This window comes from Pelophylax lessonae (assembly GCF_965119305.1).
Source record: "Pelophylax lessonae genome assembly, chromosome: 10".
Lineage (NCBI taxonomy): Eukaryota > Metazoa > Chordata > Amphibia > Anura > Ranidae > Pelophylax > Pelophylax lessonae.
The window spans coordinates 209,069,951-209,202,450 of NC_138777.1; the positions used below are offsets into that span (position 1 = coordinate 209,069,951).

At 44.3% G+C, this 132,500-nt stretch overlaps 2 protein-coding genes across 3 annotated transcripts in view; both read left to right on the forward strand.

Moving 5' to 3' along the window:
* Positions 1-20,134: 20,134 nt before the first annotated feature.
* On the forward strand, positions 20,135-85,666 carry CA5A (carbonic anhydrase 5A). Of its 2 annotated transcripts, none has more exons than XM_082269720.1 (7): positions 20,135-20,361; positions 60,232-60,429; positions 74,295-74,413; positions 76,514-76,609; positions 76,688-76,750; positions 81,058-81,213; positions 84,786-85,666. In XM_082269720.1, exons 1-7 carry the CDS (start codon positions 20,238-20,240, stop codon positions 84,966-84,968), a joined length of 939 nt encoding a protein of 312 aa, XP_082125846.1. In that variant the 5' UTR covers positions 20,135-20,237; the 3' UTR covers positions 84,969-85,666. The 2 variants fall into 2 exon arrangements, with proteins under 2 accessions (XP_082125846.1, XP_082125845.1); XM_082269719.1 differs by lacking the exon at positions 20,135-20,361 and adding an exon at positions 50,199-50,384.
* A 32,064-nt stretch (positions 85,667-117,730) lies between these two features.
* The window catches only part of SLC7A5 (solute carrier family 7 member 5), a 60,914-nt gene continuing 46,144 nt past the window's right edge, over positions 117,731-132,500 (forward strand). The window contains exon 1 of the mRNA XM_082269668.1: positions 117,731-118,255. Coding sequence (XP_082125794.1) covers positions 117,745-118,255 — 511 coding nt within the window. The 5' untranslated portion in view covers positions 117,731-117,744. The remainder of the gene's footprint in view (positions 118,256-132,500) is intronic.

Here is a 132,500-nt window from a genome sequence, read left to right on the forward strand (position 1 = left end):
CTCAATGGGACAATAATTGAAGGGAAATCTCCTCAGTGGGACGGGAAGTGAAGTGAAATCTCCTCAGTGGGACAGGAAGTGAAGGGAAATCTCCTCAATGGGACAAGAAGTGAAGGTAAATCTCCTCAATAGGACAAGAAGTGAAGGGAAATGTCCTCAATGGGACAAAAAGTGAAGGGAAATCTCCTCAATGGGACAGGAAGTGAAGGGAAATCTCTTCAATGGGAGAGGGAGTGAAGGGAAATCTCTTTAATGGGAGAGGGAGTGAAGGGAAATCTCAATGGGACACAGATGTAAAAAAAAATCTGCCAGGGGGTATAAACATTTTTGTCTATTGTTCTACTTTAGGGCAGTTCTGAAGGCAAAAGGGGGTCCAGCCGGGTACTAGCAAGGTGTACCTAATAAAGAATAAAGTGGCCACCGAGTGTTATTCCTCGTACACACGATCAGATAATCATACAAAAAAAAAAATCGCTTTCAAATTGATCACACGATAATCTGATCGTTAGTACACAGCTATTGACAGCTGGTCATGACATTTCGTCTAACAAAATCCGAAGGGACAAACATGAAAACCTTTGCGGTACGAAAGCCTAGCGAACGACAGTCGTTTAATCAGTACAGCATGCGTCCGCTAAAAACCGATATGATCAGAATATAATATGACAGCTTAAATGCCCAACGAAAACCAAATAAAGGTATAAGCTATCCCAAGCGCTTCAAATGAGGACCACTCACCAATAAATAAATTGGCTATGCAGCTACTTAACTAAAACATATGGAGAAAGATATATAATAGATAGATACTCAGCAATATCCCTATATATATATAGTAGCGCAAACTTGTCAAGAAGCAAGTGCCAAAAAAATACTGTGCCCACTGCACAAAAGTCCGAAATGCAATAGATGTCACATAGGCAGCAGGAAAAAGTTCAGAAATGACTCAAACAGTCCATAATCCTTCACTCTATCTCCTGGGATGATAATGTACGAAGACGTGTTTCTCAAAAGGATCACCACCACCACCGTGCTCCAAGGGGGGAGGAGAATTGCCCACTCACCAGATGCTGTGGCCCAACCCACTTTCGTGTTTGAGCATTCAGGCTTATAATGATGGTCACTGGTCCAGAGTATCCACAACAGGAATCGCGCCAGCGCAGTCAAAAAAAGCTCAGCAGCATATGGGGAGGAGAGAACATAATCCCAATAGCGTGATACCGTTTGAAAGGGTTTTATTAAATAAAATAAAACATAAGGTAACACACTCACATGTCTTGTATGTCATCCAACGCAAAAAAACAGTCACGAATAGGGGAGGGATGCCCTTCGGGAGATGATGTCCAGGCTCCACGCCGTGGACGCCGCGCCTTCTGGGTAATCCGAACTCCTCTTACACAGCCTGGTTACATCGCCTGGTCACGCCCCGACGCGTTTCGTGATTTCCACTTCTTCCCCGGGAGCGTGACCACGGCGGCTTGGCGGTAACCTTAAATACCCATGCCCATCAACCCACAGGGCGGGGCCAGGGTTGACATCATCGGCCATTGGTGGTTGCTCAGGTGTGTCGACCAATCACAGACTAGATTTACAGGATCACTTCCTCTCAATTCACTAATCTCTATGGTACATTACCCTATAACCCGGAAGTAGGGTGGTGCCGAGGTTCACACCATCGGTTATTGGTGGATGCCTGTAGAATACTGGCCAATAGCAGGCTAAGACAGCACAGTAACCCTCCATCTCGCCACTATTCACTACAATGGGCCGTCCTACGACCCGGAAGTATAGCACACAGGAAGTTAATTGCACCCTTATGCTGAAAGCAAAAAGACACCAACCACTCAACCACCAATAGACCGATAGTATCCATACAAAATCGCTAGTGTATATACATACTTAAAACGCTGTAAATTACATCACTTTCCATTGGTAGTGACGATCGTGTTCTGACCAATCATAGTGATTCAGCTTTACGCCCAATCAGCTAAAACTTCCTCCTTAATTAACATATGACCCGGAACAATAATAGCACGGATTCCCGGCCGGATGTAAGGTCTCCATGACCCGGAAGAATAATAACATAGAGTCCCGGCCGGATGTATGGGCTCCACCCACCAGGAAGACCAAGAAGTTATTTATGTGTATATGTTGGGCACTGTTGTGCATAGTCTCTTTAAATGTGCATATAATTAACAGGTGTATTTTCACAATGTCAGGACCCAGACTTGAACCTGTGACCTCCAGTGTGTTTGCCAATGACTCTACTTGCTGAGCCACCTGGAATGCTGGAGCTGCTGTTGTGCATAGTGTACTGAGTACACATAAATAACTTCTTGGTCTTCCTGGTGGGTGGAGCCCATACATCCGGCCGGGACTCTATGTTATTATTCTTCCGGGTCATGGAGACCTTACATCCGGCCGGGAATCCGTGCTATTATTGTTCCGGGTCATATGTTAATTAAGGAGGAAGTTTTAGCTGATTGGGCGTAAAGCTGAATCACTATGATTGGTCAGAACACGATCGTCACTACCAATGGAAAGTGATGTAATTTACAGCGTTTTAAGTATGTATATACACTAGCGATTTTGTATGGATACTATCGGTCTATTGGTGGTTGAGTGGTTGGTGTCTTTTTGCTTTCAGCATAAGGGTGCAATTAACTTCCTGTGTGCTATACTTCCGGGTCGTAGGACGGCCCATTGTAGTGAATAGTGGCGAGATGGAGGGTTACTGTGCTGTCTTAGCCTGCTATTGGCCAGTATTCTACAGGCATCCACCAATAACCGATGGTGTGAACCTCGGCACCACCCTACTTCCGGGTTATAGGGTAATGTACCATAGAGATTAGTGAATTGAGAGGAAGTGATCCTGTAAATCTAGTCTGTGATTGGTCGACACACCTGAGCAACCACCAATGGCCGATGATGTCAACCCTGGCCCCGCCCTGTGGGTTGATGGGCATGGGTATTTAAGGTTACCGCCAAGCTGCCGTGGTCACGCTCCCGGGGAAGAAGTGGAAATCACGAAACGCGTCGGGGCGTGACCAGGCGATGTAACCAGGCTGTGTAAGAGGAGTTCGGATTACCCAGAAGGCGCGGCGTCCACGGCGTGGAGCCTGGACATCATCTCCCGAAGGGCATCCCTCCCCTATTCGTGACTGTTTTTTTGCGTTGGATGACATACAAGACATGTGAGTGTGTTACCTTATGTTTTATTTTATTTAATAAAACCCTTTCAAACGGTATCACGCTATTGGGATTATGTTCTCTCCTCCCCATATGCTGCTGAGCTTTTTTTGACTGCGCTGGTGCGATTCCTGTTGTGGATACTCTGGACCAGTGACCATCATTATAAGCCTGAATGCTCAAACACGAAAGTGGGTTGGGCCACAGCATCTGGTGAGTGGGCAATTCTCCTCCCCCCTTGGAGCACGGTGGTGGTGGTGATCCTTTTGAGAAACACGTCTTCGTACATTATCATCCCAGGAGATAGAGTGAAGGATTATGGACTGTTTGAGTCATTTCTGAACTTTTTCCTGCTGCCTATGTGACATCTATTGCATTTCGGACTTTTGTGCAGTGGGCACAGTATTTTTTTGGCACTTGCTTCTTGACAAGTTTGCGCTACTATATATATATAGGGATATTGCTGAGTATCTATCTATTATATATCTTTCTCGATATGATCAGAAACATGAAAATAACCCGGAAAAAGCCTGGCTGCCATTGTTTTGCATTATCCAATACGTAGCTACGCAACCAGGAAGCTTTTCCAGAATCGTACAAACAAAATCATACGTTTGGTACACATTGTCGAATCCGATATTAGTATCACGCAACAAAATGCGAAATATAAATCGTCCGATTATCTGATCGTAACTATGTACGAGGCATAAGTATATAGTTCAACTTTAATCAGGTTCTCTGAGTGTCACAGAATAAAATAGAGCCTCAAATGTAGAAAATCAACAGATAAAGTTTGGAAAGTGTATGTTCGCTTCTATGACTCAGACAACACAAGGAAACAAAAACCACAGATTTATTTCTTGTAATCTGCTGTTATATTTTATTTAAATCTGTACATCATTTCCAATAGATGTCGCTCCTGCATTAAATAACATATACTCACCTGTACACACATTTGTCTTCCAGTTGTCATGTGCAACTTTCAAGTTTGACGAAACGCGTCAGTATCACCTTATTTGCCATCTAACTTCATTCCCTTTGCTGTTTCATGGATGTTTGTGTATTTTTTTTTTTGTTTTAATAAATTCCTGTAAGCGGTTTTACACTATGTCTGTCGTTTGGCTTATCTCTATATTATGAACACCTGAGTGGGAGATTCAGCCACCCTTGTTCAAGACTTCACGGCCGTCTGCTTTAACATCCGCTGAATCAGCCATTTTTGAGGAGACCCATGATGAATATCCAGTCTGCAGGACCCATTTGCTGTATGGTAGTTTGGGTCCATATCCTCCGGTGAGTGCATTCAACTTCCACTTTGCTAGTGTGGGGATCTGTCTGCAATCTGTGATCACCTATATAGGTTTGGATTGTTCACCTTAATTTTTTACTTGGGACTCACTTATTTATTTATTTATTAATTTTTTCATATTTATCTAATTTTATAATTTTTTTTTTTCAATATATATATATATATATATATATATATATATATATATATATATATATATATATATATATATATATATATATATACACACAGTTCTTCACAGGACTTGTTATATGATTCTTAGCGCTGCACTTTATTTATATATTCCAGTTGTTATGTTTGTTCTCCTAAGGTAAAAAAAAAAAAAGGCTTCTCACACAGGTATTTCACTTTGTGACATGTCCATGCTTTGCCCTTTGCATTGGATGTTCTTTTTGGCAGGGGGAAACAGGGGCACCGGTTACGCAGTGCTGTCATGTGCATTGGCAGCTTACAATGTGATCTGTCCTACTCAGTGTTCTCCTCTCATGTCACCGGGTCAGATGAGATATCCCAGATAAAGATTAACCCGTCACCTATGTCAGTACAACTCAGAAGCCATCAGAGAAGCTTCATATTTTCATGCTATTTAACCTCCCTGGCGGTCTGATTATGTCAGAATTTTTGATCTCAAAGCAGTACATTGCATTGCATGGAAATCTGTTGTAGTAATCGACTGATTATCGGCAAAGTCGATATATCGAGGGCCGATATGCACTTTTCCTGATATCGGTATAAGCCCCGGAGGTTACCGATATTGCCGATATTTCGGAAAGTGCTGTACCGGAGTAATTCCTGCAGCTAGAGGCATCACCCCGGTACTGGCGTCCATAGCCTACGGTCGGCTGTCTTGTAATGACAACCGATGCGGCTGAGAAGCCGCTCGGTTGTTATTACAAGGAGCGGGAGGGGACGTCCCCCCCATCCGCCGCCTTCCGCGGGTCACCCGGGTCTCTCGTCCCACCGGGAGACCCAGGCAACCAGCCTGTATGGCTGCCAAAGACTGGATCAAAGCCGCATTCGGCTCTGATCGGGTCTCCATGCAAAAACCAGGAAGTGATGTCATGAGTGACATCACTTCCGGGTACTCGGCACCAGATTTAAAAAAATGACAGCATTCGAAACACCCAAACTTGGCGTTTTGAATGCTTTTAAGTGCAGAGGAGGGGTTTGGGGTCTTTTAGACCCCCAGGTCCCTCCACAAAAGTACCTTTCAAATAAATAAATAAATAATTTTTTTCAAAATGTACAAAAATATCAGCAAATATCGGCCAATGCCGATATTCATTGGCCAAAATATCGGTATCGGCAATGAAAAACCGATATCGGTCGATCACTAATCTGTTGTTTTATATTTTTTAGTGAAAGAACAGAAGATGTTGCCATTCCATAATTGCTGTATTTTTGATCAAATTTTGTTCCTTTTCCAGTGTATATCACTGAATTCCAAATGTGGCCAGTTGACGATTCACATGGCATGTAGGATTTTATGCCAAATCGTGCCCTCTTTGATGCTGTGTATTGCACCCAGCTGAGCCTTCCCTTGTAGGCCATTAGACTTTCCTCTATGTTCATGTCTCTTTCTGGCACATAGCTCCTTTGGAAATTCTGTAGAATCATTTGATATACTTCCCAAATTTTCTTTAGTTTTGGTGCAGGATGAGTAGTTTCATCAAATTCTTCATTGTTTTCCAAGTGGAGATATTTAATTATGAGGGAAAATCTGTATTCTGACATGACCGTGCCAAAGAATGTGGCAAGTAATGTGTTGGTTGTCCAATACCACTTCTGCAGGGGTTTCCCCACCACTCCGTGAAGAATTATTAGGCCCAGAAATTTCCAAATGTCATCTTTGGTCACTGGTTCCCACATTCTGCATCTTGCAAACTTCCGATGCGTAGCCCATTGTTGCTCTTTGCACCGGTTGGTCTCGGTAACTATTTTTTCAATAACCTCATTGGTCAGAAATAATTGTAGGGAAGGCCAAGGGGTTGTCATGGTCAATGTCAACTTTCATACCAGGTGCTCCAGTAAATGGGAATCTTAAGGGTGCAGCCTGATCCGTACCGCAGTCAATAGAGCGCCAAGTTCTCACACTGCTGAGCTCAGCCGCAGAATCGTCGCTGTCGCCACTTTCAGTACCTGATGAAGAATTTTCCCAAGAATCGTTATCGCTCAGTTTTTCAAATAATTCTGATTCACTTTCACTGTTTTCCAGTTCGTCTAAAAGCGCTTTTGAGCTAAAAGAATGCTTTTTGGACGCCATGGACGTTCTCAATTTTCCAGGCACAAAGTTACCGCAAAAAGTACAGGCAGGGCACTGGAAAAGCCACTAGGTGAAAAGCTGTGGTGAAATGACTTGATACAAAGTTGTAATCCTAACAGATTTCACTGTATCATGTCATTTGTTTTATTTCTTTTTTGAATTTCCCACTAGTTCCACCCCCCTGGCGCTCGCAGGGAAGGGAACCGGGGAACTGGAAGACAGGTGACGACATCAGCCGGATCACACAGCGAGGACCAGAGTTGTATAAAGTACTCGAAACCCATACTTGAGTAAAAGTACAAGTGCTCGATCAAAAAGTGACTTGAGTAGAAGTACTAAAGTATTCAACATTTTTTGTACTTTGTATTGCAAGTAGTTTTTTTTAAAATTTTGCTACTCAAGTACTGAAAGTAAAAGTACCAGTAATTTTGAAAAAAAAATTGCTACTCCAAGTACTGAAAGTAAAAGTACAAGTACTGTGTTATGTAGTTATTAAAGAAAGAAGTCAAAAGTTTGAACATCATATTGTTTTTTATTATTTCAAATGCAGCTTTTATTTATACATACAGTGGCATTTATTTTCGTATGCGCTGATAATACACATGTTTTGAGCTTCATGAAACTTGCCATCTACTGTTCTGGCAGTGGTCATTTTTATAATAGTAACAAGTAACTATGCAGCACAAAAAAAAAAATATTGGAGTAGAAGTATTGAAATCATCGAAAAAAATGTAGTGAAGTAAAAGTGGAAGTAGGAGAAAAAAATTCTACTCCAGGAAAGTACAGATACCACCTTTCGGTACTTAAGTACAGTAGTGAAGTAGTTCTACTTAGTTACTATACATCTCTGGCGAGGATAGCGTCAGAACGGCGTCAGGACGGTAGGAGGACAGCGGAGGATCGTAACAGAAGGTAAGTGTGATTGTGGGGTAATCCTAAGTGTGGCTCGGGGTTCCTGCTTTTGGCACAGTATATTAACCCCGAGCCACACGGAAAACCGCCAGGGAGGTTAAAGCAGTACTCTTTTCTTAATTTATTTTTTATTTTGGATAAAGTAATAGAGGGTTATAACACCTGTCAGTTTTTTTTCCATCTTTGTTCCATTGAAAAGATTTCCCTATAATTCCTGTCCTATAGCCAAACATGAAGTGGGGGAATTCAAAGTGAGGGAATTCTTGGTTGTCAGCAAAACTAGCATCCCCATTGAAGGATTTCCCATCTATTCCTGTTCTGGTGACAAATCAAAATTTGGGATTTTCTTTCACTCTCAATGATTACGATAAGCACGACAAATCTCCCTAAAGGGGGCACAGACAGCAAAAAAAAAAACATATGGGGCTCTAAATCTCTGCATTATATCCAAAAAAAAAAAACGTTTTGCCTTTAGTTATTTTAGGTACTTTAAAGACCCCAGCTACATCTGTGCTTACAAACATACAAAGCAGATTTCTTTTGAATTGTTAAAATATCTATGATTTCCTCCTCCATCTCTGCTTTATAGCTTGAGGAGGGTGACAACGCTTTTCAGAGCCTGCAGTCCTGCAGAATATATGCTGATGCCCCGCTTCCTTCCTGCCCTCTGGACTACCAATGAAAATACCATATTGGTGACCCTCATCCTGAGCTCTCCCTCCAGCAGGCCCACCTAAGCTCCCTCCCCTTCTATACATTCACCTAGCAGAACAGCCATTCAAGTCTGATTTCAGCTTTCAGCTAGTGAATGGCATTTGAATATTTAAATAGATAATGAGTGATTCCCTGACATGAATTCACTTTTTAATGAATGAATGAACTAAAGCCTGCGTATTTACATTTGCCAGATGTTCTTTAATGAAAGTGGTAGTAAACTCAGTTCTACCACTTGTATCTACTGGCAAGCCTATAGTAAGTCTTACCTGTACTGTAGGTACTGTGAATATCTCCTAAACTATTCAGCCAGGGACGTTACCGGCGCATGCGCTCTCTGGGTCCGGCATACAGTGCTGGTCCTTCGAAGCCCATGCTGTAAAAAACAGCTCTCACGCGCATGTACAGGAGTGACGTCATCACGCCCCTGGCCACTCATAGCCCCGAACCCGGAAGGAAGAACGGGTGACAGCGCGGCTCTGAAGGGCTTCATTTTAAGATAAGTCTCTTATAACATTTTATCATTGCCTTGCAGAGAATTTTTTCTTCTCAACAACTGCGGTTTACCATCACTTTAAAGACATCCTGAAACTGTGTAAATATTCCACACTATTATATTTAGATACATAAATATAAAGTTGAAACGTATAATAAATAAATACATATAGGGAATCCGGAAACTATTCACTTTTTCCACATTTTGTTATGTTACAGCCTTTTTCCAAAATGGATTACATTCATTATTTTTCTCAACATTCTACAAACAATACCCCATAATAACAACATGAGAGAAGTTTGTTTGAAATCTTTGCAAATTTATTTAAAAAAAAAAAAAACTAAAAAAATCCCATGTACATAAGTATTCACAGCGTTTGCCATGACACTCAAAATTGAGCTCAGGTGCATCCTGATTCCATTGATCATCTTTGAGATGTTTCTACAACTTGATTAGAGTCCCCCTGTGATAATCTCAGTTGATTGGGCATGATTTGGAAAGGCATACACCTGTCTATATAAGGTCCCACAGTTAACTGGGATTTCCAGAGCTAAATACAAGCCATAAAGTCCAAGGAATTGTCTGTAGACCTCCGAGACAGGATTTTACGGAGGTACAGATCTGGGGAAGGGTACAGAAAAATTTCTGCAGCATTGAAGGTCCCAAGGAGCACAGTGACCTCCATCACCCGTAAATGGGAGAAGTTTTGAACCTCCAGGACTCTTGCTAGAGTGGGCCGCCCGACCAAACTAAGTGTTCAAGGGAGAAGGGAGGGCCTTAGTCAGGGAAATGACCAAGAACCCAATGGTCACTCTAACAGAGCTCCAGCATTTCTCTGTGTAGAGAGGAGAGCCTTCCAGAAGAACAACTATCTCTGCTGCACTCCACAAATCAGGCCTGTATGGTACAGTTGCCAAGCAGAAGCCACTCCTCAGTAAAAGGCACATGGCAGCCTGCCTGTAGGACTTGAAGGACTCTTAGACCATGAGAAACAAAATTCTCTGGTCTGATGAAACAAAGATTGAACTTTTTGGCCTGAATGGCAAGCGTCATGTTTGGAGGAAACCAGTCACCACTCATTACCTGGCCAATACCATCCCTATAGTGAAGCATGTTGGTGGCAGCATCATGCTGTGGGAATGTTTTTCAGTGGCAGGATCTGGGAGACTAGTCAGGATTGAGGGAAAGATGAATGCAGCAATGTACAGAGAAATCATTGATGAAAACCTGTTTCAGAGCCCTCTGGACTTCAGACTGGGGTGAAGGTTCATCTTCCAACAGGACAACAACCCTAAGCACGCAGCCAAGATAACAAAGGAGTGGCTACAGGACAACTCTGTGAATGTCCTTGAGTGTCCAAGCCAGAGCCCATATTTGAACCCGATTGAATATCTCTGGAGAGATTTAAAAATGGCTGTGCACCGACGCTCCCCATCCAACCTGATATAGCTTGAGAGGTCCTGCAAAGAAGAAAAACTGCCCAAAGCTTGTAGCATCACACTCAAAAAGACTTGAGGCTGTAATTTGTGCCAAAGGAGCTTCAACAAAGTATTGAGCAAAGGCTGTGATACTTCTGTACATGGGATTTTTTCGTTTTCTATTTTTAATAAATTTGCAAAGATTTAAAAAAAACTTTGTTCACGTTGTCATTATGGGGGATTGTTTGTAGAATTTTGAGGAAAATAATGAATTTAGTCAATTTTGGAATAAAGCTGTAACATTACAAAATGTGGAAAAAAAGTGAAGCGCTGTGAATACTTTCTGGATTGACTGTAGATACTAATAAACAGCAACAGCAATAATAATAACAAGAACAGCAATAATAATAGCAATAATATTACTATTAATAATAATACCAATAATGATAATAATAATAATAATAAATGTACAGCATATATACTGATCTCTGCAAGCCTTTTATTTATTGTATGTTATTTAAAAACATACAAAATACTTCAAAAATTTTTTTATACACTATAAACTTAGAAGCAATAAAGAGACCCTGTCACTTTGACAATTCAGTGCGCATCTACAGAGTCTCTTGAAAGCGCAGCTCCTGACTTTACTTACGCCAGGAGTAAGATCCTTTGTAAGCTCATTGGATGGTGTAGAAAGCTGTGTCAGACATATTGTAAACGCAGCCAGGAACTCCACAGGCACCATGATCTACATTATTGTGTCATCTCTGAGATGGCATCTCAGTCCAGGAAGTAGAAGGTGACCCTGGATTATGCTTGAACAAAGATGGCACCGTCCTTCTGGAGAAAAAAACAGATGAGTGCGTTGTCAAGGGGGAGTACAGTGTTCTCTGTGGAATGCGTTGCAATGTTGTTTTCTCTGACACCTGCTACTATTGGCTGTAATTGACAAATTACCGGGCTGTCAATTACATAACCTTGTCTAGCCACCATTTTTAACATCACTGAATCCCTGACAGCAGCTGAGAACATTGGTGCACTGTGAAGAAGAAGCTCACCTATACACACCTACAGCGGTACCCTGTGTTCATAAAGGTACAGGGTTTGGGGTTGATCAGAGGTCTGAAGTGCATGCAGTGGGGCTGACCATGTTCTGTATGTGGATCAAGTAATCAGTTTTTGCACTCATATCATAATAAAATAATGAACTTGCCATTAGCCCAACAATTATGAGTGAAAAAGCTGAAAACAATCTGACACTACAATGCACTATTGTTCATGGGCACGCTGGTTTTCCAATGTTTATGAACATTAAATGTAGGGTGTATTCATAAAAGAAAAATCTCAGAGCTTTTCCCCCGCAAAACTACATTCCTTTTTTGCAAATCCCTGAAAAATGGAATGGTACTAGGCTATTATCTCTCCAGATGGGATGTTCTTCATTGATAAGTATAACATGAATAAGGAAAATACCACATTATGGCCACTAGAGGGAGCATTTCCAATGTTCATCTGCTCCATCTAGTGGCCATACTGTCGTATTTTCCTGATTAACGCTATTGTTATGAACGAAGAACATCTGACCTGGAGAGAAAATAGCCTAAAAAAGTCAATTTAGCTGGCATTTGACCAGAAAGGACGTACATGTAGTTTTGCAGGGGAATTTTATAAATACACCACTTAATGTGGAAAATGTTTGCTCATTCTGGATCAAGCTTGTCCTTCACCCCGGGACACAGAAATTCACGGGTTTTGCAGTCAGTGATTGACCCTTCATAGCCTTCACATTGGTTTCCAGCACTTTTCGTGCCAGTAACAAACATCTGATGATGGAATATGTATTGCTTAACCTCCGATTTCTTCATTGCTGAACCACATTCAAAACAAATTCAGTCAATGTCAATTAAAGGACGACTCTGCTGATATTTCAGTTTCCTATGCTCGCTACCACGCTGGATTATTTGCTAGATTCCTTTGGGACTCCAATGGTGGGATCTCTTCTACTTCCATCATGTTAATGCGCATCTAAAACATTTTTCACTTTTTGGATAAAATAGGCACTTTTTTTGTTGTGCTGCCTATGTCCCTTTGGGGATATTTTTCCTAACTTCCTCTCCCATGGTTTCAATAGGAAGTGAAACCCCTCCGAAATGAAGGGAATTCCCCCCCCCCCCTCCTTAGACAGGTGTCTCTAGAACAGGTGTTCCCAGTGGATGAATTCTTATTTCAGTGACAACTGTAAAAATTTTTGACCTCCTATTTCGGTGACAATGATTACCAGGGTGTATATATAAAGGTTGCATCTATCCGGCGGGGACGCAAACATTAAAGGCTTGCCATTGGCTCCTGCTGCTGTCAATCAAAAGCTGTGACATGGGAGCGGGGGGTGGCCAGCCGAGTCCCACTGTCTGTGTCAATGGACGCAGCAGCAGGACTTGGGAGCGAGCCTGCACGGGTGCCCCAAAGGAAAGTGGCTTTCCATGGGGGCACCCGATGAAGAAGAGTAGCAGCCGAACTTGGGAGCGAGCCTGCACGGGCTCCTCAATGGGAAGCGGCCTTCAGTGGGGGCACCCGATAAAGAGGAGGGGCCTGGAGCACCGACGGGGGACCCAAGAAGAAGAGGATCGGGGCTGCTCTGTGCAGAACCATTACACAGAGAAGGTAAGTATAGGCATGTTTTTTATTTAAAAAAAAACAACTAAAAAATTAACGTTTACAACCACTTTAACCCGCACAAAACCCGCAGGTTGCCCAAAGAACATTGGGACCACACTGGGGCAGTGTGAAGCCACCCTTGCTGCACACCCTAGATATATGAGGATTCAGGGTAGATATTTCATCTCATTGCGTTTATGACAAATGTACACTTCTCAATGGGGCTTATTCAGACCTTGGTGTCCTGGTGCATGGCATTAACGCTCATGGGTAATGTGTGTTTTTCTGGCGTTATCGTGTGTTGCATTAGGGCAGCCTATTTAAATGAAGTAGCTGGGAACACACCAAGGAAAAAAAAAATGGAGATGCACCATCTCTAGCAATGCATCGTACCTCAAAGCATGGCAGTGCATTACTGTACGATGTGGCGCATTGCGGCACATGTGTGCTGGAGCTGTTTTGTCTTAGTTCAAAATGGCACTGCGACTTGCTAAAGTGTGCATTACCGCAGCACAGTAGAAAAGTTTGTTTTGGCCCACAATGTATCCAAAATAAAACATCTACGTGATAAACGGAGTCCAATCATTACAAAGCGTCTTAAATTGTGAAACAGGAACCCAGGACACGAAATTGAGTTAAGAGTCTATAATTATCTACACTTGACTGTGTGTGCACCAAATACAATAAAACACGCACATTGAAGGGAGAAGGAGATAGTTATGTGACTGTAATTGGCAGCTATCATTGGGTGCAGTGCTGTGTTGTTGAACGTCTACTTTCTCCTCTCCTCTTCCTTTCTCTGTAGGGGTCTCCCAAGGTTCTGTTCTTGAAACTCTCCTATTCTCCATTTACACCTCCTTCCTGGGTTACCTGATAGCCTTCCATGGCTTCCAATACCATCTCTACGCTAACGACAACCAAATCTATCTCTCTACCCCTCAGCTCCCTCCTTCAGTCTCCTCATGTATCACTAATTTACTAACAGACATATCAGCCTGGATGTCACACCATTTCCTCAAACTCAATCTATCCAAATCCGGGCTCGTAATATTTCCTCCACCACATGCTCCTTCCCCTGATTTCTCTATCAAGATCAACGGCACAACTATCAACCCATTCTCTCATGCCAAGGTTCTAGGTGTAATCCTGGACTCTGAACTCTCCTTTCAGCCCCAGGTCCAATCACTGTCCAAATCTTGCCGAAGCATCCTCCGCAACATCTCCAAACTACACCCCTTTCTAGTTAATGACACCACTAAGCTTCTAGTTCACTCCCTGGTCATCTCCCGTCTTAACTACTGCAATTCCCTCCTCATTGGATTCCCTTTACATAGGCTACCCCCCCTTCAGTCCATCATGAATGCTGCTTTCAGACCTTACAAACCGTTCAGTGTCTGCTACTTCTCTCTGCCAATCCCTCCACTGGCTTCTGCTCAGCCAACAAATAAAATTCAAAATACTAACAACAACTTACAAAGTAATCTACAACTCAGCCCCCAACTACATCACTAGCCTATTCTCAAAATACCAACCTAATCGTTCTCTTCTTTCCTCCCAAAAGCAGTGGCGGCTGGTGCGTAGGGGGCGCAGGGGCGCTGCCCCCCCTATCCATGCATCCGGCCCCCTAATCTACATGTGGGGCGCTGGACGCATGGAGTTCAATGTGTTTTTTTTTTTTTTTTCTGAAGCACGTGATTAGAGCCAGAGGCTCTAATAGACTTCAGAAAAGGGTGGGTCTGAGGCACTGAGCACTGCGCCCTGAGCCCACCCATTTGTGTGACAATAGCAAATGAATATTCGCTATTGTCACACGGATCCTCCTCCTGGCCAATCAGGAAGCGGGTCCGAGACCCGTTTCCTGATTGGCCAAAAGGCGAACCCATGCCATTGGCCAAGGAGGAGGAGGAGGGAGGACTCGAGGAGACGTGGGGAGTCGCAGGGGACTGAGGACTGAGGAGAAGCCGCCGCTGCAAATCAGGTAAGTGCACTGGTCACTCTGCACTGAAGGGGGCACACTGGTCACTGGTCACTCTGCATTGATGGGGGCACACTGGTCACTGGTCACTCTGCATTGATGGGGGCACACTAGTCAGTGGTCACTATGCATTGAAGGGGGCACACTGATCACTGGTCACTCTGCATTAAAGGGGGTCACACTGGTCACTATGCATTTATGGGGGCACACTGGTCACTCTGCATTGATAGGGGCACACTTGTCACTCTGCATTGAAGGGGGCACACTGGTCACTCTGCATTGAAGGGGGCACACTGGTCACTCTGCATTTATGGGAGCACACTGGTCACTCTACATTGATGGGGGCACACTGGTCACTCTGCATTTATGGGGGCACACTGGTCACTCTACATTGAAGGGGGCACACTGGTCACTCTGCATTGAAGGGGGCACACTGGTCACTCTGCATTGAAGGGGGCACACTGGTCACTCTGCATTGAAGGGGGCACACTATACCTTGATTACTGAAGGCCCCTTTCACACTTTTGTGACCTCAAATTCACGCATTTTTTTACCGTGTTTTTTGCTGCAAAGCAATGCCTATTACATTTTTCTGCTTGCGCCCCCCCCCCCCCAAAAAAAAAATTTGAGCACCAGCCGCCACTGCCCAAAAGACCTCCTGCTCTCTAGCTCCCTCACCACCTCCTCCCATGCTCACCTCCAGGACTTCTCCAAAGCTTCTCCCATCATATGGAACTCCCTACTCCAATCTGTCCAACTATTTTCTACTCTGTTTGCATTTAGACGATCCCTGAAAACCCTTCTCTTCAGAGAAGCCTATTCTGCCTCCACCTAACAACTGTACATTTATTTTATCCATCAGCTCATCCCCCCCAGCTATTACATTTTGTATCACTTGACCCCTCCTTCCTAGATTGTAAGCTCTAATGAGCAGGGCCCTCTAATTCCTCCTGTATTGTAACTGTACAGCCTGTCCTCATGTTTTAAAGCACTGCACAAACTGTTGGCGCTATATAAATCCTCCTGGGATAGGCAGGTCTGATCCAATGGAATCCCCCTGAGATAGGCAGGCCTCCAATATCCAAACGGTAACCGGTGCAAAGAAACAACCTTATTGTACCATATACCTCAAAATAAAGAGGAAGAACTCCAATGGCATAGTACATTATTCTTTAATAAATAACAAAAAAACATATAAATGACAACTCACAAATCCACCCATATGAATGCGCATGGAAAAATAGGGAGCCAGGATCAGCGTGACAGCATGCGGGCGTGCCTGACGTTTCGTCCCACTCAGGACATTCTCTCGCCTTTGAGAATGTTCTGGTTAGGACGAAACGTCAGGCACGCCAGCCAGCAATACCAGCCTGAGCCAGCCGTACCCGCCTGAGCCAGCAGTACCAGCCAGCAGTACCCACAGCACAGTACCAGCCATCAGTACCAGCCTGAGCCAGCAGTACCCACAGCAGTACCAGCCAGCAGTACCTACAGCACAGTACCAGCCGGAGTCAGCAGTACCCACAGCAGTACCAGCCTGAGCCAGCAGTACCCACAGCAGTATCAGCCTGAGCCAGCAGTACCAGCCAGCAGTACTCACAGCACAGTACAAGCCAGCAGTACCAGCCTGAGCCAGCAGTACCAGCCAGCTGTACCCACCAGAAGTACCAGCCAGCTATACCCACCAGCAGTACCCGCCAGCAGTTCTTTTCAAAACTTACCACCACAAAAAAGTCGACTGTGCTCCAGACTGACCGACGCAAACCTGGAAAACCTGTTGCGAGTAGCAACATCATCAATACCAGCTAACATCACACACCTCACCAAAGAGAAGCAGTTGCAGCCATCACATTAGGGGTGAGTTAATTAAATGTTTGACCAAATATAACAGGCTAATTTTTAAGGGGATAATTTTTTACGGCCCCCGAATGATTTTATAAATACCCAAATGGCCCTTGGCAGAAAAAAGGTTCCCCACCCCTGGTCTGGAGGATCGGATAGGATTGGATGAGAACGGACAGGCGGTCTGTTTTCATCCGATCTGCCATAGAGGAGAGCGGGGATCTGACAGCTCTGTCTCTGCACTCAGAGGGAGACGGAGCTGTCATATGCCTCCTCAGCAGGTATTTGTGGATCGATCCCCGCTGAGCAAAACGGACTCCGTCGGGCGCACCGCCCGTGTGAAAGTAGCCTTACTGATTGCTGATTATGTTTTTGTATCTATATCTTCTTGATAGATATTTTGTATCCTCCTTGTGTTTGTCTCTTTTTCTCTTTCAGTATCTTTTTGTTTTTCTGTTCTCTATGTTCTGGAGAAGAGTTCATGTATGTCTGTGATGCTGAAGCCTGGGGGGTGATTTACAGGTGAACAGGGAGGACTGGACAGACGGGGGGGAAAGGCTGAAAAACATTTTTCAAATCTGATATGTGAAGAAAAACAAAAACAAGCTCTTCCCATCCCAAGCCGTCATTCAGGAAATAGTAAATGCTTTGAATTAATAACCATACCTGCATGTACATCCTCCATAGCCTCTTGGTAAGAATATACTGTATGTGTTTTAATATGTCCTCATATTACATAATTTGGGTGAAGCTAAAGAAGATTGTACAATCAGATTGTATTGTCTATGGCAGGGCCCCCCAAGCTTTATAAACAATGGACCAGTTTACTATCCTTCAAACTTTAGGGGGGCCGGATAGTGGCAAGTGGGAGAAGAAAATATCCTGGTGTCAGTTGAGGTAAACAATTACCCATCATTGGTATTTAGGGGAGTAATAGTGTCCCATCATTGCTATGTGTGGGAGGAATATTGCCCCTATCATTGGTGTCAGTGGAAAGAATAGTATCCATGGGAGGAATAATGGTCAATCATTGGTATCAATTGGAGGAATAGTGTATCATCATTGGTGTCAGTGGAAGGAATAGTGCCCCGTCATTGGTATCACTGGGAGGAATAGTGCTCCATCATTGGTGTCAGTGAAAAGAATAGTGATGTCCATGGGAGGAATAATGGTCAATCATTGGTATCTGTGGGAGGAATAGGGCACCATCATTGGTGTCAATAGGAGGAATAGTGCCCCATCATTGGTATCAGTGGGAGGAATAGTGACCCATAAATGGTGTCAGTGGAAGAAATAGTGCCCGTCATTGGTATCACTGGGAGTAATAGTGCCCCATTATTGGTATTACGGGGAGTAATAGTGCCCCATCATTGGTATCTGTGGGAGGAATATTGCCCCAACATTGGTGTCGGGGGGGTGCCCCATTATTGATGTCAGTGGAAGGAATAGTGCCCCATCATTGGTGTCAGTAGAAAGAAAAGTATCCATGCGAGGAATAATGGTCAATCATTGGGGTCAATGAGAGGAATAGTGCACCATCATTGGTGTCAGTGGAAGAAATAATGCCCCATCATTGGTATAACTGGGAGGAATAGTGCCCATCATTGGTGTCAGTGCAAAGAATTGTGGTCCATGGGAGGAATAATGGTCAATGATTAGTATCCGTGGGAGGATAGAGCACCATCATTGGTGTCAGTGGAAGGAATAGTGCCCCATCATTGGTAGCACTGGGAGGAATAGTGCCCATCATTGGTGTTAGTGCAAAGAATAGTGGTCCATGGGAGGAATAATGGTCAATGATTGGTATCCGTGGGAGGATAGAGCACCATCATTGGTGTCAATAGGAGAAATAGTGCCCCATTATTGGTATCAGGGAGAGGAATAGTGCCTCATACTTGGAGTCAGTGGAAGAAATAGTGCCCCGTCATTGGTGTCACTGGGAGGAATAGTGCCCCGTCATTGGTGTCAGTGGAAAGAATAGTTTCCATGGGAGGGATAAAGGTCAATCATTGGTATCAATGGGAGGAATAGTATCCCATCATTGGTATTAGTGGGAGGAATAGTGCCCTATCATTGGTATCAGTGAGAGGAATCGTGCCCCATCACTGGTGTGAGTTGAAGGAATATAGCCCAATCCTTAGTATCAATGGGAGGAATAGTGTCCCATCATTGATATCAGTGGAAAGAATAGTGGCCCATCAATGGTATCAGTGGAAGGAATGGTGTCCCATCACTGGTATCAATGAGAGGATTAGTACCCCATCGTTGGTGTCAGTGGAAAAAATAGTGCCCAACTGTTGCTGACGGGGGGGAAAAATAATGCCCCAATGGCAAGGTACTGTAAATGCAAGCAAAGGGACGCATCTGGCCCCCCGGCCGCAGTTTGCAGACCTTTAGATTGCTTACTGTCTGTCCTGCTAGTAAACAAAAACATGGCCGCCTCTAAGGCGGCGACAACTAGCGGACGGACTAACAATCTGCACTGATTATAGCATCTACTGAAGTGTATAAGCTGCCGGTGTTCTGTGAAGATACCAAGTGGTAGAAATCTCCAATTATTCCTGGTGTACGCTCACCGGAAGTAACGTTGTTGGAGAATTCGGCAAGTTGGAGTTTTCAAAAGGACGACGGCACTCTCTTTGTCCAGCCATCATCCAGGGTCATCATCTACTACCTGGTCTGAGATGCCAGCTCAAGAATAACACAGGATTTATGTAAATCCTGGTCCCTTTGCTGTTCTTGGATGTGTACACAAATAGCTTACACAAATCAGCCCCTGTTGCAGCCTCTCACCTTGTGACTTGGTGCAAAGTTACAATGTACACTCTGGGGAGGGGCGACTGAGGAAATGCTTCCTCCTGCCTGCAGCAGACTGATGACACCATATAAGGTTAGGCAGAGTCACTGGAGTGGAGCTCAAGGACAGCTTATTAATGATAAAAGGTGGAGCTTTTCTGTAAAATGATGTGCTGTGTAATGTGACATGTCAAGAACATATTCATGGAGACTTGTAAAGTTACTCACAGGTCCACTTTAAATTTGAATTTAATCTTTTTTATAAGTCAGAAGCACTGTGAAAATCCTACTGACTGTATCTGCAAGGCACTATCTTAAACTTGGATTAGAAGTGAACTGAATGGGTTTTCTGACTTGCACATGTCGACCTCCTAGGTAGCACAAACAACTTACTTGTTGCCTGGATTCTCTCTTTTTGGTTTTATGGAAAAATTCACTTCAATCTATTTGCATTCACGCTCAGTGACTGTGTCAGCCACAGCCTGATGCGTGATCGCTCCCGGCCCCACCCAGACAAAAACTTGCAGCCAATAAGGAAGCTTGGGTGGAATATTAACTCTTCTGTGCTAAACAAATATAAACAGTGACATGAGAGTGAATAGAGGAGCTGATGTCTGTATATTGGGGAATCCTCCTGGACAGCAGGTGACACTCTGGGCTCAGCATCCAAGATGAGGGGCAGATTCATCCTTATCCTCAGCAGGCAGCTGGCCAGGGGGGTCCTCACCCCCAATAAGCATCATGCCAGACACTGCAGCCTGGCAACCTGCTCCCTGCAACACAAGGATGCAAAACGTGAGTACCTTCAGCATTGCAGTTCATTGCACAGCAGTAGCTGACAGAATGCCTGATAAAAGGTTCTATGTGCAGCATGCACACTGATATTGCTTCTTTTCAAAATATACATCACAATCAGTTTTTGGGGGGATTGGCCCTGATTGTGGCCCCAGACATCACTAAGGGGGCCACATAGAATAATCTGTAATGCTATTGATGACTGTTGGAGACAGTAGATTTACTACAAGAAATAGTCAGAGACTGCAGAAATAATACAGGAGACTGTCAGAGACTGTAGACATACTACAGGAGTTGGTCAGAGACTGCAGACATAATACAGGAGTTTGTCAGAGACTGCAGACATAATACAGGAGATGGTCAGAGACTGCAGACATAATACAGGAGATGGGCAGAGACTGCAGACATAATACAGGAGACGGTCAGAGACTGCAGATATATTACAGGAGAAGGTCAGAGACTGCAATTGTATTACAGGAGATGGTTAGAGACTGCAGATATATTACAGGAGATGGTCAGAGACTGCAGACATACTACAGAAGATGGTCAGAGATTGCAGGCATATTACAAGAAATGGTCAGAGAATGTAGACATGCTACAAGAGAGGGTCAGAAACTTCAGCCATATTACAAGAGATGGTAAGATAATACAAACTTACTACAGGAGACAGTCTTAAACTGCAGATTTACTACAAGAGATAACCAGAAACTGCAGATATACTACAGGTAATGGTCAAATACTTCAGATACACTACAGGAGATGGTCAGAGACTGCAAATATACTACAGGAGATGGTCAGAGCAGGGCTGTCTTTAAGGCAGGGCAAAAGGGACAGCTGCCCCGGGCCCAGTCATTGTTGTGGAGCCCAAAGAGTCTTCCCCTTAAGTCCACACTACCCGCAAATAGTTGATAAGTGGATTTGGGAAGGCCCAAGAACATGTTTTCCCAGGGTCAAATCGATATTAAAGATGGCCCTGGGTCAGAGACTGCAGATACACTACAGGAGATGGTCAGAGACTGCAAGTTTTCTACAGGAGATGGTCAGAGACTACAGACACGCTACAGGAGATGGTCAGAGACTGCAGACACGCTACAGGGGATGGTTGGAGACTGCAGACACGCTACATGGGATGGTCAGAGACTGCAGACACGCTACAGGAGATGGTCAGAGACTGCAGACACGCTACAGGAGATGGTCAGAGACTGCAGAGAAGCTACAGGGGATGGTCAGAGACTGCAGACACACTACAAGAGATGATCAGAGACTGCAGACAAGCTACAGGGGATGGTCAGAGACTGCAGACAAGCTACAGGGGATGGTTAGAGACTGCAGACAAGCTACAGGGGATGGTCAGAGACTGCAGACAAGCTAAAGGGGAAGGTCAGAGACTGCAGACACGCTATAGGAGATGGTCAGAAACTGCAGACAAGCTACAGGGGATGGTCAGAGACTGCAGACAAGCTAAAGGGGATGGTCAGAGACTGCAGACAAGCTATAGGGGATGGTCAGAGACTGCAAACAAGCTAAAGGGGATGGTCAGAGACTGCAGACACGCTACAGGAGATGGTCAGAGACTGCAGAGAAGCTACAGGGGATGGTCAGAGACTGCAGACACACTACAAGAGATGATCAGAGACTGCAGACAAGCTACAGGGGATGGTCAGAGACTGCAGACAAGCTACAGGGGATGGTTAGAGACTGCAGACAAGCTACAGGGGATGGTCAGAGACTGCAGACAAGCTAAAGGGGAAGGTCAGAGACTGCAGACACGCTATAGGAGATGGTCAGAAACTGCAGACAAGCTACAGGGGATGGTCAGAGACTGCAGACAAGCTACAGGGGATGGTCAGAGACTGCAGACACACTACAAGAGATGATCAGAGACTGCAGACAAGCTACAGGGGATGGTCAGAGACTGCAGACAAGCTACAGGGGATGGTTAGAGACTGCAGACAAGCTACAGGGGATGGTCAGAGACTGCAGACAAGCTAAAGGGGAAGGTCAGAGACTGCAGACACGCTATAGGAGATGGTCAGAAACTGCAGACAAGCTACAGGGGATGGTCAGAGACTGCAGACAAGCTAAAGGGGATGGTCAGAGACTGCAGACAAGCTATAGGGGATGGTCAGAGACTGCAAACAAGCTAAAGGGGATGGTCAGAGACTGCAGACACGCTATAGGGGATGGTCAGAGACTGCAGACACGCTACAGGAGATGGTCAGAGACTGCAGACATACCGATGCATTTTTAAAAATTTTTAATATTATAAAAAGGTAATTTATTTTAGTAAATCAATTCAAAAAGTAAAACTCATATATTTTGTATAGATGCGTTACACACAGGGTGAGATATTTCAAGCATTTCTTTCTTTTAATTTGGATGATTATGGCTTACAGCTAGTGAAAACCCAAAATTCAGTATCTCCGAAAATTTGAATATTACATAAGACCAATAAAAAAAAAAAAAAAAGGTTTTTAATACAGAAATGTCGGTGTACTGAAAAGTATGTCCATGTACAGTATAGCAGCACTCAATACTTGGTCGGGGCTCCTTTTGCATGAATTACTGCTGGCCAATTAAGGGTTTTCACTAGCTGGAAGCCATAATCCTCAAAATTAAAAGAAAGAAATGCTTGAAATATCTCACTGTGTGTAATGCATCTATATAAAATATATGAGTTTCACTTTTTGAATTAAATTACTGAAATAAATTAACTTTTTGATGATATTCTAATTTCATGAGATGCAGTTGTACTACAGGAGATGGCCAGATACCGCAGACATACCACAGAAGATAGTCAGAGACTGCAGATATTCAGTAGGAGATAGTCAAAGACTGTGCCCATGCTACAGGAGTAATTAGAAACTGAGGACATACTGCAGAAGACAATCAGAGAATGAGAACATGTTACCTGAGACTTATAGGGATCACTTGCCATTACAATCCTGAAGTAAAAATGTTCCCAATCATGTTTGCTGAGGGACAAAGGCCACACATCAAGTACGGAAAGGTTACAGGTGGCCCTCAGGCTGAAGTTTGGACACCAGGAACTAGAGGCTCAGGCTAGTCACATACTGACAGTTTTTTTTTTTTTTTTTTTCAAAAAATTCAACAAAAAATTCAACCAAACTTTTTTTAATCGAAACATGAAATGACCAAAACAATCCAACATATTCTGTGGTTGTTAATTAGCACAATCCATACAATGCAGCTCCATTGTCTGTTTCCGATTGGTTCCCCTTTGAACACTGGAATTGTCGCTGTTTTCCTTGCCAAACCTTTGACTATACTGTTAAAAATTTTTTAAGGTGATTGTTGGCAAAGAATGACTTTCCATTGAGCTGGAAGACATTTTTACCCATTTTTTTTTCCTATGTATGGACAGCCATACCAGCTCATTTAATAATGCAGGGGTCTCCAAACTATTGCCTGTGGGCCACATCTGGCCCACAGCTAGATTTTATCCAGCCCCCAGCTGTGGTCAGTGATATGTCCTCAATGTGCAAAGACTAAGGGTTAAGCCCCGTACACACGTACCGATCGTCGGCCGACCGATCGGCCGTCTTTTGTCCGAGGGCTGTCTTGTCTGTTGAAAAGTGCAAAAGACTGCACATGAATTTTGTCGGCCAACAACAGCCGACTGCAGAAGTGATGTCATGTAATGGTTAACTTTCCTTGTCTTTTTTCTTTTCTGAGCATGCCCAGTCTTGCAAATCTGCTGTCTGTCGGCCGAATTCTGTACTGACTGGCGAACAATCGGCCGTTCTGGTGTCGGCATACATAAATTTTAATGCTTGCACGACAGATTCTGTTCGGCCGAAAGTGCGCTGTCGGCTGTCGGAAGCATCATACTAACAAGCCGAAAATCGGCCGATCGTTCGGCGGCCGAACAGTTTCGGCCAACAATCGGTACGTGTACGGGCCTTTAGGGTCAACAGAGGTTGCCCATAGTCCCCACTTCTGATGTAAGAGGGGAATCTCATGAGGACCCTGATGTTAGGGGGACTCTGATGGGGACCCAGATGTAAGGGGGGGTTCTGATGTTCACAATCATTTAAATAGGGGGCTTTGATGTGGACTCTGATGTAAGAGGGGATGCTGATGTGAACTCTGATGCATGGGGGGGGGACCCTGTTAGGGACTCTGGTGTAAGGGAGAACCTTGACAGAGACCCTGATATAATGGGTGCCTCTGATGGGGACTCTGATGTGAGGAGGGATTCTGATGGATACCTGATGTCAGGGGTGACCCTGGTGGGGAATCTGATGTAAGGGGGGCTATGACGGGAATTTTTTCGGCTCATGAATATTTGTAAAATATATAGGATATGGCCCCCATTCTAAAAAGTTTGCACTCCCTGTCCTAAAGAAATAATCATGACTCTTAAAGTTTGTTCCAGGGGCGTAACTACAGGGGTTGCAGGGGTTGCAATCGCTACCGGGCCCCATGCTCCAGGGGGCCCGGTAGCAAACCATTGGGTGAACTTCCAGGATCGCAAAAGTCACACTTGCGACCGGACCCTGGCATTGCACCACTGTGGGGAGGCCCCAAGATTGCAGGAAGGGGGCCCACAAGATTGCAGGAAGGGGGCCCACTGCAGAACCTGCTGCGGGACCATAATAAAAGGCCATGCAATGAGTGTAAAGAGCCCCAGGATTAGTGGGAAGAGCCCTGGGCTTGAAGGTAAGGGCCCTGGCCAGGGGTCTGGGGGGCCCTTTATGGTTTCTTGCATCAGGGCCCTGAAGGTTCTAGTTACGCCTCTGGTTTGTTCACATCACACAGCCAATTAAGTCATGGTGAGTTATAGAAGATAATTAGGGCTCTTTCACACAGGCGGACCGTTCAGATCCGCCTGTCCATTTTTTTGGCGGATCTGGACGGTCCCCCCATGCATCCCTATGGGGCATCGGATGTCAGCGGAGACATGTCCGCTGACATCCGATCGGATCCGATCAGATCCGTCAAATCTGGACGGATGGAAACCCTATTTTCCATCTGTCCAGCGGATCGGATTGGATGGGACCGACGGTCCGTTCCCATCCGATTTCCCCCATAGAGATGCATGGGGACCTGACAGCTGTGTCTCCGCACACATCGCGGAGACACAGCTGTCATCCTCCTGCTCAGGGGGGATTGGCGGATCGATCCCCCGCTGAGAAAAACGGAGTCCGTCCGACGGACGGAGTGTGTGAAAGGGGCCTAATTCTATGAGTGAGTTTTTATTATTTTATATTTTGTAACAAATCTCTGAGTTTAGTAACACTTCGATCTTCTCTTTTTCCCCTGGTAATTTATTATCTTAGAAAGAAAAGTTGATGTGAGTAACAATATACAAGAATTATATTTAATTAATTCTGAAAAGTTACTGAATAAAAATGTGTCCCTCCCACAAATTGTATTTTTGACTTCTTTTATTTTGTGGTGCTGTTCAGTAAGGACCAAACGAAATTGTTGCCTTTTAACTTATGTACTGCAACATGCAAAAATGCACTTCCCTATAAAATATAAATAAAAATAGTGCCTGTTCCCATTTCAGCGCTGCAGTGCATTTGCAGTAATATGACATCTATTTTTTTTTTTTAGTGCATTTAAAAAAAAAAAATAGTTCTTTCCTGTAGAATCGCTAATACTTTAATTTTACAGTGATTTGTAGATCAGATGCTTGATGTTTCATGTCAGCGACCAGCTCGCCAGCAACAATCGTTTTGCATTTGCCTCTGTGGCTTAGATACAGATTGATCAAAAGGGAGAGATTTGTAGCAGACAACGTCAACCCAATGCATAACGACAAAACGCTTTTTAGCGGCAAATCCCCTGTGACTCCAGCTGCAAACAAAATTGCTGTTCTGACATTGGTAGAATTTGCCATCAGCTCTACAAAAATTGTTACAATTGATAATTTACAGACCTAGAACAGAGATTAAGGAGAAGGCTAATGCTGACCATACACTATACAAAAAATTGTTCAAACTCATTTTCGAAAAACGAATACCCAGCCATAAACGATAGTGCCATCATGTAATGACCGATAAATCGTTCAATGGGCATAAATTAATCAGTTTTTTGTTTATTTTTTTCACATATATCTAGCTCAAACAGTTTGGACGAGTAACACATTAACCTTTCGATTTATCGTTCGTTCGGCAGAAAATTTCCAAACTTGTCCTTCATTTTTTCGGCTCCAAAAAGGTCACAGCTGATTACCGATTTGTACCCATTAACTGGCTGAAAAATGAACGAACTGTCCAAATGACTGAAATTTGGCCGATTTTTCGTATGGTGTATGGTCAGCATCATCCCTGAGTTGCACTGAGTTTAGATCTATCTATCTATCTGTCTGTCCTTTCCTGAACATGAGTCAACTTGATGTATACGCTGCACATATGTTCTGCAGTACTTGTACCAATACTTACCAATAAAATACCATTTAACCGCTAAAGGACCGCCCCGCATACATATACTGCAGAAGGGCACCCCTTGAGCACAAAATCACATACCTGTACATGATTCTGGGGTGCGCTGTAATCGCAGCCGATCATTCAGAGGAGAGGCAGAACGGCGGTCTACCTATGTAAAGATGGCAGACAGCAAATCTGTGAGGGAGGAAAATGAAGATCTTGTGTTTCTGCTGAGCAGAAACATACATTTCTGTTTTCCTCCAGTCACAGCATTCCCCCCACAGTTAGAAAGCACTACCTGGAGCACACTTAACCTTTTGCTCACCGCTGATGTTAACCCCTTCCCTGCCAGTGTCATCTATACAGTCACAGTGCATTTTTTTTTAGCACTGATCACTGTATTGGTGTCACTTAGTGGCTGATTTGTCCGCCGCAATGTTGTTGTCCCGCTAAAAATCGCTAATCACCGTCATTACTAGTAAAAACAATAATAAAAAAAAAAGTCCATAAATCTATCCCATAGTTTGTAGGCGCTATAACGTTTGCACAAACCAATCAATATACGCTTATTGGGATTTTTTTTTACCAAAGTCATGTAGCAGAATACACATTGGCCTATATTTATGAGAAAATTAGTTTTTTTACATTTTTTTCTTGGATGTGTTTTATAGCAGAAAGTAAAAAATATTGTTTTTTTTTTTACAAAATTGTCGCTTGTTGTTTATAGCGCAAAAAATAAATAACGCAGAAGTGATCAAATACCACCAAAAGAAAGCTCTATTTGTGGAAAAAAAAGGACATCAATTTTATTTGGGTACAGTGTCGAAACGACCACACAGTTGTCAGTTGAAGCAATGCAGTGCCGTATCGCAAAAAATGGCCTGGCCAGGAAGAGGGGAAAAACCTTCTGGAGCAAAATTGGTTAAAGTGTATTTTAAGACATGCACAGACATTCAGAGTGCAGGAGTCATAAGTATGTAAAATACAGAGTGCAGGTGTCAGGAGTATATAGGGGTGAGGAGTATGTAATGTACTAAGTGTGGGGGTCTGCAGTATGTATCTTACTAAGGGTGGGGGCCAGATGTGTGTAACATACTGATTGCAGGGGTCAGAAGTATGTAACATACAGAATGGTGAAGTTAAGAGTTTGTAACAAAGTGCAGGGGTCAAGAGTATGTAATATACAGAGTGCATAGGTTCTTTTGTAACGTACAGAGTGCAGGGACCAGGACTATGTACAAAGCAACAGCATCAGGTGAATGTACCATACAAAATGTAGGGGTCAGGAGTATGTAACATACAGAGCGCAGAGATCAGCATTAGATACAGTCCAGCAGACAGCACTCCCTATGATTAATTTAAACATCGTCCTATTATTCATTGCACAATTGTAACCACTATTAGATACTTTGAAAAACCACAAACCTACACACAAACAAGGACAATGATACAGTATGTGGAATGTATTATTCTAGGATTCAGCCCTTTTGTGGGGTGAAACGCATTGTAGAGTAGGAGGTAAACAGGCGGGGATATATGTGGTGAATATTCTATTTATTATAATAAATCTAGTTTTATGTTGGCGACAGCATCAATGTGCAGCCCACTCATTTCTACTTGACAAACACAATGACACACACACTTACTCGTACACAGTCGCACACACTTACTCATACACAGTCGCACACACTTACTCATACACAGTCGCACACACTTATTCATACACAGTCGCACACACTTACTCATACACAGTCGCACACACTTACTCATACACAGTCGCACACATACTCTTAGAGGGTTGCTGATAAGGAATACAGGGTCGCTGATAAGGTATACAGGGTCGCTGATAAGGTATACAGGGTCACTGATAAGGCAGTACTGGGCCCGGCCCCATCAGCTCAAAAGGGGGGCCATGGCACCTGCTAAGCAGGAGGGTCGGCTGTACTGTCTTATTGTAGACACCGATCCTCTTCTGTCTCCCACTGCAGCTTTTCCTCCTCTCCCTCCCTCTGGCTACACTGCAAGGGGATTGCTTCTAGCCCATGTGCCCCTTCCATCTGCTATCCAGGCCCACCTGTGTGCCCCTTTCTCCCACAGTGCTGCCAGTTTCCCTCCTCTCTGACCGACAGCTGCTGTGGGCACATGTCATTTACTGGCCCCTTCTTTACTGAATTAACACAGTGAGTGATCTAAGCCAGTCACTCCTGTGTCCATTCATCATTGAAGCATTGTAAACTTCCGTTTGTGAATGAGTAGGAAGTCTCAGAGGGCTTCCTATTCATACATCTGTGCAGCTGAGGCTGTAGAGAAAGGGACTGATAAATCTATGTCCTCAGTCACTTTCGGACAGGGGGGGGGGGGGGAGGGCCCTGTCAGATAGGCTGTATGGGGCCCCCATGATTTCTCACAGCATCCCTGTACTTATACACAGTAGCCATCACTTACCTTTTGGGTAAGTCAGTCCCCTTGGTGGCACGGCTGACTGTCTCTCCAGCCTCTACCAATGCTGCCAGTGAAAAAGCATGGGGGCGCTAGTTCTTAAGTGGAGGGACAGACCTGATTGGCAGCTCAAAATCAACTGAAGCCTGCACAAGGCCGGCTGATAATGCTGCTCCCATTCATAAGGCAGCGGCATAGCGTTGTCAGCCTGAAACAGGAAGTGCTGTTACTGGCAGGATCTCCAGGTGTGAAACTTTGTAACAGATTCATGAAAAAGCAACTTCCTTGAAGAGATTTGTATACAGAGAGGCATGATATCAAACATACTGAGCAATAAATTGAGATTTTTATACACTTTAAAAAAAAAGTATTAGGTTTTGAGACCTCCCCCAATGCTTCAAAAATGGTGAAATGTCTCCGGAATCTCCCAATTTTTCACAGAAACTTTTTGATAAAAAAAAACTCTCAATTTGGCTCTTCTCTAATAAGTGGTATGAAGTATTTGCAGGTTCTCTGTAATGTTGGACAGGAAAGTTGTTTTTCCTAAATCAGAGTTTAGATTCTGGTGCTGTGACTCATCATTGCCTCCTGTGACTCACCCTGTTGATTGGACGATAAATTAAGCTTTTCATTCGAAGTGGAATAAATTTAAAGCAGAACTCCAGTATGAGTATATATCATCTAAATATTATAATTATGGGCATTCTTCTTGAATCTTGGTGTGCTTTGTGCATTTCTTCCAGATCTGTGCAGTAATCCAGTGTGAGACTTCCTGTAATAAAGACCGCTCACTGCTGCTCTCTCTCCTTCTGCAGGGTGAATGGTCTTGTCTCCGCCCCTCCTGTAGTTTTCTGTAGTAGGTGGAGCAGACTAGTCCCCTCCCACAGCTCTGCTCTGTGCATAGGCTATGTAGAGCACAATGGTGAGGTTACTGCTACTTTTACAAGGTATTATCTGGATTTGGGAATGCATTTGGTGTAAACAAAGTAGATTTATATACTTAGCAGCTATTGAGTAATATTAACCACTTGCCGACTGCCGCACGACTATTTACGTCGGCAGTCAGCCCCTCACAGGCAAAGTGACGTAGATCTACATCGCTAGCCTGTGAGGGTCTAGGGAGCGATCGCGCGCCCCCGGAGGCGCGCTCCCGCTCCCGCGTGGTCACGGACCCCCCCCCCCCCCCGCGCGTGTGACCGGCGGACCCGATGTCCGCCGGTCACTCTGCGATCGTCGCTGCAGAGGGAGAAAGTCAGACGGCTGATGTAAACAAGCCGCCTGTCATTCTCCCCTGTGTAGAAACAGTGATCACACGGTTCTACTATGTAGGACCGTTGATCACTGTTTCTACAGCTCAAGCCACAGCCAATCACAGTTAGAATCACGCCCCTAGGGACACACGCAGCCCCTCCCTCTCAAATAAAGTTAACCCCTTCACTACCAGTGTCATTTTGCAGTAACAGTGCATATGTAGCACTGATTACTGCAGTAATGTCACTGGTAACCCCAAAAGTGTCAAAAATGTCAGTCAAGGGTCCTATCTGTCCGCCACAATGTCGCAGTACCGCAAAAAAAATCGCAGATCGCCGCCATTACTTGTTAAAAAAAATGACAAAAATCTTTCCCTTTGTTAGTAAACGTGATAACTTGTGCGCAAACCAATCAAAATACGCTTTTTGCGATTTTTTTTACCAAACATATGTAGCATAAAACAAATTGGCTGAAAATGTTAAAAAATTTTGATTTTTACATTTTTTTGGGGGAATTTCATATAAAAAAATGTGAAAAATATTGTTATTTTTGCAAAATTGACGCTCTTTTTTTGTTTATAGCGCATGATCAAAAAATCGCACAGGTGATCAAATACCACCAAAAGAAAGCTCTGTTTGTGGGAAAAAAAGGACGTCAAATTCGTTTAGGTACAGCGTCGCACGACCGCGCAATTGTCCGTTAAAGTCACGCAGTGCCGAATCGCAAAATAGGCCCTGGTCAGGAAGGGGGTAAAATCTTCCGGGGCTTAAGTGGTTAATATGAAAGTTTTTTTTCAGCTCCTAAATAAGTAGTGATAGCAGAGGAATTCATGTGAAATGATATGTCCAGAAATCCATTGAGCACACAGATGCGTTTAGGATAGTATTTACAGTAAAAAAGAAAAAAAAAAAGCTAAAATGCTTACAGAAAGATCCAGTCCACTCAATCCTTTTCTTTTGTAGAGTGAAGAAGGGATAAGACTGCAGGTTTTTTATTGTTGTCTGTGTCCTGGTTGAGAAAATTACCTTCACTTTTTGTTTCAGTGACAACTGTCTTTAATAAAGAATTGAAGAGGATGTAACTAGAACTTTCAGGGTCCCTGTGCAAGAAACCATGAAGGGCCCCCCGAACCTCTGGCCAGGACCCTTCTCTTCAAGCCTGGGGCTCTTCCCACTGATCCTGGGGCCCTTTACTCTCGTTGCGGGACCCTTTCACAAGTTCTGCAGTGGGCCCCCCTCCTGCCATCTTGGGGCCTTCCCACAGTGGTGAAATGCCAGGGCCCGGTTGCAAGTGTGATCTTTGCGATCCTGGAAGTTCACCCACTGGTGTCAGTAATTTTTATTTTTTGGTATTTTAATTGTATTATTTTTTATCATTTTATGTTATTATTTTACAATGTCACTGACTATGACTCTGTCCATTCAGAAAAGGAAGGAGCTGGTAAATTACATATTTACCGACCCCCTTCCTGGTTCTCTATTGTGACACATCCCCTGCAGCAGCTGGCAGGAGGGGGGAGGGAGCACAGTGGGGGGGGGGGGGGCAGCACAGTAGGGGGGGGGACCAGTGGAGCACACAGGGGTCCAAAGACAGCAGAACACAAGTAAACTGGATAGGTGGAGTGGCGGGGGCAGCATACAGAGGAACCAATCTCCTCCCTTTTCCTCCTGCAGCTACAGGAGTAAAAAGGAGGTCAGTGATTTCTCTGCATGCTGCCCCCCCCTCCTATCCAGGTATACAGGGGAGCTACACAGGCCCCCAGGAGCATGGGGCCAGGTTGCAATTGCAACCCCTGCAACCCCTGTAGTTACATCTCTGCCACTGTTGGCGCCAGAGGCGTAACTAGAACCTTCAGGGCCCTGATGCAAGAAACCATGAAGGGCCCCCCAGACCCCTGGCCGGGGCCCTTACCTTCAAGCCCAGGGCTCTTCCCACGAATCCTGGGGCTCTTTACACTCGTTGCATGGCCTTTTATTACGGTACCGCAGCAGGATTCTTTCACAAGTTCTGCAGTGGGCCCCCTTCCTGCAATCTTGTGGGCCCCCTTCCTGCAATCTTGGGGCCTCCCCACAGTGGTGCAATGCCAGGGTCCAGTCGCAAGTGTGACCTTTGCGATCCTGGAAGTTCACCCACTGGTTTGCTACCGGGCCCCCTGGAGCATGGGGCCCGGTAGCGATTGCAACCCCTGTAGTTACGCCCCTGGTTGGCGCTGATCATCTGAGCAGTAAGTCAGGGGATATCTTATCAGAAGCGAAACAGCAATTAAAACCTCTCAGAGAATATAATACTTCCCTCACTTTACCTAAAATAAAACATTTTTGGGCTGGAGTCCCACTTTTAAAAGGACATCATGTAATGAGAAATCCCTCCAACAGGGACACAGACAAAAACAATAACACACTTTTTGTCCAGCGAGGAAGGGTTGGAACTTTATAATTTTAACAATAGTTTTATTGACAAACCCTACAGGGACAGGAAATGAGGGGAATTGTTTCCAGCGGAGTCACAGACAAAAATAAAAACTTGACTTTAAAGAAAAATGCAGAGAAAAAAAGTAATCAAGATAAAAATGAATAGCTCATTAAAAAATAAAAAAAACTAAAACAGCTTTTGCTGTAATATTTGCCTTTGATTTGTCGTGGGAATTAATATACGCTTGATGCACAAATAACTCTGTTGCGCTAATAAGTGAACTTTTGGATATTAATATATGGCAAGCGCAATTAATCCCGTTGTGCTAAAAAGCACAGTTCTCAGCACTTTTGTATAAGGCATCGGAGCGCTCTCACCATCCTCAGAGACACAGATGCACACAGGCTGGTTCAGTTTGGAAGTTCCCAAGTTGTCCTGCGATGAACAATAGGCCTTGTTTATCTATAGGGCAACAAAAGAACAGAGACAGGAAGTGATGGCTACACCATATCAGCCAATGACACACATGTATACATTCAAATGTACAAAAGAAATGGGAGTGCATGTAAATGAACCAACTGAAACTGTGAGCAGGAATTTCCAGCTGTTCTGTGAAAAAGGGACCATGCAAATGGTTACCAAACACTTATACAATGGAACTAGCATGGATTCTCATGAACATGGCCATGCCAGTACATACGCATGCACTCCCGTCATAACCTGCTAGAGTGAATCCTATATAATATAGTTCATAAAAAACATATTTGATAGTGATTATGCCAGTAAATGAGACTATATCTTCAAAGGAAGATAGCAACAGTATTTCAATCATGCGGATCGAGCATAATGGAAAGCTACCCGCCATTATTCCACCAAAAGGCCAGATATTTATCAAAATGATAATAATTCCACATCAAAAACATATCTCCGCCAGTGAATACCGGGGGCCCCGGCTGGCTGATATACATTCGCACTGCCATAGATCCGGATCAGTGTTCTCTCCAGCGGTAACCGTTCAGGGTGCCCGCCGCTCCGGAGACCAGGCAAGTGGTATGCGGTCTCCATTTAATGGAAGGTTTCCACAACTACAGGTCTTTCCTCAATGCAAGTTAAAGCCATATTGGCTGTGCATAACGATTACCGGAAAACTGACACTGAGAGACATACTGGCAATTTAAACAAAACACCTACTGGAAAATGTACACACAAATATTAATAACATTTCCACAACAAATTCAGAGATTAGTCCCGCAGTAGTTCTTTTCTGACACTAGATGTCACTCATTAGCCTGATGGCCAGACATTCAGCTCACTTACTCTAAGCCCAGGTCATCCAGGACTTGACCAAAGCTTGTGAATGAACTGTGAAAGGTAAAGCAGCACACTTCCCTTAATGTATTAGGGTGATATTCAAAATGTTACATGAGTTACATCCCCTAGCACACGCAATAATGTGTTACTGCAACGCAGAGGTCTAAGGGCTAATGTACACTAGTGTTAGCCCTCTAAAAAGCAATCCAAGGTGGATCACTTTTAAGCTTCATTCACACAAATGCTTTTTTTTTTATGCTTTTTGCAGAAACGCAGGACATTTTTTTTAACGAGTTCCTATTAAACACGTTTATATCAATGCATTTTTGTGGAAGGGATCAGGGACTTTTTTAAGCCCTCGTTCCCTCTGAACACGGTTTTGAAATTTTGCAACTTCACCTGAAATCGCACGATTTCAAAGCCGCGACTTCGGTGTGCAACTTGAAAGACATCTGTGCTGCTTCATGCACAGATGTCTATTGAAGGTGCACCCGAAATCGGTAAAAGTAGTGCAGAAACGACTTTTGCAAATCGGTGAGTTTTTGGATCAATAAACTTCAATGGAGAAGCTGCAGAAAAGCACGTAGTGCATTTTTACCACGATTTTTCTGCAATTTGAGTTTTGCGTTTTTTAATTTGCCCAACAACAACTTTGCCAAAAAAAAGCTAAAAAAAAAGAAAATCGCTACAAAATCTCAGTTAATAAAACCCGCAAAAAGCACTGCAGAAACGCTAAAAAGCGAACTGCGGTGTGAATGGAGCCTAAAGAAGGCATTTCAGTTGGTGAGGAGATGCTATTTCACCTATATTAACCCCTACATACCTGCACCACCGTGTACATGCATGTGGTCGCAAGGTGGTTGCGGCTCAGCCCAAATCAGGTGAATGGGTCATGTTCTGTGGCCGGTACTGCCTGCCAAGTGCATCAGTAGTGATAATCTTTGCTGCGTTCGCAAAGCATTGTGTGTGCAGCATGTGTACAGCTTTGTTCTGCTCGGGGGGGGGGGGGTAAAAACATGCCTCAAGTATAAATGAGGCCCCAATAGGCCCTGAGTTTTTAAATATATTGGTTGTAAGAAATCTTGTAGTTCATCATCTGGATGCTCATCACTATTTTAATTTATAATTGACTTGTGCATAAATTTTATATAAAAATAAATGTTACTATTTTCAACAAAGCTGTGATTTGTTTTCCGCTCTTCAATTGAGGAGTTTGTTGTCAGAAAGGTAATTTTAGTTTTACGTTTCCTGCATTGTGTCAGCGGGTTTGAAGTTATGTCGGTCAGAGTTCACCTATGGATAGAATCTGTACACCACGCTGCAGCCTTGAATGTTTACCTAGTTTTTGGGGCCCTCGGGCCCTATCAACATGTGCTCTTTCATTCTCTGAGCCCAGTCAGCATTCTTTGTTGGGGGCTACACAGAGGGATTTTACACCCTACTACAGAAAGATATAGCATCCATTCACACCTGTGCGACCTGTCATGTGACTTTGGACACATAAAGTTGCATGACAAGCTGCAGCCCATGTATTTCAATGGGAGTCGTTCAAATCTATGCGACTTAAAGTTGCAGCGACTTTAAAAAAGGTTCCTGCACTACTTGATGCAACTTTCATGAGTGCTATAGACTGCAATGTACACTCTCGAAAGTCGCATCTTAATGTTATCAATGTGACAATTGTGCAATAGTCTAAACCAAAGTCAAAAGCCAAAGTTGCATCCAAGTTGCACCCATCAAAGTGTGAATGGAGCCTTAGGGTTCATTCACACCAGTGCATTGTGGGACTGCACACAAAATTGCCCACTTTTACCAAATGCACAATAACAAGCTTGCCCCTTTGAAGGCGTGTGGCAGAGCCACTTAGTCCCGGTTCACATTTCTGCGATGCGGGAACGCTGCGAATATACAGCATGTTCCCGCATCGCAACCGCACCCCTGACAGTTCACACTGCCATATGCGATATACGCTGGGGGTGTCAATTAAAAGTTAATGACACCCCCAGATCAGACCGCATATCGCTGTGCGATCTGAAAGTTTGCACAGAATCGGATCGCATTAGTGTGAACCACCATGTGATCCGATTCTGCTGCGGACCAAAAAAAGGGTCCTGTGCGTGTTGGGTGCGATTGCGGTGCGAATTCAGCCATACAAACTGTATGGCTGAATTTGCACCGCACAGAGATCGCATGTCATTTTAGGAGTAGTGCGCTCCGAATTAAATGCAATCTCTGTGATCGCAGAAATGTGAACTGGCACTGACTCCTAATAGCACCCTCATCAATGGTGTGCACAATCTATGTCATTGGGGTGTGCATCCCAAAGTTCAAACGCATATGTGTGTGTGCATGTGTATATACTGACAATGACAGAAGAGCAGTGGACAGTGTCAGTAGGGCAGTGAACGGTTATTATTTTTTACAATTTATTTATTTTCTTTATATTGTTTTTACAATTTTGTTTAGGAGCCCCATTAGGGGGCTTTGGTGAAATATCAGGGGTCCAAAAATGGGGAACCTATGCCACACATGGTGAGAAGTGTGCAGTGTTAATTTTGTCGACTAAAACGTTTTCGTCGACTAAATTAACACAATTTTAGTCGACTAAAATACGACTAAAACTAAAACAATTCAGATGACTAAAATACGACTAAAACTAAAATGGCATTTTAGTCAAAAGACTATAACTAAAACTAAATCGAAATTTGCTGCCAAAATTAACACTGGTGCATGCTCAAAGCTTAATACCATAAATAATAACATATTAGATTTTTCACTCCAGGACCAGCAGTAGTATATAATGAGTTTGGAAATTGTAGAGAAATGCTTAAATAATGCATTACAAATTACAATTGAACTACACCCATTCAATTATAGATGACTAAAATGAGTTTTAGTCGACTAAAATGTAGGACGTTTTAGTCGACTAAATACGACTAAAACTAAAACACTTGCAGAAGACTAAAATGGGACTAAAACTAAAATGCCATTTTAGTCCTTAGACTAAGACTAAAACTAAATTGAAATTTGCTGCCAAAATTAACACTGGAAGGGTGTGCCCAGGCACACCTGGCACACCCTGTGCGTATACCTATGGCCCTCATGCATCTTGCAAATGTGCGTATATTAGCACACGCCAAAATGCATGATACCACAGTACCATGCGTTTTGCTGTAGTACGATTTTTTAAATAGTGCAGGCACTTTTTTTGGTGCATTTCTCATGCATAGGGCAGCCCATTGAAAATAATAGGCTTTGTGACGATTATTTATATACTTTACATTGCATACGGTTTGTTCTAAAATGGAATTTTTTTTCCCCTTTCAATAAAGTCTTTTTTCTGAAAATAGTGGGCTGCCCTAAAGGGGGCGTATAGAAATATGCCTAAATGCGCAAAAAAACGTGCATGTTCGGTCGCACCGTTACCACTTCTGGAGCGAAAGATTTTCCCCCTTTATGACCAGGCTATTTTTTGTGATTTTGCACTTCGTTACTTTACAATTGCGCGGTCGTGCGACGCTGTACCCAAATAAGTTGATGTCTTTTTTTCCCACAAACAGAGCTTTCTTTTGGTGGTATTTGATCACCTGTGCAATTTTAATTTTTTCCGCTATAAACCAAAAAAGAGTGACAATTCTAAATTAAAAAAAGCAATATTTTTTACTTTCTGCTAAATAACATTCCCAATAAAAAAATGTAAAAATCAAATTTTTCATAATTTTAGGTCAATTTGTATTCTGCTACATATTTTTGTTAAAAAAAATCCCAATAAGTGTATTTTGATTGGTTTGCGCAAAAGGTATTATGTCTAAAAACTAGGGGAAAGATTTATGTAATTTTTATTCATTTTTTATTTTTTGCTAGTAATGGCGGCAATCAGTGATTTTTAGCAGGACTGCGACATTTCGGTTGACAGATCGGACTCCTATGTGACATTTTTGACACTTTTGGGGGGACTTGTGACATTACTACAGTAAGCAGTGCTAAAAATTATGCACTGTTACTGTAATAATGACACTGGCAGGGAAGGGATTAACACCAGGGGCGATAAAAGGGTTAACTATATGCCTAGGGGGTGCTTTCTAACTGTGAGGGGGATGGGCTTATGGAATCCACACAGGGACCTGTGTTCCTAAATAGGAGGATCACAGGAGCCGTGTGTTGATTGCTGACAGAACAACTGTCTGCTGTGTTTACAACAGCAGACCGCCGTTCTGTCTCTGGAGCGATCGCGGGTGCCGTATGGCTGCTGGTCAGCAAGTGGTTAAAGCCTTAGAGCCTAAAGTGGGATACACACTATAAGAAAATCGAGCGAACGATCGTCTGATTTTCCTAGTTTTACAGCAAATCGGAACTGATAAAATTTGTATGAAAATTCTCGTACAACAAAGGTTTTTTTTTTTTGTTTTTGATCATTCGCAGTCTTTCGTTTTAGATTTTCCTGTATGGAAATTGCACACAAACAGTACACTTTAAGTGGAAATCCTTCGTTCTGTTCCCATAGGAGAAAAATTTTGGAGTTTGTCCCTTCGGAAATTTTCATTCAGAAGGTTGGAATCGGGTAGAAAGTTGTGTACACACTATACGAAAATCATACGAAAGTACTTTGGGCGAAAATTTTCGCCTGATTTTCTTATAGTGTGTAAAAGACACAATTTTATCTGGCTTTATAATCAACACATTGTTACGTTTATTTATTTTTTTAAATGTACAGCAAGTACTTGAATGTGACCTCACAGCTGTTTGCAGTCATGGAGCACAAGGAACCAATCAGTTCATGTGCTGACAGTAAGCATGCTGAGAGGAGGAGGGAGCAGAGTGATGGAGAGATGAGCTCATCACTATGTTGCTTCTCCTTTCACTGTCCAATCACAGGCTGGGGATGGGGCAAGTATGACCTGGATTTAGAGGAAGTGGGTTGAAGGATGCTGACCATCAGACCGAGGACATCTAGTGGCAAGCACATTAAAGGTGAATATTGCAGCAAATGTTTTATTTCTTATTTAATCTGCGCTTTTCATTTTTATCTTGTTATTTTTGGCTCATTTATTGATCGACAGTCTGTTGTGTTTACAGTTCACTGGTTCATCTCCCTTAACTTCAAAGCTCCAAATTCACCGAAAATCTTTTATTTTGTTTTCAGTGAGGCAGGGAGGGGTCAGATATGTGTTTGGTTTCTATTGGCAATCCACACAAACACAAAAAACCTCCTGCGCTTGGGAGTGGACCCATACAATATACATAGGCTAGAATCTCAGTCCTGGCTAGTTTAGATGCACTTCGTCTTGCTGCCATCTAAAGTCTGGGGAAGTCTGGAACAACTGAAATCATATCATGTAGCAGGAGCAGGTGAAGATCCAATAGGTTAACGCGTTTCGAGGACTAGCCTCGAGAGGCTAGTCCTTGAAACGCGTTAGAATATTGGATCAAGAGGCTAGTCCTTGAAACGCGTTAGTCTATTGGATCAAGAGGCTAGTCCTTGAAACGCGTTAGCCTATTGGATCTTCACCTTCCCCTACCACATAATACAAAGCAACATAGACTTAAAGCGGAGTTCCAGCCTCAAATACCTTTTTTAACTAAAATTACCCCTATAATACTAATCCATTGCCCTTTACAGGGAGTGTTCTGGGAGTTCTTCCTGATTCCAGCCTCCTGGGAGTGATGACAAACAGCTCCCAGGATGCAATGCAAAGGCGGAAGTGATGTCGGTGGCCGAGGCCACAGAGGGGGGAGAAGGAGGAAGTACAATCAAAAATGGCCTGAAAATAAGGTAAGGGACCCCTGAAAAAAATTGAAAATGCCCAATTGTTGATCAGCATAGCGAGCACTCCAGGAATCAATAAAGTTGCAAAATAGGCCGGAACTCCGCTTTAATGACGCTGTACTATGTGATGCAATTGTTACATTTGTTATCTTGTGTGTATAATACTTACCATTTATTACATTAACCACTTGCCGACCGCCGCCCAACTATATACGGCGGCGGTCAGCCCCTCCCAGGCAAAGTGACGTACCGGTATGTCACTAGCCTGGGAGCCAATAGGGGGTGAGCGCACGCCGCCGGAGGCGCGCTCCCGCCCCAGCTCGTTCACTAGGAAGCCCGCACGTGTGACCGACGGACCCGATGTCCTCCGGTCACTCGGCGATCGTCGGGTGGAGAGGGAGAAAGGCAGGCGGCTAATGTAAACAAAGCCACCTGTCATTCTTCCCTGTGTAAAAGCACAGATCATACTATCCTGCTATGTAGGACCGTAGATCTCTGCTGTTACACACACAGCCACATCCAATCACAGTTAGAAGCATGCCCCTAGGGACACACTTAACCCCTCCCTCTCCAATAAAGTTAACCCCTTCCCTCCCAGTGTCATTTTTACAGTAACAGTGCATATTTATAGCACTGATTACTGTTGTAATGTCACTGGTACCCCCAAAAGTGTCAAAAATGTCAGTCAAGGGTCCAATCTGTCCGCCACAATGTCGCAGTCCCGCAAAAAATATCGCAGATCGCCGCCATTACTCGTTAAAAAAAACAATAAAAATGACAAAAATCTTTCCCTTAGTTAGTAAACGCAATAACTTTTGCGCAAACCAATCAAAATACGCTTATTGTGATTTTTTTTTTACCAAACATATGTAGCAGAAAACAGATTGGCCTAAAATGTTAAAAAATTTAGATTTTTACATTTTTTGGGGGGAATTTCATATTAAAAAATGTGAAAAATATTGTTATTTTTGCAAAATTGTCGCTCTTTTTTTGTTTATAGCGCATGATCAAAAAATCGCACAGGTGATCAAATACCACCAAAAGAAAGCTCTGTTTGTGGGAAAAAAAGGACGTCAATTTAATTTGGGTACAGCGTCGCACGACTGCGCAATTGTCCGTTAAAATCACGCAGTGCCGAATCGCAAAATAGGCCCTGGTCAGGAAGGGGGTAAAATCTTCCGGGGCTTAAGTGGTTAAAAAAGCAAAGGTTTTAGGATAATGAACTAGGTTTGTGCGCCCTCTCTGTTTTTTTGGGGGGGTTTCTTTTGCCGCCTGTGTCCCTGTTATGAAGATTTCCTCTCACATTTTGTCAGCACAGGAAATGACAGCCAACATTTCCCAATGGGGATACAAGGAAAAGTGAAAAGATATTTTTAGTGGGGAGGTGATAAAAATTTTGACAATGATTTTATTGCTCTCTCCATTTCTCGTCCTGGTGTCACAGGGACAGGATGCGAGGGAAAATTTCCCAGATGGGATCACAGAAACATCTTCCCTCACATTGTAAAGCGCTGCGCAAACTGTTGGCGCTATATAAATCCTGTATAATAATAATATGAAATTATTTGGGTATGGGACTTTATAAATACCTCACGAACGTAATAACACCTTATTTAAAATATGAACATTTTATTGTATACAAAAAGACAAACAAATTATGATCATTTCACGCATTATAAAATACATTACATATCATGTGCATAGAGTCGGCCAATAATATCAGAAAAACATCTCTAGGGCATCCAGCTTGAAATGTCACAGATATGTAGAAGTAGGGTCAACGCGTTTCGTAGAAATAGTGCTTCCTCAGGACCTCTTTGGCATATCTTGCATTTACAGTACATATAACACGATGTATAGTTAAAACTACAAGTAAAAAGAATATTCAAATTAGTATCATAAATAACCATCATTACATACAATAATAATTAAGGACATGGGTTCAATAGGGTAAAGGAATATTGGAATAACTCTAAAACAAAATACAGACAATATTACTGCAAATCCACATGTGTCAGATAATTCCACAGGTCACAGAAACAAAGACAACCCTAACAGAATATTTAATTCTTCCCTACTCTATCCGGAACAAACACTTATGGTTGGAGTTAAACCTAAAGTTTACAAAATATATAACTACATACCTTATTTTGTGATGTCATCACTGGATCTCTGTGCTTCTATGCAATGCAGGCAGATCATGGCTGGTGGGAGGGGCCAGCAGGGCGCTTCCTAAAAAAAATTCCAGCACCCTGCCTCAGTACTCCTCCCAAGAGCCCTCAGTCCTGATGCAAGCAGTGGGAGGAGTTATGCAAATATCAAAATGCCTTGATGGGTGGGTGTCAGTCTGGAGGAGTGGGTGTTCCCAGGCAGGCTGTATTCCCATAGGTAACACCCACATGTGATGCTGAGCCCTCATTATTGAAGGAACTGAAATCCAATGAATGAAAGGGGAGGGCCAGGAACAGTCAGGCTGGGGAGGAAAGTGCTAGATGATGATGGGTGTCCTCCAGACAGGAAATGAGGCAAGCTCTATCTGACGCTGCAGCTTCTAAAGCACATTGTGAGAAGCTCACAGTGTGCGGTGAAATCAGAGTAAGACATTTCAGTCCAGGAGAGGAGCCGCTACAACTGTGCAAGACTGAAGGGCAGGTCGGGGGTCAGATTGAAATAAAAAGTATTGATTCCAGGACATGTTAGGTACATGATCTGTAGTCACATGATCCCACACAGGATCCACTATGAGTACTCTCCTTCTTTGTCTATGTGTGATCGTTACTCGCTTGCTGGGCACGGTTTGGTTTGTTCACTGTGGAAATGACATCTTGGCATGAGCTGGGAATACATGCTGGCTCTGGGTGTGGCGCTACCCTGAGGGCGCAGCGAACATCGCGTTCTGGAGGGAGCGGAAGGAGGGGGGAGGCCACAAGGGGAAAGAAAATAAAAGATTTTTAAAGGGGAGGTACAGCTATAGCAGATCAAATGAATCAACATTTAGATCTCAAATACATGGGAGATTTATATGTCATGCTGCTTAGCAAATTAAAGAGGACCTGTCTGTAATATTGCATCAATAAATCCCTGACATGTCACAATATACAGCAACAGTATCCTTTAAAAAGCTTTTCTTAAAGTGAGTGTAAAGTCTCTCTTTTTTTTTTTTTTAATTTCAAACATGTTATACTTACCACCTCTTTGCAGTTGGTTTCGCGCAGTCAGCCCGATTCTCCTCTTCTTGTGTCCCTGGCTGGAGCTCCTGGCCCCTCCCTCTTGTCCATTCAGACACAGAGCTGCCGTTCAGCTCTGCCCACTCTCTCTCTCCTGATTGGCGAACTGACTTTGATTGCCAGCCATGGGAGCCAATGGTGCTGCGGCTGTGTCTCAACCAATTAGGAGAGAGAGTTCCAGATGGCCGAGGGACTCATTGACATCGCTGGATAGAGAGGGGGCTTAGATAAGTATTAGGGGGTGCTGGGGAGGCTGCAACACACATAGAATGCATTAAGATAAAAAACCTTCTGACTTTACAACTCCTTAAGACCCCGTTCAGACAGGGGCGACGGGACTTGCTGGGGCGACCTCGGCGCGACATGCACGGACTTCATATCATTGAAGTCAATGCAAGTCGCCTCCAGGTCGCCCCAAAGTAGTACAGGACCCTTTTTCTAAGTTGGAGCGACTTGTGTCACTCCTATTAGAACCGGTCCTGTGCTAATCTATGGCAGGCGACCCACCGCGACTTGTCAGGCGACCAAGTCGCCTGACAAGTCTCGCTAGTGTGAATGGGGTCTTAAAGTGATTATAAAGTCTCGTTTTAAAAAAACAAAACAAAACAAAAACAAACATGTTTAACTTACCTCCGCTGTGCAGTTGGTTTTGCACAGGGCAGCCTGGATCCTCCTCTTTTCTGGTCCCTTGTTCCTGCTCCTGGCCCCTCCCTCCTGTCGAGTGCCCCCACAGCAAGCAACTTGCTATGGGGGCACCCGAGCCGAGCTGCAGCTCCATGTGTCCATTCAGACACGGCACTGCTGTTTGGTCCCGCCCCCTCCCGCTCCTGATTGGCTCACTGACTCTGATTGACAGCCGTGTGAGCCAATGGCGCCGTAACTGTGTCTCAGCCAATCAGGAGGGGGGTCCCAGAATGGACGAGGGACTCCTGAACATCAGTGGACAGAGAGGGGGCACAGGTTAGTAATAGGGGTGCTGGAGGGGCTGCTACACACAGAAGGATTTTTATCTTAATGCAAATAATTAATTAGGATAAAAAACCATCCTGACTTTACAACTCCATTTAAACTCCAGTCCATGACTTTACCTAGGCTGAGATGATGCCATCGGTCTGCTGCAGGTAGGAGGGAGCATTTCCTCAGTCTTCCTCAGTAATCAGACTGCAGCATTGTAACTTTGTAGAAAGTCACAATATGGGAGAATGCAGCAGGGGCTGATCTGTGTCAGATATTTGTGAAGACAGCCAAGAACTGCACTGACACCAGGATTTACATGATTGCGTAATCTCTGAGCCGGCTTCACAGTCTAGGAGGTAGATGGCGACCCGGGATGATCCCTGGACAATGATGGTTCCAACCTTCTGGAGAAAAAAGCAGAAGAAGGCATGTCAGGGGGAGTACTGTGATCTCTGTGAGAGGTAATTAATACCTGGAAGTGCTGCACTGACACATTACTCATGCCCCACCTAATATAAAAACATATGTAGCACTGATCCCGCAAGGACTGCTTGATATTCACGCTGTGGGTTTCCCCTGGTTACCAGCACACGTCCATAAGCAAAGACAATTCCTTGGTTCTCCTTGGCTCTCCTTGGCTCACACTCAAATAAGTCAGTCCAGGGGTATTTGGTTGTTTTGTTGTTTATTGTAGAATGGGGTTAGGAGAAGGGAATGGTGGGATACTCCAATTTTAACTATTCACAGCGTTTGAGGACTCCTATCTTCTCTACTTTGCAATAGGTATGGAACAGCCAGGCTGTTGATTCATCCTGCCACTTTGGATGAATGTGGATTTAGTCTCTTGTCTTCAGCACACTCTCCCTAGTATCCTCTCTCCTCCTCTGCTGACACCCATTCACTGACTGTCCTACAGACAGGGGTGGCCCCCCTCAGGTCAGGCCCCTTGACACGAGTCCCTGTACTCCTGATACTGCAGTCCCAGGGTCTCCAGTGCTTCCCCTCTCAGTCAGCTTCCCTGGACCTCTGGGTTCAGCTGCTCACAACCGCACCTCTGGCCCTCAGGATGACCTCCTGCTACCGCATGGCACCTCTACAGAGGAGGAGGCAGCCACCCCCCTCCCTCCAGGACTGCGCTTCCCAGTCTAAGACCCCGCAGCACATGTGCTCCTGACTTTTATACATTATCCTAGAATGCCCAGAGGCAACCTGCCCTCTGACAATCCTCAGGACTGTATCAAAAGCCTATGCACCCATTCGTCAGGTTTCCGCCCTGACGATCCCCCCTGTCCAACATGCCTCCCTTATTGGACCAGTGTGAAACACTATCCAGACTGAATGAATCGCATACAGAGCACAATGAGCAGACCTTACTAACAGATCCGGCTCTCTGGTAGGCAAAGAGCAATATAGATTTGCCTGCAGCCCCTCTGGTAAGCAGACAGAGCTCAAAGCTATACTCTCTCACTAGCACCTACATAGGAGGGTGCTACACATATATCTGATGACAGATCCACTTTACTTTTATTGAAGCTCATTGACTCATTAGGTAGTAAATGCTGAATCAGGTTTGCATCCTCGAAGTCTTTACTTAGGCGCATTCACACCAGCCTGGTGCGCTGCGGTGCGCTAAACACTCATTGTGTCGAGCATTAACATGCACTACCAGAGCAGAGTGATGCTGCTCCCTGCAGGAGGATACATAGAATACAGAACAGTACAATGCTGAGCTTTGCAGATTGTTATATAAAATACCAGGGCGATACTGCCCTCTGCAGGAAGATATATAAAATGCCAAAGCAGAGCAATGCTGCCCTCTTCAGGCAGATATATTAAATGCCAACGCAGAGCCATGCTGTCCTCTGCAAGCAGATACAGTATATAAAATGCCAGAGTAGAGTGATGCTACCGTCTGCAGACAAATACTATATATAAAATGTCAGAGCAGTGAAAAGCTACCCTCTAATTAAATACAAGGGGGGGGGGGGAGAATTGGCGCAATAATGCAAGTGCTAATGAGCCTGAAGTATTTAACAGAATCAAGGGCAGTAAAAGCAATAAATTAATTAAAATCACCGGTAATCAGTGGTTAGTCCCAGAAATGTCCATATAGTCCATACATTAAATTGCTTGAGTGGCAGCTTTGTGATAAGCAAGAAGCAGCTAAGCTTTCTCCAAAGCTACCCTCTGCAGATGGATGTATAAAATGCCAGAGCAGTGTGACGCTGCCCTCTGCAGGCAGATATATAAAATACCGATGCAGAGTGATGCTGCCCTATACAGGTAGATATATAAAATTGCAAAGCTATGCTCTGCAAATGGAGAAATAAAATGGCAGAGCATTTTATAGGCAGAGAATTCTGAAGTGCCACCCAACCCATAAGAAAAAAAAAATAAGATTGACTTTTTGTTTCCGGATAAATTATCACAAATAATTTTTAGTAAAAAAACAAGCGCAAAAAACTACCCACATTTTTTGGTAAAATATAAAAGACAAGGTTGCACCGAGTAAATAGAATCCCCACTATGTCAAATCTTAAATTTGTGTGCGCCTGTGAAATGGTGACACGCTTCATTACCCTATACTTCCTATAGGCGATGCTTCAAAAAATCCCTATAAGTCTTCGGTTTAGTGTTACGGAGGAGGTCTTGTACTAGAATTATTGCTCTCACTCCGGCGTGTGTCGCGATATGTAATGTGTATCACAATCAGAGTTTTTTACTTGTAGGTGCCCCCAACGTGTGGAAGCAATCAGGTGGCAGTGCAAACGCCTGAATGCTTCCACCTGATAGGCAGGAGTCTGCCTGTCCGTTTTACACACAATCCTGGTGGATGCAGCCTTCAGATTTTGTATGAAACCCCTCGCTGTCAGGTCCATATGACATACAGACATGGCAGCGAAAGGGTTAAAAAAAATAACTTATGCTGATGGGCGCCCCTCTAGGAAGGCTCATGCCTACACTGCCTAATGGAAAATCTGGCCCTGCCTCTGCTGACAGATATATAAAAAGCCATAGCAGTGCAATGCTGCTATCTGTATGCAGATACTGTATATAAAATGTCAGAGCAGAATGATGCTTCCCTCTGCATCCAGATATAAAAAATGTCAGAGCAGTGCAATGCTGCCCTCTGCATGCAGATATATAAAGAGTCAGAGCAGTGCAATGCTGCCCTCTGCAGGCAGATATATAAAGAGTCAGAGCAGTGCAATGCTGCCCCTCTGCATGCAGATATATAAACTGTCAGAGCAGTGCATTGCTGCCCTCTTCATGCAGATATATAAAATGTCAGAGCAGTGCAATGCTGCCCTCTGCATGCAGATATATAAAATGTCAGAGCAGTGCAATGCTGCCCTCTGCATGCAGATATATAAACTGTCAGAGCAGTGCATTGCTGCCCTCTTCATGCAGATATTTAAAATGTCAGAGCAGTGCAATGCTGCCCTCTGCATGCAGTCATATAAAATGTCAGAGCAGTGCAATGCTGCCCTCTGCATGCAGATATATAAAATGTCAGAGCAGTGCAATGCTGCCCTCTGCATGCAGATATAGAAAATGTCAGACCAGTGCAATGCTGCCCTCTGCATGCAGATATAGAAAATGTCAGACCAGTGCAATGCTGCCCTCTGCATGCAGATATATAAAATGTCAGAGCAGTGCAATGCTGCCCTCTGCATGCAGATATATAAAATGTCAGAGCAGTGCAATGCTGCCCTCTGCATGCAGATATATAAAGAGTCAGAGCAGTGCAATGCTGCCCTTTGCAGGCAGATATATAAAGAGTCAGAGCAGTGCAATGCTGCCCTCTGCATGCAGATATATAAACTGTCAGAGCAGTGCATTGCTGCCCTCTTCATGCAGATATATAAAATGTCAGAGCAGTGCAATGCTGCCCTCTGCATGCAGATATATAAAATGTCAGAGCAGTGCAATGCTGCCCTCTGCATGCAGATATATAAACTGTCAGAGCAGTGCATTGCTGCCCTCTTCATGCAGATATTTAAAATGTCAGAGCAGTGCAATGCTGCCCTCTGCATGCAGTCATATAAAATGTCAGAGCAGTGCAATGCTGCCCTCTGCATGCAGATACTGTATATAAAATGTCAGAGCAGAATGATGCTTCCCTCTGCATCCAGATATAAAAAATGTCAGAGCAGTGCAATGCTGCCCTCTGCATGCAGATATATAAAGAGTCAGAGCAGTGCAATGCTGCCCTCTGCAGGCAGATATATAAAGAGTCAGAGCAGGGCAATGCTGCCCCTCTGCATGCAGATATATAAACTGTCAGAGCAGTGCATTGCTGCCCTCTTCATGCAGATATATAAAATGTCAGAGCAGTGCAATGCTGCCCTCTGCATGCAGATATATAAAATGTCAGAGCAGTGCAATGCTGCCCTCTGCATGCAGATATATAAACTGTCAGAGCAGTGCATTGCTGCCCTCTTCATGCAGATATTTAAAATGTCAGAGCAGTGCAATGCTGCCCTCTGCATGCAGATATATAAAATGTCAGAGCAGTGCAATGCTGCCCTCTGCATGCAGATATATAAAATGTCAGACCAGTGCAATGCTGCCCTCTGCATGCAGATATAGAAAATGTCAGACCAGTGCAATGCTGCCCTCTGCATGCAGATATATAAAATGTCAGACCAGTGCAATGCTGCCCTCTGCATGCAGATATATAAAATGTCAGAGCAGTGCAATGCTGCTCTCTGCATGCAGATATATAAAATGTCAGAGCAGTGCATTGCTGTCCTCTTCATGCAGATATATAAAATGTCAGAGCAGTGCAATGCTGCCCTCTGCATGCAGTCATATAAAATGTCAGACCAGTGCAATGCTGCCCTCTGCATGCAGATATATAAAATGTCAGAGCAGTGCAATGCTGCCCTCTGCATGCAGCCATATAAAATGTTTGAGCAGTGCAATGCTGCCCTCTTCATGCAGATTTATAAAATGTCAGAGCAGTGTGAGGTTCAATGTACACAGGGGGGGAGGGGGGACAGGATCTGGGGACCCCCATGTTAAGGGGAGCTTCCAGATTTTAAAAAGACCCCTGCCCACAGACTCCCACAACCACAGCCCAGGGTTGTGGGGAAGAGGCCTTTGTCCCCATCAACATGGGGGCATGGTGTTTTGGGTTGGGGGGCATGTTGAGTGCATTATGCCTGGTATGGTTCAGGAGGAGGGGGGGAACGCTCGCTCATCCCCTCTCCTTTTCTGACCTGCCAGGCTGCATGCTCAGATACAGTTCTGGCATGGATTTTTGGGGGACTCCATGCCATTTGTTTTTTTATTTTGGTGTGGGGTTCCCCTCCAAATCTATGCCAGGCCTAAAGAGCCTGGTATGGAACTGGGGGGGAGGGGGGGGGCAATGACGTTTTTTTCGTAAATTTGTTTGCTGGCATTTTTTTTACATTCCCCTGCTGACAGCTGATGACTCATTGGTTGTTAAGGACGAAGCAGGCGGCTTACCGGCCCGCTCTTTAGCAACAAGCTATATACAGTGTTTTTAAAGGGGGAAAAAAAACACAAAATGCATGAAAACTGCATGCAAGAATGCATTAAAAAAGCAGGCTTAAAAATGCAAAATGCACAACAAAACGTGCCTGAAAAACGCATCAACTGCAACAGCATAGATGTGAACCTAGACTAACTGCGTGTTTTTGCATGTGCAGCATTGTGCATTTGTTGAGCATGTTATGCACTTGCGGTCCATTCATTGAGGTCACTTCTGTCATTAGGCTTTTATGTGCAATGCACTGGTTTGCAGTGCATTTCTATGCTTTTGCAGCGGCTCCACCTATCCCCCTCCTATGATCTCCACTCCAGTATAATCTCTCCATGACCATTTGACAAGAATGATATCAATTATCATGACTATCTCTTTAAATTCAGGTGTGACTTGGCGCAGGAGCAGAAGAGGGGGGCGTGGCTGGAAAACAGACTCTGATTGGCTGAGATTCAGAAGAAACAGGATGTATGCGTTGCAAGCCTCGTACTGGGCGCCCGCTGTGAGTGGCTGTGCTGGGTGGGTCAGAGGTTCTGGGCGGGGCCAGGGAATGTTGTGCTCAGCAATCAGCCTCCCCTCAGTGTAAACTGACAACAATATGGTGCTGAGAGGCTGCTGGAGACTCCTGACCCCTGTGCTGGGCCCTGGGTGGGTGGGGAAGATGGGCCCCAGGACAAGGGCCCCAAGAGCAGTGCCTGCCAGGATGTGCAACATTTCTGCCTGTTCCTACAAGCTGAGGAATGTGGACTGTGAGTATTGCAATCTGCAGGGAGGAAGGGGGGGTTGGGAGAAACTCCATGACAATCTATATATACAATGTTTACTGGCCTGCATGGAGGATGAGGACTGGGAGAGGGTTCCATAACAGTCTATATACAATGTTTAAAATCCTGTCTGCAGGCTGAGGGCTGTCAGTGGCTCTAATATAATCTATATACAATGTTTATTGGCATGCATGGGAAAGGAATGGGCTGTTGTATTCTAAATACAATGTTACTTAATCTGCATGCAGGCTGAGAGGTGAGGGCTGGGAGTGGCTCTAGTACAATCTACATACAATGTTTATTGGCATGCATGGGGGCTGAATGGGATGTTGTATTCTAAATGTAATGTGCATGCAGGTTGAGGATTGAGAGCTGCAAGTGGCTCAAGTACAATCTATATACAATGTTATCCTACCTGTTACAATCTCAATACAATTTTTTACTCCTGTCTGCAGGCTGAGGATTGAGGGCTGTCAGTGGCTCCAATATAATCTATATACAATGTTTATTGGCATGCATGGAAGCTGAATTGGCTGTTGTATTCTAAATACAATGTTACTTAATCTGCGTGCAGGCTGAGGGATGAGGGCTGTGTGTGGCTCTAGTACAATCTGTATACAATGTTGTCTTACCTGTTACAATGTTTTACTCCTGTCTGCAGGCTGAGGGCTGTCAGTGGCTCTAATATATAATCTACATACAATGTTTATTGGCATGCATGGGGGCTGAATGGGCTGTTGTATTCTAAATGTAATCTGCATGCAGGCTAAGGATTGAGAGCTGCAAGTGGCTCTAGTACAATCTGTATACAATGTTGTCCTACCTGTTACAATGTTTTACTCCTGTCTGCAGGCTGAGGATTGAGGGTTGTCAGTGGCTCTATCTATATACAATGTTTATTGGCATGCATGGGGGCTGAATGGGCTGTTTTATTCTAAATACAATGTTACTTAATCTGCATGCAGGCTGAGGGATGAGGGCTGTGCGTGGCTCTAGTACAATCTGTATACAATGTTGTCTTACCTGTTACAATGTTTTAAATCCTGTCTGCAGGCTGAGGGCTGTCAGTGGCTCTAATATAATCTATATACAATGTTTATTGGCATGCATGGAAGCTAAATAAAGAAAACAAAGTAGATCAGTGCTGCTATCTATAAATAAATATCTCTAATAAATACTCGATTGTGCAAATATCAAATTTAATTTGTGCAAAATAGCAATCTTAATATCAATATTTCATAACCATCAAATGAAAACCAAAGAGTCCTTTGCGCTGGAGTAAAATTAGTAAATAAATATAAATCTGAATGAACAGTCTTTCAGTGCAGACCAACTTAGAAAGTGCTGCTGTGCTCCTTTTTGCTTAATTGCAATAATGATGCCCCCCCCCCCCCCCCTTGTGGTTCCCTACTTACCACAAGTAGATATGTATCAAGCAAAGTTTAATGCTCTTTCAGTATACAGGTCCTTCTCAAAAAATTTGCATATTGTGATAAAGTTCATTATTTTCTGTAATGTACTGATAAACATTAGACTTTCATATATTTTAGATTCATTACACACAACTGAAGTAGTGCAAGCCTTTTATTGTTTCAATATTGATGATTCTGGCATACAGCTCATGAAAAACCAAAATTCCTATCTCAAAAAATTAGCATATCATGAAAAGGTTCTCTAAACGAGCTATTAACCACTTGCCGACCGCCGCACGACTATCTACGTCGGCGGTCAGCCCCTCACAGGCAAACTAACGTAGGGCTAGGTTGCTTGCTTGTGAGGGTCTAGGGAGCGAGCGCGCGCCCCCTGGGGCGCGCTCCCGCGTGGTCACGGACCCCCCCGCGCGTGTGACCAGCGGACCCGATGTCCGCCGGTCACTCGGCGATCGGCGGGGGAGAGGGAGAATGTCAGGCAGCTTGTGTAAACAAACTGCCTGTCATTCTCTTCGCTGCAAAGACACTGATAAAACGGATCTTTTATGTAGATCCGTTGATCAGTGTCTTTACAGCTAGAGCCACAGCCAATCACAGTAGAAACCACGCCCCTAGGGACACACACAGCCCCTCCCTTCCAAATAAAGTTAACCCCTTCACTACCAGTGTATTTTTACAGTAACAGTGCATATATATAGCACTGATTACTGTAGAAATGTCACTGGTAACCCCAAAAGTGTCAAAAATGTCAGTCAAGGGTCCGATCTGTCCGCCGCAATGTCGCAGTACCGCAAAAAAAATCGCAGATCGCCGCCATTACGCGTTAAAAAAAAAAACAACAAAAATGACAAAAATCTTTCCCTTTGTTAGTAAACGCGATAACTTTTGCGCAAACCAATCAAAATACGCTTTTTGCGATTTTTTTTTTACCAAACATAGGTAGCATAAAATAAATTGGCCGAAAATTTTTAAAAATTTTGATTTTTACATTTTTTTTTGGGGGAATTTCATATAAAAAAATGTGAAAAATATTGCTATTTTTGCAAAATTGACGCTCTTTTTTTGTTTATAGCGCGTGATCAAAAAATCGCACAGGTGATCAAATACCACCAAAAGAAAGCTCTGTTTGTGGGAAAAAAAGGACGTCAAATTCGTTTAGGTACAGCGTCGCACGACCGCGCAATTGTGCGTTAAATTCACGCAGTGCCAAATCGCAAAATACCCCCTGGTCGGAATGGGGGTAAAATCTTCCGGGGCTTAAGTGGTTAACCTAATCATCTGAATCAACTAATTAACTCTAAACACCTGCAAAAGATTCCTGAGGCTTTTAAAAACTCCCAGCCTGGTTCATTACTCAAAACCGCAATCATGGGTAAGACTGCCGACCTGACTGTTGTCCAGAAGGCCATCATTGACACCCTCAAGCAAGAGGGTAAGACACAGAAAGAAATTTCTGAAGGAATAGGCTGTTCCCAGAGTGCTGTATCAAGGCACCTCAGTGGGAAGTCTGTGGGAAGGAAGAAGTGTGGCAGAAAACGCTGCACAACGAGAAGAGGTGACCGGACCCTGAGGAAGATTGTGGAGAAGGACAGATTCCAGACCTTGGGGGACCTGCGGAAGCAGTGGACTGAGTCTGGAGTAGAAACATCTAGAGCCACCGTGTACAGGCGTGTGCAGGAAATGGGCTACAGGTGCCGCATTCCCCAGGTCAAGCCACTTTTGAACCAGAAACAGCGGCAGAAGTGCCTGACCTGGGCTACAGAGAAGCAGCACTGGACTGTTGCTCAGTGGTCCAAAGTACTTTTTTCGGATTAAAGCAAATTTTGCATGTCATTCGGAAATCAAGGTGCCAGAGTCTGGAGGAAGACTGGGGAGAGGGAAATGCCAAAATGCCTGAAGTCCAGTGTTAAGTACCCACAGTCAGCTTCAGTCAGCTGCTGGTGTTGGTCCACTGTGTTTTATCAAGGGCAGGGTCAATGCAGCTAGCTATCAGGAGATTTTGGAGCACTTCATGCTTCCATCTGCTGAAAAGCTTTATGGAGATGAAGATTTCATTTTTCAGCACGACCTGGCACCTGCTCACAGTGCCAAAACCACTGGTAAATGGTTTACTGGCCATGGTATTCCTGTGCTCAATTGGCCTGCCAACTCTCCTGACCTGAACCCCATAGAGAATCTGTGGGATGTTGTGAAGAGAAAGTAGAGAGACGCAAGACCCAACACTCTGGATGAGCTCAAGGCCGCTATCGAAGCATCCTGGGCCTCCATAACACCTCAGCAGTGCCACAGGCTGATTGCCTCCATGCCACGCCGCATTGAAGCAGTCATTTCTGCAAAAGGATTCCCAACCAAGTATTGAGTGCATAACTGAACATAATTATTTGAAGGTTGACTTTTTTTGTATTAAAAACACTTTTCTTTTATTGGTCGGATGAAATATGCTAATTTTTTGAGATAGGAATTTTGGGTTTTCATGAGCTGTATGCCAAAATCATCAATATTAAAACAATAAAAGGCTTGCACTACTTCAGTTGTGTGTAATGAATCTAAAATATATGAAAGTCTAATGTTTATCAGTACATTACAAAAAATAATGAACTTTATCACAATATGCTAATTTTTTGAGAAGGACCTGTATATCCACAAATCCTTCTGAATTCAGCCTTTACCGAATATGTAGCTGGGAGTAATCCTTGAACTGGATGGTCATCAATCCCGAGTGTCCTCATAGAGATAAAAGGGCCATCCATAGTGAAGTACGTTTTTAAAATATATATTTATTGATGAAAGAAACTTACTTACAAACCTGTATTACAACAGACTGTGTGCGGCTCGGTGGTTGACTGCTCTCGCAGCGTGCGCTCCACCGGCCGGAAAATGACGTCGTACGTGACGCGGGACGCTTCAGCCAATCGTCAGACGCGTTTCGCCCTCCTCCCAGGGCGTCCTCTGTAGCTAGTTGGTTGGTTACATTATCCTGACCGGAAGTCATATGATGGCGGCAGGATAATGCGCTCTGCTTGCCCCCTGGGGGCGCGCAGAATGGCAATCGATGATGCAGCGTTTCACTCTGACACACTGCATCTCCGATCTCGGTAAAGAGGCTACTGGCGTAGGATCTTTACCATGCGACCAGCTGTGTCCAATCACAGCTGGTCACATAGTAAATTGGAAGTGCCATTGATCGGCTTTCCTCAGTTTGTGCCTGACACGAGTAGAGGAGAGACGATCTGTGGCTCTCCTTATGGGGGGGGTTTGCACTGGTAATCAGAGCATTGATTACCAGTGCAGACCCTGGGGTGCCACTAGAACCACCAGGGATGCCCACCCATGACCCCAGGGATGCCCACCATGGCCACCAGGGATGGCAATCAGGGCTCAGGGAGCCCGCCAGTGCCCTCCCCATCAGTGCTGCCCGCCAGTGCCCTCCCTATCCGTGCTGCCCACCAGTGCCCATCATTACCATCTATCAGTGCCGCCCACCAGTGCCCATTATTGCCCACCAGTGCCACCTATTTGTGCTGCCTATCTGTGCCCATCAATGCCACCTATCAGTGCCCACCAATGCCACATATCAGTGATACCTATCAGTGCTGCCTAACAGTGCCACATATTAGTGCCACCTCATCAGTGCCTGTCAGTGTGGCCTCATCAGTGCTCATCAGTGCAGGAAAAAACGTATCTATTTACAAAATTTTTTAACCTAAACAAAAAAAACTTTTTTTTTTTTTTTTTCAAACTTTTCGGTCTTTTTTTTATTTGTTTAGCCAAAAAGAAAAAACCTTGCGGTGATCAAATACCACCAAAAGAAAGCTCTGTTTGTGGGGAAAAAATGACATAATTTGGTTTAGGTACAGTGTTGCATGACCGCGCAATTGTCATTCACAATGCAACAGCGCTAAAAGCCATAAATTGGCATGGGCGGTAAGAGGGAAAAGTGCCCGGTATTGAAGTGGTTAAAAGTCAGCAGCTACAGTATTTGTAGCTGCTGACTTTCATTTATTTTTTTGAGGCTGGAACTCCGCTTTATGATACTGATGGCTCTTCTTTATGATCGAATTTCAGCCACACAGGGAGTGCATTGTCTTTAGTCAGTCAGTCCGCTCTCTGACTTGCATGTGTGATGGCTTTAAAAAAATAAAACAAATAAATATAAAAATATAACAAAATAAATAAATGGTCACAAACTGTCCTAGCAGTCACTCCTCTGTCATTGGGGTGTGCAGGGTCACCAGACGCACCTGGTTCACCTTCCCCACTTTTACCTTCTTCTGTTGTTATGGGATGTTTATGTTCCCGTTTTTATAGGAGGTGACTGTACAGATTGCGCAACTTTTATAAATGTCAGGTCAGGACAAACAAAAAATAAATCAGTACTTGCATTTATATTCGTACGGTAGATGTAATCCTAAGGCTTCGTTCACATATTGGTGTCTCGGATCGTGGGCAGAATCGCCGCAATTCTGCCAGCGATCTCAAATCATTCCAAATCACGGGGACGCCCATGTGATTTCCCTTGACTTACAATGGCATCTCAAACGTGGCGCGATTTTTGCCACGATTGTTTACAGATGAATCGCAGTAAAATCACGCAAACAGAATCGCAGGACACCTGTCACCCAAAAAGAGTTATTTTTTTGGGCAACAAGTGTCATGCGGTTCTGTTTGCGTGATTTTTACCACAAGCACACATTAAAGCAACCTGGTAAGTAAAAAAAGTGTTTTTTATTTAATAAAATATTTCCTTATTTAACCCCTTATTTTACCTTAGTCAGCTCTAAACAACCCCCCCCCCCTTCTTTTTTTTTTTTCTTTTTTTTTTTTTCTTTCTATTATCTTTCTAACCATTAATATTTAAACCCATTTTTTTTTTTATTCAGTCCAAGCCTTTATTTCATTTGTAAACAACTCTGCCATACTTTTTACAGAATCGTAATTTTAGGGTTATTTAGACAAAACAAATAATAGAATAAAATTTACTATATTATATGTAATGTCATAATTTGTTATCATGAGCAATAAGAAAGTTATTTCTGCATTAACTGATCCATAGTACAAATGTGAATATTGCTCTGCTCCACAGGGAGTGTACGGGGGTGGCGCGGTAAAACTATGTAATTTAAAAATTTGATCCATATAATATAAAATTTATTATTATTATTATTATTATTATTATTATTATAATTTTTTTTTTTTTTTTTAATTTTATTGAAAGTTAAGGGTGGGAAAGTCCGCCAACATGCGGCATCGCAATACACTAAGAGAGATAAATGTTTCTTTTTTTTTTTTTTTTTTTTTAAATCTCTGGACTATCCAATGAAAATATAAAACACTTTCCCTTAGCCATGCTAAGAGCCTTGGAGGTATTATTGTTCTGCACACCTGCCCCAGGTGACGTCTCCTGTTAGTTGCGATTGTTTATCAGCTCCCCAGCCCTACACAGAAATGTTTTACATCACTACTACTTCTGCATGTGCCATTCCTGCCACAACTGTACATGGAGTTCCTTTTATGAACTTTCACCTCCATACCTTTCACAGTGAAAACAATGCAATATAATTAACTGCATTCTATTATTTGAAGTAGAGCAAAGTTGGCAAACAACTGTCTCACAATCACCCCCCCCCCCCCCCCGTCCCCCCGTCCTATGTGGATTACTTAGAAACTCTTTGTGCCGGAGGTTACACAAGAGACCGGAGCGGAGATTGCCGCAGAGGACTGTGCGGGGTCACCTCCTATACACAAATGTAGAATTATTGGATTTACAAGGTTTTTAAAGTGGTTTGATTTATAAACGTTTTTGCCCTAGATTTACGAAACTTTCACCCAAGGTTCGCATAGTATTCTAAGTGAATTCAGTGTGCAATTCAGAATGCTGTGTGAATCATGGTTGAACACATTTTATAAAAATACCCACAGTGTTGGTAAAGCCAGAACTGTTGTTTGTGATGTTTTAACCACTTCAGCCCCCGAAGGTTTACCCCCCCCCCCCCCTTCATGACCAGTCAATTTTTTTGCAATACAGTACTGCTTCACCTTAAAGCGGTTGTAAACCCTAGAAACAAAAAAAAAAAAACCTGCAAGACAAAGGCATAATGGGCTAGTATGCATCGCATACTAGCCCATTATGTGTAACTTACCTTAGAACGAAGCCCCGACACGGACCCCCGGACATCGCTGCGGGCGCTGCCATGATCCCTCGCCGTCTCTTCCGGGTTCGGCGGCTCTGGCGCGCTGATTGGCCGGAAGAGACGGCTCCGGCGCGCTGATTGGCCGGAGCCGCGATGACTTCACTCCCATGCGCGCGGGAGTGATTTTTCCGGCAAGCTCCCGGCAAGTTAATTGAAGGTCCCCCCGGACCTTCAGAGCGCATGCGGCTGCATGCACTGTAAATATCTCCTAAACCATGCCGGTTTAGGAGATATTATTTGTACCTACAGGTAAGCCTTATTATAGGCTTACCTGTAGGTAAAAGTGTCAAAAAGTGGGATACTACCGCTTTAAAGCTGAGTTCCACTAGTTTTTGTGTTCAATAAAAGTCAGCAGTACACGTTTTGTAGCTGCTGACTTTTAACCTCCCTGGCAGTATGATTCTTCTTTATAACATCTCGGGTATGATAAAGTTTGAAACACAAAATCATAAATTGTAATATATAATACATATATATATATATGTATGTATATAATAAAAAGTACAGTAAAACTGCAGACAAGGCACTGGGGGGCAAACTAATGTCAATTTATTTTATTTAGTGATGTAATCTAATAGGTAATCTAATAGGATTACAATATATCAGTGTGTTTGTGTGTTTTTACTTTTCAAATTTGCCGCCGGTTCCACCCCCCTGCGACGTGACGATCGCAGGAGATGGCCGCCGTATGCTGCAGTGACACATCGCGGGATCCCCGGACAAGGTAAATACCCTCTCTTCCAGGATCCAGCGATGCTCCCTGGCGGTACCCGGAGTGTGGCTCGGGGTTACCGCTAATGGCACTGAAATTCCACCCCGAGCCACACTCGGGAATAACGCCAAGGAAGTTAATAAACACACACTTACCTGTGCCACGATCCAGCGATGCAGCCGCCTGAAGCCTCGCTCCTGTCCCTCTTCTCTCTGCATTTCTAGTGTGGGCACCTGGCTGTGACAGGTTGCGGGTTCACAGCCAGGTGCGCAATGCGCATGTGCGAGTCGTGCTGCGCGTCGTGAATGACCAGGCAATCTTCTGGGATGTCTGATGTGTCCCAGAAGATTGCAGGAGGCGGCCCGAGCGGAAGTGGGAGCGGGTACCTGTCAAATCTAGGTACCCGCTTCCCCCCCATTCTGGATAAAATGAAAATCACAATTTTTTTTTTTTGCTTAAGATCATGATTCTCAGCGTAACATCATCTTTTACATTATAAAAACAAATTGGGCTAACTTTACTGTTTCTTTTTTTTTTTTTTTTTTTTAATTTAATAAAGTGTATTTTTTTCCCCCAAAAAAACTGCCTTTGAAAGACTTCTGCGCAAATGACAAGAGGTCAGAAATCAAACACATTTTGGGAACTTCCTGACCTGTGACCCTTACTAGCACAACGCTTATCCTTCTTTTTTTTTTTTTTTTTTTGCAATATATTGTCCAGTATTCCTCTCAATTACTGCCAGAATCTAAGTCCTGATGGGGTGAGAGTTTTCAGTCCCTCGAAAGGCATTGGAGGTTTTCTCTAACGTCTTGCCATGTGCAATAAAGAACTTCTAGAATAAGTCCATTAGGGTGAAAATGCATCAAGGATGGAAGGCCCTTGGACAGGGGACATCTTGTGTGCAATTTATGGGTTAATAACGATTTTGCAAAGATTTGACATCCATAGTGTGCGTACAAATCTACTGTTTCCCAAAGACCTACTGGACTGGTATTGGATCTGATGCACTCTCCTCCTTTGTGTCATCAGTTAGAGTCCCCAAAACCCATTGGATATATGTCCTCATGTAATGTGCAATAAAGACCTACTGGACTTGGTGTAGAAAGGATGAGTGTCACAGACCTAATGCAAGTCCAGTAGGGCTTTATTGCAAAAGACAAGAGGTCAAAGATCCAACACATTTCGGGTCTTCCTGTATGTTGACCTTCACTAACACAATTTTTGTTTATCCTTTTATTTTACAATCTGTTGTCCAGTATTCCTCCCAATTACTGCCAGCATCTAAGCCCTGATGAAGGGGGATGATTGAACCCCTGAAACGTGTTGTATTTCTCTTTCAACATCTTGTCAGGTGCAGTAAAGGACATACTGGGATTACATTAGATCTGTGGCACTCTCATCCTTTCTACACTATTTGAACAGCTGAAGTAATTTCATATTCATTATTTTCTGTGTGTTTTGCTTTCTTCCATGCTCTGACACTCTGTTTTGTTCCGCAGTACACCCATTGTGGAAAGGACCATTAGATATCCCTGGAGGCTCCCGCCAGTCTCCCATCGACATCCGTGTGCGTGACAGCGTTTTCCACCCCCAGCTCACCCCCATCAAGACCCAGTATGACCCGAACACCTGCCTGCATGTCTGGAATAACGGTTATGCGTTCCTGGTGGAGTTTGACGACTCCACTAACAAGTCAGGTAAGGTGTGCGATGGAGCAGTTGTGTATTTATTGGTCTGTAGCCCTGTATGGGGGTTAGGGAAAGTCAGATACACAGTGCTGTGAAAAAGTATTTGCCCCCTCCTAATTTTTATTTTTATTTTTTGCACTTAAATGTTTAAGGTCATCAAAGAAATTTTAAGATTACACAAAGATAACCCGAGTAAATACAAAACGCTGTTTTTTTAAATGAAGATTTAATTTATTAAGGGAAAAAAGTTGTCCAAACCTAAGTAATTGCACCCCACCCCACCCCTTTGCTAAATCGTGAATGAACTGTGATTAACCACTTTTTTTTTTTTTTTTTTTGAAAGCTGAGTTTAATTTCACTTGCCACGCCCAGACCTGCTAAATCACAAAATCGCCTAAATTAAAAATCTCCAAAATTAATGCTGCTATCTAAAGAAAATCAAGAGCAGATTAGAACAGTCTCGAAAGGGGATACAAAGCCATTTATAAGGCTTTGGAACTCCCAGCGACTCATGGTGAAAGCCCATACCCACAAATGGAGAAATCTTGGAACAATGGTGAACCTTCCCAGGAGTGGCCAGCCTACCAAAACTACTCCAAGAGCACAATGACTCTTCCACGAACAGAACAACATCTAAAGAGCTGCAGGCCTCACTTGCCTCAGGTAAGGTCGATGTTCATGAATAATAAGAAAGAGACTGGGTAAAAATGGCCTCCATGGGAGAGTTCCAAGGCGAAGGCCACTGCTGACCAAAAAGAACACAAAGGCTGGTCTCAAATTTGCCAAAAAACATCTTGATTAAGTCCCCAAGACTTTTTGGCAAATATTCTGTGGACTGATGAGACAGAAGTTGAACTTTTGGGAAGGTGTTCTGTTACATTTAGCATAAAAAAAAAAAAAAAAAAAAAATTCTGCGCTCTACCAGAAAATTCAGAAAGAGAATGTGCAGCCATCAGTCCCTGACCTCAAGCTCAAGCGCACTTGGGTTATGCAGCAGGACAATGATCCGAAAAAAACCCAGCGCGTCCACCTCTGAATGGCTAAAAAAAAAAAAAAAAAGGTTTTTTTGGAGTGGCCTAGTCAAAGTCCAGACTAACATCCAATTGAGATGCTGTGGCATACCTTAAAGTGATATTAAATTTTTTTTTTTTTTTTGTTTAAAAATAACAAACATATTATACTTGCCTCCTCTGTGTAATGGTTTTGCACAGAGTGTTTACATCGGCAGAACGCCGTTCTGTCTCCATGGGGAGCGATCGCGGTTACCCGGTGAACGTCGCAGGCCGCTGGACCCGCTGATTGGCTCCCCCTCTAGCCAATTGGCCCGTGCCCACACTATTTGCTGCACAAAGCGACATACATGTACGTAGTTTCACGTAACAGAGCCAACCTGCTGCAGTGAAACTACGTTGACTAGTCAGCAAGTGGTTAAAAACTGCATTTTATATTTACTTGGGTTATATTTGTGTAATAATAAAATTTGATGATCGGAATCATTTAAGTATGACAAATATGCAAAAAAAAAAAAAAATCAGGAAGGGGCAAATGCACTTTTCACAGCGCTGTATGTCTTCTCCCTGAGCTTTGTCCCAAGAGCTAAATTAGTTAATTTATTTTACCGTTGGATCCCAATAAACCAGGCAAAGTGTTATAGACCTTGTCACCAGACCATTACTTTCAACAACAATCTTCCCATAAGATTATATGTGCATTTTATCATTTGTTATTGTTATTTTTCTGTAAAAGTCTCCCTCGTGTACACCTCAAAAGTTTGGACTCCTGTTGGGTGCCGCCATATTGGACGTGATATCGGCAGACTCTAGTCACGCTCTATAGCTAGGGTCGGCAAGCCATCGACCGGGGGGGAGCCGACAAATGAATCGTGAACACGGCTCTGCCTCCCCCCAGCCTCTGACATTTTTGTTCACTGGCGAGCGGGAGGCAATGCTGGATGGAGAGCGGGAGCTGCCACAGTGATTGATTGCGAGGACTACCTCACAACCAATCACCAGCTTGGTATTATGAAATGTTAAACTCCGGCAGATCCAGACTTCCACCCAGCCCTATGCTGTCTCCTGAACTCCGCTCTGCTGTACACATGCTGGAAGGTGGGAAGTGCTACCTACACATCGCTGTGTGTATGTTCGGGGGGATGATGTGAAGGGGACAGAGGACACTAGAGTGGGGAAGGGGAAATTTTGTTGAGAAATGGACGGAAGACACTGCTTTGGGGGATGGGGAGGCAAAGGACACTGCTTTCAGGGCGCAAAGGGGCAGAGGGCACTTTGTGGGGGGTTGCAGAGAATACTACTGGGGGGGGAGGAGTCAGAGGAAACTACAGTGGGGGGGGGGGGGCATACAGAACACTACTGTGGGGGAGGGGGGGCAGGGGACACTGTGTTTGGGGTGCACAGGTCACTACAGTGTGAGGGTGATTTGAACAGAGGACACTAAATTTGGGAGGGGAGGGTAGGAGATGCGAAGGGGGCAGGGGATACTGCCTTTGGGGGGGCTATGGGGGCAGAGGATACTACAATGGGAGGGTGATGTGAAGAGGACAGAGGACGCTACTGTAGAGGGGTGATGTGAAGGATGGGAAGAGGACACTGCTGGGGGGGGGGGGGGGCTGATGTGAATGGTCGGAAGGGGACACTACTGTGACACACTATGTGTTCTTCATGCCTTCTTTTTATTTGGAGCCCCCCCCCCCCCAGAGGATTTTTGCTTCTCCTGTTGAACTAAAATACTTCTAACAGGCAGGCTTTTATTGCAGAAGAGACATACAGTGTCTCTTCTGAAATAAAATGCCCCTACCTGCCTGCTCGCTATCTCGGCCAGCACTGTAAACTTTGCTGCACAAGCACAGCTCAGCTTATAGTGTCCGGCTAGTCTCCGAGGGCTGGGATGACGGCCTACTGCACATGCACAGGAGTGACATCATCCCCCCGCTGGCCAATGAAGAGGCCCAAAGATCGAATCTCAGACGGAGATGCCAGCGCGGGCAAGTAAGATGGGCATGTATGGAGACTTTAGTTCCGCTTTAACTCCTATTTTTTTTTTTGTGATACCATTGGTCAGGTGACAGGTCCTCTTTATGGAGACTTTTGGAAACTATTAGACCCCCATATGTCATCCCCCACCCTCCACTGCAGCTAATCAAACACAGATTGTGCTTGATTACCCACAACCTAGACTACAGTAGCCAAGGAATGACAGCTGTGAACCCGGAATTCATGTAATACACAACGTGCTGCTTCCGGGTTCATTAGACACAGGGGGATCTGGGAATTGATGTTCTGGTTTCACTGTGGAAGCCATTTTCCAGAGAAACAGGAGAGCTTGATAATGACTGTGGGTGCCACCGAAGAGGATGGGACAAACCTTCAGAGCCTCTGATTGGACAGATGATTTTTATCTGAAGTCTTTTAAAAAAGTAATATTCAGCAGCATGCATGAGCTTCAACCACCATACCCCGTTTATAAATGTACATTAGTAGACAAGGGGTTAAAGATCTGATATGACCACACAGGTGTCTAGCAGTACAGCATGCAATTAATTCATGTAAATGAAATCCTATTGTTTTCTATCCAAATACTAGTTTAAGGGTTCTAATTTCACTCTTCCGCTGAAGCTGAGAGCCTACAGCTTTTCTCGGAATAGACACTGTATGGCAGTACCTGAGAACTCGTGTACGAGGCGTGATCTACTCTGTGTTCCTATCGTGCTACCACGTGACCTGATACCCCGGGGATCATGGCTGCAGCATTACAACACCTGTTTACTTTCCAATTAACTCTTCATATACCTGATCTAAATGAACTAGGCAAGGTCAGCTGTTCTGCTTTTTGCATTTAAAAAGCACCAGGTGGGATTCAAGGATGGTTCACCTTTGCTCAGGAAGGCCCCATTACATGGATGGCAAAGGCAAAATTAACAAATAGGCTTATCTGCTGCAGTAAATATAACTTGGCTTGTCAAGTTTGACAGGAGGTGCTACCTGTCAAACTCTCCAGTTGAGGTCAATGAGGTTGCGCCACCACTGTGAGTTAAATGCTTTAGCAAGGTATCTCAGTAGAATATTGGAGGGTTTAAAAAAAAAGAAAAAAGTTAATTCAGGTGGTGGTTAGATTGCTTTCTGAATTACTGCAAACTAGGGATATACCGATTTATCGTCAAGGCCTATATATCGGGGGGCGATATGCACTTTCCCCGATATATCGGTATCGGCCCCGGAACTGGCCGATTATGCCGATATTTTTGTGACGTCATTCTGCCTTCTTAGGCCGCCTCCCTCGCCTTGGACAGCCTCGTCTGGAGTCGGGACTAGTCTCGCGAAAGTGTATCACAGCCATACACCCATCCACAGCAGCCCGGTGCCAGCCAGCCACCCACATCCACAGGCCCTGTACCAGTGAGCCAGCCAGCCACCCACAGCCCCTGTGCCAGCCAGCCACAGGCACTGTACCAGCCAGCTGCCCGCAGGCCCTGTACCAGCCACCTACCCACCACAGGGTGCCAGCCAGCCACCCACCACAGGGTGCCAGCAAGCCAGTCATTATGCATTAAACAAAAATTAACATGTTCAGTACCAGATTTGTGTCAAAAATGGTCTTTACTTTTCAAAACTTTAAATGTACAAAATATCAGCCGATGCTGATACGTTGTGACCAAAATATCGGTATCGGCTCTGAAAAAACCATATCGGTCTATCTTTACTGGAAACCACGGCTCTACCGCCCTCTGAAAAGTAATCCACTGCAGATGATGGTAGAGACTGCCAGCCATGTGAAAGGGGCCTAAGGGCCAAGTCATCTCAGCAACCATGTAGCAGAGATTTGAAGCATGGCCAGATCTCTGGGCTCATTGCCTCTGGTGATTTTGTATTCAATAAGGAGTCATTGCTGGCTACAATACTTATGAATAACTGGAAGCCCCAGTTCACATCGGGCTGATTTAACATGCCAAATCAGAGCCTATTGCCCGCAATGGCACCTGTGGAAACAGTGCGATGCTGACTTTGCGGCGCCGCACTGATTCTCAAAAGTAGTTTCCGCACTACTTTTAGCTACTGCGGGGGCGATTTTAATAGACATCTGTCAAATACCCCCGAACTCGCACTGACATGTGGGTTTGAAATTGTGAGTTCAGCTGAACTCTCACGATTTCAAATTCGCCCTCAGCGTGAACGAGGGAAAAATAATAGAGGGATTCAGGGTCAATTCTTCCAAAAAAAAAAAAAAGGCGATCCATATCCCCTCCATAAAGGATAAAATTAATTATATTATGAAAAAAATTGGGTATTTATGACGTGCACAACCTAGTTAATGACACACCTTTGGGAAAATGTAACAATTTTTATTATATCAAGGGAAAAGAGATCATATAAATATTCTCTAGTTAAAAACCATGACCTTAGGGTACTGTGTATAAGAGATGTGTTTACTGATTAGCTTGTTTATAAGATTATCTTTATGATCTGAACTGCATACTCATCCTTGAAAAAGTGGACTTTGTTCCAGGAAATATGTTGGATGAAAATGATCATATAATTATATTAAATAAAACACTGCTCTGATTTATAACTATCTGTCCATGAACCTGTATTTTTATGGGTTTAAAATATTATTATTATTTATTATATATATATATATATATATATATATATATATATATATATATATATATATATATATATATATATAATAATATTTTTTTTTTTTTTATTATTATGCACTAACAGTTGTGCAGGGCTTTAAAAAATAAAGGGAGACAGTACAGTTCAATACAAGTGGGCTCTGCTCATGAGAGATTACAATCTAAAACACTGGAATATTTGTGTGTTCTTTTTTTTTCCCTTTTTATTTATTAATTATAATAATTGTTACATTTTTCTTGTTGTTGACTAGTTTGTGTGTATCATAAATATCCAATTTTTTCCCATAATTTTATTGTCTATATTGCTTCTCTAAACAGCTTCAGATTGCTGGTTCTTCATGATTCTGGTCACCTGCATTGGATTATCTGATTGGTTGATGAAGTTGGCAATTGAGGAGCCCCAGATCATACAAATAGTCACCTAACTATTGGCTAGGTGACACATTTCTTTGATTTAGTTGCAAAATGAACTCTCCACTGACTGCAATTCATTTATTCCTAGTAACAAAATTGCCGAAAAAAGCCGTTCTGTAGCAAAATTGTACCGGTGACCTCAAACGAGAGCATAGATTTGAAGTATTGGCCCACCACCATCAGCCTGAGGCCCCATTCACATTAGTGTGATTTCTCCCACGTCTGCCAACATAGTTACATAGTTAGTGAGGTTGAAAAAAGATATCAGTCCATCCAGTTCAACCTATGATGTGTGTGTGTCTACTGTTAACCGCACATTGCATACCCCTGTATGTTGTGGTCTTTAAGGTGCCCATCTAATAGTTTTTTGAAACTATCAATGCTCCCTGCTGATACGACTGTTTGCAGAAGAGAATTCCACATCCTTACTGCTCTTACAGTGAAGAACCCCCTGCGTATTTTAAGGTTAAACCGCCTTTCCTCTAGTTTTAGTGAGTGGCCCCGTGTCTTATTGTATTCCCTTACTCTGAATAGGTTTTTCCATATGCTAATAGCATGACAATGCCCATTCACATCAATACAACATGGTGCCGTGCAATGTTTATTTTATTTTTTAAAAGGTGCAGGTGCTTCTTTTTGGTGCAGCAAAGTGCTTTTTGACCCTAAAGACTTCAATGGAAGCATAACCAGCATGGCAAAGTAGCTCTTGCACCTTTTTGAGCTTTGCACTTTTTTTAACTTTGCCGGGTATTTTGCGTGTGTGTTTTTTTTCATTTTTTTTTTTTTTTTTTTTTATGCAAAAAAAGTGTCTGCTTGCGGCATTCGGAGTGCCATACACAGTAAATGGCACAACACATGTTTTTTGCATGCTTTGTGGCCTCAAAACACTATATCGTGTAAATGCAGTGTAATGGTTTCAGTCAGCTGTGAGCACATCTGTACTGAAGCAGATCCTAATTGGGCCCTAATTTTTCCCCTCTCTCTCCCAGGATTCAGGCGCCTGGTATCAAGACAGATGCAGGGACTACTAGAGTTGTAGAAATGATCCCACACTGATGTTCATAAAAGTCCAACACTGTACTATTGCAGTTTAAAACCTAAGGAACGTGTTCTGGTTAGGCACTATTGAGTATGAAGTTCATTACCAGTCATGTTCCTGTTTATGCTATGTTTTGAACCGCAGTAATAAAGTGTTGGTTACTGTTGCTGTCTCACTGTGCAGATGTTATGCCCCGGAGATGGGTTAGATGGCATTTACCTTATCTGTATTTTCCTTCCTGTACGAATGTTTTGTTTTGTGCAAGCTGATCTGTACTGCTTTGTCCTGGATTACCAAGCTGTTTATCTCTAATCAGCGTTTTTTGATTTAAAAAAAAAAAAAAAAAAGCATTTTGGGCTTTTATAGACATCGGTGTGTGATCATCCCTACTACTCTAGTTTTCATATTGTGCAGTAGTGAGCCAGATGAGCACCTGGACTATTCAGGGTTGGTAAGTGTGGACCGACCTAGAGCGTTGCAATACTTGGAAGAAACTTATACCAGCTGTCTTTAATCATACATTTCACGGTTTCACTTTGGTCAGTTGGTGGACCCCAGAACTAGAATATTACAGATGCTCCGGGACCTGCAGGATGCATAGAACCTGCCTAAGCAGGCCTTCTTTAGTTATTTACAAATACGACATTTTGCACAGTCCTTTGTGACTAACCTCTAACGAAGTTTGAAAAAATCAGCTTGGAGTGTCCGTCCTCTAAGGGTATGATTTCTCGTATTTACCAGCTTCTAATTACAGACCTATCATCGCCCTGGCCTCAGCACGCCTATATGCGAAAATGGGAGCAGGTCTTGGGTGAGGAACTACCTTTGAAAACATGGCAACTTATTTGGTCCCCGACGTCCAAGAGCTCGATCTGTACCCTGTACTGTATAAAGAGAACCAATACAAGATCCTCTATCATTGGTACCAAACCCCGGACTTGCTCCATTCCATATGTCCTTCTGCCGATCGTTGATGCTGGCACTGTAATAGACATAGGTACATTATATCACATTTACTAGTCTTGCTCAATGATTATTCCCTATTGGCGGATGGTTCATTCCCTCCTCCATTCCATCTTTCGATCCTGGGTGCTTTTTTCAATCCCAAAACCTTTCTCCTAGGTCTCCCACCCACTTCCTTTCTAAATTGTCTAAAAAAACACTCCATGCACATGCTTAGTTGCTCTCAAAGCAGCGTTTCACCCAAAAGTGGAACTTCCGTTTATCTGCTTCCTCCCATTTGGCACCTTTCAGGGGGGGGGGGGGGGGCAAACAGGTACCGGTTTTTGACAGGTACCCTTCCCCACTTCCGGACTGAGAGACAGCGCCACAATGCCGTCCCTTGGAAGTTCTGTCCTCTTTCTGCTTTCCCTGCCACTGAGCCAGTGAGAATGCGCTTTGCGCATGCGCAGTAGGGAACCGGTTGTGAAGCTGAATGGCTTCATTGCCGGTTTCCCCTAGAAAGAGTTGCAGCAGATCGAAAAATCCAATATTTTAATTTTTTTTTTTTTATTATATATTAAAGGTCAGCAGCTACAATATTTGTAGCTGCTGCATCCTAATTTTTCTTCTCCTGCTGGAACACCTCTTTAAATGGAAGACGGGAGACTCCCTCTTTGTTTGATTTTTCACTCCAGGATCTGAAATGTGAAGAGGATAGACTACTGGACTGCTTTGCTTACTGACTCCTTTGAAGCTCGTAACCGGGTATGGGAATTGTGGGATCTTTTGGAAGCTCCTCCAACCTGACGCTTCCCTAAAATAATGATGCAGTGTTGGTTACTTAGGACTTCGGTGGGGTCCTGACACAGGTGGATGTTTTCTACTACCCTCTCTCTCTGGTGCTTTTTCCCGCTGGGTTACGCATGACAGTGTGACCGGGACTTCGTTGAAATACTGCTGCTTTGAGCAGCTATTACCAGGCTTGATGTTAACAAATGTTATATTTATCTTTGGGATCCATTTACCTTAACCGTGCTTTCCGGTTGAATGCCTTAGGTTGGCACTTTTTTGGCTTTTGTCACACTAATTGTCTTATACCTTTCTGTTTTTACCATTGAAAATGAAAAAAAAATTGTCAGTTTTCAAAAAAATTAATTTCAAATTTTTAGTTGCCATTAAAGCGGTTGTAAAATGCAAATGTTGCCCAAAAAAACTGCAGGGCAATGGCATAATGTGCTAATATGCATCGGATACTAGCACAATTACAAAATACTCCCCTCCGAGCAAAGCCCTCCATCGCTGTAATGTCACAGCTAAGAGGGCTTTCTTTCAGGTTCCTGCGCTCCGGCGATGTGATTGGCTGGAGCCGCGATGACTTCCCTCCCATGCATGTATGCGGGAGCCCTCAGTTCCTTCACAAAGTTCTAAAGTTGCAGCAAGAGTTGCTGGACCTTCAGAGCGCATGTGCGTGTGTAAAATTTGTTTTCTTTCTATCTGTCTGAAGGTACATGGTTTGCACCCATTGACATTAGCTGCATGTTAAATATTCTTTAGCTCAGTCCTGTCCCTTTCACATTATGAATGAGTGTCACACATCCTCCATGTGACTCTTATTGGCTAATATTTACTGCTGATAATGTGAGTGCAGTAAATGTTCGCCAATTTGCTGATATGTAATCTGCACATTGCGTGTTGTGTAAACAGCCCGCCGTACTCTCTCACATGTGTTCACACCGTCCACTGCTGATACAGACCGATCAACCGCAGTATGGCCGTATACCACACCTGATGTGTATATTGATATTGAATATACCCCCATGATGTAAACCCCAGAAAACTTTTCTGTGAAAGAATACATTAATAAAGTCATATATTCCAATGCAACTGGTTGCCCAGGTACAGCTGGAGAAATTTGAATCTTTCTTCTTCCTTCACACTCCCTCAAATCAGGTGAACGGTGTAGGAATTACAACAGTTTGTATATGTGCCTCCCACTTTTTAAGGGACCAAAAGTAATGGGACAGATTAACAATCATAAATCAAACTTTCGTTTTTTAATACTTGGTTGCAAATCCTTTGCAGTCAATTACAGCCTGAAGTCTGGAACGCATAGACCTCACAAGACGCTGGATTTCTTCCCTGGTGATGCTCTGCCAGGCCTCTACTGCAACTGTCTTCAGTTCCTGCTTGTTCTTGGGGCATTTTCCCTTCAATTTTGTCTTCAGCAAGTGAAATGCATGCTCAATCGGATTCAGGTCAGGTGATTGACTTGGCCATTACATAACATTCCAATTCTTTCCCTTAAAAACCCTTTGGTTGCTTTCGCAGTATGTTTGGGGTCATTGTCCATCTGCACTGTGAAGCGCCGTCCAATGAGTTCTGAAGCATTTGGCTGAATATGAGCAGATAATATTGCCCAAAACACTTCAGAATTCATCCTGCTGCTTTTGTCCGCAGTCACATCATCAATAAATGCAAGAGAACCAGTTCCATTGGCAGCCATACATGCCCACGCCATGACACTACCACTACCATGCTTCACTAATGAGGTGATATGCTTTGGATCATGAGCAGTTCCTTCTCCATATTCTTCTCTTCCCATCACTCTGGTACAAGTTGATCTTGGTCTCATCTGTCCATAGGATGCTGTTCCAGAACTGTGAAGGCTTTTTTAGATGTTGTTTGGCAAACTCTAATCTGGACTTCCTGTTTTTGAGGCTCACCAATGGTTTACATCTTGTGGTGAACCCTCTGTATTCACTCTGGTGAAGTCTTCTCTTGATTGTTGACTTTGACACACATACACCTACCTCCTGGAGAGTGTTCTTGATCTGGCCAACTGCCATGAAGGGTGTTTTCTTCACCAGGGAAAGAATTCTTCGGTCATCCACCACAGTTGTTTTCCATGGTCTTCCGGGTCTTTTAGGAGTTGCTGAGCTCACCGGTGCATTCTTTCTTTTTAAGGATGTTCCAAACAGTTGATTTGGCCACACCTAATGCTATCTCTCTGATGGGTTTGTTTTGTTTTTTCAGCCTTATGATGGATTGCTTCACTGATAGTGACAGCTCTTTGGATCTCATATTGAGAGTTGACAGCAACAGATTCCAAATGCAAATAGCACACTTAAAATGGACCTTTTATCTGCTCCTTGTAAATGGAATAATGAGGGAATAACCCACACCTGGCCATGGAATAGCTGAGCAGCCAATTGTCCCATTACTTTTGGTCCCTTAAAAAGTGGGAGGCACATATACAAAATGTTGTAATTCCTACACGTTTCACCTGATTTGGATGTAAATACCCTCAAATTAAAGCTGAGTCTGCAGTTAAAGCACATCTTGTTTGTTTCACTTCAAATCCATGGTGGTGTATAGAGCCCAAAAGATTAGAATTGTGTCCATGTCCCAATATTTATGGACCTGACTGTATCATAATATTTACCCCTCACATTTTTGTAAATACTTTTTTATATCTTTTCATGTGACAACGCTGAAGAAATGACACTTTGCTACAATGTAAAGTAGTGAGTGTACAGCTTGTATAACAGTGTAAATTTGCTGTCCCCTCAAAATAACTCAACACACAGCCATTAATGTCTAAACCGCTGGTAACAAAAGTAAGTACACTCCTAAGTCAAGATGTCCAAATTGGGCCCAATTAGCCATTTTCCCTCCCTGGTGTCATGTGACTCCTTAGTGTTACAAGGTCTTAGGTGTGAATGGGGAGCAGGTGTGGTAAATTTGGTGTTATCGCTCTCACTCTCTCATACTGGTCACTGGAAGTTCAACATGGCTCCTCATGGCAAAGAACTCTCTGAGGATCTGAAAAAAAGAATTGTTGCTCTACTTAAAGATGGCCTAGGCTATAAGTAGATTCTTATGACCCTGAAACTGAGATGCAGCACAGCGGCCAAGACCATACAGGGGCTTAACAGGACAGGTTCCACTCAGAACAGGCCTCGCCATGGTCGACCAAAGGAGTTGAGTGCACATGTTCAGGGTCATATCCAGAGGTTGTCTTTGGGAAATAAGCATATGAGTGCTGCCAGCATTGCTGCAGAGGTTGAAGGGTTGAGGGGTCAGCCTGTCAGTGCTCAGAGCATACGCTGCACACTGCATCAAATTGGTCTGCATCTAAAGATGATGCACAAGAAAGCCGGCAAACAGTTTGCTGAAGACAAACAGACTAAGGCTGGCCATACATGTACAATTTTCTTTCAGATTTACCTTTTAAACTAGGTAGTGCAAGGGCCTGCCAAAAGTGGTTTAGTTTGTTTGACCTCATATAATATGTTCTTTTGTAAATCTAAAGAGAAATTGTACAAGAAAATTGAGCATGTATGGCCAGCCTTAGTCTTAGGATCGCTGGAACCATGTCCTGTGGTCTAATGAGACCAAGATACACTTATTTGTTTAAGATGGTATCAAGCGTGTGTGGCAGCAACCAGGTGAGGAGTACAAAGACAAGTGTGTCTTGCCTACAGTGAAGCATGGAGGTGGGAGTGTCATTGTCTGGGGCTGCATGAGTGCTGCCAGCACTGGGGAGCTACAGATCATTGAGGGAACCATGAATGCCAGCATGTACTGTGACATACTGAAGCAGAGCATGATCCCCTCCCTTCGGAGACTGGGCTGCAGGCCAGTATTCCAACATGAGGACCCCAAACACACCTCCAAGACAACCACTTCCTTGCTAAAGAGGCTGGGGGTACAGGTGATGGACTGGCCAAATATGTCTCCTGAACTAAGCCCTATTGAGCATCTGAGGTGCATCCTCAAAGGGAAGGTGGAGGAGCGCAAGGTCTCTAACATCCACCAGCTCTGTGATGTCATCATGGAGGAGTGGAAGAGAACTCTAGTGGCAACCTGTGAAGCTCTGGTGAACTCCATTCCCAAGAGGGCTAAGGCAATGCTGGAAAATAATGGTGGCCACACAATATTGACACTTTGGGCCCAATTTGGACATTTTCACTAGGGATGTACTCAGCGGTTTAGACATTAATGGCTGTGTGTTGAGTTTTTTTGAGGGGACAGCAAATTTGCTACAATGTAAAGTAGTGAGTGTACAGCTTGTATAACAATGTAAAGTGTCATTCCTTCAGTGTTGTCACATGAAAAGGTATAATAAAATATTTACAGAAATGTGAGGGGTGTACTCACTTTTGTGAGATACTGTAGGTCTGGACATTGACTAGGCCATTGTAACACATGAATATGCTTTGATTTAAACCATTCCATTGTAGCTCTGGCTGTATGTTTAGGGTCCTTGTCCTGCCGGAAGGTGAATATGTGTATGTGTGTGCATATATATATGTATGTATGTATGTTTATATATATATATATATATATATATATATATATATATGTGTGTGTGTGTGTATGTGTATGTATATATATGTATATATATATATATATATATATATATATATATATATATATATATATATATATAATTTATTTATTTTTTATAACCTACGGTAACCAAAAAAAGTAAAGCAGGGGGGGGGGGGGGGAATATTAGTCATGTGTTCTGTATTGGGGAGTTCCAAGGGAAAATGAAAAATGCTGATGTCTAGCTGGCGGTCATTGTTGGTGATATATCCATTTGTATAAGTGGGGTTTATTGGAGCATCTTTTACTTTGTTACTTTGCTGTGATTGGGCAAAGTGATGTCGTCCTTACAGTACCATTTCATTTGTTACATTTGTCTCTATAGAAGTCAGTATTAGTTACCCTATTTTATTTATGTTAAAATTGTTGTTCTGAAGGATCAGGTGATGTATTCCCATCAACTGATACAATTTTGTTCTTTTCTTCCTCCAGTGGTGAGTGGTGGACCCCTGGAGAACCCCTACAGGCTGAAGCAGTTCCACTTCCACTGGGGGGTGAACAATGACTGGGGCTCCGAGCACACGGTGGACAGCAAGGTGTTCCCTGCAGAGGTCAGCGCCTCCTCTATATCTCCTATGTTCTGTACTGATTGCCTGTTCTCTGAGTTTGTTTATATGTGTGTATGTGTGTGTGTGTGTGTGTGTGTATGTATGTATGTATGTATGTATATATATATATATATGTATATATATATATATATATATATATATATATATATATATATATATATATATATATATAATATATATATATATATATATAATGTATATAATATAACTGCCTATGCAGACAAGGTGCCTCTGTAGATAAAAACAAACTGTGCAGCTTTGACTAAAGTTTTTAATAATGCCTTTTTATTGCAATTTCAATTGTCTGAAAGGCTCCTTTCACACGGCCGCTCCGCTGCTTAAGTCCGCTGCGGGACTTTTTTTTTTTTTTTTCCACGGAGCGGATGACATTTCTGTCATCCGCTCCGTATGCCCGCATATCATCCCATCCGTTTGCGGATGATATGCGGACATAATGTAAGTATATGGCACTGCGGATGTCAGCGGATGACACCCGATTTTCCTTCCTTTCCGTTTTTTACACGGATGGAAAAATGGGGTTCTGTTCCATTCGTAAAAACGGAACAGAACTGAAAGGAGGAAAATCGGATGTCAGCGGATGGTATTCCGCTGACATCCGCAGTGCTATTCACTTACATTATGTCCGCAAATCGTCCGCAAAAAAATAGGATGATTTGCGGACACACGGAAAGCAGCGGAGCGGCCGTGTGAAAGGAGCCAAACTCTAGTGATACGCTTCTGTTTTTGCATATTTGTTTTTGTATTGTCAAAAATTTATAACAAAAACTACTTGACATAAAGGAAAAAAAGTTTACTAATGCCCCTGCTATAAGTTTAGCACAAACACAATGTCTCCTGCGCTCGGAAAAGTAATCTCTCCAGATGGGTATGCTTCTATCTCCATCTTGCTTTACTGCGGATAACCACGGTTTTGCTGCCCTCAAAATACTTGGGAAAGTCTAAGACACTGAAACCATACAAAAAAGCACAGAGGGCACACCGACCTGGTGTGCCTATGGTTTATGTATAAATTGTCTAGTGAAATCGGATGTTCACATCACTTGGGCGCTTTTTATTTAGCACATGCACTTTAATAATAAGTAATTATTATTGCATGTAATTTTTGCATATGTTGCACAATATTTTCTATATTCTTTCTGGTTTATTGCTTTTTTTGGTTTATTACAAACTGAACGAATATACTAGTTGTACAATGCACCCAGAGCAGCACCAAAACCCAATTTTTACATAGGTTTTAAAGATTCACTGTGCAAAGAATACCCAATCACGTACAAGGAAAAAAAAAAAACAGCATTTTTTGCTTGCACATGATTGGATGTTACAAATCAGCAGAGCTTCTGCTCATTTACTAAGCTCTAGAGCAACTGCTCATGCAGAGTGCAACTGCACTTTGCAAAGTGCACAGTTTATTTTCCTTTAGGCCTCTTTCACACGGGCGTTCCATATGTCCGTATATCACCCCATCCGTTTGCGGATGATGATGATATGTCCTAAACAACCCTAACTATACTCAAAAACCCACACCCTATCAATTAAAAACAAATAAATATAAAACATTTTTTATTTATGTTTTTTAATCCAGGCAAATTTTTGCCCAAGCAGCTCCGTAAGCAAAATTGAAAGTTTTAAGGTTCAATCTGTTTGTTTTCCCTCCCTCTTTCTCTTCAATGTTTTCATTACATACGTTATATTAGACCCAGTGATGTCATCAGCCTAGACAGGCTGTTTTTGCATGCAGACTTCCCTATATAACACCCACAAAAGATGCTGAGCCTTCATGATTGACAGAACTGAAATCCAATAAATGAATGGGGCAGCCCAAGGATAGTCAGGCTGGGGAGAAAAGATCTGGAAGATGCTGGAGTTCCTCCAGACAGGAAATGAGGCGGGCTCTATCTGACTTGCTGCAGCTTCTAATGCACATTGTGTGAAGCTCACAGTGTGCAGTGAAATCAGGGTAAGCCATTTCAGTCCAGGAGAGGAGGGTGGCAGCACAGGTAAAAATATATTCTGATTTAAACTTTGCTGTTTAACTCCCAATAAAATTTCCGATCTTTTCAGCTTCACCTTGTGCACTGGAACTGCTCCCGGTATCGCACCTTTGAGGAAGCCATCATGGAGGAGAACGGTTTGGCGGTTATCGGAGTGTTTTTAAAGGTAGATACAACTGTTTCCTTACCGTTTATTTGCAAACTTTTCATTGTTCCTATTATTCAAGAAATGTTGTTTCCACAGGTTGGCCGGCATCACTCGAAGCTGCAGAAGTTGGTGGACATTCTGCCGTCTGTCAGATATAAGGTAAACCTTCTAGTGATAGCTCCATTCCGCAAAGCATATATATCACTAATAACATTAAACCCCTAGTGCAGTCAACCCACGGACAACGTTGGGGATGCCTTAAAAGAGAAGTGCAGGATTTAAAAAAAATAAATAAACATTTATGCTCACCCAGGTGGATGCAGCTTGGATCCAGTGCTGCATCTGCCCCCCGCCGCCTCTACACCGAGAACTGAGCGACCAAAGACTGTGAATCGCTCAGTTCTCGGGTACAGACCCTGGAACTCAGAACAGGGATGGTGGGAACCCCTCATAATGGGCACAACAGGTGTGAAGACCTGAGAACTCAGCACAGGGATGGTGGAGACACCTCAAAATGGGTACAGCAGTTGTACAAACCTGAGAACTCAGCACAGGGATGGTGGGAACCCCTCATATTGAGCGCAGCAGGTGTACAGACCAATTACTTTTTTCTTTTCATCACTACAAAAATTCAGCCACTAGAGGTCTCTAGACTACCACTGAGATATGGTAAAGTGTGTCTAAATCCTACTATATATATATATATATATATATATATATATAATATAATATAATTGCACATGATCCCTTTGATGTCAGAAAAGCTTAATTATTTTTGGCTGTGTCCTGCTTTTAATGTAATTAGAACAGCAAGGTGTACCCACAGACACTAGGAGGGGCAATGCTTGGGGTATTTCTCACTATTACTATGCAAGTTGCATGTGTTAGTGCAATGCTTGTCACTGTGAATGGCACCCAAACATACCTGCAGAATGCACATGGTCAGCAATGCAGCTCATCACAAAGTATGGTGTCCATTGCGTTGTGAGAAAATGCAGCTTGGTCCATTTTCAGATGTGCTGCTGTTCATTTTCTTGTTCTTGGTCTTGTTCAATGAAACTCGTGTCAACACGTCAGTTGTGTGAATGGGTACGTACTCTGTTCACTGGCAGCGTTGTCACCTTTTCCTCCTGCACACTCCTGATAGTAGTCACCTCAGTAAATATGTATCAGCTGCTGCTGGATCATGAACATCCACTGGAAGTTCATACAAACTATTTACAGGATGTGCGGGGAGAGAAAACCTGAACAAAGAAGGGGGCATTTGTGATTTATAATATTATTATTTTTTATTATTAATAATAATAATAATAATAAAAATTGAACTCTCGGCACAAAAAAAATTGAATGCAAATACACATTCTTCCCCAATAACAACAAATGATAAAAAAAATCCACTGTGTGGGCACCAGATGCCTTGAAAAACCCAGATATTATCTTGTAAATGTAGCAGTGACCTCATTGCTGTGCTGTACATAGTCCCTGCACAGAGCAGGCTCTGCCTACCACAGAAAACTACAGGAGGGGGCGGAGACAAGACTAGTCAATCTGCACAAGGAGAGAGCAGCAGTGAGCGGTCTTTATTACAGGAAGTCTCACACTGGATTACTGCACAGACCTGGAAGAAATACAGGAAGCACACCAAGATTTAAGAAGAATACACATGATGAATGTATTTAGACAATATTTACTAATCCCAGAGTTCAACTTTAACAAGAAATCCCTATTTTTCCTCCAGTGCTCTACATAACTAATCATTGCTCTGTGAGGGTTTATTGTTACTTTAGAGGCATCTTATTTCCACTTTGAAGTTTTCGCTGTTTCCTCACTGTAATAAGATTACTTGAAGGCCTTCACATCAAGCTTTACCATATAAAAGGTTTTCTTTCCCTTGGGATTTTGTCAAATCCTTAAGTCGGACTTAACATTTCTCCTCCGGCAGAGTCTCGGCTGCTACTTTTATGTCTCCCCGTTTCCTGAGCACTTTGATTTGCCAAGGCAAATGATTTGAAGACTCCTAACAATTGTGCATATATACCATTTCATGGGATTCTAGAAATTTCAGAATTTTTACCAGTTCCTAATTCATTTACCTTCATGAATGTTCTTGAACCTCATTTGTGTATCGTAGCCCTGTGTTGGATATGTTGACGTTAAAAAGAGAACCGGGCGTCAGATGAGTATAAGGGTTTCTTCTCTAACCTGTACAAAACAATCAATTAACCATTGCAATGTGGGTACAGCCCCACTACATGGGATACATTTAGGGTGCTGAGGGGTAGATACCAGGAATGTCAAGGTCTTCTCACGTGCTGAGGCTAATACAAGCTGGTCCTGCCTTATTTGCTGGATCTGTTATCCCCATTATTTTACAAAAGATGTGAGTTAGTGGGCAGAGCCAGAAATGCAGATAAGGGTGCCTTACCTGACCGTTCTAGGCATTCAAACAGCTCTGTATACAGGAAAAAGAAGTGTGTGTGTGTGTATATGTGTGTATGTGTATGTATGTGTATGTATGTGTATATATATATATATATATATATATATATATACACATACACACACACACAAACACACACACACTTATTTATTTTATTATTTTTTTTTATATATGTGTGTGTGTGTATAATAAATATTTATTTTATTATTTTTTTATATATGTGTGTGTGTATATCATAAATATAGATTTATTTTTTTATATATATATATAATATTAATTTTAGATATATATATATATATATATATATATATATATATATATATATATATATATATATATATATATATATATATATATATATATATATATATATATATATATATATATATATATATATATATATTTATTTTTTTTATATATTTTCTCATTAAAAATATCCTCAACAAACCTGCCATGAAGGTGCTTGTTCAGGTATTTCCTGTTCCACGGTGACAACACTCTGTCCCTGTCTTTCTATTGGGCTCCTGTGTTGCCACCCTGCCCCATGCACCCTGAATTGTCTGTTCTGACACACATTTTGCATTTTACATCGCTGGAGTACATGTAGTGGTGAAGAGGCTAAAAAGAAGCTGTAGGAGATCTGCAGCAGTGAGATGTAATAAAGGCTAAAAAAGGCAAAAAATATTTTATTTGGGGAAAAAAAAGGAAGTCGGATAACCCATCATGGAGCTTTGAAGGGGAACCCTGCCCCCATTTTAAAACCATTCATCCCTTTAACTCTTTCTCCCCCACTGTCATATATAAAAAAACAAAAAAAAATAAATAAATGTATGCGGTGCACTATTATAAGATCTATATAGAAATGACTACTAATAATCCAAAATAAATGAAAACTTAATAAAAATATTAGAATAGACAAAAAGGTCCCATACGCTGCATATCACTGCAAGACCATGTGGATATGTGAAATGACCGCCTCAGCCAGGGCTCCAGCCAAGCTATGCCTCTAATGGTGTGGAGTAAAATGCATCAGAGGCATGGCTTGGCTGAAGCCCTGGCTGAGGCTGTCATTTCACATATCCACAGGGTCTTGTCGCAATATGCATCGCATTGGATATTTTTTGTCTATTGCATGATTGGAGTTGGGATGAGCTCTGTCCTTGCCAGCACTCCCAGCAGTGTACTAGAGGAACGGACCTGGCTGGAGCAAAGAGTGGCACCCCTTATTTGTTGTCTAGTCCCAAAAATACTAGAAAAGCTTATATGAAAATGTATGTTGTGATATATTTTGTATACCTTCTTGTTGCTTATACTGTATATTAAAATAAAAAAATTAAAAATATATATATATTTTTAAAAAGCAGTGGTTTATCATACACAGCGCACTGTCCACTGTGATCACTATACAGAGTAATGATGTGCAATCAGTGCTGGAGCAAGTGCCATCTTAAGAGCATTAAAGGGCCCCGGGCAATGCAGTGCACTGGGGCCCCGCCTACACAATCAACCAGTAGAATAAAAATGCAAACTATCGATAAGGTGATATTTATTGGTACAAAAGTGCCAGGCTAATGACAGCTTCCAAGTTTGGCGGCTGGGTCCAATGAACACACACACGGACGGGAGTCAGACTCGACTTTCCTGTGTGTGCCTGTTCCCGTGGAGGTGGACAGGCATTCCTGCAGTTGTGGGCTCCCCCTCCATGGCCCAAGTGGCCTGACAGCAGCGCAGGGCCGACAGACACTTGCCACCTGCAAAGTTCAGTGGTGGGATGCACACAGGAATCGGGACTAATGCTTGGCTGGGACTGGGTCACTGGGCAGGTGGGGGCCCCTGGGCAACTGCCCAGCGTGCCCATTCGGTAAGATGGCCCTGGCAAGTGCATACAGGCAGGTAGTGACCTAAAAATGTTGGAGAAGATCAGCAGCACTGAAAAAAAAAGAAACACAAGACAATTGTTTGATAAGCAAACACAAATCAAACTAAATGTCATCCAGGTCACATTCTTTTTGTTTCTTTCTATTAGGACTCTCTTACCGAATTCAATTATTTTGACCCCTCTTGCTTTCTGCCAACCTGTAATGATTACTGGACGTATGCTGGCTCCTTGACCACGCCACCGCTGACCGAGTCTGTGACCTGGATTATCATGAAGAAACCCATTGAAGTGGACCACAGTCAGGTGACACACTTTCTTAAATTCTTATGATTTTAAAGTCCGAGGGAGCTGATGACCCCGGCGACCCGACCGGTCACCCGCGGAAATGTGACGAAGACATGTTAAGATTTGCTGTATGTCAAAGAATTTCTCTCCATCGTGAGAAAGGGAAAGCTGGTGGTATTAGGATTAAGGCCCTTATGCACACGGGATTTTTACAGCTGCTTTTAGGAGCATCAGACTTTTTTTTTTGTTTTTTGCAGCTTAAAAAGGCCCCTCCATGTTATTCTTTGGCCTCATGCACACACAGGCTTTTAGGAGCTGCAAGTGGCATAGGTGCTTTTAAGCTGTGCGTTCTGGAGCAGCAGTGTTAAAGAGGTTGTAAACCTCAGAATTTTTTTTTTTTTAAAAAAAAACAAACACCTGAAAGACAAACACATAATGAGCTAGTATGCATCGCATACTAGCTCATTATGATATACTTACCTTAGAACGAAGTCCCGACAGCTCACCTCTCTCATGGGTGACATGTTCTGTCGCCCTTCTTCCGGGTTTGCGGCATCCGGCCATCTGATTGGCTGGAGCCACGATGACATCACTCCCGTGCATGCGCGCGGGAGCCGAGGGCACGGGACTCTGAAGGAACGGCACGAGCGGTACTGGCGCATGCACTCTGAAGGAACGGCATGAGCGGCCGTTCCTTCAGAGCGCATGCGCCAGTAATGTCACTGGCTGCATGCAAAGTAAATATCTCCTAAACGGTACATGTTTAGGAGATATTTACAGTACCTATAGGTAAGCCTTATCGTAGGCTTACTTATAGGCAAAAGTTGCAGAGGAGGGTTTACTTCCTCTTTAAGCTGTAAAAATGCCTGAGGCTGCATACAGCATTAGTCCATGCCAGTAGCTGTAGTAGTTGGATTTGAGGTTGGAAAATAGAAGAGGGCAGAGAAAGGCCACTAAACGCTAACTCTGCTAAAAGTGGCTAAAACATGCATTAACTCCAATACAAAATGCTTCTAAAAGCACGTTTTTACAGCTGCTTTTTCCTGGCGTTAGACCTGGCTTTGCAGCTCGTTTTTTCAAACGCCCTGTGTGCATGAGGCCTTAAAGCGACTCTGTTATTAAAATAAAACTCGTAGCGAATGTGCCTCCTGCAAAGGAAGGTATTCAGGACTTGCCTTTTGTTGCTGCCCTTGCAGCCAATTGGTGCTGTATCAGAGTAAAATTGCCTCTTGAAGACTCTTTAGAAACCAGAACTTCGGGGATTGTGAGGCATTTGGTCCCCCTTATTTCTTGTGGTCATGCGGATGGCAAAGTGAACCATTGAGTGCAGAGTTTTGTTTTTTTTTTTTTTTTTTTAACATTTTCTCCTAAATCGTGAAGATTTTTTTTTTTTAAGCCAACGATTTCTCTGCAATGTAGTGGAAGAGGGAATATTTAAAGTCCATCTTTTGCAAAGAAAAAACAAATAATAAATGTACCCGCATTACCAGGAAAAAAATTGAATTTATTTATTTATTCAGATTGGAGCCTGCAGAGCACTGCAGTCACAATCCTGCAGACTCTTCCTTCAGCTCCATGTTGTAGACTTTTGGTTACGGAGCTGGAGGAGGGTCACTGGAGAGGCGGAAGTGCACAGGAGTCACTGAGGGCATGGGAGTCACTGGAGAGGCGAAAGCGTGTAGGAATCACTGAGGACATTGAAGGGCACAGGGGTCACTGAAGAGGAGGGAGCTCACAGAGATCACCAGGGACACAGGAGTGCATCGGAGTCACTGGGGACACGGGAGGGCACAGGGGTCACTAGAGACAGGCACAAAGTATTGCAGCAGGGGGCTTAGCTTAGGTGTAGCAAAGTGTTCCTCAAATGCATAGCAATATGTTGCAAGGAGTATGCTAATCAGGAGAGCTGTCTCTTGATTAGCCGTGGTGTGGCACTCTGGAAAAAACTGGTGTGGGCTCTGATGTAGCTCTGAATAGCAGTAAATAATCAACAGGGGTTATAACCATTTGGCTAGGTGTACACTTTAAGATAGTCACCCCTTTGCCTCTAACCTCGGTGGACACTAAATCGACAATATCACCCCTGTCCAGTGAGTATAGAGCTGACTCCAGATGCAGTGATACTAAGCCAGGAAGTAGTAGATTGGTCCACTGCCTAACCAGGGTGTGTTTTTATTACTCGACTGGCTCGCCAAAATTATAATTCCTCTGTTTCAATTTTTTTCAAGTATTTTCACAAGCGAGAACACAAAAGGTATGACAAAGAATGCGGATTTTCCACAATGTAAAATACATACAGAATGGGTAACAGTCCAAAAATGCGTGAACATAAAACAGCATAGAAAAGGAATTCCCTCAAAATGAAAAACTTCACAGTCCGTGTAAAATGCACTGCCCATGTGGGGTAACCCCTAGACCTATTCAAAACTCTAAGTGATGCATTAACACAGTACATCCCTGGTCTACCATGCCACAGGGGACAGAGCTGCTACAAATTGCTCTTCCAAACTTAAGATCGGCCCGTAGAGCGCAGTTGCTTAGAAATACACCTGGTATAAACTATATACATTCGTAGAAGGGGACCTTTACCTTCAGGGGAAAGAGGTTTCACCCCTCGTCACACAGAAACAGGCCTTCACCCCGAGTTAGCGGTAGCTTCTCTAAATTTAGAAGGAATAGGCGAGAAGGCCTAAGAGATAACCTCAAAGACTAAGAATAGAAAAAGAAGGAAGAGAGAAAGTAGGGTATGACCTCACACTCCGAATCCCACCGTCCTGAAACTACTAACTATCAGGTATAGATCTAGGATCTCCAGTCAGGTTCTTGACCCATGGGTCCCACACTTTTTTCAAACATCCGCATTTTATCATTCAAGATCGCTGACAAGAGCTTATTAATCATAATACAGGAAAGTTTGAGCTGTTCGAGTGGCAAAACAGCCGGCCTCCAAGATTAATCAAAAATAATTTTTGCTGATATGAATATAAAGGTTATGAGGCATCTCTGAGGTCTCAAAGCTGGCTCCAGAGCTGCAGAGCTTGTCTTGTGGATTTGGCATGGTTTACTTGGGTGAGAGTGTAGATGAGGTTGTACAACCTAATCCAGAAACGCCTCCCCTTAGGACACTGCCACCATGTGCATCGTCCCTTCATTGCCACAGCCACGGAAACACATTGGAGATGCTCCTGGAACATAGGCTGCCAACCTAGTGGGTACCATGTATCCTCTCAGTAGCACTTTATATTTATAATTTGCTTTCATAATAGATGTATTAATGAGAGACCTCAAGGCCTCCTGGGCTATGGAGTGTAACTTGTCCAGCTCAATCGTTTCCTGGAGGTCCAGCTCCCATTTTTCAATGTAACTCGGTTTCACAATGATAAATCCTCTGGCAGATGAATCTCTAAATATATTGAACACTGTATTCTTCTGTTTGCCTGGAGTTCCACCTTAAGAATATCTGAAATTAGCAAACAGAGTGTCCCAGGGAAATTTGAATGATCAAGGCATGGTTATGTCAGTATAATAAGTAGAGAAAAAGAACACCTTAAGAATATCCGACTAATGATTCTTCGGTCTCTCCCTTGTAGTTGGCTGTGTTTCGCAGTCTCCTCTACAGCTCCGTAGGGGAGGAGGAGAAAAACATGGTAGACAACTTCCGCCCTCTTCAGCCACTAAAGAACCGCACCGTCCATTCCACCTTCCAGCCGGCACTCAAATTGTCTGATTTCAAAAAGGAAGATGACAAATCACAACACCAGCAGAAGGTGTAAATCGCCTTGCTTGCCAGAGGCCAGGAACATTGATGAGGCCTGCGTGAGATCCGAAGCACTCGCCATTCTGAAAACCGCACAGCTCCTCCAATCTAGCCGGATGTTTACTTCCAGATATACATAGTGATACTGAGTATGACCATATCAATCAACAATGCCATAGATGGGATCACCTTTTATACAACACTTTTTCTATATTTTGTTTTACAGGGTACTTTGGGATTATAATTTCTCCCTTTTTGTGTGTATGTTTTGTTTTTTTCTTTTTTAAAACCTTTTTCTGGAAAAAAATAATGGTTCTAAGTGACCTTAAGACCGTCTTAATTTCAGGCTGTGGGAGGAGGCTGTATTTGGTCACATGACTTAGGCCTGTGTAGAGTGGTCCATCTTGATACTACCTAGTTGTCAGGGGTTAGTGAAGGTTAGTGGGCACTGTTCCGAATGCCCTGGGGCTCAGTGTAGACTGAGGTTTTAGCAGTGCTGTGGATTGGATAGTAAAAGCACAATATTGATCAGGGCAAGGGACCATAGCCATGGTGCTGATCTCTTTCATAAAATTGGTGCAAATTTTTTTTAGAGGTGGGTTAGGGTTACGTTTATTGGGGTTTACTCGTATAACCTTTTATTCAGTGCTAGGAGTTACCTAATCCACATTGTCCTAGCTCAAGCGCCTAATTCTAGCTTTTTTTCTATTTTTATGGTCTGGTTATTTTGTGGTCGGAGAAGCGTTTGCTGACTTTTTATTAATGATAAATGTACATTCATTTTGTAAGTGTTCAGCCTTAATTTGATCTTGTGCTTTGCCTATGCAGGATGAAGGGACAGGTCCACTTTACATCCAGCCATTACAGCTGTATATACAGTACTTCCTTCACTCTGCTCCATTCAGTGAGGAAAGGAAATCTTCAGACTTGGATCTTACACAGGGCTGAGGAGCATCTCCCTCCTCCATGTCAGAGTGCTGCAAGCCTTAGTCCCAAGCATCAATGCCCTTAATGGTGGGGTGAGGGAAGGGGAGTAATTTGAGGGGGTGGGGGGTGAGGAAAATTGGTCATTTGGGATGGGGGGAGGGAAGGGACTCGCACTACCTAAATGGGGGTGCAGGGAAGTGAGTCTCATTTAGGTAGTGGGGTGAGGGAGGTGAGCGGCATTGGTGGGGGTACTTGGGTGAGAGAGGTGAGCGACATGGGGGGGGGGGTTGAGAGAAGTGAGTCACATGGGGGGGGGGTGTTAGAGGGAAGAGGGTCACACAGGGGAGGGGGATATAAGGAAAGTAAGTCACATGGGGGGGGGGTAGTAAGTCACATGCTCCCCCTTATTTAGAAGTAATGAACATTACTCTTATCTTTCAGCAGCTGGGGAGCAAAGCGCATATAATTATGTGCAGCTGATGGGGGGCCACCATTCTAGTAAACCTGTTGCTTAGCACTCAGGTGCAGGTTTTTTTACTCACATTCGATTTTGCACCAGTCTGGTTCAGACTTCAGATCACTACTAATAAATCCAGCATTTGCAGTTGAAGCTTATGAATCAACTGATCCTGGTAGCTGTGTATATTTGCATTGCATAGCATGTAGGAGAATTAACGGGGCTTCCTTCTTTTTGGTGTCACTAGAGCACAATCAAACCATGCATTTAAAAGAAACACGTTTTCACCTTTTTATTGTTGAATTGTGCATTTTATCTGGAGTTCTGTTTTAAAGCAGATCAATAGCCTAATAGTATCCCCACACCATTATATTTAATGTCTCGGTACACTCATGCAAGAAGAGCAGCTTCAGTAGTTGCAGAAACCACTGCTGTTTCTGGAGCTGGTCATGTGATTGAGTGCCAAGGCACAGGTCACATGAGGTCATGAAGAGTTAGGGAGAGGTGTTCAGACAGAGCTGGTGAGCTCTGACTGTTTGGTCAGCGCATATATATATATATATATATATATATATATATATATATATATATATATATATATATATATATATATATAATATATATAATGTATATGTATTTAAAACCTTGGATTGCGAGCATAATTCGTTCCAGAAACATGCTTGTAATCCAAAGTACTCTTATATAAAAGCAGATTTCCCCATAGGAAATAACAGAAACCCAGATGATTCGTCCCACAACTATTTATTCAGAAGTCCTTCCCCTCCTTTATAGTTCCATATAAAAAGATTCTAGCAATGTGATAGGCTGTGTAATCATAAAATGTCCATCCACAAATGGCAGCCTCCAAAAGGGGATTAGAAGCATTATCCAGCAGGAGCTACAGTGTATAATAAAGAAGGGAGGCGCCTCTAAGTGTAGCAATATGGTTCTATTTAATTAAGATTAAAGATTTAGCAACTCACATGGTTGATGATTAAAAGAGGCACATCTAAGAATGGAGGCATCCGGGTTAAAGCTGTCCACATGGACCATCCTCCGCACTGCCGGCTCTCACCGCTGTCCGTCTGCAATTGTGACTGGGAAGACTACCCTGCAGTAGAGCGATCTGAAAGCGAGGCTTGAAGTGCTCGTGTAGGGATGACTGACGTCAATGGCGGTGTGGAGGATGGTCTATGTAGACAGCTTTACCCCAGATTCCTGCATAGTTAGATGTGACGGTTTTAATCATCAACCATGTGAGTTGCTAAATGTTGAACCTTCATTAAATGTAACCAAATTGCTACACTTGGAGGTGCCTCTCTTCTCTTTTAGAGCTGTTTCACACTGCCACGACTTGTCAGGCGACTTGGTCGCCTGACAAGTAGCACTCCATTCTGTGCAATGGAACCGTTCTAATCAGAGCGACTCAAGTCGCTCCGACTTATAAAAAGGTTCCTGCACTACTTGGGGGTGAAGTCGGAGCGGCTTGCATTGACTTCTATTAGAGAAGTTGTTTGCAAGCCGCGATGAAGTCGTGCTGCACGGGCGGCTTCAAAGTCGAGGCGACTTTGAGTCGCCACCTGGTGTGAACCGGCTCTTATACTCAGTTGTGACGTGATGCTACTTGTATATCAAGACATCGCTTGTTTATCAACTCAAAATGTATAAAAAATGATTTTGCTTGTCTTGCAAACATGTAAATACATATTACACACTAAGAATTTCTAAGTTTGGGGATGTTTGTAGTCCTACCTTAGATTTTATAGATTTTATAAATGAGAGGATGAAGCCTGTTTATTTTGTTCATATGAAGCTGCTGTAGGTCCTCCTGTAGGCTGAGGAGGGACCGCTGTCCTTGTATTGCACATCAGTGGGTCTTGTAGATAATAAAGGCGCCTTATTGTCTCATATTATACAGTAATTCTCACGTTGTAACTATTCTTGGGGGGCCGTTAATGGATTAAGTAGTTTTATTATTTTTTTATAATTTTTTTTATTTAAGAGCAGCTGGTTTTAACTCATAGCAAAAGAAAATGGTCCTCATTTCATGAGGAGCTACAAATAAAAGGCCAAGTTGTCTCTGATGTCACCAGCTGCTAACAATTTGATTGGCTGTGTGTTCGAGGTACAAAATGGCTGCCGCTGTGTAGGTCACCGGTGCACCCTAATGTTCCGATTTATGGTTTGTGTTTTATATGTTGCAACCTTTTATTCATATCATGTTAATAATGTAGAAGTTACTGTACAACCTTGTGCTTTGAGCGTCTTATTAATGTTCGGTAAGCTCTGATGGTGTATAAATGAGGAATATAGAAGAAGGCAAGCTGTTTTGTTACATTGTGTGCTTTCCGTGTGCGATCATTTCATGAACACAACGTTTTATTCATTCAATGTCAATGTCTTGATGATCAGGGTCTGAGTTTGTCTTTTGGTTACATTAAATATACATAACAATTACCCCAAATACTTCTAGATGAGGGGTGTTTTAGGATTTTATATTCGTTGTGGCCTTCTTTTTATTTCCTGACATAGAAACATTATAATGATTACACTTTTGAAGAAGTTCTATATAAAGATGTTCTACATGTGATTGGTTCTTGTCTCTTATTATTCTGATTTTGGAGTGTCTGTGAAGGATTTCGTTTATCGTGGTCATGATTTATCTTTGAGCAGTTCACATTCAGCTGGACTTGTTTGTAAGGATTCACACTAATGCATTTTTTTCATGCTTTTTGCAGAAATGCATTTCATTTTTTTTTAACATGGGTTCCTATGGAACACCTTCATATCAATGCATTTTTGTGCCTCTGCATTTTTGGAATGGGTCAGGGACATTTTTTATCTGCAAAATGCATAATTTTGCATGTAATAGACTTCTTCAATGGACCTGCATCCAAAATGTAAGTGTTGGCAATAATTCAGACTTGCATGGCCCTAGGGCACTGTTCTCAACTCCAGTCCTCAGGGCACATTAACAGGCCAGGTTTGCAAGAAGACTGAAATACATCACAGGTGATATCATTTGATGTTCAGTGATTGCGGTATTCTAGTCTGCATCTCCCCAAGGTAATTTTTTTTTTTTTTTAAGCCCGTGGCGTGTGAAACACACTCAAAAGACTTACACCTGGTGCATAAAAAAGTGCACACACGCAAACGTGGAAACACAAAAAGTGCACAGGGTGTGCGAAATGGTCTTCCCTCCGAAGAGTTAGGACCCTAACCTCGATCCCCCGGGGTGCAAGACTCCTGACAGGGATTTAAGGTACTTCCTATGGTCCGTCTGGCCGAAACCAAACGGACCCCGTTCTCCAGGGGGACTGCCGAAACAGCCCACCCCAAGTACTAGGTGGGGCTCCCCCGAAGGGAGACCCCATGAGAGAGGGCGAACTAAGCCAGAAGGCCATATCCACCCCCTCCCAAGACTCAAGGCTGGGCCCGAGGACCCACACCCTACAAGTCGTGCAGGAAAAAAAGGTGATAGTGAAGTGACACAACAACAAATAAAAACACACAAACAAAAAGGTGGGGGAAGGGGAAGTGGGGTAAGTGCTCTGGTGCCATGTGAGGTACCAAGGCAGGCCTTTCGGCATTTCCCCAAGGTAATACTTAAAATCTGGCCTGTTAGTGGGCCCTGAGGACCGGAGTTGAGAAACCCTGCCCTAGGGCATCAAAGTTCCTTCAGATATCTGGGAGCACTCAATGAGACACAGAGATGGCAGGTACAATGTCACAGAATGCTCGCTTTATTCAAATAGTAAGAAAAAGGGGAAGTCCCTTTTTTCAGTATTCTACATAAAATGATATATCAATTGTTTCAGTGACTCTTCATCACGCGCTTCAAGTCATGTACTTGTAGGCAAGTCAAAAAAAGATAAAATATAATTGACACTATATCAAGCATGTTCTCAGCATCGTTTTGACTACAAAAGCAGAATGTTCTTGTTGAATTACTTTCAAGGGCATTTGCTTAGATAGGTTTTTTAATTAAGCTGGGTCTAGGGTTTTAGTAACAAGATGGAGTTGAAAATACAAAACGGAGGATAGATATTCTTTCAGTAAGTATTGCGTTTTTACCGCGATTTTGCCACAATTTGCGTTTGTAAATCTGCCCAACAACAAATTTTCAGAAAAAAAAACAAAACTGTAAATCGTGGCAAAATCACAGTAAAAAAACGTGGAAAGAACCGCAAAAAGCATTACAGAAATGCTCAAAAACCACGTGTATAGATGTAAAACGAGCCTAATATTGCAAACGTTTCACCTCTCATCCTAGTAGCTCCTCAGTTCATATTTTCACCTTTTACAGAACAAGTACAATGAAAGCTGAAATTTTAAAGTGGAAGTAAACTTCCATCTCTTGCTTTTACCTATAATAAAGCTTACCTATAGGTAATGTAAAAATCTCCTAAATGTGCTCCGTTTAGGCTATATTTAGTGTACATGCAGCCAGTGACATCACCGGTGCATGCGCTCTGAATGGCTACCTGCGCTGTGAATGGCGGCTTCGACCAGTCACAGAGCTGGAGTCTCCACAAATCTGGAAGCAACACTGGGGAAGATGAAAGTGCCTGCGGTGTTGACATCTCAGCGCTGGAAGAGCTTAGTTTTAAGGAACGTTTAACATGATGTGCTAGTATGCAATGCATACTAGATTATTATGACATTACCTTGCAGGTACAAAAAAAAAAAAATGTCCAGCGGTTTATTTTTATTTATTTATTTTTTCTTTTACACTTTAGACCCAATGATGTCATCGGTGAGTCTCTGTTCTTCTCTATGCAATGCAGGCAGATCATTGCTGGAGGGAGGAGCCTGCAGGGTGCTGTACATAGCTTCCTGAATACATCACAGCACTGCAAGCAGTGGGCTGACTCTTGGGAGGAGTTATGCAAATATCAAAATGCCTAGATAGGTGGGTAAAAGTATGGAGGAGTGGTTGTTTCTAGGCAGACTGTATTTGCATGCAGACTGCCCACATGTGATTCTGATCCTTTGTGACTGAAAACTGAATACCAATGAATGAATGGGATAAAGGGATGGGCCAGGTACAGTTAGGCTTGGGAGGAAAGAGCTAGACGATGCTGGATGTCCTCCTGGCAGTAAGGCCTGGTTCACACCTATGCGTGTTTTGCAGAAACGCACTACAGTCCTTTTTTAACATGGTTTCCTATGGGCAGGGTCGCTGGTAAGACAGTACAGCCAGCCCTCCTGTACTGGACCTGGGCCCCATCAGTTCAAAAGGGGGGCTGGCTGTACTGTCTTATTATTGCAGACACCGATCCTCTACTGCCTCCCCCTGCAGCTCTGCCAGTTTCTCCTCTGCTTTCTCTCTCTGACTTCACTGCAGGAGGATTGGTTCTAGCACATGTACCCCTTCCATCTGCTGTCCAGCCCCCCTCGCCTGCAGTGCAACCGGCTTCCCTCCTCTCCTCTTCTGCCGGAAGCTGCTGCGGGCACACAGGTGGATGCTTCAAGATGGATAACGGGGGAAGGTGCTAGTAAAAAATGTACTGGCCCCTTCCTTTCCTGAATGAACACAGTGAGTGATCAGTACCAATCACTCCTATGCCCATTCATCACCGAAGCATAGCAAACTGTGTTTACATGCTTCAGTTTGCGAATGAGCAAGAAGCCTCGGAGCACTTCCAATTCCTTCATCTATGCAGTGTGATTTCTAACAGCCGCCCTGCCTATGGGACACGTTGACATCTACGCTTTTTTCAACCACTGCGTTTTTGGAAAGGGCCAGTGACTTTTTTTTTTTTTTTTTAAACCCAAAATTGTGCTTTTTTTGGTTCCATCATCTTCAATGGAGAAGCTACAGAAAAGCATGTAGTGCAGTTTTACAGCGATTTGCAGTTTGCATGTTTTATGTTTGTTTTTTTCTTTTGTTGGCCAATTTGATTAAAAAATGTAAATTGCTGTAAAATCGCAGCAAAAAAAAACGCACTTCTTGCTTTTCTGCAGCTTCTCTTTTGAAGGCTATAGAACCCAAAAAAGAACCGTTTTGTGTTAAAAAAAAAAAAAAGAAAATCCCTGACCCTTTCTAAAAATGCAGCAGTTGAAAAATGCATAGATGTGAATGTGTTGGTAAAGGACTGTAGTGCATTTCTGCAAAAAACACAAAGGTGCGATTCTGGCCTTAATGAGGTGGGTTCAATCCGACTTGCTGGAGCTTCTAATGCACATTGTGAGAATCTCACAGTGTGCAGTGAATTTGCAGTAAGTAATTCCAGTTCAGGAGAGGAGCTGTTCCCATACATACCGCAGTCCAATCTACTTTGTGTTTTGTAACAATCTGCCCATTGATTGTTTTCCGTGCGCAGTAACTGAGCTTTCTCTGCCGCGGTGGGAAAGAGAATCCCTTTTTTTTTTCCCTAACGTGGGAAAATATTGAGAAGAGGTTCTATTGAAATTTGGGCCGCTCCCATGTCCGCTCTGGTTGGCTGCTCTATGTAGGCTGATGGCACACAAAGCACTTCCACCATGGTCAGAGTCTAATTGTATAATCCAATTACTATACTCATTATGGGCAAAAAAAAAAATGACATCTGCTGCTGCCGAATAGTAAAATGTGCATCCATTCCTCACCTCTACCCTTATCCTCACTTATTCTTAATGGGTTCTTCACTTTTAAGAGAAGACCACTTTTTTCTGAGCCTGCAGTTATTTATCATAGCCACAGCCCCACCCCCTGACACAGCAGTGGCTCTCTCCTTCGGCACCTGAAATTTGACACTATCAGACCTATGTCATAGAAACATGCAGAGGCTGTTCATTTTATGGTTGTTACTTCTCTTTTTTGATTCCTTTTACCTTTCTAAATTGAATGCAGTTCTGTAATTGGCATATAAAAACACATGCAGTGTCAGTATCTAAATTTGACATGATATTAACCTCTTACAATCCCTGTACAGCAGAGTTCAGAAAAGGAGGAGGGAGAAGCAGCACAGGGAGCCAATCAGTTCACGTGCCAACAAAAAGCATGCTGATAGGAGGAGAGAGCTGAGTGACAGAGGGAGGAGCTCAGCATTGTGCTGCTTCACCTTTCACTGTCCAGTCACAAAAAGGGGGTGGGTCCATGACAACCTGACCTTGGTGGAAGTGGGTTGACTGATGTTGGCTGTCAGACTGAGGACATCTATTGGCAGAAAATAATTACTGCATGGAAACTGCTCTGAATTTGAGGTGAATATTGCAGCTATAGCTGGTTTTTATTTTAAGTTATGATGGGCTATTTATTTTTTTGTTTTCAAGCTGTTCACATCCCATGCAGCGCAGGAAGCATGGTCCTGTGATATCACAGACCCCATGAGCGCACACAAGCAATGTACAGTACAGTAAGATGCTACTGGGATCATCCGGAATGAATTGATGGGTGCAGTTGACGACCTTCTGCATAGGCATGCGCATGGGGTGTGCCTGGGCCCACCCTAATCACAAAGTGCGTTGCCGATTTCCCCCTACTGCCTGGGCGTCCCCCTGAGTTGACCCCCCCCCCCCACCTTCTCCCCAGTTTCAGAATGGACAGGATGTAATTTACCAGCCCCTTCCTTTTCTTCATGAACACACTCACTGTCTCACTGTGTTCATTCATAACTGAAGCATAGTAAACTGTGTTTATGATGCTTCAGTTTGTGAATGAACAGGAAACAGCACAGATTACTTCCCATTCATTCACTATCCAGTGCAGCTGAGGCTGCAGAGAAAGGCATGTGTGTTTGAGCTTTGGGGTGCACACCCTAATGCACTAAACTGCGCACCCCTATGACCTTCTGCCCTACATTTGACCTGTTTCAAGCAGGTTTTGCATTTCCATAGACTTATATGAGAATGAAAAACTGCTTGAAAAAAACAAAAGGCCACAGATCCAAGCCACAACTGTTGTGTTACATTGTTTCCCCTTTTGCAGCATATCCTTTTCTGCAAGTGTACAGGTGCACAGATCAAGGAGATGGCTGCTTGATAACTGGTACTTACCTTGGCTCCAAGTACTTGCTCGAGACAAGCAGCATCAAGAGGAATGCAGAGGGATGGGAGGACCTCTGATGTGAAGGGGGACCTCTGATGTGATGGGAAGACCTCTGATGTGATGGGAGGACCTCTGATGTGATGGGAGGGCCTCTGATGTGAAGGGAGGACCTCTGATGTGAGGGGAGGACCTCTGATGTGATGGGAGGGCCTCTGATGTGATGGGAGGACCTTTGATGTGAAGCGGGACCTCTGATGTGAAGAGGGACCTCTGATGTAATGGGAGGACCTCTGATGTCATGGGAAGACCTCTGATGTCATGGGAAGACCTCTGATGTGATGGGAGGACCTCTGATGTGATGGGAGGACCTCTGATGTGATGGGAGGGCCTCTGATGTGATGGGAGGACCTCTGATGTGAAGCGGGACCTCTGATGTGATGGGAGGACCTCTGATGTGAAGAGGGACCTCTGATGTCATGGGAAGACCTCTGATATGATGGAAGGGCCTCTGATGTGATAGGAGGACCTCTGATGTGATGGGAGGACCTCTGATGTGATGGGAGGGCCTCTGATGTGATGGGAGGACCTCTGATGTGAAGCGGGACCTCTGATGTGATGGGAGGACCTCTGATGGGAAGGGGGACTTCTGATGTGATGGGAAGACCTCTGATGTGATGGGAGGACCTCTGATGTGATGGGAGGGCCTCTGATGTGAAGGGAGGACCTCTGATGTGATGGGAGGACCTCTGATGTGATGGGAGGGCCTCTGATGTGATGGGAGGGCCTCTGATGTGATGGGAGGACCTCTGATGTGATGGGAGGACCTCTGATGTGAAGCGGGACCTCTGATGTGAAGAGGGACCTCTGATGTCATGGGAAGACCTCTGATGTAATGGGAGGACCTCTGATGTCATGGGAAGACCTCTGATGTGATGGGAGGGCCTCTGATGTGATGGGAGGACCTCTGATGTGAAGCGGGACCTCTGATGTGATGGGAGAACCTCTGATGTGAAGAGGGACCTCTGATGTGATGGGAGGACCTCTGATGTGATGGGAGGGCCTCTGATGTGAAGCGGGACCCCTGATGTGATGGGAGAACCTCTGATGTGAAGAGGGACCTCTGATGTGATGGGAGGACCTCTGATGTGATGGGAGGACCTCTGATGTGAAGCGGGACCTCTGATGTGATGGGAGGACCTCTGATGTGAAGAGGGACCTCTGATGTCATGGGAAGACCTCTGATGTAATGGGAGGACCTCTGATGTCATGGGAAGACCTCTGATGTGATGGGAGGGCCTCTGATGTGATGGGAGGACCTCTGATGTGATGGGAGGGCCTCTGATGTGATGGGAGGACCTCTGATGTGAAGCGCGACCTCTGATGTGATGGGAGGACCTCTGATGTGAAGAGGGACCTCTGATGTCATGGGAAGACCTCTGATGTAATGGGAGGACCTCTGATGTCATGGGAAGACCTCTGATGTGATGGGAGGGCCTCTAATGTGATGGGAGGACCTCTGATGTGATGGGAGGACCTCTGATGTGTTGGGAGGACCTCTGATGTGATGGGAGGACCTCTGATGTGATGGGAGGACCTCTGATGTGATGGGAGGACCTCTGATGTGATGGGAGGACCTCTGATGTGAAGCGGGACCTCTGATGTGATGGGAGAACCTCTGATGTGAAGAGGGACCTCTGATGTGATGGGAGGACCTCTGATGTGATGGGAGGGCCTCTGATGTGAAGCGGGACCCCTGATGTGATGGGAGAACCTCTGATGTGATGGGAGGACCTCTGATGTGATGGGAGGACCTCTGATGTGAAGCGGGACCTCTGATGTGATGGGAGGACCTCTGATGTGAAGAGGGACCTCTGATGTGATGGGAGGACCTCTGATGTGAAGTGGGTACCTCTGATGTGATGGAAAGACCTCTGATGTGAAGAGGGACCTCTGATGTCATGGGAAGACCTCTGGTGTGATGGGAGGACCTCTGATGTGATGGGAGGGCCTCTGATGTGATGGGAGGACCTCTGATGTGAAGTGGGACCTCTGATGTGAAGAGGGACCTCTGATGTGATGGGAGGACCTCTGATGTGAAGAGGGACCTCTGATGTGATGGGAGGACCTCTGATGTGAAGTGGGTACCTCTGATGTGATGGAAAGACCTCTGATGTGAAGAGGGACCTCTGATGTCATGGGAAGACCTCTGGTGTGATGGGAGGACCTCTGATGTGATGGGAGGGCCTCTGATGTGATGGGAGGACCTCTGATGTGAAGTGGGACCTCTGATGTGAAGAGGGACCTCTGATGTGATGGGAGGACCTCTGATGTGAAGAGGGACCTCTGATGTGATGGGAGGACCTCTGATGTGAAGTGGGTACCTCTGATGTGATGGAAAGACCTCTGATGTGAAGAGGGACCTCTGATGTCATGGGAAGACCTCTGGTGTGATGGGAGGACCTCTGATGTCATGGGAAGACCTCTGGTGTGATGGGAGGACCTCTGATGTAATGGGAGGACCTCTGATGTCATGGGAAGACCTCTGATGTAATGGGAGGACTTCTGATGTGATGGGAAGACCTCTGATGTGATGGGAGGACCTCTGATGTGATGGGAGGGCCTCTGATGTGAAGGGAGGACCTCTGATGTGATGGGAGGACCTCTGATGTGATGGGAGGGCCTCTGATGTGATGGGAGGACCTCTGATGCGATGGGAGGACCTCTGATGTGAAGAGGGACCTCTGATGTCATGGGAAGACCTCTGATGTAATGGGAGGACCTCTGATGTCATGGGAAGACCTCTGATGTGATGGGAGGGCCTCTGATGTGATGGGAGGACCTCTGATGTGAAGCGGGACCTCTGATGTGATGGGAGAACCTCTGATGTGAAGAGGGACCTCTGATGTGATGGGAGGACCTCTGATGTGATGGGAGGGTCTCTGATGTGAAGCGGGACCCCTGATGTGATGGGAGAACCTCTGATGTGAAGAGGGACCTCTGATGTGATGGGAGGACCTCTGATGTGATGGGAGGACCTCTGATGTGAAGCGGGACCTCTGATGTGAAGCGGGACCTCTGATGTGATGGGAGGACCTCTGATGTGAAGAGGGACCTCTGATGTCATGGGAAGACCTCTGATGTAATGGGAGGACCTCTGATGTCATGGGAAGACCTCTGATGTGATGGGAGGGCCTCTGATGTGATGGGAGGACCTCTGATGTGATGGGAGGGCCTCTGATGTGATGGGAGGACCTCTGATGTGAAGCGCGACCTCTGATGTGATGGGAGGACCTCTGATGTGAAGAGGGACCTCTGATGTCATGGGAAGACCTCTGATGTAATGGGAGGACCTCTGATGTGATGGAAAGACCTCTGATGTGAAGAGGGACCTCTGATGTCATGGGAAGACCTCTGGTGTGATGGGAGGACCTCTGATGTGATGGGAGGGCCTCTGATGTGATGGGAGGACCTCTGATGTGAAGTGGGACCTCTGATGTGAAGAGGGACCTCTGATGTGATGGGAGGACCTCTGATGTGAAGAGGGACCTCTGATGTGATGGGAGGACCTCTGATGTGAAGTGGGTACCTCTGATGTGATGGAAAGACCTCTGATGTGAAGAGGGACCTCTGATGTCATGGGAAGACCTCTGGTGTGATGGGAGGACCTCTGATGTGATGGGAGGGCCTCTGATGTGATGGGAGGACCTCTGATGTGAAGTGGGACCTCTGATGTGAAGAGGGACCTCTGATGTGATGGGAGGACCTCTGATGTGAAGAGGGACCTCTGATGTGATGGGAGGACCTCTGATGTGAAGTGGGTACCTCTGATGTGATGGAAAGACCTCTGATGTGAAGAGGGACCTCTGATGTCATGGGAAGACCTCTGGTGTGATGGGAGGACCTCTGATGTCATGGGAAGACCTCTGGTGTGATGGGAGGACCTCTGATGTAATGGGAGGACCTCTGATGTCATGGGAAGACCTCTGATGTAATGGGAGGACTTCTGATGTGATGGGAAGACCTCTGATGTGATGGGAGGACCTCTGATGTGATGGGAGGGCCTCTGATGTGAAGGGAGGACCTCTGATGTGATGGGAGGACCTCTGATGTGATGGGAGGGCCTCTGATGTGATGGGAGGACCTCTGATGCGATGGGAGGACCTCTGATGTGAAGAGGGACCTCTGATGTCATGGGAAGACCTCTGATGTAATGGGAGGACCTCTGATGTCATGGGAAGACCTCTGATGTGATGGGAGGGCCTCTGATGTGATGGGAGGGCCTCTGATGTGATGGGAGGACCTCTGATGTGAAGCGGGACCTCTGATGTGATGGGAGAACCTCTGATGTGAAGAGGGACCTCTGATGTGATGGGAGGACCTCTGATGTGATGGGAGGGTCTCTGATGTGAAGCGGGACCCCTGATGTGATGGGAGAACCTCTGATGTGAAGAGGGACCTCTGATGTGATGGGAGGACCTCTGATGTGATGGGAGGACCTCTGATGTGAAGCGGGACCTCTGATGTGAAGCGGGACCTCTGATGTGATGGGAGGACCTCTGATGTGAAGAGGGACCTCTGATGTCATGGGAAGACCTCTGATGTAATGGGAGGACCTCTGATGTCATGGGAAGACCTCTGATGTGATGGGAGGGCCTCTGATGTGATGGGAGGACCTCTGATGTGATGGGAGGGCCTCTGATGTGATGGGAGGACCTCTGATGTGAAGCGCGACCTCTGATGTGATGGGAGGACCTCTGATGTGAAGAGGGACCTCTGATGTCATGGGAAGACCTCTGATGTAATGGGAGGACCTCTGATGTCATGGGAAGACCTCTGATGTGATGGGAGGGCCTCTAATGTGATGGGAGGACCTCTGATGTGATGGGAGGACCTCTGATGTGTTGGGAGGACCTCTGATGTGATGGGAGGACCTCTGATGTGATGGGAGGACCTCTGATGTGATGGGAGGACCTCTGATGTGATGGGAGGACCTTTGATGTGAAGCGGGACCTCTGATGTGATGGGAGAACCTCTGATGTGAAGAGGGACCTCTGATGTGATGGGAGGACCTCTGATGTGATGGGAGGGCCTCTGATGTGAAGCGGGACCCCTGATGTGATGGGAGAACCTCTGATGTGAAGAGGGACCTCTGATGTGATGGGAGGACCTCTGATGTGATGGGAGGACCTCTGATGTGAAGCGGGACCTCTGATGTGATGGGAGGACCTCTGATGTGATGGGAGGACCTCTGATGTGATGGAAAGACCTCTGATGTGAAGAGGGACCTCTGATGTCATGGGAAGACCTCTGGTGTGATGGGAGGACCTCTGGTGTGATGGGAGGACCTCTGATGTGATGGGAGGGCCTCTGATGTGATGGGAGGACCTCTGATGTCTTCTGCATTCCTTTTGCCATCGCTTGTCCTGGGATAATGCTGGTTATCAATCTCCTAGATAACTAAATTGTCAGACAGCCACAGAGGGAGGAGGGCGCACCCAGTCCGATCTCATAGCTAGGCCTACAAAATACAACATGGGACAAACTACTACATGTACTTGGTCCCCTGGGGCCAGAACAGTGAATACAATTGTGAAGATTCTTCTTTAATGCTGGACATTTGGCTATGTTGTATTATTTTCAGCCCTGGCACAGAATACACCCAGATGGGGATATTTGCACAGAGTGAGATTTGTGTGTTTTGTTTATACAATGAAGGGAATGACGTGTTCTGTGCCATTAGACCCGAGCAGGAAGAGCGCACTTTGCTTCTGATGCCAGCGAACTCCGAAATGTCACAATAAGGATGGTGGAGGTGTTCATCCTGGTGGGGGAATATGAATTGGACCCCAGCCAAAATACTAAGTAAAAGTAGGCAGCTGAAACACTTGTATAGAAAGATATTTATCTACCTCCTTCTCTTCTCACTGAGAAGCCACTCCCACTGTAAGCCTAATTTTATCTCCAGCTGATGTGTGACAGCTCAACAGAAAAGGCTAATTATAGACCTGCTAAATTTAAAGCAGATCCAGCATCAGATATACAATATTTCCTCATAGTAAAGGCAGCATGCTGAGTTAGGTGTCAGGATAACACTTTAAAGGCTCGTACACACTATAAGAAAAATCGGGCGAAAATTTCTCGTCCGAGGAACTTTCGTACGATTTTGCGTATGGTGTGTACACAACTTTCTACAGCCCATTCTGACTTTTTGGATGTAAATTCCCAAAGGTACAAACTCCAAAGTTTTTCTTATATGGGAGCAGAACAAATTAATTTCTTTTAATGTGTACCGTTTTCGTACGATTTTTGTGCTAGAAAAATCAGAAAAGAGAGACTGCACATGATCAGAAGCAATAAACAACAAAAAAAAATGCCTTTGTCGTATGAGAATCTTCATTGGAATATTTGTTCATCGGTTCCGATTTGCTGTGAAGCAAGGAAAAATCGGACGATCATTCGCCCGATTTTCTTATCGTGTGTACTCCACTTAAGAGCTTTGTTGCTGCTCTTACAGTACTCCGCCTTGACAATGCCCTCATCTGCTTTAGCATAAGTCAGGAAAATACTGCATTATGGCCACTAGATGGGGTTGATCACCCTAAGAAATACTTATTTTTTATGATGGCCATCTAGTGGCCATAATGCAGTATTTTCCTCATTCACAAATATCTTTTCAATGAAGAACATCTGATCTGGAGAGAAACAGCCTAGTAAGAAGGAATGTTCATGCAGTTTTATAGGACGAATAGCTCTTTCTTGTTTTTTTATTTTATTTTATTTTTTATGAGCTCACCTGCTGTTAGCCTGCTGGTTTCATTGTCAAACTCTACTATCCTGAACCCACTGCCAAGCCAGAGTTCTCCTTTAACTTCTGCTTGTGCTTCCCGCTGGTTCCGCTGCCTGGTCACCTGACATCCTATCAGCATCTACAGGTCAAGGATCTGCAGGAAACATCTCCAGGCCTTAGTGTTCCTCCTGCTTGGGTTGGTGATACAAGAGAGGCCACCCTCTGCATTTCAGTCTCCTATCAGGTAGGTGACAACATGAAGTTTACTTAAACATCTGCCTTGTCCTGCTTGGTGGTTTTGCCTCGTTCGGACATTCCTGGTGCCAAATTGCTTATATTGACTCTGCAGTATTTTCGAGTTTCCCATGTACTGTACTGTATGAAAGGCCGTTTTGTTTGCTATAGAACCTGTGTGGGTGTCAGAGCAGAAGTGGCCTCTTAAATGCTACTTAGTGACCTGGCTGGGCAGCTTTCTGTAGGAGTCTGACGAACAAAACCTGAATTCTGACCGGTGGAACTCTTCCCTCCTTCCTTCACTCTTTAGCCAATCCTCCAACACAGATATCTTGTGAGCGAAAAATCGAAACAAAGTTTCTTTTTCCCTGGCTCACACTGATGTGATGTGGGAAACCCAGTGAATCCTGTGCGTTTCCCTCACTGTATTGCAATCGCATGGCCTCCATGTGGTCTATGTTATAATAACCACACCCGAAACAGCTCGTAAAATGCAGTGCAATTGCCAGAATAGCATTGCATGGGTGTGAACACCCATGCAATGTGATTCAGGTGCGGAAAAAGGCTCCTGCACCTTTTTGGTGTGAATGCAATGTGATTTGAGCCATACAAAATGTATGGCTCACATTGCAGCGCAAAGACATCGTATGTTAGATTGTAAGCTCTAACGAGCAGGGTCCTCTGATTCCTACTGTATTAAAGTGTATTGTATTTGTACTGTCTACCCTCAAGTTGTAAAGCGCTGCGTAAACTGTCGGCGCTATATAAATACTATATAATAATAATAATAATAATGTGATGTGGACAAGAATGCAGTGCAATTCCTGTGCAAATCACATGCGTGTCCTGCAACGTACAAGTGTGAACCTGGGCTAAATCTGCTTTCTGTTCACTTCCTCTCCAGGTTCCTGTGCTATTGAAACTCACCTCTTCAAGGGGAAAATCCAATAAGAAAGGGCTAGTTAAACAACAGGATCTGGAGCTTCTAGAATGATGAAATGAAGTCAATTAGTATTCGCATAAATAGAATGCACGGAACATGAAAAAATGTAAATGATGTTATGTCCACTTTAAAGCCGAACTGTACTACACCAGCATTTCTCAACCTTCCTTCCATTGCAGCACTCTTTAAAAGTATATCAAATCCCAAGCCTTCCCCTTCCAATCTAAAATGTAAAAACTGAACCTGGGATGATGCACACAATCACTTTGGTAAAATGACTTTACATTAGAGTCCCTCCGTCACATCAGAGGTCCTCCCATCACATCAGAGGTCCTCCCATCACATCAGAGGTCCTCCCATCACATCAGAGGTCTTCCCATCACATCAGAGGTCCTCCCATCACATCAGAGGTCTTCCCATGACATCAGAGGTCCCTCTTCACATCAGAGGTCCTCCCATCACATCAGAGGTCCCGCTTCACATCAGAGGTCCTCCCATCACATCAGCGGTCCTCCCATCACATCAGAGGTCTTCCCATCACATCAGAGGTCCCCTTTCACATCAGAGGTCTTCCCATCACATCAGAGGTCTTCCCATCACATCAGAGGTCTTCCCATCACATCAGAGGTCCCCTTTCACATCAGAGGTCTTCCCATCACATCAGAGGTCTTCCCATCACATCAGAGGTTCCCTTTCTTTTTTTTCAAATTCTTCTTTATTAAAACGTAATAGAAATAATACAAGTACAGGTAGTATACAAGTTTACAGACATAGTCGTGTTGCAGCATACAGAGTCAAATCACATCAATGGAGTGAGAAAGGCGAATGCAAAGCATCAATAAAACAGCGTCACATAAAGCAGGGTAGATATACAGCAGGTCTACTCGTAGCATATGAGAACGTGTAGAAAGCAACTAAGAACATCAAACATTCAGTGTAGCCCTAACGGGCCTGTGAACAGTGGATAACATCGTGCCTCAGAGTAATGTCGGCAACCGGAACCGTGGTTTGGAGATCTACCCAGAGTAAACATTTCTCACCATGAGAACCAAACAAAAATACAGAGGAGTAGGGGGGGAGCTTACAACACATTGGGAAAGAATACTGGGAAACAAAGGGGGCAAGGAAGGAAGGAGCGGGACAGAAAGGGGGGAATATTGGCAGAGGGGATCAGGGCGGAAGCAGGGGGGGGCAGTGGTCACTAGTACGTGAAGCCTGTCCAGCGCCCGCCACTGAGCCCCCAGGGCAACACATGCAATAGCACAGGTAGGAGAGAAAGGGGAAAAAGAATGGGCTAAGAACTACGGCCAGTGGACCCCGTGCGAGGCGTTGGCCACTGAGGCCAGTTGTGTGATCAGTGGGTTTCCAGGAGCGCTTTACCCTCGTCTGACAGGACAAACATATTCCAACACCCCCAAGTAGCTGAGTAGAGTTCCCTCCTGCCCTGCGAGGTCAGCACCAGGTCTTCAAAGTCACCAATCTGCTTGATTTTGGACAGCCAAAGCCGTAAAGACGGTGGGGCGGTGGATTTCCAGCAGGCCCCAATGCAGGCCTTTGCTGCGTTGAAGAGGTGGCGGAGGACGGACTTTTTATAGTGATCAGGCTTGATGGAGGAACAGTGGAGGAGGAAAAGCGCTGGGTCATCGCCGAGTGCGAAGTCGGTCATTCGCTGGGATATCTCTCTGACCTGTCTCCAAAAGTCACTCAGCACCGGACAGCTCCAGAAGATATGGAGCATCGTCCCTCGGTCTGCGCGACACCGCCAACAGCTGTCCGACGCCTCCGGGAAGAAACCTGCCAACCTCGTCGGAGTATAGTACCAGTGCATCAGGATCTTATAGTTAACCTCCTGGAGGCGTGTACAGATAGAAGACTTCAGAGAGAAGCGAACAATGTTCCGACGTTGAGTCAGCGTAAAAGTCCTCTGCAGCTCCTGTTCCCATTTCACGATGCCGGGAAGGACGAAATCATCCCGAGGTTTCCGAAAGCAGGGCATAGATCAGGGACAAGGCATGCGGAAGGGGAGTGTCGCATGTAAACAGAGGTCCCCTTTCACATCAGAGGTCCTCCATCACATCAGAGGTCTTCCCATGACATCAGAGTCCCCGCTTCACATCAGAGGTCATCCCATTACATCAGAGGTCTTCCAAACACCTCAGAGGTCCCCCATCACATCAGAGGTCTTCCCATCACATCAGAGGTCCCCTTCACATCAGAGGTCTTCCCATCACATCAGAGGTCCTCCCATCACATCAGAGGTCTTCCCATGACATCAGAGTCCCCGCTTCACATCAGAGGTCATCCCATTACATCAGAGGTCTTCCAAACACCTCAGAGGTCCCCCATCACATCAGAGGTCTTCCCATCACATCAGAGGTCCCCTTCACATCAGAGGTCTTCCCATCACATCAGAGGTCCTCCCATCACATCAGAGGTCTTCCCATCACATCAGAGGTCCTCCCATCACATCAGAGGTCTTCCCATCACATCAGAGGTCTTTCATCACAACAGTGGTTCCCCGTTATATCAGAGACCTCCTTCATATTAGACTATCCCCTTCACCACAGAGCCCCCTCCCCCCCATCATCACAGGGTCCTCTGATATCATCAGAGCCCCCCCTTCAAAAAGCCCAACCAATCACACACGCCCTCCCAGTCACAAAAAAAAAAACAAAGAAAATAGGCGTAATGAAACTAGTACACCTAAAATAATACTAATAATATAAAAAAAAAAACAAGTCCACTAAAGTCCAATGTATTATGATGAAATAAAAATGAGGGAGCAATCCCAAAGTCCATCCACTTGGGCTAGCTGATCCTCGGAGCAAGAACTGGCTCTAATAATCAAGGAAACAGGAAAAGTGCCTTAAAGTGTAGGCTTCAGAAGAAATTTTATTAAAACTCAACATTAGCCACTAACATTGTAGAAGAAAAAACAGAAGAATCTGATTGCAACACATTTCTACCAGTGGGGCTTCTTCAGGGGAAAACAACCCACTGATACTTTAAAACCTGTAGTTTATCATTCATCAGTTGGCAAAAGCCCTCAAATTGGTGTCAAGTAATAACCACAAGGGGGCCCTCATTCACCAGGAAAGTTAGTAGCAAGCTTTAAAAGAGCCTGAAAGCTGCATGCAGTCTGAGATAAGGCAACCCATGTGACTCCAGAGCTCCTTTAAAGCTGGCTACAGGATTCTGTGATCACACAAGAATCCAGTACTTGACACCAATTTGAGTCTGTATTGCTTTTTTTACAACTGATTAATGATAAACTACAGGTTTTAAAGTATCAGCGGTTGTTTTTCCCCGAAGAAGCCCCACTGTGCAAAACATGTTGGGAGTGTTTATGCTTTTACCGCTGCAAAAATAAGGACAACAAGACAATGTTAATCGTTTACATGTTTTTAATATGGAATATTTTAATTTTGTAATTCAATAAACTTTGAATTTTTTTTTATCGGTGTAATTAATCACAGACTATTTCAAGCATCTTAAAAGTCCCAAATCTATCTCCTCTCAAATCATGTAAATAATCTAGTTAATATAAAATAATTAATAATTATACCCCAATCAGAACCAAAAACTATATGAATTAGGACTTTTTGCATTGACACTTTGTATAATATTATTTAATATTTGTACACAGATGTATATGATTTTTTAATGTAACCATTCACTGAGTAATTTGGTTGTAAAAACACCAATATTTGAATCATAGGTGTTTGCAGCCTATTGCACAAACACACATGGACGGGATAGTGCTCTATGCTGTGCGGCTTCCTGTTCATTCACAAACTGAAGCATAGCAAACAAAATGTACTATGCTTCAGTTATGAATGAACATAGTGAGTAAGTGTGTTCATTTAGAAAAGTAAGGGGCCGGTAAATGACATATTTTCTAGTTCCTTCCCCCAATCTCCATTCTGGAATCGTAACACAGGGTGAAGCCCAGGCAATAGGAGGAATCAACACCGCACGTAGTGATTAGTGTGTGCCCGGGCATACCTGGCACACCCCCTGTGCACTCCTATGATTTGAGTTTAGTATAGAAGCAGTGCTTGGTTCACTTTGATAATAATATAATAGATTGTAAAATTGTACCAATGCCTCTCCTCATTTAGCCCTCCGGTAGAGAGGGTATCCAGAATGTAATTCCAATATGTCTCCTGTTGACAGAGCTTATGGAAACGCTCTGCTTCAGGAAGACCTTTGGGCATGGTTTCGATAATCCAGACATGCAGCCCCAGGGTGGACTTATTGTGAAACTCAGAGAAGTGGCGGGAATACTGTGCTTGAAGAGGCAGTGCTCTCCAAATCGTATCCTTAAGGGCCCAATAGTACGACCCACATATAGTAGTTCACAGGGACAAGTACCACAATACACTACAAAATCAGACGAGCCGCTGTAAAAGTCAATGTTGTAGGTCTTGCCCTTGGCCACAAATTCCTTTTGACCGCGTTGTACAAAATCACACGTCTTGCGAAGGGCCAGTGACACTGATACATGCCTGTGGGGGACATAAACTAAGGGAAGACAAAATAGAACTTGAAGCAGATGGCCCCAGTTTGCTAGAAGCTACCTTATTTTTCAAGTTGGGAGCCCTCCTGTATGTGACTCTGTTTTCTGTTTATGTTTCTATTTATGTTTCTGTTTTCTGTTTATATTTCCATAAAATATATACGCCCCGGTTCACACTAAGTGCCGGTTCACACTAGGGCGACCTGTGAGGCGACCTGGTCGCCTCACAGGTCGCCGCAGGTCGCCTCCCATAGGGAAGCTACGGACCCGTTCTAATAGGAGCGACACAAGTCACTCCGACCTAGAAAAAGGATCCGGAGCTTCTTTGGGGCGACCAGGAGGCGACCGCCATAGACTTCAATGACTTGCACCGCGATCTCGGAGGTCGCCCCTGCAAGTAGCGTCGCGGTAATGTGAACCGGCGCTTATGCGATGCGGGAAGGCTGCGAATTTGCAGCCTGTTCCCGCATTGCAAACGCACCCCTGGCAGTTCACACTGCCATATGCGATACGATTGGGGGTGTCAATGTAATCTTAACGACACCCCCAGTTTGATCGCATATCGCAGTGCGATTTTGCAGTTCGCACAGGATCGGATCACACAAGTGTGAACCGCTGTGCGATCCGATCCTGATGCGGCTGCAAAAAAGGGTCCTGTGCGTCTTTGCTGTGGGTGCGGTGCGAATTTCAGCCATACAAAGTGTATGGCTAAACTCGCACCGCACAGCCGATCGCATGTAATGAAGGAGCAGTGCGCTCCGACATTACATGCGATCGTCGCAGCCGCACTAGTGTGAACCGGCACTACAATTGTATGTGGGTAATATGTACACAAGGATTCTAGTCTTGTTCTCCTTTTTATTTTTGGTTCTGATTGGAGTATATTAATAATTATTGTTAATTAACTAAATTGTTTACAGGTAATCCCATTCCCTCCATATCATGGGTGGCTTGACAACCCGCTACATCCATAGTAAGTATCCTACTATATAATAATTTGCATTATTAATAGCATATATGCATGTTATCTGTTGGAGAGATCCTAACATAAGAAAAAAATTGTATCTATATCACTTTTTTTTCTAGCAACAAATTTATTTATTTTTTATGTAATTTGGAATTATAATAATCCCCAGCGGTCTAGAGACATTTTTACTAATATAATGTTATGCAGTATCTATTATCGTTTTTAAAGCGGAGTTCCACTTAAAAGTGGAACTCCGCTGATCTGCTTCCTCCCCCCCTCCGATGCCCCATTTGGCACCTTTCAGTGGGGAGGATGCCACGGCGTTGTCCCCTGGAAGTTTCGGCCCCCTCTTTTTTCCTCCGCTGCTGGGCTGATTACAAAGCGCAGCGCGCTTTGCGTATGCGCAGTAGGGAACCAGCAGTGAAGTCGAAAGGCTTCACTGCCGGGTTCCCTTACCCTGGATGGCAGCGGCGGTGGCACCCGAGAGCCGATATGTAAATCCGCTTCGGGTGCCGACATCGCGGGCTCCCTGGACAGGTAAGTTCTACTATTTAAAAGTCAGCAGCTACAGTATTTGTGAATACTGTAAATACTGTAGCTGCTGACTTTTTTTAAGGGGGGCGGAACTCCGCTTTCAGACCAGGCCTATTTTTGACACTTGGTGTTTACAAGCTAAAATCAGGGGTTTTTTTTGCTAGAAAACTACTTAGAACCCCCCAAACATTATATATATATATATATATATATATATATATATATATATATATATATATATATATATATTTTTAGCAGAGACCCTAGAGAATAAAATGGAGATCGTTGCAATATTTTTTATCACTCTGTATTTGCGCAGCGGTCTTCCAAACGCAATTTTTTTGGAAAAAATTCACTTTTTAATTAAAAAAGAAGACAACAGTAAAGTTAGCCCAATTGTTTTCCATAATGTCAAAGATAATGTTACACCAAGTAAATAGATACCCAATATGTCCTGCTTCAAAATTGCGCACGTTGGAATGGCGACAAACATTGGTACTTAAAAATCATCATAGGTGACAATTTAAAAATTTCTGCAGGTTACCAGGTTAGAGTCACAGAGGTCTAGGGCTCAAATTATTGCTCTCACTCTAACGATCGCGGCGACACCTCACATGTGTGGTTTGAACACCGTTTACATATGTGGGAAGAACTTGCGTATGCGTTCGCTTCTGCTCGCGTGCTAACGGGGACAGGGCACTTTAATTTTTTTTTTCCTATTTATTTTATTTATTATTTTTTATTTTTACACAGTTTTTTAAAAAAAAATTGATCATTTTTATCATCCCTTGTAATAGATGTAAACATCCCTTGTAATAGAAATAGGCATGACAGGACCTCTTTAATGTGAGATCTGGGGTCAAAAAGACCTCAGACCTCACAACTACACTAAAAAAGAAAAAAAAAATTGCTGAAAAAAAAAAAAAAAAAACGGCCCTTTAAACCGGTTGCTAGGAAACGACGTTTGACGTTGCTCCGGTCCTCCAAGACCATAGAGTCGAGTGGGGGCCATCTTGCCCTCACTCGACTTCCTTTCTGTGAGGAGCGGTGACCGGATCGTTTTCCCTGCTTCCGGCGGGTCCGGTAAGTGGGGAAAACTGACGGGACGCTGCGGGAGGGGGGCAACTCTTCTGCTGCACCGTAGGGTGATCCCGTGGCTATTCTCCCGCTGGAACCACCCTGAAAACCGACCATCTGCCATTTAAATAAATACCACGGTTTAGGGCAGCTATCTGCTGCCCTAACCCCGGTATTTAGCGTTAAAGGACCAACGTATAATGACGGCAGGCATGTAGGGTTCAGAGCTGGCTTAAGACATTGCGCTGCCTGGGTTGAAGAATGAAATGCTGTCCTCCCAACCCCACAAAAAAAAAAAAAAATCATGCCCACCAAAAAGAGCCCAAATCCATTTTTTTAATATAAATATAAAATTTAGAAAATATTATATATACTGCCATCTTTTTCCATAACTCACCACCGGACCGGTCCACCAAGCACCCTCGGTTCTCTTGTCACTCCTGTGTCTGCTACGTCCCCCCGCCCTAGAAAATCCAGCCTGCCCCACGTGAGATGGAGTGCGCTGATGTCTGACGTCATTGTGCACACCACAATCATGCGAGGAACTTTCCCTGGAAGAGACACTCCGCCTCCTCATATTCATCAGTTTGCACTACAGGCCGCAGTTTTAGATGGGAAAATGCTGCCTGTAATGCAACGCAAACCAATGACACACCAAACTGCTGGAAGCAGTGGCGTAGCGTGGGTTGTCAACGCCCGGGGCAAGGCAAGTCATTTGCGCCCCCTAACCTGCGGACTTTTAGCACTCCCTGAGTCTCTTCCTACAATAATACTGACCAGCCTGATTCCTATACTGACCTACCTGTCCACTACGCTAACCTACCTGATTCCTACCTGCCCACTACACTACACTGCCCACTACACTACACTGTCCACTACACTACACTGTCCACTACACTACACTGCCCACTACACTACACTTCCCACTACACTACACTGTCCACTACACTGCCCACTACACCGCCCACTACACTACCCACTACACTACACTATGATACACTGCCCACTGCACTACACTGCCCACTACACTATAATACACTGCCCACTATACTACACTACACTGTCCACTACACTACACTGTCCACTACACTACACTACAATACACTGCCCACTGCACTACACTACACTGCCCACTACACTGCACTACCATACACTGCCCACTGCACTACACTGCCCACTACACTATAATACACTGCCCACTATACTACACTACACTGTCCACTACACTACACTGTCCACTACACTACACTACAATACACTGCCCACTGCACTACACTACACTGCCCACTACACTGCACTACCATACACTGCCCACTGCACTACACTGCCCACTACACTACACACTACACTACACTGTATTGCCCACTACACTGCACTGCCCACTACAATACCCACTACGCTGCACTGCCCACTACACTACACTACACTGCCCACTACACTACATTGCCCACTGCACTACTTTATACATAGTGAGGGCTCTCCACTCCAGTCCAGGCTGCTCCCCTCCCCCCTTCCTCTTCCCTCGATGCCTGCCAGTCTGCAGTCAGTGTCCTCCAGTCCAGGCTGCTCCCCCCCTCCCTCCCCAACGGTCTCACCTCACCTCTCACAATGGCTGGCTGAGTGTCACGACAACAGGGAAAGATAGATAGATGAATGATTACTGACTCTGTGACAGTGCCAGGCTGCTGATTCACTCGCTGAGCTGACTGAGCTCTTCTGAACATACGGCCGATTGTGAGGAGAAGCGGCACAGGCGGGGCTTGGCTTGCAACATTTCCACATGCGCCGCAGCGCCACTCCACCCTACGCCAATGTATAAGTGAGGCACAGTCCAGCTCTGCCCCGCCCCGCCATTTTTATCCATTGGGCGCCCGCTGGACATCTCCCAGCCTAAACATAGCGGCAACCGCAGACAGCGTGTGATACTGTGTCAGATAGAGTGACACTGCGGGAATGCGCCCCCCATGATGTTGCGCCCAGTGCGGCCGGCCCCCCCTGCACCCCCCACGCTACACCACTGGCTGGAAGACAAATCTTGGGAGTCAATATGGTGCCCTCTCCAAGTGCTGCTTGGGTCTAATGGACCCAGCAGGACCCATGGTAGGGTGGGCCCTGGTAGGGTTCAATATTGAATTGGCCCACCCTTTGAAGCTATAACAGCTTCAACTCTTCTGGGAAGGCTGTCCACAAGGTTTTGGAGTGTGTCATACAGGATGTATACAGCACAGTGATGATGTTGCTGCTATTTTTACAAGGTAAAATCTGGATTTATAACCTGCGTGGCTATTCAGAAACATTAAATGAAAGGTTTTTTTTGCCCAGAGTTCAGCTTTAGGAACGAATTTTACTTTTTCTTCCTTTGTATTCTGTCTAGGAGCATCTTATTTGGATTTGTGGACGGGAAGGCTTGCAGCGGTGTCACGGGTCCTCTTTGAAGTGGTCTGTCACATTACATCTCTCAAAAATGTAAAACCGCAAAACTCTTTGCCCAATTATATGAAATCCATTTATGTAATTATTCTGTTTCCTCTGATTTTTTCCCCATGAATTGGCAGATTTGTGTATTGCACAATGAATCCAAAGCGGCTTCTGTTGCCAGATGTCCATTCGGGACTACAAGTCCCATCTACCACCTTATCAGGTATGGTTTAGATCAGGGGTCCAAACTTTGGCCCTCCAGTTGTTCAGGAACTACAATTCCCATCATGCCTAGTCATATCTGTGAATGCTACATTTTTTTCCATGCCTCATGGGACGTGTAGTTCTGCAACAGCTGGAGGGCCGTAGTTTGGAGATCCCTGGTTTAGATTCTCAGCGTTTTGGCTAAAACCAAGTCCTTATCAGTGATCCAGTAGGGGTTCTGGGCTGTCATTCTGACCTGACCAAGGCTGGAGTGTCTGGCTATGTATCCCTGCTGGAATGATGGGGGCTTGGAAGGTTGCTACTGGCTGGGACAGAAATTAGGGAGCCCAGTTGGTGCCCTGGAGTATTTCCCCCCGGGAAAACTGGAAGAGCCCAGTACCTCCTTTTATGAGTGTATCTACCTTGTGTGCAGAGATGTATAGTAACTAAGTAGAACTACTTCACTACTGTACTTAAGTACCGAAAGGCGGTATTTGTACTTTCCTAGAGTAGAATTTTTTTCTCCTACTTCCACTTTTACTTCACTACATTTTTTCAATGATTTCAATACTTTTACTCCGATATTTTTTTTTTTGTGCTGCATAGTTACTCGTTACTATTATAAAAATTACCACTGCCAGAACAGTAGGTGGCAGGTTTCATGAAGCTCAAAACGTGTATTATCAGCGCATATGAAAATAAATGCTACTGTATGTATAAATAAAAGCTGCATTTGAAATAATAAAAAACAATATGATGTTCAAACTTTTGACTTCTTTCTTTAATAACTACATAACACAGTACTTGTACTTTTACTTTCAGTACTTGAGTATCAAATTTTTTTAAAAAAACTACTTGCAATACTTAAGTACAAAAAATGTTGAATACTTTGTACTTCTACTCAAGTCACTTTTTGATCGAGCACTTGTACTTTTACTCAAGTATGGGTTTCGAGTACTTTATACAACTCTGCTTGTGTGGCCATGAGATGGGAAGGCAGAGAGTCCACGGTGTCTGTGCCCCCTGGGTGTGGTCACCCTAGGGGTGCTCTTAGTAACACTTGGGTGTGGGACCCCACTGTGTGATCAATGTGTGTTTCACATGCAAGTTTTTGTTCACTTAATGGTTTTTCCGTTTTAGGTTTTTGCACCACAGTGGATTTAAAAGAAAAAAAAAAAACAGTTATGGTTAGGATTAGCTTAATTCCTCCTTAGGGAATGATCTGTCTCTGCAGAACAACAAGTACCAGCCATTCCTTGGCAGACAAATATGAAAACTAAGGCCACATTCACACCGGAGATTAACCACTTTAAGACCGGAAGGATTTGCCCCCTTCCTGAACAGGCCCTATTTTGCAATTCGCCACTGCGTTAATTTAACGGACAATTGCGCGGTCGTGCGACGCTGTAGCCAAATAAAATCGATGTTCTTTTTTTCCCCACAAATAGAGCTTTCTTTTGGTGGTATTTGATCACCTGTGCGATTTTTATTTTTTGCGCTATAAAAAAAAAAAAATAGCAACAATTTTGAAAAAAAAAAAAACAATATTTTTCACATTCTGTTATATGACATTCTCAAAAAAAATTTAAAAATCAAATTTTTTAAACATTTTAGGCCAATTTGTTTTCTGCTACATATTTTTAATTAAAAAAATCGCAATAAGCGTATTTTGATTGGTTTGCACAAAAGTTATCATGTCTACTAACTACGGTATAGATTTGTCATTTTTATTGTGTTTTTTTACTAGTAATGGTGGCAATCTGCGATTTTTTGTGGGACTGCGACATTGCGGCGGAGAGATCGGACCCCTGACTGACATTTTTGACACTTTTGGGGGGACCAGTGACATTACAACAGTAAAAAAGTCAAAAAATTGAGACCGCACTCAAGGTAATAAGATGAAAGCAAACTAACTCCTTTATTCCTCACGTGTGTGGTTATGAGTAAGCGATCTACAGCATTGTGAAACGCGTCAACCCGACACGTCTGTTTGTTTCATTTATGAGGAATAAAGGAGTTCATTTGCTTTCATCTTATTGCCTTGAGTGCGGTCTCAATTTTTGGACTTTTCTGTGTTTGGATGACGGATCCGACCTGCACCAAGCCCTGAACTTGCACCTGAGCGCTCTTTCTTTGCTCTAACATTACTACAGTAATCAGTGCTAAAAATATGCACTGTTACTGTAATAATGACATTGGCAGGGAAGGGGTTAACATTGTGGGTGATCAAGGGGTTACATGTAACCCTAGGGGAGTTATTCTAACTGTGGGGGGGGGGCGTGGCTTCTGAAATGACCATAGAGACATGTGATCCTATATAGAAGGATCACATGGGCTCTATGATCATTCCAGGGAGAAGAACGGTCAGCTGTGTTTACAACAGCTGCCAGTCCTTCTCTCTCAGCGGGGAACGATCGTGGGTGTCAGGCGGCAATTGGAGCCTCCTGCCTGCTGCATCGGCTTCCACGCTGACAAGCGGGGCGGGAGTGCGCCCCCTAGCCTCCCGAGATAGAGCGATTTGCCTGGGAGTGGCTGCCTGCCGCAGTACATCTGCGGCGGGCAGTTATAAACTGATTAAGGCCGGTGCTAATTGTAGCAGAAAGAATCATCTGATTCCTGCTGGGGCTGTGGCTAGGTGCGGCCGCCGGCCCCAATCACTATAATGACAGGTCGCCGGCAGGCCGCAGGTAAAACTGACCGCACAGCCCGTGATTTCCTGCGGTGATTGCTGCTGGACGCTCATTGGGTTCTGCTCAGAGCTGCAGCAGAAATCAGAAGATTCCTGCCACTATAATTCGCCCTGGCCTCAATCGCTAGTGTGAATGTAGCCTAATGAACAGAACAGTTTTTGTTCTTGCAGGATGCACGTTAAATGGACCTGTCACCTGTAAAATATTAGCATGTTATATGCTACATGTCGAGTCATGTGTCAGTCTAACACTTCCAGATATTTTATTACCTCATTGGCTTCCTTTCCAGAAGGATGGCGCCATCTTTGACTCCACCTGACAATGCTTTATTTGGCTTTCTTTCCAGAAGGATGGCGCCATCCTTGTTCAGCCATCATCCAGGGTCACCATCTACTTCCTGGCCTTAGATATCAGCTCAGAGATGCCTGCGCAGTTCTGACCTGTATTTGAAAATGTGTGTAACAGCCCCTGCTGCAACCTCTCACCTTGTGACTTGCTTACAGGGGTCTCCAAACTATGGCCCTCCAGTTGTTCAGGAACTACAATTCTCATCATGCCTAGTCATGTCTGTAAATGTCGGAGTTTTCCAATGCCTCATGGGACGTGTAGTTCCGCAACAGCTGGAGGGCCGTAGTTTGGAGATCCCTGTGCTACAAAGTTATAATGTTGCAGTTTAATGACTGGGTGAGGGGAGACTGAAGAAATGCTTCCTCCTGCCTGCAGCATTCTGATGACATCATCCTAGCCTAGGCAGTCACCAACTGGGGCCCAAGGACAGCTTTTTAATGATAAAAGCTGGAGTTTTTCTGAAAAACTATACTGTTGATGTAAAATATGACTTTTCAGTCAGACTTAAAAAGTTAAAGTTTCGTCACATTCCGTTTGACAAAGTCGAATGTGACGAAACACATGCACCCCCCTTTGACAAAGTCGGATGTGATGAAACACGTGTCAGGGCGCAGGTACACGCCATAACGGAAGATAGTGTTCGGGTGAGCGGAGGTACTTTCCGAAGATCCATTTTGCCATTGTGGAGGTGGTAAGGACTGAAGGAATACCTCGGACCCTCTAGATAACTATATGCGCTAATACTGTTTTATCCTAGGTGAGTGCAATTATATTGGGCTTGATTTTAATTAATAAAAGGTCAAACTGTATTGCACTAGTGGATTCTTTTTCTCCTGACATATCCATCTGAGAGAGGAAGAGGTGACACACAGGAGCAGTCAGAGGAGGATTCCTTGATTTTCCTACATTGATTTATTATGCGCATTGGGCCCTAACCATGAAGATGGTGGGCATTAGTATGGGGTGAGTTGCCTAGCTGAAGGGTGTGAATTCGCAACAGTGGTGGATTTTGCAGTGACCCATTACTCAGCACAGGATTTTAACACCAAAGATCACTTAATTCCCTGATTACACTCTGAACTTTTTGGCACTAATTAATTGATTTATTGCAGTGCACGTTTTTGGACTTTTGTTCATTCATACATAGTTATATGTTTATGACACTGATTCATTTATATTTTAATATGTTTGTTTTGGGTTAATGCGCGGCTAGTGGGAATATAATTTCACTTTAATTAAAAGACTTATAAAGTTACTGACAGGTCAACTTCAAAATAAGAAGCAGTACAGGCTGTCTCGCTCATCACCACCAGGTGGCGCCTTTACACAGTATCTGCTCCCCTGTAGCAATCTCTGGCTGTTCTGATGGGAATGTTTGTACATTGTTCAGCCTTCTTTAAACTTTTCATCATTGAGCATCTGCAGGCTGCCATCTTCCCATTCCTGTCCTTTAAAAACAGCTAAATAATTCCAGCCACTCTAAGAAACACATGCTGCATGATATAACCATGCCATCCATGAAAGTGGCAGTCAGTGGGTGCTCAGTGACAGTTCAGCAATGGATTCTTATGCTTAGTACACAGAATAAGAATATTGGATGAATGATCGTCCATTATTTTTTTTTTTGTTTATTAATAATGTTTGTTAAGATTTTCAAAGACAAGCAAGAAAATACAATTTACTTTGCATGGTTGGTAGCGACATATAAATTCTATGCCACTGATCCTCTCCCACATAGAATACTTTAAAAACATAACCAAATGGTTAGCAAAAGGTTACTACTGACATATCATTGCAATATAATGAAACCAGAAGATAATATAATTTTCAAATTGCTAATTTTTACGATTAACGCAATACAATTCTAACCATCATCCCATTCACGGGAGGACTGGGCCTGGGGGGTAGGGGGGGCAAAATTGTTGATCTTTTTTTATTAATAGCTCAAAAAATAAAAACCACATCAAATAGCACCAAAAGAAAGTGTTATTTGTGGGGAAAAAAGAAATACATTTTATTGGGGTACAGCGTCGCACGACCGCGCACTCGTCAGTTAAAGTAATGCAGTGCCGTATCACAAAAAATGGCCTGGTCATGAAGGTGGGTAAACCTTCCAGGGTTGAAGTGGTTAAGCAGTGAGTGTTTAGTGACAGTTCAGCAGTGTGGTCGCACCTGCCGCCTCCAGTAGCAGCGCAGATGTCAGTGTGTAGTGTTTATTAGCTGCCAGCAGGTGGCGCCCTCACACCTCTCCTCGAAGCATTACAATGAATATGTATGTTGTGACGTCGGTAAGGCCGGGGATAAAACTGAGCCGGGAGAGGAGGATGGCACAGAGCACCGGCACCGATACTGCCCGGAGGAGCTGAGGGCTGTACAGGGGCACCAAAGAGCCTAGAGGAGAGGAGAGCAGAGGGTAACACCGGGGAGAGAGGAGGGCAGCGGGCATCAGAGGGGCTGAGAGGGTATCAGAGGAGGAGGGTGGCAGAGTGGGTATCACAGGGGTTCAGGTTCGGTGCTGTGATCGGGGCAGCGGTGGGGAACACGTGGAGGCAGTATTAGGGACAGGTGGGGGAGAAGAGGTACCAGGGGGGGTTTACACAGCACCTCCTGAAGTGATTGGCCCGGGGCTCCCGTTTTCAGTACCAGGACAGCGGTTCGGAGGGTGTCACGTGGTTCCCGCCGGTCAGAGGTGATCGGTAGTACCGCCAGAGAGAGATGTCGGCGGTGAAGCGGAGGCAGTCGGGCTCCCCGGGGGCGGAGGAGGAGGCAGGGGAGAAGATGCTCAAAGAGAACGGCGGGGGCGGGGCTCCAGAGGCGGTGGAGCTGCAGCGGAACATCACCCTGGTGAACGGGGTGGCCATCATTGTAGGGACCATCATCGGCTCTGGGATCTTCGTCACCCCCACCGGGGTCCTCAGGGAAGCGGGCTCCCCCGGGCTCTCCCTCATTGTATGGGCGGTGTGCGGTCTGTTCTCCATAGTGGGGGCCCTGTGCTATGCGGAGCTGGGGACCACCATCTCCAAATCCGGGGGGGACTACGCCTATGTGCTGGAGGTGTACGGGGCCCTACCGGCCTTCCTCAAACTCTGGGTGGAGCTGCTGATTATCCGACCCTCATCCCAGTACATTGTGGCCCTGGTCTTCGCCACCTACCTGCTCAAACCAGTCTTCCCCAGCTGCCCTGTACCTGACGACGCCGCCAAGCTGGTGGCCTGCCTGTGTGTCTGTAAGTACCTACCTTCATTACTTCCCCCAATACACCTGTACTACTTTTATGTCTGTAAGTACCTACCTTCCTTACTCCCCCAATACACCTGTACTGCCTGTGTGTCTGTAAGTACCTACCTTCATTACTCCCCCAATACACCTGTACTGCTTTTATGTCTGTAAGTACCTACCTTAATTTATCCCATACTATACTCCACCCACAGTACCATGTGCTGCCTGTATGTACCTACCTTCACTTACCCTCTACTATACCCCCACCCACAGTACCATGTGCTGCTTGTATGTACCTACCTCCACTTACCCTCTACTATACCCCCACCCACAGTACCCTGTGCTGCCTGTATATCTGTAAGTACCTACCTTCACTACTCCCACCCAATACACCTGTGCTACTTGTATGTCTGGGAGTACCTACCTTTGTTTACCCCATACTGTACCCCCACCCACAATGCCCTTGTGCTGCTTGTATGTCTGGGAGTACCTACCTTCATTTACCCTATACTATACTCCATCCAGAATACAGCTGTATTGCCGATGTCTGAGTACCTACCTTCGTTCACCCTATATTCCACCCACAAAACACCTGTACTGCCTGTGTGTACCTACCTCCATTCACCTATAATTGACCAGTACTACCTGTGTGTCTGTGAGCACCTACCTTAATGTAACCTATACTCCACCCACACTACACCTGCACTGCCTGGGTGTCTGAGTACCTACCTTCATTCACCTTATATGCCAACCACAATACAATAGTACTGCCTGTGTGTCTGTGAGTACCTACCTTATACTCTATCAACAAATACACCTGTGCAGCCTCTGTGCCAACCTTCATTCACCCATAATATGCCTGTGTGTCTGTGAGTGCCAACCCGCATTCACCCATAATACACCTGTGTGTCTGTGAGTGCCAGCCTTTATTCACCCATAATACACCTGTGTGCCTGTGAGTGCCAACCTTCATTCACCCATAATACACCTGTGTGTCTGTGAGTGCCAACCCGCATTCACCCATAATATGCCTGTGTGTCCGTGAGTGCCAACCTTCATTCACCCATAATATGCCTGTGTGTCCGTGAGTGCCAACCTTCATTCACCCATAATACGCCTGTGTGTCTGTGAGTGCCAACCTTCATTCACCCATAATACACCTGTGTGTCCGTGAGTGCCAACCTTCATTCACCCATAATATGCCTGTGTGTCTGTGAGTGCCAACCTTCATTCACCCATAATACGCCTGTGTGTCTGTGAGTGCCAACCTTCATTCACCCATAATACACCTGTGTGTCCGTGAGTGCCAACCTTCATTCACCCACAATACACCTGTGTGTCCGTGAGTGCCAACCTTCATTCACCCATAATATGCCTGTGTGTCTGTGAGTGCCAGCCTTCATTCACCCATAATACACCTGTGTGTCTGAGTGCCAACCTTCATTCACCCACAATACACCTGTGTGTCTGTGAGTGCCAACCTTCATTCACCCATAATACACCTGTGTGTCTGAGTGCCAACCTTCATTCACCCACAATACACCTGTGTGTCTGTGAGTGCCAACCTTCATTCACCCATAATACACCTGTGTGTCTGAGTGTCAACCTTCATTCACCCACAATACACCTGTGAGTGCCAGCCTTCATTCACCCACAATACACCTGTGAGTGCCAGCCTTCATTCACCCACAATACACCTGTGTGTCTGTGAGTGTCATTCACCCATTATGTCTGAGTAGATGCTTCTACCCAATACTCCACCCACAATAATGTCTGTGAGTGTTGGAATCCCCCCTATATTCCACCCAGAAACATCTGAGTACCTACCTGTCCCCTGTACTCCAGTCTCTTAGTACCTACATCCACTCTAGATTCCACTTCCACTAAACCTTGGTGTGTGTGAGCACCTACCTATACTTTACTCATTACACCTGTACTGCCTGTGTGTACCTGCACCCCCTATATACTCCACCCTGAGTATACATATACAGCCTTCTTTCTGTAGTCTTCCATTCAGTAAATATCATGTGTGGCCCTTTGGTGACGTCAGGGGCCACATTTAAGGCTCCTCATGTTATGCAAGTTGACCACCACCCCTATTCTCCATCCTTTCTATAGTCCTGTATACATGTTTGTATTCCTTTGTGTCTGAGGACCACATGTACTGTCAGTGAGTACCCATTCATCATATATATCTATCATGTACACTGTGTGTGTGATGACCTCCTCTGTATATTCTGAGAGGGAGAGATTTTTCCACGTTATCTTCTAGCATGCAGACACGTGGAGTAATGTGTAGAATATTCTCCATCGCTTTGCCGCCCGCATGGCTTTCATCATCTTCCGTTGTGAAATAAGCGTTCTTTTCAGTAGCACATGTAGTGGGGCCCCGCCTCCCATTCATTTCCCTGTCATATCCCCTCCCCCTTCCGCATTCTGTCATGTGTTACATCAGCCTGCATGCTGCTCAGGGAAACCGGTTATTTCTGGAGATCAGCCTCAAAAGAAGTGATGTGAGGAGCCACGCCGGGCCTCCCCCAGTGACATCTGTCACCAGATTCTAAATATTTTTGGTGGGTGTGTGTGCCCAGTGCTGGCCACAGAGCTCTGGCATTGCCATTTATATATATAAACATTTGCTGCATCTCTTTTAATTTGGATGCAATGTTTTAGCAAAAAAATCCAAGGGGGGGGGGATCAGACATCACCCCTCCATCACCCCTCCATCACCCCTCCATCACCCCTCCATCACCCCTCCATCACCCCTCCATCACTCCTCCATCACCCCTCCATCACTCCTCCGTCACCCCTCCATCACTCCTCCATCACCCCTCCATCACCCCTCCATCACCCCTCCATCACTCCTCCATCACTCCTCCATCACTCCTCCATCACTCCTCCATCACCCCTCCATCACTCCTCCATCACCCCTCCATCACTCCTCCATCACCCCTCCATCACCCCTCCATCACTCCTCCATCACTCCTCCATCACTCCTCCATCACCCCTCCATCACCCCTCCATCACCCCTCCATCACCCCTCCATTCAGTGATCATTTGTGAGACTGTGACAGATGAGGAATAAAGGAATGATGAATTCAATTCATACAAACATTGATACTTTGTTCAATAGCTACTTTTTAATTTGACATGAAAATAAATGAAAATCAATAAAGAATGACATCTAGGGGTTCATTTACTAAAGCTGGAGAGTGCGAAATCAGACTCACTTCTGCATAGAAACCAATCCGCTTCCAGGTTTTATTGCCGAATTGAACGAGCTGAGGTTAGAAGCAAGAAGTGAGCCTGATTTTGCACTCTCCAGCTTTCGTAAATAAACTCCCAAGCAACAAGCACAAGACATTTGCTAGATATGTTGACAACATCGAATGATTGGGTTGATCATAGGACCTATTGGCATCTTCAAGGGACTCCTAGTCACGAACGGACTGGTGTCGGGTTCTGCCCAATTTAGTGGCATTAGGTCACAACTGTGATACTGCATGTTGTTCTGACCATGTACAGTATTATTCTTCTGTGTGGATCAAACACATAGAACATGGAAAACAATTGCTTGCCACCATATGTGCTTTGTTTCTACCATAACACTGCGTTTATGTGCATAAAGCTGGCCATACACTATACAATTTTTTTTCTTTTTCAATTTCCTTTAGATTACCTGCAACTATGTAGTATAGAGTCCTGCAGGATTGCATACAAATTGAAAGTGTTTTGCTTTGACCTCACATTATATGGTTTTGGTAACTCTAAAGGAAAATTGTGAAAAAAAAAAATAATTGTATCATGTATGTCCAGCCTTAGAGTCGCTCTGCAAAAAAAAAGGCAGCATGTCTGCATCCTTAGGCTCCTTTCACACAGTGTGTTCGTCAAACGGACTCCACTTTTCTCAGCGGGGGATCGATCCGCCGATCCCCCGCTGAGCAGGAGAATGACAGCTGTTCTCCCCACTGTGTGCGGAGACACAGCTGTCACAGCCCCATAGATCTCTATGGGGGAATCGGATGGGAACGGACCGTCGGTCCCATCTGCTGGATGGATGGAAAATAGGGTTTCGATCTGTCCAGATTTGACGGATCGGATCGGGTGTCAGCGGACATGTCTCCACTGATATCCGATGCCCCATAGAGATGCATGGGGGGACCGTTCAGATCCGCCAAAAAAACGGACAGGCGGATCTGAACGGTCCGCCTGTGTGAAAGGGGCCTTACACAGCACAATGCACACCTCACCACATGTCACCACATTGAGTGTAAACTTGTTGCTTCAAAGTGTTTTTTTTTTTTTTTAATTACAAAAGAAGAAATCCAAGGAAACCGGTCAGTGCATTGTAACAACACATTGCCCCGCCCCTACTGGACACACACTAGTGCACATGTGTTTTAGTGTGCAGGCTGGTGTCAACAAGACCTTAACGTGAACCCAATCATTATGTGCAATTTATTGCCTCTACTTTCCTCATTCCTGCCGTTTACTCACCTTCCTTCCGCCTGATCAAGTGATGTGCAGTGACCGTTATTCCTAGATTAGAGAACAGTCTCTCTAAAGGCCCGTACACACGATAAGAAAATCTGTAGGGAAAATTCGTCCGACAACCGATCTGCTGATTTCGGGATTGTTAGTATGGTGCTTTCGACAGCCGACTCCGACTTCTCGGCTGACAAAATCCTGATGTGCAGGCTATAAAATTTTTGTTGTCCGTAATACAACGTCCGATTTTCGTCTCATTAGTACAGATTTCGACAGAAAAAAATCTTAAGAGCAAGACTAGGCATGCTCAGAGACGAAAGAACACTTAAGCCCCGTACACACGCACAGATTGTTGGCCGTAAATTGTTGGCCAACATCCGATCTGCCGATTGTCGGCTTGTTAGTATGATGCTTCCGACAACCAACTGCGAATTTTCGGCTGAAAAAAATCTGGTGTGCATGCTATAAAATTTTTGTTGGCCAACAAAGAACGGCCGATTGTTCCTCAGTCAGTACAGATTTCGGCCGACATCAGATGAGCAAGACTGGGCATGCTCAGAGAAGAAAAAACACACGGAAAGTCAACCATCACATGACATCACTTCTGAAGTTGGTTTTTGTTGGCCAACAAAAGTCCAGTGCTAGTCTAGAGCACATTTCAACCAACAAACAACACTTGACAAAAGACGGCCGATCAGTTGGCCAACAATCTGTGCGTGTGTACAGGGTTATACAAAGCAATCCAACACATGACATTACTTCTGAAGTAGAATTCTGTCGTACGGGAAAATTCGTATGAAAATAACCTCTTCACTTTCCACATCAGACTAGCATGCCACAAAAAACGGACGACAGATCGTTCGATAATCTGATTGTGTGTACGAGGCTTAAGGCCCGTACACACTTGACGGTAATCGGAGGAAATATCCTCCGATTTTTCTCTCTTGCTCAGCGGTCATTACCATTTTTAGTTGACAGTGCATAATGTTCACAAAATTTCTCGTTTTGTTTTTTTTTTTTTGGGACATTTGTTCCTAGACTTCCGGGTTGTCAGCAAATTCAGATCATGCGCGGCCTTTCCTATCCGATTTTTCACGGACATACTGCATATACATTAAACGAAAATTGGTCATCTGGGGATGGACGATAAAAATTTTGGTGTGTTTTTTTTTTTTTTTTTTCGTTGAAAATTTCGGCATCGGCTGCTGAAAGTTGTGCACGCACTTGCCGAAAATCGTACGATTTTACCTCAGATGGGAAATTTCGGCAGATTTTCTATTAGTGTGTACCCCACTTAAGGCTAGGTTCACACTAGGGATTGGTTGATTATCAGCAAGGCCAATATATCGAGGTTCGATCTGCACTTTCCCCGATATATCGGAATCGGCCCCCAGAGGTTGTCGATATTGCTGATATTTCAGGAAAGTGCTGTACTGGAGTGATGCCTGCAGCTAGAGGCATCACCCCGGTACCAACATCCATAGCCGACAGTCGGCTCGTCTGTTATTACAAGGAGTGGGAGGGTACATCTTTCCCCCCCCCCCCCCTCCCGCCGCCTTCCGTGGCTCGCCCGGGTCTCCCGTCCCACCAGGAGACCCGGGCAACCAGCCTGCACGGCCGCTGAAGAGAAGGTACGATCAAAGCCGCATTCGGCTCTGATCAGGTCTCCATGCAAAAACCCGGAAGTGATGTCATGACATCACTTCTAGGTACTCGGCGCCAAATTAAAAAAAAAATGACAGCATTCAAAACAGCCAAACTTGGTGTTTTGAATGCTTTTAAGAGGAGAGGAGGGGTTTGGTGTCTTTTAGACTCCCAGATCCCTCCACAAGAGTACCTGTATATAAAAAAAAAAATGTTAAATGTTCGAAAATATCGGCCGATACGATATGTGATGACCAAAATATCGGTATTGGCAATAAAAAAACGATATCGGTCGATCACTAGTTCACACCTGCAAGTGCAACTGAGCATGCGTTGGTGTGCATGCCCATGTTCGTTAGATGTATGGGGGTGCTAAAGGGCAGAGTGTTTTCTGTGCAATTTTGCATGCGTTCCCTATAAGTAAAGGTGTAAACCTAGACTTAACTTGTGAAGTGCTGGGCACCAGAGTTGTCAAGCCCACTGGGGTGGGGAGGGTAAATTAAGACCTGTGTTAATTCTGACCAGATCAAGCAACGGGTGAAGTGCGCCTGTTGTAATTCCTGGCATCAGAGATGAACTTGGGCGTGTTCAAGCTCGTACACGCCCGATCCTGCCAGAAAGCCAACACCCGATCTCATCTCTACCCGGCTTCGATCCACCGCAGACCTGAGATGACCACTGCTTGATCTAAGGCTGATCATTTGCTATACAATCTGATTGTACAATTATTCCTTAGATCTACCATCAGCTACTGTATGTAGTTCAAGGGCCTGTCTGATTGGATACAAATCATATGGATTATGGCTTTTCTTTATATTACAGTTTTGGCTAAATCTAAAGGCACATTGCACCAACAGATATAGTGTATGGTCCACTTTACAGTTTTGAGCTCAGTTGACAGTCTCACGTCGGTGGTTTGATGCTACCAGCTGACCACCGGAGAGAGGGATCCAGTGATCAGACAGGGCAGGAAACCTCTCAAATATTGTAGTACCGTTGTCCCTCTTCCCCTCTCCAATGCATGGTTGAGCCCAGCATACAAGTGTATGGAGAGCTCTGAAGATACTAAAACTGGAGCTGTTGGAATTATGACCGACCAACCGCTCTAAAGTCTGTGGGCAGTTTTCCTGGCCATTGACTTTTTACGAGAGATAATGAATCCAATGGTTATAAATGTCTCTCTGGACCAGTAGACCCTCCCCAATGGATCAATTCTGGGGGAACCGATGATTAGATGTCATTGGCTGATTGCAGTTGTCTCCCCCATAATAAGACTGTTGGTCAGGGTAGCTTCCCTGTATAAACATTCACGCTTAGACTGTGTAGCTGTAGGATGTCATTGAGAACAGTCCTTCCTTGGTGTGAACCAGAACATCCGCATTCAATGTAAAGCTGGATACACACTATACAACTTTTGTTGTTTGATTTCCTTTAGATTTACCTTCAACTATGTAGTGCAAGGGCCTGCCTGATTGCATAAAAATTTAAAGTGTTTAGATTTGACCTCATATTGTATGGTTTTGGCAAATCTAAAGGAAAAACTCTAAAGGCAATTGTATAGTGTGTATGCAGAGTTGTATATAGTGCTCGAAACCCATACTTGAGTAGAAGTGGAAGTGCTCGATCAAAAAGTGACTTGAGTAGAAGTACTAAAGTATTCAACATGTTTTGGACTTAAGTATTGCAAGTAGTTTTTTTTTGAAATTTTGCTACTAAAGTACTGAAAGTAAAAGTACAAGTACTGTGTTATGTAGTTCTTAAAGAAAGAAGTCAAAAGTTTGAACATCATATTGTTTTTTATTATTTCAAATGCAGCTTTTATTTATACATACAGTAGCTTTTATTTTCATATGCACTGATAATACACATGTTTTAAGCTACTGTGGCAGTGGTAATTTTTATAATAGTAACGAGTAACTATGCAGCACAAAAAAAAAATATTGGAGTAGAAGTATTGAAATCATCGAAAAAGTGTAGTGAAGTAAAAGTAGGAGAAAAAAATTCTACTCCAGGAAAGTACAGATACCGCCTTTCGGTACTTAAGTACAGTAGTGAAGTAGTTCTACTTAGTTACTATACATCTCTGTGTGTATGGCCCATTATGCTTGTCACTTTCTTCAGGGTGCCTTCCCTGTATAAACATTCACGCTTGGACTGTATGGCTGTGGGAGGTCATGGAGGGGTCATGGAGAACAGTCCCTTCTTGGTAGGAACCAGAACATCCGCATTCAATGGAATGCTTGTCACTTTCTTCACCAAGTTGGGAATTCTAGGTGTTGTTTACTGTCCTCTCATTGATCCTCTCATTGATCCTATCTGGCTGTGTCCACATCCCCACCCATGCCCGCTCATTGTGCTGTCATCTGCCTGTAGCTCCTGCTTGTTATATGACAAATGTTTACCCTGCTGATGTCAAGAGATACAAAGAAACAATGTATAACAATGACACATTCTGTGTACACTTCTGTCTGTTTTGCGTTACTGAAGGAAATTTCTTTTCATTGTAATTATTTTAATAAAATATTTTATTAACAGATGTTTGAAGACATTCTCCAGACTGATTGGATAACCCAAGGCCTCTTTAAGTCCCGGGTCACACTTGTGCGATGCGGGAATGCTGCGAATTCGCAGCCTGTTCCCGCATCGCAAACGCACCCCTGGCAGTTCACACTGCCATATGCGATACACAGGGGGTGTCAATGAAATGTTAACGACACCCCCAGTTTGATCGCATATCTCAGTGCGATCTGACAGTTCGTACAGGATCGGATCACACAAGTGTGAACCACTGTGCGATCCGATCCTGATGCGGCTGGAAAAAAGGGTCCTGTGCGTGTTTGGTGCGGATACAGTGCGAATTCAGCCATACAAAGTGTATGGCTGAATTCGCATCCGCACATCAGATCGCATGTAACGAAGGAGTAGGGCGCTCCGAATTACATGCGATCGCCGCACTCGCAGTAATGTGAACCGGCCCTAAGTGCCCGTTCACATATATGCGATGCGGGAACCCTGAGAATCCACTGCGGGTTCCCGCATTGCATTCAAATCGCAGGCAGTTCACACTGCCATATCACTGGGGGTGTCAATTTAAATTTAACAATACCCCCAGATCAGTTCGCATATCGCAGTGCGAACGGACAGTTTGGACATGAATTGTATCGCATTGGTGTGAACCACCATGCGATCCGATTCTGCTGCGGACCCAAAAAAGGGTCCTGTGCGTGTTTCCTGAATCCGATGCGAATTCATCCATGCCATACAATCTGTATGGCTGAATTTGCGTCACACAGACTTGCATGTGATTTTCAAAGCAGTGCGCTCGGAATCACATGCGATGTCTGTCATCGCTGTAGTGTAAACCGGGACTTACGTGACCATTCCCAATAGGATTCGCCTGTCAATTTTTCAGGCAGACCTGATCGAACGTTCCATTAATTTCTATGGACTGGCGGGTGTAAATGACTGTGTGCGTTTACACCCGCCTACATCCGATTTGATGTGGTCCACTAAAATCAAACAGAAAGGGATCCATCCATGTGATTGGAGGTAGTACATTATGGTGTGAATGAGTCTTACTATTTGGGGTCAGTCCCCACAGCCTCCTTTCTAAGGCAGGACATACACAGTTTGAATCTCAGCCTGTCAAGATTCAAACCGTTAAAGGGCATGCTGAATGTACCAAGTTGGATCGATTAATCAACTTGGTTACGACCAGCCTGTTAGATTCTTTTGCTGCTGCTAGCAATAATCAAGGTCTTCTCCTGGCAGGGGCGTCCTTCCTTACTCCTTACTAAAAAAAAATAGGATACCGACCAATGTATGGATGGAACTAGCTGCACACCCCATGACTCTGTATGGAAAGCAGAACCCCCCTACCTGTGTCTCAGTATTTGGCCATCCTTGTATAACAGTTCCTATTAACAGGTAGACGAAAGTACCAGCTGATGCAGCATTAGGCAACCCCTGCAGCCTCTGGAAGTTTTTTTTTTGCATAGTGTCCGGGAGACCTTTGATTTCAACCCCCGGGACTCAGCCCTGACTCCAGGTCGTCTATTAACCACTTAAGGACCAGAAGGTTTTACCCCCCCCCCCCTTAATGACCAGGCCATTTTTTTGGAATCCAGCACTGCTTCACTTTAACTGACAATGTCATGCAACGCTGTACCCAAATAAAATTGATATCCTCCCCTAGATAGAGCTTTCTGTCGGTGGTATTTGATCACCTGTGATCGTGCGCGTGTTTTTTTTTTTTTTTTTTTTTTCCCGCTATAAACCAAAAAAAGCGCGACAATTCTGGGAAAAGGAGAAAAAAAAAAAAAACATTTACTTTCTGCTATAAAACATTCCCAATAAAAAAAAACTAGAGAAAAATTTTCATCATTTTAGGCAAATACGTATTCTGCTAAATATTTTTGGTTAAAAATCCCAATAAGCGTTTATTGATTGGTTTGCGCAAAAGTTATTGCATCTACAAACTAGGGGGAACATTTGTTGTTTTTGTTTTTTTTTTTACTAGTAATGGCGGCGATCAGTGGTTTTTAGCAGGACTGCGACATTGCAGTGGACAGATCAGACACTTTTGGGGGGGACCAGTGACAATACTGTGCTAAAAAATATGCACTATTACTGTACTAACACTGGCAGGGAAGGGGTTAACACCAGGGGTGATCAGAGGGTTAAGCGTGTCCCTAGGGGGTGCTTTCTAACGGTGTGGGGGATGGACTTGCTGGATGAACAGAGACCCGTGTTCCTAAATAGGAGGAATGCAGGATCCCTGTGTCCATTGCTGACAGAACAGCGGTCTGCCGTGTTTACATCGGCCAACTAACGTTCTGTCTCCATGGGGCGCGATCGCGGGTGCCTGGTGGACATCGCGTCTGCTGGACCCGCTGGTTGGCTCCCCCTGTGGCCAATCGGAGCATGCCCCCACTAGCTGTCTTACGAAGTGACGTACAAGTATATTGTTTCGTGGGACAGAGCTGACCTGCCGCTGTATAAGTACGGCAGCTGGTCGGCAAGTGGTTAAAACTACAGGGATGAAGTGTTCAATAATCGGTTAAACAGGTTTAAGAAACGATTTAGTAAAGTAAGACGCCTCTCCCGCCTACATCTCCTGAAAATCCTGTTTACTTCGCTGCTCGCAGATTACTGATCCTTTGTTTTAATGGCTCTTATGCCGCTACGGCTATTAAAGGTACCCTCCAGTTAATCTGGGAAAGGTAGGCGGGAAATAAATATAAAGGGCCCGAAATTCCCACCCAGGGACACAAGGTCTTGTCCTGACATTACCTAAATCTGACCTTCAGTCTTGTACAGTTGTACCGGCTCCCCTCCTGTAATGACATCACTGATTCTGCTTTCACTGCACACTGAGAGCTTCTCGCAATGTGCATTAGAAGATGCAGCATGTCAGATGGAGCCCCTCACATTTCCTGGCTGGAGGACATCCAGCATCTGGTGGCAGGGTGCTCAACCTGTGGCCCTCTAGCTGTTGCGGAACTACAAGTCCCATGAGGCATTGCTAGGCTGATTGTACCGAGCATGACTCCCAAGGGCATGATGGGACTTGTAGTTCTGCAAGAGCTGGAGGGCCACAGGTTGAGCAGCCATCTAGCCCTTTCTTCTCCATAATGACTGTCCATGGCCCTCCCCTTTCATCCATTGGCCAGTGGCGGCTGGTGTATACGGGGCGCAGGGGCGCCGCCCCCCATCCATGCCTCCGGCCCCCAAATCTACATGCAGAGCAATGTGCCCTGAGCCCACCCAGTTGTGTGACAATAGCAAATGAAAATTCGCTATTGTCACACGGATCCTCCTCCTGGCCAATCAGGAAGCGGGTTCTGAGACCCGTTTTCCAATTGGCTGAAAGGAGAAGCCATGCCATTGGGCATGGAGGAGGAGGGAGGAGATGCAGAAGCCGCCGCCATCACTGCCGCCATTGCTGATGTCCAGGCAGGGTGAGTGATCCTGGGGGGGGTCCTGTCCCATCCTGGGGGTCCTGTCCTGGGGGTGTGTGGCCTGGTGTGGTCCGGGGGGGGGGGGGTGTATGGTGCGGTCCGTCCACCGCCTCCCCCCGGCCCATGGAGCACCAGCCGCCACTGCAATTGGCTTTCAGATTTTAAATTCGAGGCTCAGCATTGCATGTGAGAATGAAAAATGTTATTGGTATGGTGTTAATGGTGGGTGGCAGGTATAAGCTGGTTAAACTTTAGCTTTCAATGAACTCTTTCCAGTAGTCTGGAGTTACTCTTTAATGCTGCAGTTCAGAGTGTTAGCGGGGGCTCTCTGGCTGGTACATGGTGTCAGGGAGCCGGGAGCCGGCTGTGCAGGTTGTAGTTGGGGACTTGTAGTAATAACACGGCTTTGATCTCCATCAGAAGTTGGGAAGCCCAGTGACCTGTGTATGGCCTGCTATGCCGGGTCAGAGGAAGGACTCAGTAACTGAAATGTCTGCATTTCTCGTCCCCCAGTATTCCTTATTCCACACAGCTCCCGTCTGGCTGGGCTGCAGATCTCAACAGTTTATTCAAATGTTTTGTATTGTGGTAACCCCGCTGGATAGAAAAACAAGTTGTTCCTGAGGAACTGAATCCTCCTGGGGCCTGAATGTCAGTGATAATACAGCGGGCCCGGCTGGTCTTGTGACCATTAAAAACATGGACAGATTAGCTCAGCAGGACACCGAGCAGATACAGACGGGGGCTTATTCCCACCGCTTGTAGCATCTGTAGTCTGTGAGCGGGACTGCCTTATGTGCTGATAATATGGCGGTATACTGCACTGTCCTGCATATCGCAATATACTGCACTGACCTATGTATGGCAATATACTGCACTGACCTGCGTATGGCAATATACTGCACTGACCTATGTATGGTTTAGGTGGTATACTTATACTGCACTGACCTATGTATGGTTTAGGTGGTATACTTATACTGCACTGACCGATGTATGGTTTAGGTGGTATACTTATACTGCACTGACCTATGTCTGGTTTAGGTGGTATACTTATACTTCACTGACCTATGTCTGGTTTAGGTGGTATACTTATACTGCACTGACCTATGTCTGGTTTAGGTGGTATACTTATACTGCACTGACCTATGTCTGGTTTGGTGGTATACTTATACTGCACTGACCTATGTCTGGTTTAGGTGGTATACTTATACTGCACTGACCGATTTATGGTTTAGGTGGTATACTTATACTGCACTGTCCTATGTATGGTTAGGTGGTATACTTATACTGCACTGACCTATGGATGGTTTAGGTGGTATACTTATACTGCACTGACCTATGGATGGTTTAGGTGGTGTACTTATACTGCACTGTCCTGCTTATGGTTCACCTGTAGCTTCACTCAGCAGATTTTTTTGTATATTAAATATTCCCATGGACTGGAATTCCCACAATGTGCCGCTGGGCAAATGTGCCAAACTGGACCATGTGTGCGGTCACTCGGTGTCTATTTGGGGTTTCCAAGAGCTGGGAGATGAGGTGCAGCATATTGGGAAGTGAGTAATTTGGGCCCTTGAGCACTTGTTTTAGCCAAAAACAATGACACCCTGACATTTGGAAGTCCAGAACAATGACAGTTGGGGGTTCAAGAACGTTGACACTTGGGGAGAAGTCCCAGAACACTGGCAGTTGGGGGTGTCCCAGAATGACGACACACTGGCAGTTGCTGGAGGAGAGGGGGGGTCCCAGATCGACATCACACTGGAACTTGAAGGCGGGTGGGGGTTCCCAGAGCGACGACACACTGGCATTTGGCGGGGACAGAGCGACAACACACTGGCACTGGGGGGGGGGGGGGTCCCAGGGCAATGACAATTTGTTGCCATTGAAGAGATCCTTCATATGGTGACATTCAGTCATTCTTCCTCCATAGACTCTCCGTCCTCCGCAGTAAGTGTCTCTGTGTAATCTCTGTGTAGTCTCTGTGTAATAACTCCACATTGACTCCTGAAGACCATTACTAGTAGAATTATCGGGGTGGGGTTGGGGGGGGGGGTTCTGGTGGTTAATAAAAGACTTCTTACAGTAAATTTCATGCTGAGTCAGATCTTCCAGTGAACTCTTGGCGGTTATGTGTCAATGACACACGTCACACGTATG

Bases quoted from the DNA above. Each gene is read 5' to 3' on its own strand.
- CA5A (XM_082269719.1), top strand. From the start codon at position 50,234: ATGGTGCTGAGAGGCTGCTGGAGACTCCTGACCCCTGTGCTGGGCCCT. The intron at 60,430-74,294 runs GTAAGGTGTGCG...TTCTTCCTCCAG, and splicing joins CGACTCCACTAACAAGTCAG to TGGTGAGTGGTGGACCCCTG. The intron at 74,414-76,513 runs GTCAGCGCCTCC...CGATCTTTTCAG, and splicing joins GCAAGGTGTTCCCTGCAGAG to CTTCACCTTGTGCACTGGAA.